The following is a 131,334-nucleotide window of genomic DNA, read 5'->3' as shown; positions in this document are numbered from 1 at the left end:
CAACATAAGCCCTGATTGATAAACTGACAGTAGACTAATTAGCTACTTTATTTCAATAGTCAACCCTTTTACTGCTTCGATCCTATGTGTAATTTGACTGCAGCAATTTGAATATTTCGGGTTTGATATAGCTAGTGTGTTTTTTTTTTTTTTTTTTTGTTTTGTTTTGTTTTATCATTGTATGTGTGAAGTTTCAAGTTTTTTAACAAATAAATTGCATTGAACCCAATTACTTAGTTTTGCTCATAGACTATATATTACATGGACTGCCAACACTAAGGAAACTAAGCATAAGTTCCTTTCACCGAGGCGTCCTTGGTTGCGTGGTAAATTGACTTCCGGTAGAATTTGTTACTATATAAAGAAACTATTCCCGAAGATTTTTACCATCAATTTTACAGCAAATTATAAATGGAAACTTAATTGTCATATACGATGTTACAGAGGTAAGTGTGCACAAATCAATTTGTGACTTAGATCTATGACTATAAAGCTTTGTAACTGATTTTCTTAGCCAATATAGATAATTAGCCAAGCCTGTATTTCGTGTATTCTTGTTTACGACATTAATTGTCTGCTAATTGGTGCTGCCAGTTTGGATTATTTGTTTTTCTTTTTTTTTTCATCACAATTGATAATTATTATCATTATTTTTACAATGTATATTTTAAATGTGATAAGCGATTTACTGAAAGAGTCAATACATTTCTGAGAGTGTCATTTATTAATTTTGTATATAATGGGTGATACAGGCCTAAGTTAAGTCTGTGAATGAGTCAGTCTAAATAAATTAACAATATAGTGAGTCAATAATTTTAAGCCTACAATCTTACATCTTTACCAACTTTTGTTCAGATCTACAAATATTTTTTTTATTCAATTTGATTTTAATTTCAAGATAATGTGCATTTTTATCTATAGTAATGGAAAATCAACCATTAAAAAAAATCAACGATGTATGTATGACTAACTGAAAAATCTGCATAAAAATTTCGGCCTTCAAGTTTTTAGTGGTTTTTTTTAACTAACTAGAATCCCAAATAACATCCAATTCTTCTAAAAGCTATAAAAAGATCTGATATTGTTTCGAATATATTCGCCCAATAAAATTTTAGAATCATTTAGGCTCTACTTCACTAGAAAGTGATTGTACACATAAACATGTAGACTTTCACCCAGATGTAGTGACCTATGGCTATAAACTTTATCTACAAATACGAACTTACACACAACACACTACTACACTACTATATATATATATATATATATATATATATATATACATATATATATATAATAGAACACTAAACACTATTTATGTAAATGCCCATTTTTAAGTTTGTAAAATAATAATTTGTTTTTATAAAAAATCTGGCTATGCCTATAGTACTTTTAACAAAATTATGACTAAAAATATTATGAACGTCGAGTCTCTAGATTCATCATCTTTGTGTGTCTGATAAACCCAGAGAATGAAGATATAGAATCTATATAGGCCCCCTATTATATAGAATCTAGCTTTAGTTGACTCTAGACTAGATCTAGGATAATTTCAAGTCTAGATGTTCAGCTTCATCTTACCTTGATCATGATGATTAATTTTAATCTGACTTCCTGACTTGTTAACTTAAACTTCGTCTTCCTTAGGCGCCTTAGCCTTAGCTTCTTCATATGTGAATCATGAATGGAAGTGCTTGGCTCACAGTGTCACAGATCGTTCTTTAAACTATTTGAAGATCTACTTTATCTTTACTAACGACTCTAATCTATATCTAGTTTATGTCTATATTTTATATGATAATAATAGACATAGACTCTTATACTTATAATAAAGACAAAGTTATAAGATCTAGATCTAGAATCTGTATCTAGATCTATTCCCATTTGTGATTTATACACTACAGATTTAATGTTTCTGATGAGCAATACTACTATCTACAGCCATGCCCATTAACATAGGCCCTACTCATGTACTAGATCTAGCTCTTTTGATCACAACTCATATCTTGCCTAGATATAAACAACTGTACTAGATTGGACTAGACATTCTAATCGGTTCTATTTTCGTTTTTCATTATTCTCACATATTCTAGTAGGCAATAGGTACCAAATTGTGCTATTTATTCACTGTAGATCTAGATCTTAACTTTTCTCTTAACTACCAAAGAAGTACACAAAGGATGTTGAAAGGTACCCAAAGGGCTCTTATTGCTACCATTCAATGTGTGGAATCAAGTATTTACCCAGATACTGCCACAATATGCTCTTATTGATTTATTGTTTGATTTTTCACACAGTGCCAGAAGCTGTATAAATACATTTAACAGTAAGTTTTTAAGTAATTAATCATTTATTTTTAAACGTTATGTAAGTCTATTTTAATTGTAAGAATCCATGTGCTATTTTATTTAAAGCTAACTTATAGGTGAATATTTACACAATATTGTTGTTATGTTGTAAATAAAACATATTATATTCCCTCCAGCCTGTGCAGGGTATTTCTAAAGTGATAATTTTCTCATGCAGGCCAATACCACTCTTTTGTTATCTAAGGTGTTTTCCTTCAAATTATACTTTCTTGCATAAGAATTAAATATATTATGCAACAATTCTCAATTAGAAATACAGATTAACCAGTTATCTTGGTGGAAAAGGATGTCAGATGAGTTGAGAAAATGCTTAAAGAAAGTCTTTACATAATTCTTTGAACTAAGTCACTATAAATATTTTGGAGATTTTTAAAATTTAATTAGAATTTTATTATTGCTCACATTAAAAGCAATTGTTCTTTTCTTTTCCGCAGATGTATATTTCAAGAAGAAATGATGCTTTCTTATTTCTAAGAGTTTATCAATAGGATGAATGCCACAAAACTCACTTGTTATGCCAGAAACTCTTCCTACGAAACTTCCAGTAAGTAAAAAAAAAAAGTAAAGTTTCCCTTTCAGACCTTGTGATCGATAGGGCAGATGATGTAAAGATCATCTGTTTCTGACCATTCTGTTGCCTACGGTTAATGAGGGTGTCATGTGGCCAGCACAGTGACCAACCGCCATTACTTTCCCCAACTAATGTCAGGTACCCATTAGAGCTAAGTGGACTCAGACTCAAATTAAAAATTCCAGTCTACACCAGGATTTGAACCCCGGTCCCCGGTTCGGAAGCCAAGCGCTTTACCGCTAAGCCACCAGGCCTCCTTTCAGTAAGTAGGGCAGCTTAAAATTTAATACTTTTATCTTAGTGCAAAAAGAATAAAAGCTGTCTTCAAATTCTCCCTTTAAATTTGCAAAGATATGTTTATAATTTAATGTATGCAGTAAAAAATTATGTTTCTAACACTCAATACAATATTCAATGACTCTCTTTATTTGGGTTACCTCAGCATGCTTGTGCAGAAAATTTCCTGAATTTTTTTAAAAATCTGTTCCCTTCACTTTCAAGTGCATTTAATCATTCATTAAATTTTCATAATATTACTGAATATAATGTCAAAGATTAAATATTGTTATTATTATACTATTCCTTTTTTTTTGTAATATTTTAGTTTCATAATATGTTCCCATAGCATTTTTTGTGTAAAACCTCTAATATACTTTACTATACTCCTAATATACTTTTTAAGGAACTGTTTTGTTAGGTGTTTTCAGAATTGATTTTATCCGTAAAGGACTTGAACATATGGAAGTTTGGTACTATATGAAACTAAGATTGAATTGGTGACTTGTTATGAATTTAATGTATGTTGTTTCTATTCCATCAACAGTACTAGAATTTGTCCAGTGCCTGTGATCCTCTGAGTTGAAGGAGAATGTGCTCCATAATACCTACTAGGAGCTTGCTGATAGCTGGAAGTTCATGAATACTATGTTGTCCTTGATTTGATGATTCTGAAAACTACCATTTCTGAAGACTTGAGCATTATTTCTATAATTTAAAAAAATCTTTTCAGGAAATATTGTGTTTATAATATTAAGAAGGGGAAGATAATATTGTTCTTACTAATATTATTGACTTATTAAAATAGAAAGCACATCATTACCAATATTCACTTGTCAATAAATGTTAGCATTATTCAATTTTTAGTTACATGTTCAAACTATTAAATTTTATTATTTAAATTATAGCAACTTTCTCTTTCAGTCCAGCTTAAGATACATTCCTGTAAAAAGTCTATAATAATAAGTTAATGTCGATGTAGTATTGTTCAGACACTTACAAGTTTAATCATCTATACTTCACAAAAAAAAAGTGTTTGAATGGTTTTCATTTGTTTGTACATCAAATATGTATTAATATAATTATCATTTTTAGATGAAACATTAAATACTGAAGATGACCATCTCAATTTCTGATGTAGGCCTATTCTCATTTCATGAAATAAACAAAATATTATCTGAAATTTCATCCCTTCATGGTAACTGTAACTGGCTTCATAAAAAAATGGAGTGATGACTGGGTTGACTATACATTTTTGTATAAATAATGCATCAATGAATGTAGCTTATACTGTTCTTTTCCTCATCTTGAAATGTGTGGACTGATAATTAGCTGTTGCATGATACTCTAAATGACAAATATCTTCTACTCATTACAATAGCATATTTACATGCTGTTTGGCTAAGTGGAAGCAGATAAAATTTGTTCCTCTATTAGCTGTAAAATCTCGAAATTCATGAGCAGCTGAGAAAAAAAGAAAAGAAATTCAAACTAGTTTAGACATGTTATAAATATATATATTTGCTAATTAAAAAATGTAAGACTACTTTATGTTACAACAATGGACAGCATCTTTAAAGTTGATTTCAATGCAATCACAAGAAATAATTTTTTCTCTACAATTAGGCCTGCTTTAATGATTTTTTTTTATGTAAATAAATTTTATGCATAGGATTAAATATAACATGTACTTAAGGAGATTTTTTACCTATTATTTCACAATTACAAGTAATTTAAAGTGATACATGTATTGATAACAGAATGTTATTGGAGAAAGTAAAAAAAAATCTCACTTGTAGTAGATCCCTTTCAATTTGAAAGTTAGTGACAATCAAATCAGGTTTGTGGAAGTAGTATGCTCCTTAAGTAAAAAAAAAACAAAAACAACGAAAAATGCATTATAAAAAGTTTTCGCTTTAAATAAAATTTCTCTTTGGTGACTTGAGTAGAAAGTAATAGAAATATGAACTTCATTTAGCAATATGCTCACACTAAGCAGAAGTGGTTTTTACTAGTGAAAATTGTCTGTCCAAATAAGCTATTGAAACTACTGTTAGCTTCACATGATATGAACTGTAAAGTTTGACAGCTCTTCATCTAAGACTTTTAGGTACCGGTATTATCTATCAAGAGCAGGGTAAAACAAGGATGGGTTTTGGCCATCAACACTATTCGGAATTGTTTCGTCTGTACTCTCATAGCGCCTTGGAAGATGGAGTAGGCCCTATATATCCACAGTAGATCGGATGGAAGGCTTCTTAAACTGGCTTGGCCAAAACGAGGAAACTACATAACCTGATTAGGGAACTGATGTTTGACGACGATGCTGCTCTCTCTACCTTTCGCAGTAATTATTACAAAGGCTAGTCAATACTTCGACAGCTGCAGATCAATAGTTCAGTCTTACAATAACTCTCACCAAGACAGAAAAAGGGCATAAAAAGTCAACATCATCAAACTCCATTTGAGTGAGGGCTTGAGAGGCTCAAATCTTCTCTTGCAAAAGCCCTGGACAGAAACCCTGCTGTATTGCGTAGTGCATACATGTCACCATACAGATTGAGAATTTTTTGTTCTGACCTGTTGAGACGGAGATCAGCAAGTCTGGGGCAGTCAAACAGAAAATGAGGCACGGGGGCACCAGGATTCGAAATTTGGCCATAGCCGTGAGAAACATGAGGCAACAGGACAGTGGCCTGTCCTGCACCGTGTTATAATAACTTGCCATAAAACATCACAGGATGTACTTTTTCTATTTTATCAACGACAGCATCTAAATGCCAAACATACTTTTCTTACATTTTTCAACTCGGAGAAAACTTTACATCTAGACTTATTACTTTTACTTTAGGCCTACACATAATTTATAGGACTTTTTTACAACTTATAAACGAAAGGTCATTTTAGCCTATTATAGTAAGAGCATATAGATCTAAATTTACCGGGTTATCCTTCTGAATAAGTCTTACTATTTGGTTTATATATATATATATATATATATATATATATATATATATATATATATATATATATATATATATATATATATATATATATATAGGCTATGCTCTCACAAGAACCTCAATTCAATCAATGTCGTAAACAAGAAAATACACGAAATACAGGCTTGGCTAATTAGTCTATATTGGCTAAGAAAATCAGCTATAAAGCTTTACAGTTATAGATCTAAGTCAGAAATTGATTTGTGCACACTTACCTCTGTAACATCTTCTTTAACAATTCAGTTTCCATTCATGATTTGCTGTAAAAGTGGTGGTAAAAATCTTCGAGAATGGTTTCTTTATACGTAAAAAAAAAATCTACCGGAAGTCAATTTACCACGCAACCAAGGACGCCTCCGTGAACGGGACTTGTTTATTGAAAAATATAGGCTTAGTGCGTAGAGTTGGCAGTCCATGTAATATATAGTCTATGGTTTTGCTATAGCTTAATTTCATAAAATCCAACTAAACTTGAAACCGAACTTTAGATCCGACCGAACCGAACATTAAATCGAATATCAACATGTCAAAAAAATTGGGGCATCTCGATTCTTTATTCGTGGTTTTCATTCTGTGGTAATTATACGTTTCCAAAAGATTTAAAAGGGACTAATCAGCTTATTAAGTTTCGGAAATTTTCTCTCCCGCCTTGTGTCCTTGACATCAAATGTGACACAGTCAACTTCTATCTGCATTGTGGGCAGTCTTCTTAGCCACTCGGGTGGAACCATGCTCTTAATTTAAGCATGTGTGGGTTGACCCGACGTTTTTGATTCGCAGAGAAATTGTGTCTATTTTAAGGAACTATACAAAAACATTAAACGATAATATGAAACACAACAAAGTGCGTTTATATAAGTGCTTGCTAGCAGTAGTGGAGGAAATGTTGCTTGAAAGAAGAATGCAGTTAAAACAATTACAAGGCGAGTGTAAAAAAAAATAATTAAAAGTGGGGTTGGTGAATCTCGTAAAGCAACTCCGCTAAATTCTTGGTATTTGTTCGCGGTCTTTGTCAGGATTCTTTATTAATAAATCGGCTCGCAATCCCTCCCACAAAATATTTAGAGGTTTTAAATAATTAATTAGCACCAAACTATACTTTGTTACTAACAGGAGAATCTTTGTTTTTATAGTTTCAACTTAAACAGATATATTATAGATAGGCCTAAACATTTGACAGATGGTTCGAAAGCGTTGGCCTATAGATCCTATAGTTTGCCGTATTGATATCTAGATTTATTGATCTACACAGACAGTTATATGCTCAGAGCATTCGGGTAATCAGCCCTAGGGAAAAAATGTAACACTTTCATCCACATCCCTCCCTCTCTGCTCTAAACTGAACACTAAAAGTTGGACAGTAGACCATTCGTGTGTTGGATTGGTCAGATAGGCCTAGCGTGTATAGTCGATGTCTCGATACGTTGACTAGTTGCTATAAATGATGAAAAGACTGCCTTGTATTGAGTAGCGAACAAATAACATTTGTCAAGGAAAAATCTAGATCTGGATGTAATAAAACGGTTGCCTGAGCTAGCCAGGAAAACCAGTGACTTGGCAGAATTTAGGTCACTGGTTAATATGCATGACTTAATGCATGATGTGTATGACGTAATCATCTTTTTTTTTTGAAGTAACGTCTGTATTATATAAAATAAGATAAGACGGGACCTCAAAACAGTGAAAATTGATACTGGGAAGACATAGCCCTAGAACGCACTACGTGGAGAGAGATGGTGACCAAGAAATGTATGGACAGTGAAAAATCATGGACCTCAGCTCTGGAAAATTAAGCGTGCTACACGAAAATGTCCGGCTCATCTAGATAGACCAACAAAGCGAAATATGCCACCTTAACCTGCGTAAAATGTGGACTGGAGTGTCTCCACAGTTATATACATGAAAAAGTGTTCTGCGAGAATAACCTTAGTCGTTGTACGACTGAAGGAGGCCAACACTTTTACACAGGTCAAATGTGTCTTACCCCGCCCTATTTTTGACAAAATGGATCTAGCGTGCAGCAGTTACGTGTGTGTAGGATTTTTGTAAATTTAAGATCTACTAGTGACTATTCTAATATAAGCTATCAGTAATACCGCGCTAAGATAATTATTTATTCTTAAACTGTATAATTATTACTGATTTTAAAAATAAAATTCGAAATTTGAAAAAAAAAAATGACCACGCATTTCCCCTTTGTTAGCACCTCCTACCAGCACAGCTCTCTCTCTCTCTCTCTCTCTCTCTCAATACATATATATTGCCATAAAGCGCAATGTGTTGCAAAGACACTCCTTTGAAACAGATAATAATGTCATAACAAATGGATAAAATAATTCACTCAAACACAATAAGTCACTCTATTATTCTGTTTACACCCCCTTTCTCCTTACACAATTCCACTTTCCAACATTCTACACAGCCCCAAAACATTGCTCTAGTTTTATTGACAACAATGATGCTAGTGGGAGGAGCCAATTATTGATCGACCAAGTAGCTAAGGTCAAGCCGTTAATGAGGTCACAAACACTAAGCATGCTGGTACGTTGATGCTTTTTGTATGTGTGTGCGACAGACACTGAGCGTGCTCGAAGATACGTTTTTTTTTTTTTTTGGTCATCCAGGTGGCTTGGAGAAGGCGGAATTTATCTAGATTTAGATGTATATGTAACACAGTTCACAAGCTATCATAGCTTTTTAGCCCCCCCTCCGGAAAAATATTCAGTACTGACTTTGGGGCCTTATTCTTTTGTCAGACACTGACTGTGTTTAATATATATAGACTATATAGATTATAGATACTTAGAGTAAGATAGAGCAGCCCATGTTTTGTTTTTAGGTCAACCAGGTAAACTGATGTGTCCTCGAATGCCTAGGCCTAGGGGATGGCGGGATTATCTAGATCTAAATACTTAATATAGACTATAATCTATACGTAGATCTAGATTAGATATATAGTCTATTTATAGTAGTCTAGATACTATAATACTAGATTTAGATATGTTCTTAGAATCTAGATCCAGAGCCAAATGCTACATTTAATTATTTTTAATCTAGATCTAGATGTATTGTATGTCTAAATCTAGAGCTAAATCATCCCCTTTGGGTGTCGAATGACTATTTGCGAGGGGTCGCCTAAGATAATTTTTTTTTGGGTGGGGGGCTATTTTCATCGGAAGTTGTTTTTTTTTTAAAATATATTTCTGTGTCTCTAACGCAGCGGTTCTCAACCTTTTAAGTTCGGCGACCCCTTTTTACAATCCCCCACTCTGCCGCGACCCCCCCCCCCACACACACACATACAGCAATAGAAGAGTAGACAATAACAATCCATATTTTCGATGGTCTTAGGCGACCCCTGGCAAATGGTCAATCGACCCCCAAGGGGGTGGCGACCCACAGGTTGAGAACCCCTGCTCTAACGTGTTGTAACAAGCATATGTGTTCTATAGTCGAAATACATTTATACTTTTAGATGACGTAGGACGTAGGTTTGGAAAATCATTGAGATTATATTATTACTGGACAAATTATGAAACGATCGTCAAGTATCAATAAAATAAAAAGTGGGAGTAATAGAGATAGATCTAAGAACACTGAAAAATAGCCAGGAGATACGAATGACACTTAAGTGAATGTATCATCAATGAAAGTAGACGTGATTTTTATTGGTAGTTACTTCTTTCTTTTCACTTTTATAATTGTTATTTGAAAATATTTGTTGCGGACCACATCTTCGTTGTTGCAGTATACTTTTTCAACAACCGAAATTACTGTCGATTAATTGCATCGTAACGCCATTGCGGAATGAAATATTTCTATGGAGATGATCTAATCAGGTAAATCACATTTACCTCAGCCAATGAACGAAAAAGATTGTATGGTTGGGGTCGCCGTCTAGTTTAAAATTGGATTAGGGGGTCGAGGAGCTAAAAAGGTTGAGAACCGCTGGTCTAGTCTATATAGAATTATAGATCTAGATTCTAGATCTAGCTCTTTATCTCCCAAGCGACGATAATAGCGTCGGTCATTTTTTGTAAAAGCCGATTAAGCGTCAACATTGTCGTCGGTGCAGTTAAACATCTTTGTTTCGTTCCTATTCTTGGTTAATAATTTTAAATGCTTATATTCTAAATCTACGTGATTTCCGCTTGCAGAAGAGTTCACAGTTTACTTCCTTCAACGTGGGTTTAATATTACAGAAAGTCGTCTTTTTTTTTGTTGTTGTTTATGTTTGGAAATGGGTCGATCCTCTAAAACTTGTAGATCTAAATTATATTCAGATCAACATGTAAAAGACCTTATTGATTCAGATAACAGTGATTTGTTTTAACTGTTCATTGTGATAGTTTTACTAGTTTTAGTTTTAGTGTCAGTCACTCAGTGTTACTAATGACTCTTAATGAGTAATAGTTAATACTTAAATTAATAGTCTAATAACTGGTGACTAGTCTAATACTTATACTTATACTACTAACTTAGTCTTAGTAACTAGTAGTACTGTTAGATCTAGATTATTCTAGATCTAGATTTTAGATCTGAATCTGATAGTTCATAAGCTGATGAACCTGCCACGACCCTCCTAAAAACTACTAAACTAGACGTATTAGCCTTAGCGCAAAGACCGCAAAGAATACATCTAGATTTCTAGATTCTGGCCTGTTTCAACAAATTTGAAAAATGCAGAGATACGTACTAAAACAGAAAGCAATTTTACATACAGTAACATATATTTCTTCCAATAAGTTGAATAAGATTATAAGTCTAGATTAGTCTAGATCTACTAATCTACTTCAGCCAATGTGGTATATAGAGGTGTCAACATGAGCTTACTCGATTCTGAGTCAACTGAGCTTTACTCTACTAGATCTGATAATCTTGTTGATGCAATAAAGAGTTATGCAGTCTACATAATAAAAATAAACACTCCAGTACGCAGGGCATCCATTTTTACAAAATGGAAACCAGTTTCTAACTATGAAATTGATACATTTCTGGCCACGACTACAATGATGGGATTAGACTTGTCGTTACGTCCCACACATCCATATGGATTAATTTTATTGCCACAGTTAAAACATGGAAGTTGTTTTTTGTTCAGGCAAATATTATATAAATAGCAATGAATTACTTTTTGAAAGATATGTCAGTCATGTGCAGTGTAATAATTTTCTTACTGAAACTTAATGTTGCAAGTTGTTTGTTTTTTTCTCATAAATTTTCTATGGTGGTGACCTTGGATAATGTGCTCCAGTTTTGTACTCCATGAGTTTTTTGTTGTTTTAGTGGTTCAATTTCATGAAAATATGAATAAGGATTATAAAACAATAGCATTTAATTCAGTTTGAAATAGAAATGATCTTCTTATGTGACTTGGATTAAATTTTTTGTCGTCCAATGGTGAGTTTTCAGATTTTTATTTTTACTTTTCATAAAGCAAAAAAAAACAACAATAACACTTTAATTTATGCACTTGATTTTGTAATATCTAAAAAGAACATTCATTTTCCTTTTATTCAATATCAAAAACATTTCATTATTCTATGAGTGTAAATAAAAACGTTATGCCATTATAATTAGAACATGTTAGTGCACTACAATCGGATTAAATTAATAATTCCGTCAGAACGTTGGAAAATAATTACGGAGATAAAGAGCTAGATCTACCATCTACTCTAGATCTAGATTCTAGATTGACTAGATCTATAGTCTATAGTCTAGATCTAACAGTAAACTAACCTGTTTCTAAGAAAGGAAAAGGATTTTTTTAAATACGTTAAAATCATACTGAATCATAGCATGATAGTAAAGGCTACTAGATCTATAGAATGAGATCTAAGATCTAGAATAATCTAGATCTAGATTTAGACCTTAGTCTTAGTAATTATTAGTAATTACATCTACATCAAATTCTTTAAATTCTAGAATATTCTACACCTAAAATAATTTTCCTGTTATAAGTTATAGATCTATATTCTAGATCTAATCTAACCATAGAATAGATTACTAAAAAAAAAAAAGACCACACTAAATACAGCTCAACGAATTCAAATATTGTTTTCTCAATCTTTCATCAGCACTCTATCCATAAACTTTTTTTATTGCATAATAATATATAGCATTTTTTAAACAAGAGTGTTACAAGAGCAACTCATTTACCTCTATTCTGCTATTTAAAAATTTGCATTATAATTAGTTAACAATCTCTACATTTTTATTCTGTTTGGGCTTCGTTGTTTTTACATTCTATATCTTGAATACACATACATCAGCATGTATCATCAAATAGTTAAATAAATACTTAGACTTTTTCAAGAACATTTTGCAAACTAGAACCTTGTTGATCATAGATCTAGATCCATTACTCTACTCTGGGCTACTCTTTTTTAATGTAGCCATGTCTGTGTCTGTATCACCAAACTAGAATTTAATATATTCTGACTAGATTTAAAATTTGATTATACTTGTGATAATGACATAACAGTGCATGCTATATCAAACATGATTATAGACTTTCTATATGGATTTTGCTCAGCAGATAGACTTACAATATCAGGCTTTAAGCACCTAGCTGGATAAAAGAAGTAACAGAAATGGGCCTGTCTTTCTAAAATGAGTTTAGAGAGAAAAGTATTTTATCAGCAACTATATACCAGCTAGACCAAACTTTTTTTGTCATTAGACCAAAGATGGCCCACATTTAATTATTTATAAGAAGTAAGAATGATTGTCACATTTTCTTAAACGCAACAAAAAAAAAAAAATTTTAAAATAAAATACCACTACAATTTTAAAACTATACACATCCATCAAAGACTTAACAGTTTATCAATATTCAATAATTTCCAAATTTATCAATATTCAAAAATTTCAAATTTTAGATTGTTTGTTTGTTTGTAAAATGTTTTACATGTTTCGGATTTTCCTTCAGAGTTGAAGATAGTTTACTTCCTAGTCCAAACCTCCCGCAGGACGACGGGGGATGGGAGCGGGCAGGGTTTGAACCCTCGACCGTCGATAAATCCGAACGACAGTCCAGCGCGCAAACCGCATGACCAGGCAGCTGATTGCTGATATTTATGTGTTGTTTTTTTTTCAGTATAAAACACAATTAATTGAATTTTTAAAAACTTCTTTTACAGATGCCCAAGATGAAAGATGTCTTAATTAAGGACAATTTATTTTTCAAACCTGAAACCTAAAAACCAAAATATAAATACTCGGAATCAGGTAATTGTAATGTATAATCAAAATAAAGTATGTTTTGAAGTTATGTCCTATTCAATTTATTTGGTGCATATGTCAATGTGTATTAGCAGATTGCAAACTAGAACTAAATTATGGACCGGTTTCCTTTTTCACCAGTAGTGACTTTCCTTTTATACACCATATTCAACCTTCAAAAGTAGCATCTTAGTCTTCGTACAAGTATTACTTCAGTCAGTACACACACATTGTCCTTAACACAGATCAACATATTTTAATGTAAAATACAAATATTCCAAATTGCTTTCTCATCAGTAAGTTAGAAAAATATTCTACTAACATTTTGTAAAGGGATTAGATTAGGATAAGGTACTGTTATAGTCAATAGTTTTTGGAACATCAACATTTTATATAGATTGTAGAAATGATGCAGGGCTTAGAAAGGCTAAAACTGATCAAGTTTATATTCCTGTGTAAGATGCGTGTCATAGAGAGGGATGTAATCTAATAGAATTGAAGTTGTTATAACAAATTAGAATAAATCCATTCTAATCTGATTTCAGAATCCTATGCAACTTGAGCAAAGATTTAACATAGTAAAAGTAGATCTGAATAAGACTGATTTGGTTGTGTTTGTCAGGGTGAGAAAGTTTTTAGTTTATAATTATCAGCTTGCAAATTCTTCATAGGGTAAAAAAACAAATACTTGGGTGGACACAGATCTTGAAAACTGCTTTAACAATTTTCTTACAAATTTGACCATTTAAGTATAACTTGGGGAAAAGAATAACCAGCTAATTGGCGCACTTGAAAACTCTGGTTTGACCTTTATATTTTTCAAAATATAAATATCTTACAATTAAATTTGGTCTGGAGGTCTAGATAATCTATATCCTGAATACACATACATCAGCAAAGTATTCCTGCATATATTCATGTTTGTTTGTAAAATGTTTTACATGTTTCGGATGTTCCTTCAGAGTTGAAGATAATTACTTCCTAGTCCAAACCTCCCGCAGGACGACAGCAGATGGGAGTGGGGAGGGTTTGAACCTGAGACCATCGATAAGTCTGAACGACAGTCCAGCGTGCAAACCACGTGACCAGGCAGCCATCCATCAAAGAGTTCAATTAATAGAATATTTTGCAAACTAGAACCTTGTAGATCATAGATCTAGATCTATTAAATGCTAGTCTAGGTTACTCTTTTTTAATTTTGCCATGTCTGTCTGTATCACCAAACTTGAATTTTATATATTCTGACTAGATTTCCTGTGGCATTTTACGTCTAGAGAGACAATCTTTTCCCTTTGCAACTTCCTGTGTGACTAAAGAGGCCAATCCTTGATACACACCTGCGATCGCAGGTTGGGCATATGTAATCACCATGCGCTGTTGCATTTTCACCCTTCTTTCTGCTTCTGTTGTGTATGACGTCTGCAATCTGTGACCCTTCCTTTATGCTCTCTCCGTGTGGATCTATCCAGTGCCACCTCTTCCCAGCTGCTAGTGTCAATTTTGAAGAGCTTCATGTCGCGTTTGCATACATCCGTATAATGTAAAACTGGGTGACCAGCGGCTTTCCTGCCTTCTATTAGATCGCCATACAGAATGTCCTGTGGAAGTCGACCTACTGGCATTCTACGAACATAGCCAAGCCAGCCAAGGCGTCTGCTGCTGATAACAGAGCGGATGTCCTGGCACCCTGCTCTTCGTAGCACTTTTTCATTGGTTATCTTATCTTGCCACCTTATTTTAAAGATGTGCCTTAGACCATGAGTAGGTTGACCATGTTTCACTTCCATACAGCAAGGTGCTCAACACACAGGTCCGGTAGATTAGGGCTTTTTAGTACTGTTAGTCAGCAATATGTTGTCCCAGACTCTTTTCTGCAACCGTGACATGGTGGCCATTGCCTTGGCTATCCTGTTATTAATGTCTTTATCCAGTAGAGTGTTGCTGGATATGATGAAGCCAAGGTAACAAAAGTGATCAACAATTTCTAGTGGTTGGCCATTAATGCTTACTTGAGGTGCAGTGTTTGTGTTTTGGACAAGTATCTTAGTTTTGCTTTGACTGATGTTTAAGCCAAACTTCTGGCAAGCAGCAGATAGTTTGTCAACCAGAGACTGTAGCTGAATATCAGAATCAGTCACAATAGCTGCATCATCAGCATACAAGAGTTCCCTGATGAGTAACTTCTTAACCTTGACTAGATTTATGCATGTGCTTAACAAGGATTTGTCAGGTATATGAGGGGGGGGGGTGCGCCTTGGGGCGGGTAAAAATTGTTCCTTTTTAAAAGATTTATTATCAGTAATTAAGAGCAAAGTAATTGCTCTTACAAGAAGTCATCAGCCCCATAAGAAAGAAAGTCTTTTTAAAAAAAAAATTGTTGTTTATTATTAAATCTCCTGTATGTGCCATGGAAGGTAATTTTTTAATTTTAACTATTTTTAAAGGTATTTACTATCCACCTCTTGTGAAAACATTGGCTACTGTCAAGGTTTACATTGAATCTCTACCACTTTTAGATGAGCCAGAAATGTTTGGGCTCCATGAGAATGCAAACATAGCCTTTCAGTTGAATGAAACCAATGCTTTACTTGGTAAGTCTATGTTTGTTTTGCTAATGCTAGTATAGAAACATAAACAGGCGCAATTTACTGCTATATTATAATATACACACACTTACACTGGTTTTGTTCTGAAATACTTTAGTTTAGAAAATAATTCATTGTCATATAATCTTTTTTACACTGCTTTATTATGGCTTACAACATTGTAGCCATTGTTACATTTATATGTGTATTTATGTTTATGTATGTTGTGTGTGTGTTTGTTTGTTTTCTTGTAGTCTACCTTGTTCTATTGTTCAGTATGTTCACGGTTTACTCTTAAGTGTGTCAGTTGTGTGTATTCACTGTGTATTATCTCTGCTGGTTGTTCTCTCCTTGTTTCACGTTAATAAAAATGGAGTGTAAATTTTAAACATCAGTATTGTTAGTGTATTGTGATAATTTAACATGGAGGCAGCTTTCTAAAAGTTCTAAAATGGAAACTGTAAGTAAAACTAACTTTAAACCAAGAATTAACCCTCCACCTCCTTTAAGTGTGAAGAAAGGGTGTGAGGAATGGAAGCTTTTCAAGCAAATGTGGCTGAACTATTGCACTATAGAGAGAATAAACGATATAGATGAAGAGTATGCCAAAGCACTGTTCTTGCACACTATCGGCCCAGAGGCATTGGCAGTATACAACAGTATCACCTTTAAACCAAAGCACAATGTTCAAGACATAATATGTGCATTTGAGCAATTTGCAATTTTTGCAACCATATGGAAGAGTCATTAATAAGAGACTGAATGGTAGTTGTTGGCATCAGAGACACAAGGACAAAGAAAGAACTCTTACAAGAACATAAACTAACACCCAAGACTTGTATAGAAATCTGCAAGGCAAATGAAGCTGCTGACTTGCAACTAAAGGTACTAGAAACAGGTACATCTGATGCCTCACCACCTCAGGATGAGGCGTTTGCTGTTTTGTCTCGCAAAAATATTCTACAACAGAATGCTGCTCATAAACAGCGCAAATGTAAATTTTGTGGACAAAATCACCCATTTAAAAAGGAACTGTGTCCTGCATGGGGTAAAATATGTAATATCTGTAAACAAAAAAATTGTTTTGGCATTCAATGCAACCAAAAGAAACTGCAATGTGTACAGGAGGACAGTGATGATTGTTATTCATTATCTTCTAGTGATGAGGCTGTGCTTGCTGTACAAGGTGGACCAAACAATAAGATCATAAAAGCTGAAATGATCATAGCTGGTGAGAAGATTGTGTGTCAGATTGACTCGAGTGGAAAGGTACAACTCGTAGTACAAAATCCAAAGACCAACAAGAGATATCGTGTTGATTTCGTGGTTGTGAAAGATGACTTAACTCCCCTGTTAGGGAAGAAAACGTCAGAAAAAATGGGACTAATTACAATAAACTATCATACTTTTGAAAGTGTTGATAAGCCTCTACCAAGGTTATCGACAAAAATAGTTGAACAGTTCTCTGATGTATTAGATGATCAGCAGGGTGAATTACCTGGTGTTGTACACTTAGAAGTGAATCCTGTCATAACACCAGTTACATGTCCATCTGGTCGTGTACCTTTAGCTATGCAGGCTAAAGTAAAGTCTGAGTTAGAACTGCTAACAGAAAAAGGAATCATTGTGCCTGTTGATAAACTTACTGACTGGGTCAGTTGAATGTGATTGCAACTAAAAAATCTGGGAAACTCTGTATCTGTTTAGATCCTTGTCCTCTCAGCAAGGCACTTAAAAGAGAATGTTTTTCCCTTCCAGTAATGGAAGACTTGCTTCCTAGAATATCTGAAATCCTTTTCATATGTTATACTTTTATGCAAACAAGGTTTACTATATAGTAACTAAAGAATTATATATTTACTGATTTTTAAATTCATATTAGTTAAAAGATTATTGGATATTTGTACATCAAATCCATCATCTTTTTATGAACAATTATCAATACAAAAACAGAATAGTTTCACCAACTTACACTAGAATCCAACTAAAATTCTAATCAATTTACACTAGCATCCAACTCATATTCTTATCAATTTACACTAACATCAAACATATTTTGCTTTTGATCTTACTAGAAAAGTTTTTATGAATATTTACATCTTACAAATATCCATATGTTAAGCTTTACATGTTCATTAAAGACTTACTTTGCTAAGTTATTGGTTTTCCTTGTTGATTAGGCAACTCGTTCTTTGCTGTAATGGCACTAGGGAAGAAGAGCACTTTTTAAAAATTCATATGGGGAAATGTGACTTTCTGTGTATTTTATTAGATTGTGTTTTTTTTTTGATCTGACAAAGCTCATAAATATAATTGCTCTATAATTTAAAAAAACAACAACAAAGACTCACATATTTTAACTAAGTGCATTGATAAAGAAATGGTTTTAAGCCATTAACCTTAGTCACTGTCTCATATCAAGAAACTTGTCATAAGTTTTTTTCAAAGAATCTTGTAAGAATTTACTTAAGTGTCATATTACTCTTTAAATTACAGGTCTTATGGTGTTGTCTTATGGGAACTGTTGACAGAAGAAGTACCCTACAAAGATGTGGATTCTTCTGCTATCATCTGGGGAGTGGGAAGCAATATCCTTCACCTTCCTGTTCCAGGCACTTGCCCAGAGGGCTTTAAATTGCTGATGAGGCAGTGCTGGTAAAGTATTTTTATCTGCTTATGATTTAAAGAACAGTTTCTTTTAAGATAACAAGCTAGAGATTAGAATGTTATGCAGTCTTAGGGGAGATCCTTTTTCCAGAAGCATGCTTTTTTTTTGGGGTGGGGGGCTATATATGCTTGCAATCTAGCAATTCACAATAGCAAATACATTTTTAACAGCCATCCTATCAACAATTTATCCTGCCATTATAATTTTATAATTGAGACTTTAACATGTCTAGTTTTCCCTTTTTTTTGTTTCATTTTGTCAGATTAAATAAAAACAAACAAACATTGTCTTTCACATTAGAAAAATTTCAATACATAAAGATTAGAGGCTTAGGAAGCTCTAGAAATCACATTTTAGGATCAAGTTCTAGGATCATATTTCAGATCAAGCAGGTGCTTTGTAAACAAAATTCAGATTGAGTCAATTCTCAGATTTAAAATTCTAATCAAGCCCCTTTAGTTAGCTATCCAAGGGGTTTATGCCATAGAGCCACACATCCCACAATTTAGTATTAAGACATGTACATTAAAGGATGCAGCTTAGGATGAAACTCATTCATTAGTCACAAACATTATCCAAATATAAATCCCTAGTGCACCATGTCCTTCTTTCTTTTTGAAATTAATATAGATCATTGAGAAGGGATATAATGAGTAGATAGCATTGTATAAAAAAATGTACAAGATTTAAATTCATTTATTGATTAAAATGAAAGGATATGTGAAGTGTAATCACTTTTTTTTCAATAAAATAATTTGCACACCAAACCAATGAGTAATACCAGAGAATGTAATTGTATTATCTTCCATAAAAAACATTAGCTTACAAAGATGGCAGGCTGATTCCTAATATTGTTTCATAAACTTTGCTATGAAAGTTATCAAAAAGATTTCCAAGGTTTACCTGTTTATTAATATCCTTGATTAAGAGAGAGTTAAAACAAATAATTAATAAGGGGAATATGTTATAATATGTATGAGACTAATCAGATATTAAAGAAACATCACAGATTTGAAAATTTGCCTTTTTTTTTTAAATATTGTAAACTTTGTTTCAATAACCTGAATGATGACTGCAACCCAACTTGTATTATTTTCAGGTATTTTATGCCTCATGGTATTACAGCGGACCATCAAGGAAATATTTAGTTAACAGATGTAGCAATGCATCAGGTAAAACATTTCTTTGTTGTTCTTCTCAACATGTGTTAAACAAATTGAATTGATCTTATTGACAACATAAAAGCTTTAAAAAAAACACAAGAATTCTAACACTGAATATTATAGCACTTGATATCAGATGAAAAAAATGTAACAAAATAATTAATTTGTTTTAGTTATGTAAGATTGATTTCCTTCACTACTGTACTTTCTTTTGGTCTACAAATTAATATAATTTTGTTTCTCTTTAGGTTTTTAAAATACCACCAGGTCAGACTGTACCAAAAATGACACTAGGACAGAAGTTCCAACATGGTGAAGATACAAATCTTTTTTGTAAACCTACTGATGTAGCTGTTCTTATGTCTGGAGAGTTTTTTGTATCTGATGGGTAATACTAGGCTTTGCAATTAATTGTAATTATATATTGTGTCAGCAAATATTGCTTTAAATAAATGAGTCCATTGATACTGATTAGGCATTAAAAAATATATTTTAAATTTGAATTTTGAATTATGTAAAAATAATCAAATCTTGATTGTTTTATTACAAGCCTACTTTTTGTAAAACAGGTACTGTAATAGCAGAGTTCTGAAATTTTCCAAAGATGGAACTTTTTTGATGTCGTTTGGGAAAAGGAATGTTCAGTTTGGTGCAGGTAACTTCCTAAATATATATCTGATTATTAGTTTGATGTGCATGATTTTCAAGTCATGTTTCATGATAACAATTTAAAACTATAAAACCAGATACCATATGAATTGTATTCAATATCCACATTTTGTGGTATGCCCTTCGAACTCATCAGGATTGTTTTGAGTTTGAACACTGCCATCCCCTGTCATCCTGCAGGAGGTTTGGGTTAGAACATAGTTATGTTTAGTTCTGAAGGAACATCCAGAACTTAAAAAAAATATTAAGCAAAATAAAGATTTTAAGCTAAATAAATTAGGTTACATAAATGTGCTTAGCTTGGTTGGTTTTTCCCCTTATCAGCATTTTATAAAGTTCAAACTATGTTTCTACTGGTACATAGCTAATAGAAGATGAGACTTCATTATTTTGTAAACAAAGAAAAATGTGACAATATCACCATTAATATTTTATTGTAGATTTTGGTCAGTAGTTTGCTGCATTATCAAACAGCTCATTTTTTGTTCTATAGGAGGTTTACTGTATGCTGTGAATGGTCCTGCTTTTGATGGCCCCATTGATACAACTGTCCAGGGTTTCACATCAGACATAAATACTGGATATTTGTTGGAAATGTGGAATGTACCAGATGTAAAGTTCTATTTCATGTGACAACAAAACTCAGCTTAGTTTAACTACAAATAGCTAATCTCTCTCATTGTAACATAATTTATCAAAGTTATGTTTTATTTATTTATTCTTATTCAACTTTTACAAAGTAAAAATGTTTTGAATGTATTGACCTCGTGGGAAACTACATTAAAATCTCCACAATCTTTCAGAACATGCGAAACCCACATTATGTAGCAGCAGATCCAGTAACACATAGCATCTATGTAGGGGAATTGGACCCTGAAAGTGTTTGGAAGTTTAGCAGACCTGTTACAGTACAGTCAAGTTCACAGCATAACAAAGGTAAATAAGGAAGATTGCTTTCACATTCACCTGGTAATGAATGTTGATGTGAATGTTCATTTGTAAAGTCTGTTATTAGTTTATAATTGGCTGTTAAAAAGTTTGCATCAGTATTAATCTAAATATGTACTTGTGATCTGTACTACTCTCTGAATGAAACGTCCTGGACTCTTTTATTGTCTATAATTTTATCACTTTCCTTAGAGACATGTAAAAGCAAATTGAATCCGATTAGAAGTGCAAGCGATGATTGTAATACAGAAAGAAAATCTTTTCAATAATTGAATTTATTGTGTTGAGTGGTCATTGTGAACTACTAGCTTACTCTTTATTAGAGCAAAGAAAATGGTAGAAGTAAAATAACTTAGACTTTGCTTCGGCTCAACTGAAGTTTACAAATAGCTGTGTAGATTTTTCAAGAAATTTCCTAGTTTCATAAGGTGAAAAGTAATTTGTGTAGACATCTTAGGAAAAGCTACAATGCCTTAACTTTATTCAATTTTATGCCACAGTTGAGGAAAGTACTCAGAGCCAGTTACTGTCAGCAATCCATTGGACCAGAGTGAAACCAATACCACAGAGTTGTCTGAGGCTATCAAAGATAGCAGTGATGTCTCTCCCTCTGTCATCAATTGGCATCTTACTTGTGGTACCAGTCATCTTGTTGCTACTTCTAGTCAGGGCACATCAGTCTGGTGTTATAAATTTTTTTTTAGTTTTAGTTTTTAGCTAGATTGAATGAAATTTAAAACATTTTTTATATTATTAAATTACAGAATTTTTAATCCTTTCCTCTAGTTTAATGATCAATACTATAAAATGAAATAAAAATTATTGGGCGGTTTATAATATATTCAGGTCATTTAAAAACCTTTACAACATAACAGGCATTTAATTTTTTAAATTCTTTTTGTTAAAATTTGGATGTTTTCTACAATTTAATATTTGTTCTTTTTTTTTTTTTTTCATTAGGAAAATTTAAATGTTATGGACATGGAAAGAAGGGAAAGGTTTTTAACCTTAAAGGCTTTACTTGGAATTCTCATAAAGGCTTTGATAGACTTAGTACTGAGGAAAGTGATCATGAGGTTGACCAAGATGATTTAGATGATAAAGACTATTCGACACCTCCCAAGACGAATAAAGCATAGCCTCAAGTTCAAGGCTGACTAAATTGTGTAAATTAATCTTTTTTTTTCTTTGTTATTAGTTGGTCATATCATAATATTCTGCCATTACAGTCAGTGTTTAAACTTGTTTACATGTTGAATCTGATACCAACTAAATCTCATAAACACATAATTAACCATAGACCCACCTCATGTAAAAAAAAATGTTTTGTAAAATGTTTTACATATTTCGGATGTTCTTTCAGAGTTGAAGATAGTTTACTTCCTAGTCCAAATCTCCCGCAGGACGACGGGGGATGGGAGCGGGCAGGGTTTGAACCCGGGACCATCGATAAATCCAAACGACAGTCCAGCGTGCAAACCGCACGACCAGGCAGCCATATTACATGTTATTAGTTGTAAGTTGTATTACAATAACTAAGTGATTTTGAGCTCATAAAATTTCAAAATAAAATTATAAAATGCTTTTGTCATTCTAAAAAAGAAAAAAAGATTACTATGTTGGATTTTTTTTGGATAGCAAAGGCTATTTGACCTTTTTATTTCAATATGTGATATCAAAATTTTTAATTCATTAATTTGTTCAATATTTGTCGAAAGTTTGCTTTTGAATAAAATATTTATCAGCATTATTATCATTTACTAAGTATATTTTGTTTTTTAATTTTATGAATGATTTGATGTTATAATGCCAGGTCATTTACAAAGCACAAGCCTGCCAACTTTCTTTTTGCAATGATTCTCAAAACTTAATTAGCTACCAAATGATTGTTTGCTCACTTGGTTGTGATGATTCAACATTCCTGTTATGTTCCACCATTTCCTTCTTCAATTCTAAAGCTGGCTTTATTTCATCTATTGAACGTACCATTAGTGTTAGTGACCCTGGCAAACTAGCCATTTTATGCACAATTTTAAAATGTTCATATGGATAATATGGTTAGTTTTTTTATAGCATTTTTGACTACATGGAGTTCCAGACAACTTTCCATGTTGCTGGTCCCTTTCTCATGTCATTATTAAATCTTATTTAAAAAACAAAAAAAAACTTGTTAGATGGTAACATTGTCCAAATTGTTACTAGTTTTATGTAATGTGTTTGAAAACTATGACTTCCTTAGATTGACTACTAGACTCTCATTCATGTATTGCATTTCTTTATTTTAAAATCTTGTTAAGGCTTGTTTAAAATCTCTCGACACTCAACTTTTTATGCCATATTACAATGTTTATTTGTTAATTCAATTGTTTAGTCAAATGTTTGTTTTCCAAAGTGTTACTATTTGGTGCAATCAAAATATTTAGTGGCATTTTACATACAAACACTGGTAGTTGAAATCAGTAGCACATTTTAGCTAATTTCTGATGAATCAAAATAAAAATGTCATGATATAAAAATAATTTTAAATTTAAAAACCTATATGAAAAAAAATTGTATTTTTTGTAAATATAGTTACAGTTATATTGAATAGAATTATTTATGTTAGCAACTTTTGAATGCATCACATAATTTTAATTTGACACAGAAACTGAAAATCATTTCAATTAAAGATTGTTGACTGTTGTTTCACCTCAGATGAATTGATTACATTTTAAGAGGTTATCAGATATTTATATTTATGACATACAATCTTTTTGTTATGTTATGAGTTGTTTTTGTTTTTATTTTCTACATGTTCAGGGTATAAAGTTCTAGTGCATACATACGTAGATTTCAACCCACATTTTTTTAGTTCTTACTTATGTATTTACATACATGTACTAAGAACTAATATGAAATTACAACTTAATCATTTTTTGTGTGATTTTTATGTATTCGAACCAATTTTTATTTTAAATTAGCACAAGTTAAATCTGTTGATCAGAATTTTTTTCCTTGGTAATAGTTATATTTATACTCAAACCCATTTGATGTTACTTCTGCAAAGATTTATAGACACTCAGAGGAAATGATATTAGCATGGTAGACACAATTAAACTTTTAAGGCAGAGTTTTGGAATTAAAGCTAAAATTTTAAAATAAATCAAAAACATTGATAAACAAGCTGTTTACTGCTAGTTTAGTGCATCAATCCATTGTCTGCTTTTGATTTAGTCTTTGGTTCTTGATTTCTATGCTGCACTGTGTCAATAACTTTACTTTTTTAGAGCAGTTCTATTAATCTCTTTCAAATACTATTTGCTTATACTAATCAGAATGTAAGATTTAATGGGTTTGATATTTGTTTCAACTGGTGATGGTCCCCCTAAAGTATTGTATTAGTACTTCAAAACTTACTTATGTACAGTTTCATTAATTAATTATATTTTTTAGGCTGTTGAAGGTTTATCAATTGATTTTTTTTTATCTGGTGGAGACATTTAACCATTTTGTTTTTGCCACACAAAAAAATTGAACTTGTCTGTTTTGAAAAATGAAATCAAAAGTGAATGATCACCTAGTCTTTGAAAGTTCAAAATATTTGTACTACTTTATTGATGTCATGTACTCACATAATATTTGTGTGTTAGTGTTTGTCTTAACATGTTGATGTTGTTTTGTGATATCTATATCAACATTGTCTCTTGTTGGGGGGTATGCAAGACTTTGGTTCTATGCTGTTGGTAAAAATTTCTCATCCTTCATTGACTTCCAATGTACTCCACCTTGCACTTAGAGTGTTTTATGGAGTGCTAGAAATCTAAAAAGTATCCCAGTCATAATAGATTTTTAAAACTTACCACATTTAGAGCATTTCATTTTTACTTTGCTCTTTTTTTTTATTGTGTATGTTCTTAATTGTAATCAACATCTGACAGTGCTACATAATGTTTTATTTAATGACTGAGCATAATGCTTAATTTGATTTTAATGTGGCTAAGATTCAAGAAACATGTTTATAAGTTCATTGCTAAAAACACCTGGTGCAGAGTCCATGTGTATTTAATCTCTGAATGAAATGGGACTAACAATGACTTTCAAAATAGGGATGTCATTTGTTTCTCAAATGTTAGTAGCATAGAAAACATGGACTGTGTGGTCTATTTATCTTAATGTGTGTTTGATGTATTGTAAGTGATCATATGTAACAGTTATGGGTATAGAGAATAAAATACAAAATATTTAACTCATTATGTTGTTTCATTTTTCTTAAATAGATGACAAGACTTGAATTAATCCACCATTATGAAACTGCCAATCATACCTGCTTAAGCACAATTTAAGTTCCCTCAGACTGACTTTATTAAAGCTAATCTTGAGATAAAAAAAAAACTTGATCATTTAGCTTTAAAAAAAATAATAACATGCTTCTCTTCAGGTTAAGAAATTAATATCTGATTAATAGTTAATGAATGTCAGGGTAGGTTATGTTGACAGTGCAGTGTGAATAATCAAGATCAAATAGCTCTTAGACCTGAGTGGAGTTATGTTTTGAAATTTCATACCTACATCATAATGAGAAAGTAATGTTCTCATTTCACTAATTAAATATTTGAACCACAAAGCAAGGAATCTTTAAATGCAGACAAATATCAAGTAATTTTTGTGATTATTTTACAAAAAGGAATGATAAATCTTCATTTTCATTTCTTAGTTGTAAAACATGTAAAGAGATTTAAGTCAATTTGAAACATGAGAGTTTTGATACCTGCTGCTGAAAAACCTCTTTACCTATCCCTTAGTCTGTTGGACCATTGGGGCACCATGCAAGATTTGTTCACCATCTTTCTCCTTTCCACTAGTCTTTTACCTTAGTTAGAACCTCTTTCAATGGCAGGCCCATCTATTCTTTTATGTACTTTATCTTTCCATCACTTTCTTTCTGCCTCTTCTTCTTTTTCCTGGTACTGTTCCCTGAAGGAAGGTCTTAGCGAGCCTCGAAGACTTTGTAATATAGCCATAGATTTTTAGCTCAAGTTTTTTTATGATAGCAGGTCATCATGGGGTCTAATCGCTGCAGTAGCCCTGCCTCTAATATCTTTGTGATGCGGTTTTAAATGTGATACCTAGGATCCTTCTGTAGCAGCTCAATTCCATTGCTAGGATCCTCCTCTCTAGCTCTGCAGTCAGTGTCCAAGACTCACAAGCATATTGTTATAAACCTGGTGGTGGAACAGATGGGGGTAGTGGTGTGTGTGTAGTCAGCCGACGCAAATCGCCCCAGTCCAGCGCAGGACGAGCGGTCAACTGTGACCAGTGACAGTACATGCTAGTTCGGCAACGACCTGTGTGTAAATATTACGCACGCAAGTCACGGCGATTGTGATCATTCTGAGTGGTCAAGAACGTTCCATCCGATTCTAGAAGGCCAGTAGAGACAGTATATAAGAGCGAGTGTGTCAGAAAGACTGGACTTCACGTTACCTCGCAATGTGACCAGTACGAGGCGAAGTTAGAAACAGTACGGTGTGTGAATTCAGGCGGAGCAAGGCTAGGTTTTTGGACAGTTTGTGTAATATTGTTGCCAACTGTAGAGTGTTGTATTGTATTTGAAATTAAATTGCTACTGTTACTTTGGAGCCCTGAGTTGTGAGGTTCTTTAAGTTCGTTGTGTCGTGTGGTGCAGTTTGAAGAAAGCCTGGATAGCGAGATTCGTAACAATATAAAACACTTGCAGGTAAACATTGAAAAGTAGGCATGCTGATGCCTTGGTAGTAAGGGCACCTTAATTCCCTAAGTAATGCTGCCTATAATATAGCTTTAAAAAGAAAAGGACAATGGGCATTGGTGAAATCGAAATTTTCAAAACAGGATCCTTTCTTTACATTCAGCAGCTCAAAGGTAGATCCAAAACATTTTTTATGGGTCGAAAGTCGAGAGGCAAAGCAAAGTCCAAAGCAAAGCTGGCTGCACAAGGAAAAAAGGCCACTCTTTGGACATCCTGCTAATAATAATAAGGCTAGTCTTAGAGTCCGAAGATCAGTGAGGAATGCAGTATTTCCCATATTTTGCCACATCCAGGCAAAGCATAACCATTGTCCGCAGATGGTCGATTTAGATTTTCTTTTCGCCGTCTGCGTTTGTCCTCGACAGCAGATTTTCTTTTGGTTTTAAAATGTGTATCCCGCTGCCTTCGTAAGTGACCTCCAGCTGTCTCGTTCTGAGGCCGCATGCAACCAGGTGCTCTCTTCTGTCAGCCAAGGAAAGTTGACGCCTAACCTGGTCTTTGAAGCGTTTCCGCGGAAAAAAAAATGGGGGTGGGGAGGATTTAGATCTAGTTGCGCCATACATCTAGAATCTATGTAAGAAGAATAGATCTACAGAAAACTGACAAAGAAAATGAAATTCGTGATATTAAAATACGTTTAATCTTTAAATTAAATAAAACCTATTGATGTATTGAAAAATATCCTTGGTAACTGTTTAATTTCGTGGCTTTTAAAAAGAAAAAACTTTTTAAGCTTACATACAGTCAACTCATTTGTTTTGAAATTACGAATAGACCTAGTCTCCTACTCCTAGGTAGATTCCTTTCATGATTCATTGTAAACAAAAACAGTGACATTAATATTTAAATCTAAAAATAAAAGAAATGGCAACACTCAATGTTTGTCATAGAAATTCAGGGAAAATTGATAGATTTCAAATTCCCATATCAAGTGTAGATGATTCTGTTGATTCTCTTGCAATTGAGATTAGTAAACAGATTCTAACAGACGCCACTGACGGCAATTAACTGACGAATTACTGACGATTTCGGTAATAAATTTTAAATGAATCTGGTAGATGTAGTTAGATCATCTGATCTATTACTAGACTCTATAGTCATCTGGTCTAAATAAACTAAATACTAAGTCTAAGTATTAAGTATAGTCAGGCTAGATCTAGATAATTGGAATAATTATCTAGAATCTTACTTACAGTTACAATTTACCAGAGTCTAGATGTAGCCTGACTAGGTCTAGTCCCTGGGCAGAAGCAGCATAGATCAAAAGAAGATCGTATCTATTAGTATTATTTTATAATCTATTATCAGATATAATATTCTACTAGTAAAGTCTAGATCTAATTAAATCTAGATTCTAGATCTAATAATAAAAAAAACTTATTTAAAAAAGGCAAGACTCTAGTCTACATCTAGATTTAGATTTTAGATCTAGTAATCTAGATCTAGTAGATGATTCTAGCTAGGGCTAGTAGGGGCAGGGCTCACTTCTATGATCTAGCATTACTAGATTAGTGTATATAGATCTAACTAATCTAACTTCAAGATCTGAAACTAAATCTAGAGTATATAATTTGGATTTAGGTCTAGTCTATACCTAAATCTAGAGAAAATCTAATATCTAGTAGTAGCTCTAGTGACACTCTATTCCTAGACAAGTTAAAGTCTAGACTTAGACTCAGAGAATATTGTATGTCTAGATCTGTAATACTTAATTAACTTAATACTTACTAGTTTCTTTATTAGACCTAGATATAGATAGATGTAAATTGATGGATCTACTTTGTTACTATTATCATAGAATTAAAATAACATCTTGACTAGATCTAGATATCTAGTTAATCTAGTATAAAAATCAGTCTAAGACTAAGTACTCTAAGCTACTATTAGTTAGAAGATCCAGTTAACTAGTTCTATATTTGGTAAGATCTACTGACTACTCTGTCAGCCAATAAATATTTAGATCTATTAGATCTTTTATTTGAAATAGAGTTAACTTTTAACATAGGTGCTACAAAGTTTGATTTATACTAATATAGTAGTAGTAGGTAGGCCTATCTATGTGCATATTATATATAAAAAAAAATTAAATGTTTAAACATACATGTAGATTATAGTAATTTAAGTAAAAGCATAGAATTTATAGTTTGTATTTAAAGACATATATATTTATATATATATATAGCGGTAAATGTTTTATTTATGTCGAGAAGTATAAGAGGCATCATGCTTGCAGGTTTTTTGGGATTGCCGACCCCCCCTTGCAGGCAAAACAGGGTTCTGTTGCTTGCATCCATGCATATGCCTATAAACGTAACAGCCTCCTTTATAACAATAATAATGTTATATTATTACAAGCATGGGAGGACTGGCTATATGGACATTTGGGCAATGCCCGGTGGGTCGGTACTCAAATGGGCCTAAAGGATCTTATGAATGCCACTATGGCACGCATAAAATTGTTAAATGTTTTATATTCTCTTATATAAGGGGCTACATCTTTAACGGACTACAGTGTAATACTAATTTAATCTAAAACGTTTTCAAAAATAATGTATTAGTAATAGCCTACATCCGTAGACAGTGCTATTAGTAGGCTTCATCCAAAAGGGCCAACAAACATAGCGATTCAAAAGCCACTTATTAACATGCATGACTAGATTGACACATGAAGCGCATTTGACGTAATTAGCCTATCTTCCTGAAGACGTGTCTGTAATTTAAAAGATAAGATTATAATAAAACCACCACACACCATTCCCTGGCCACTGCCAACAAAAGGTAGATAAGGAGGCCTAGCTGGCAATGGCGACCTGCGGATTTTACCCATAGACTATAATTTCTCTCACTGGTGACACTTCCACTGAAACTTCCAAGTTCAACTTACTCAGACTAGAGTTGAGAGTACTCAGACTCCTCTCATTCTGTGCACACTACACTTAGATCTAGAATCTAGAACTCTAAACTTATTAAATAATCTAGATCTACTCATCTAGTTATACTATTACTATACTATAAAATACTATAATCATAGTATAATCTAGATCTAGAACTAGAAGTTCAAGTTCTACACTACTACTCAGTACTAGTCTAGTAGTAGTGATAAGTAGTACTACTTGACTTACTACTAGACTAGTCTAGTTACTAGCTAGAGTCTAGAAGTTATTATTTACACTGTACAGCGACTCACGTAACAGTTATCAATAAGTAATCAGTATCTCACTCAGTAACTGCCATTCAAACTTAAGTAAAGTTAGTCAAAACACTAAAATTTAAACAATCTCAGCTTCATAACTGACTTGAACTGTTGGAGTTGAAGTAAAATTGAGTTCTAAGTAATGCAATATAACTGTAACTAGATCTAGACTATCTATATAATATATATTATATGTAGATACTCCTAAGGATTGAAACCTAGCATACATATGTGATATTTCATTTAAAATAGTCTTCTCAAAGGTGTGTCTCCACTCCTTAATTTACTTTTAAATTGCTATAAAATAAAAATCATTGTAAAAAAATCAAATTTGTTGTCAATGCTGAACCACCATCACTCATCCTTTAGTCTGTTGGGGCACTACACATGATCTGCTTTTTTTTCTCCATTCCTTTTTTCTTTTTGTAACCATGACTAGAATCTCTTTTAACAACAGGCCTGTCCTTTCTTTGATGTCTGCCCTTCACTTTTTCTGTCTGCCTATTGTTCTTTTCCCTTTCTTTTTTGTTATAACTAGGATAGATGTTATATACTATAACTAGGATAGATGATATATATTTAAAAAAACCAATCTGGGCATATATTGCACCAAGTCTTTTATTTCAGGAAACATTTCCATGGCTACCATCTACACTTGCTGATGTACTGGAAATAGTGGGTAAGACTCCTCTATTTTTTTAAAGCACACTAACACTAAGTAAATGGAATCTAAAAATTAAGGCTTCTGTACATATATTTAACACTAATTGATTTGTTTTCATTTCAGATGTTGAAACTGCTTGCTCTGATGAATTGACAAGAGAGAAATTTATTACACTAGTTGGGGCATTACCAGTAAGCTATTTGTTTTTATCAGAAGAAATCCATAAAGAACATTGTTTGACAGAATCAGTCATCGGATAAATGGGTGCATTTAGTTTCTATTTTTTTTAAAGTGTGTTTAAATCCTTATTCATTTTGGTCTTTGTTTCATTTCATTTTATTTCAGGCATGATAATAATCTGTGCTAGTTTTATTTTATTATAATAAATGTTTTTTTTTTTTTTTTTCTAAACAGCAGTATATGAGGAAAACAATATTTTAATTAATAGTAGTGTTGTATTTTCAAAAAAGTATTTTTATGTACTATTTCAGAACACTATTATAGCTGATTGCCTTTTAAAAGAAAGATTAGACCAAGACTCCTTAGAGTTGGTTGGTTTAGTCAGTTCTCAAGTTGGATATAATCAGAAATATGTGAAGACCGAAACTCGACTTTAGTAAGTTGTTGATTGGAATTAGGAATACAGTGGAACCTGCTTAAAGGCATACCTGGTATGCAACCCTGACCCCTCCAAATCCCTAACCTTCAAATGTTTAAACCAGAACACAACTTTAGTCAGTTGTAAATAGGAATTATTAAAATATTAAGATGAGGTGATTAGCAATTATTAAAATATTAAGATGAGGTGATTAGCAAAGGTGCTGTGCTAGTTAGCAATAGAGCTGTTTAAAAATAATGGTTTCCAAATGTTATGCAATTAATTTGGTTCCAATTTTATTCTTCTTTCTATTATTTTTGTTTACAGGTTGTGAATCATAGCCTACAAATAGTTTTGAAATTCTATGCAAGCATGAGCTACTGTGTTATAATTATTATTATTTTTTTTTTCAGTTACAAGCAGCAGAAGTTTAATTTGTTAAGAGAAGAAAGTGAAGGCTACTCAAAATTAATCACTAAATTAAATCCAGATTTCAATCTCAAGATTTCCTGGGAACAAGTGCTGCAGAATATTCAATCATTGATTGGTAACTCATTGGTCCATTATGATGTAATAAAAACCAGTCAAATTAATTTTCAACTTTAAAATTCAAAAGGGCGTAAATTAGTAACTTAATTATCAACTTTTGTTTTCTTTATATTTTTTTAGGTTGTTTTGATCTTCATCCTAACCGCATGTTAGACGTTATCCTTGAAGCTTTTGAATGCCATCCTGAAGAATGCCTCTTCTATGTTCCACTCCTGCGCACATACATTATAGACAAGTTGACTTTGTGCCATATTCTAGGATTTAAATTTCACTTCAGAGAGGTAATACTCTTTGTTCTGCTGTCTGAGCCATTGTTAGGATAAAAGTTTATGTGAAGAATTAAAGCTATCATCATGAAACATGTCAACATATTTGTGTTTTGTTTATCCTGACATTGTTTCATTTAAATTGTTCTATTTCTCAGTCTGATGACTGGAGCACTCCCAAATCATTGTTCACATGTGCAGCACTTTTATTAAAGAATGAGCTGGTAGATCTAAATGACTTGTATTCTTATGTAAGTTGATTTTGGTAAATACTCTGAACTTGTACATCTACTGTATTTTCTTGCATATAGTTATTGTGGGTTATACAATTTTTACAAATGAATGGCAGCTGTGCCAGTGTAAAAAGGTACTGGGTTAACAAGAATTATTTTATTCATAAACAAAGAATAACGGAACCTATCAACATACTGGTGTGTCTTTATACAGTTTGCTGTGTTTTTGTTTACGTGTACATTGGAAAGCTTTATGAGCATCTCATTATAAACCTCAAGAAAACAAATAGTACCAATGATGGTACTTTATTTACCGGTAATTTAGTCACACTTTGCACATGTGGGGTATATAATGGTGTTGTTCATACTATTTTGTTTCTACTTAATTTGTAATTTGTGCAGGTGACAATTATATGCAGGGTATAAAATGCATGAAAATATGCCACACAGCTTTCAAAAACATTCAACTTGTATTTTTATTTTTTTTTTACTTAAAGAAATCTTTTTCCAAATGCTTGTAGTTGTCATTCTTAACATTTTATAATTTGTTTTTACGCTGTTGTTTATGGGCTAAATTTGGCTCTTCTGTATTGGATGTACTGGTAATATTATGGTTGTGAATTTGACAGTTATTACCAGCAGACTCTGAAATAATTCCATTTCACAACAAAGAAGTCTCAGATGCCAAAGCCTATGCTAAAAAGCTGAGTACTGTGATATTGGCTGATAAAAAAGAGGATGAAAAGAAAGAAGAAGAATAACAGATTATTGATTTGGTAAGGTCTAGCAGTAGTTAAAGCTATTAGTTCATTAGTATAAACATTTCAAAATTGTATGCCATTATTTCTACTTTCTATGTCTTTTAATTTTTGTGTTTTGTTTGTGTCACCATGTTATTTTAGATGGTGGTTGGGTGGGTTCATATTATAATGAGTTATATACTGTAGACATTATCAGGATGAATATTTGCACATTTATACAGCTCTCATAAATGAGGAAATAACACTTAATGTAGCAGACACAAATATGTTTAATGTATATGTATATAACAACACTACATAGGAAATTTGATACACAATCCAAGAATAATCAGTAATAATCCTTTATAGAAATACTTGACAAAAATAGTAATAACTTAAAAACGTACAAATGTCAACTGCTTTATAATAACTCTATAGTGACTGCTTGCAATAACTTTCTCAAGTGACTACCTTCAATGCCTGCCCCTTACTGACTGCTATCAAATAACTACTTAGCTTAAGGTTAAAAGTGTTCACCTTCAGAAACCATGAATTGTGAATTAAACTGGTAATATCAAAATAGTGTATCTCTGTATGGCACCAACTTTGAGGTGGTGACAGTTTGTATTTGAGCTTAGTAGTATAACAATGGTGTCACTGCTATTATGTGACATTTGATTGTATATAGTAGTGTAATTAAAGATGAATTTTGTACTACTTGATGTCACACAAGTCCACTCCAATTAATACAGAACAACACTTATTAAAATTCATCAAATAAGACCTTGGTTAGCTGACAAGATTTATTTACTATAAAATAAAAAAACAGTTCACTGGCAATTCCAGCCATAAAGAATTACATATGATGCTTCATAAATCCAATGAAATATTCTAAGTAAACAACTGGTATTAAACTATTGAATCAACTACATTAGACATCCTTACAGTTTAAGAACATGGCAATCACTGCCTCTACCCATGTGGTTAAAATTCTAGAACGAGATTTGTGAACATGAATATACCATGTACTTCGTGCTTCCCAACAAAATACATGCCACTAACTATCAAACAATGATGTGACAAAATGGTTAAATACACTTAGTAGATGTGGTGGCTGAGTGATAAAGCTCTTGGCTTCCTGGGTTTGAATCCTGATGAAGAGTGAGATTTTTTATCTCAGGATCTTTAGAGCACCTCTGAGTCCATCCAGCTCTGCCTGACATTAGTTGGGGAAAAGTAAAGGTGGTTGGTTGTTGTGCTGGCCACATGACACCCTTGTTAACAGTGGACCTGGCAACAAATGACCTTTACATCATCCACCCCATAGATTGTAAAGTCTGAAAGGTTAACTTCATCTTTACTAAAAACACATGCAGAATTAATGACAATGTTAAGTTTGTGCTTTAGAATAACAAAACATGTTTCTTTGTTTTGAAAGATTAAAGAATATATATTAATAAGAAGTGGTTAACAATATGACTTAAGTAAGTTTGGCTATCTTTTTGTTTTCAGAGAGAAAACATTCAAAAACTTGGTCTGTGTGAAGCTTTGCTAGAAATAGGAGCCTGGGAGAATGCTAGGGCCATCATTGACAGGCTGCCTGAAAACTTTGTTTTGGTTCATCCATCCATCTCCTATGCCCTTTGCTCATTAGTAAATAGAGTGATAGAACCTCTGTATGAAAAGTAAGTTTACATTTCTAAATAGAACTAATATCAGTATGATGTTTTACTGACTTTTTTTTTTCATAAGAATTTTAAAAAACAACTAGTTTTATTATCCTAATTTCTTGTCTTTCAGGAACATAGGGTTAGCATCTGTGTTAGCCAAGTGGAGAGTTAAGAAAGTAGAATCCTGTGATTGTCCTCTAGCCTACACCTATCACCAGCTCTATCACTTAGCCATGCCAATGTTGTATTACCTGGTCCATATGCTTCTCGGGATCCTATTTTGATGGTGAAAATAATGAGATTGGCAAAAGCCTTCATGTCAAAGGTAAGCACTTTCAGGTTCCAAATATAATTTTAATGTTTTTGTAAATATGATTATCTTATTTTGCAATTAAAAAAAAATATTGTTCAACTAATTATTTTTTCATAAATATTTAAATGAATTACAATTAGAAGCGAGATCATATTCAATTAATATCCCTTAAGTAATCACCAGCACATAATTCTATTATATCTAAGACAAAGTATTAGAATTCCCATATACAAAATGGTATTACAAAATAAATTATGTTTAGAACTGAAATGAATAGTACAACATTCTGTTACAATGGGTTATTAAAAACTTTTAAATATAAAGATCATGAATAGATTAAATGAAAAATTACTTTTCAACACTTTTTAAACCAAGCTAACACTGAATACAGTTATAGCCTGAGTGTGTATTTTAGAACAGAGTGAACATAATTTTAAATGACAATTTCAGCATCACTCCGGTGGCATTGGTCCAGAGGATGAAATTGCTTACTATGGGTTTTTAAATGCTCTTGAAGAAGTCCTGCTACCATCTCTTTCCCTTCTTCTTCAATGGCTGAAGAATTGTGGACTCTACTAAAACTCTATCCATATGAGATACGGTGAGAGAGCTAATGTTGCTACATCTGTAATTATCTTATGATCATGGACACTTGTTTTTATCGAAGTGGGCGTCATCTTTTAGATTTTTGTGTGTGCCTCCCTTTAGCAATAACATTTTTCTTGTTGCCCTACCTAGAAAATGTGTTGCCCACTTAGAGGCTTAATGAAAGCAAAAAAAAACAACAACTTTCTTTTACCATTCAGATATCATCTCTATGGGACATGGAAAAATTAGAGTTTTTTCTTGTATCCAATATTTATGAGTACAAGAGCAGATTGTCTGGATAGAGCCAAATACATCATGAAGTAAGTCTAAAACTTGTGTCCTGAGATGTTTAGACAATTATTGCCCTTGCTTTCTCTTGTATTTAATCCTAACACTGCCATGAACTGCCTATAGTTTGTGTTTATAAATAGGATTCTCAATTAAATTGAGATACTTGATTCGAAAATTCATAAATCATAAAGTTAGGGTAGACATGTTTTTAAACAATCTCCTTTTTTTTCTGTAGGCGTCTTTCTAAAGAGACGGTGAAACCCTCTGGTCGACAGTTAGGCAAGTTGAGTCATAGTAATCCTAGCATTGTATTTGAATATGTAGTATATGCATGTATATTTTTTTCTTACAATTTATTTGTCGCTGTGTAAGGATCATCATATCCATTGTAAAATATCTTTTAGATTTTTTGATTGAGTAAATGTTCTACAAATTTGTGATCACTATCTTTAGATTTTGAACCAGATCCAGCGGTATGATAACTTGATTGGTCCAGTAGTTGACTCCCTCAAGTACCTGACAACTATTTCTTATGACATGTTAACATGTATCCTTTAAAGTGGTCTGGATGTTCTTTAACTCTTCAAGTGTAATTTAATGTTGTAGTCATTTACTACATTAGTTTGAAAAGATTAATCTTGGCTAACAAAAATATCTTAAAACTGTATAAACCTTTTTGTCTCTTGAACAGGGCTTTCAATTGTTGCATTTAAATTTTTCCCCTAGATGTATTGAATTTCCTGATTTTTTTTTTTTAAATTTATTTTACAGAGAAAAAAGTGTTGTTACAATAATGTTCTTTAAAATATTTTTCCCTATGATTATGACATGGGATAATCTCTAGTTTTCCATTTTATGAGTTTATTTATTCTGTTTGGTGAAAATAATGCATACATTCTATTTTAAAAATGTCAAACAATTAAACATGAATAATAGATAATACTTAATGATCCTTACATTAGAAACAGTTTGTATCATTGAAGCCATTGCTAATCCAGAGAAAGACAGGATGAAAACATATAACATGAATATCTCACTCTGGCTCCAAAGTAATACATTTAGCTATTTTTAAATTGTCTTAATAGTTTTGTTCATTATAAATTAACATTCAATAACTTGTGTTCTCATAATATTAACCTCAAGAATAAACCTTAATGTTTAATGTTTTCATTCCAATGTCAGGTCTTGCCAACTTTGCTGGAGCTTTTTGTCATAAATACCAAGTAGAGTTGACAGGTATCTTGCAGTATGTGGCCAATCAACTTAAAGCAGGCAAAAGGTAAAAACTAGTTTTAATGAAATATTTTTTGGAGCATCATCCCTAGCATCACTTGAATGTAAATTTGTAAAAGAATTATTGACACAGCTATACATTGTATGCTATACATTGTATTTCTAGCATTGATCTACTGCTCTTGAGAGAGGTGGTGCAAAAAATGGCTGGGGTGGAAATCTCTGAAAAAGTCACAGATGATCAGTTGGAAGCAATGGCTGGTGGAGAGCTGGTCAGACAAGAGGTACAGTTCATCTCAAGTAATAGTGTCATTGAACACGCAGAATGTACAATCTTATTATACTCATGCATTTTGTGTACTTTACAGGGCAGCAACTTTTCTCAAATTCGGAACACAAAAAAATCTTCTACTCGCTTAAAAGACACATTGTTAGAGCATGACCTTGCCTATCTTTGTGCTTGTTGATGTCTCAGCAGAGAGACAGCACTGTATTTGCTGAAGATGTCAACAAACATTTAAAACTAGTTGGAAAACTCTATGATCAGGTAGGCAATGGCACACATTTTCATTAACTTCATCAAATGTGTTCATTTGTCTGTATATAATTCTTTTCCTATGTAAAATTATAGCTTTTATATAGTGCTACTTTCATGCTATGTAGCAGGCTCAGAGTGCTATGGTCCAATTTCATTTGTGGACCAGTGGGAGGGGATGGGGGTATCTGGGAGAAGGTTTTTCTATGCTGCCTTTAGTCTGGTTTTGAACCTCGAGCCCCCTTCATAGGTAGCCAGGCCAAGTTCAAGCGTACTTAGCCTCTTGACCATGCTTCCTTATTAATATTTTCCTGCACTTTTAATTATTTTGACATTGTAGCCAAGTAAAAAAAAATTTAAAAAAAAAGAGGGTGTCTGGGAGAAAGTTTTTGTGCTTCTTTTTTATTTGGGCGCTCAGCAAACACAACTCGATCACATGTCAATATAAAAATTTCCTGATGTACATTGAGATTCAAACTTATGCCCCTTGTTACATGTCCAAGCAGTTCATGCCACTCAACCTCACAGCCCATCTTAGTTGTTAGTGACAGTGGAAAATATGACAAGAAAGTTTCCTCTTCATGCAACTCAGTACAGAAGAGTTTGTGAAGAGATTACCTCCCATTGATGTCTTGTTATCAACCTACCATATCCCTCATTCAGCTGCCTTCTTTCTCTCCAAACTTCTCTATGCACATGCTATCAATGTAAGCTTCAAATTGAATTGTCTGCCCAGATTTAGTATAACAATATGTTTCTTAATTTTTTTTCTTTGAAAAGCAAATAATTCTTTTCATCTTTAAATTGTTCTTATAATTATTCTTAAGTACTCCATTTTTAAGTTTGGCAGGGTAGTTGATTGATAAAGTGTTGAGCCTTTTGAATCAAAAGTCACAGATTGGGTCTTGGTGAAGCATTATGGTTTTTTACTCTAGATGGGTATGCATCTACAGCTGGTGAAGTCAAGGTCATTGTGCTAAGCCACACTGCATCATCATTTACCCTGGAGTCTTTAACTTTCACTTTTTGTTTTAAAAAAAAAGTATAATATACTAATGACTGTTGTGCAATACTTAAGAGAGTGAACCCAAGTCTCTACATCTCATTAAAGGTCAAATATGATGAACTGAAAAAGTTGAAGGACAAAAAGAATCATAAGGTAGCTTTTAGTATATTGTTCAATCTTTTGTCTTTTTCTACTCATTTTCTTTTTACATAAAACATTTTTTTGTGTCTCTCATTGATTCTAGACCATTGGCTACATTAATGCTTACAAAGAGGTTATGGGACCAGTGGTTGAAGCCATCAAGCCAGTGTTTTCATCTAAAATTTGGGATGACCTGATGTAAGTCTTACATAGCAGCCCAGCTTGATTCAAGAATGAATGATTGATTCCCTTGTGTAACCCAATGAATGTTTCCTTGTTCCAGGCCACAGTTCTACATCACTTTCTGGTCACTGTCCATGTATGACTTGTATGTTCCTAAAGGTGCTTATGAGAAACAGATCTTCTGCAGGAAAATCAAATCAGTACAGTGGAAGCTAACAAAGACATGGTATGTAGACTAGATGTGATATAATGTTATTAATTCTGTATACTTCAAGAACATTAAACACATTTCACATTATCATTCCTTTATCATTCTAACCATTTGTGTTGGCAGCCAATAAAAGTTAGCCAGACATTTAAATTAATTGCCACCTCGTTTAAAAAATAAGTAAGTTCCCTTTTCAGACTGCAATCTGAAGGGCAGATGATGTAATTATCATCTGTTTCTATGGCCCACAGCCAGCACAACAACCAACCAAGTCCCAAAATAAAAAATCCCAGTATTCACATAGATTTGAAACAGGAACTCCTTGTTTGAAAGTCAAGCACTTTATCTCTCAGTCACCTTGTTTAGTCTGTCCTTGTTTGAATGTCAAGCACTTTATCTCTCAGTCACCTTGTTTAGTCTGTCCTTGTTTGAATGTCAAGCACTTTATCTCTCAGTCACCTTGTTTAGTCTGTCCTTGTTTGAAAGTCAAGCACTTTATCTCTCAGTCACCTTGTTTAGTCTGTCCTTGTTTGAAAGTCAAGCACTTTATCTCTCAGTCACCTTGTTTAGTCTGTCCTTGTTTGAAAGTCAAGCACTTTATCTCTCAGTCACCTTGTTTAGTCTGTCCTTGTTTGAAAGTCAAGCACTTTATCTCTCAGTCACCTTGTTTAGTCTGTCCTTGTTTGAAAGTCAAGCACTTTATCTCTCAGTCACCTTGTTTAGTCTGTCCTTGTTTGAAAGTCAAGCACTTTATCTCTCAGTCACCTTGTTTAGTCTGTCCTTGTTTGAAAGTCAAGCACTTTATCTCTCAGTCACCTTGTTTAGTCTGTCCTTGTTTGAAAGTCAAGCACTTTATCTCTCAGTCACCTTGTTTAGTCTGTCCTTGTTTGAAAGTCAAGCACTTTATCTCTCAGTCACCTTGTTTAGTCTGTCCTTGTTTGAAAGTCAAGCACTTTATCTCTCAGTCACCTTGTTTAGTCTGTCCTTGATTGCTTGTCTTCTGTATAATTGTATGTTGAAAAGCAAAGCCACAACTATGATTTAAATAATAAAAAAAAGAATTGTGATCTATTTAGACATCTATGGTCTATAGAAAACATGTTGATGTAATTGCCCAATTCCAATGCAAGTATTTTTGGACCGATCTTTTTGTAGTCAATGTATTCTATATGATGGCCTGGGATTTGATTCTGTATAATAGTTTCTTCAGAAATCAATAACAACCTGGTTATGATATTTAATTCTCGCAGCCTGTCAGCAAGAAACGTAAAGAGCAAGAAAGATGCAAGATCTTAACTGACAGATTGAAAGATGAAGCTAGGAGGCAGGTGGAGCATGTCCAGAGAGTGATGGAGAGACTAGAAGAGGAGAAACATTCTTGGTTTCCCACAGGTACTCACAAATGCACACACACATATACATACATTGATACGTTTGTACCCATATCTGATCTTGTTCTAACTCTGGTTTCCCAGGGACTCTCAAGTCTGAGATGACCACCAATCTACTTCAGTATTGCTTGTTTCCACACTGTTGTTTCACTGCCAGTGATGCCATATACTGTGGTCATTTTATACAAGTTCTTCATAATTTGAAAACACCCAATTTTTCCACTCTTATTACTTATGATAGGGTAAGTATTGGGCACGTTCTATCTACAATATTTGTAGTTGGAATTCATTCAAATTACAATATATTTATATATGTTTGCACCAGTATTTTAAATACATAAACTCCACCCCATACTGTTGTTTTAAGATATGTAGATGTCAGGTAATCATGCAAAAAACCTAACCTGTTCAATCCAGATTGATTTTTTTTTCTAATTTTAGATTTCTATAGAGCCTGAAACTTTTTGTAAATTGTTTTTGTCTTTTTTTTTTGACTTTGCACACCCACTAAGTCTCAGCTCAAACTATAAAGTGTGAGATTTTAATGTCTTTGTTGCTGTTTCAACCCAGGATTCTTATATATTTATTTCTGAAGTGCTTTTCTTCAGGTCTTCAATGACATTACTTACACAGTGACTAGCTGTACTGATAATGAGGCTTGATGTTATGGCAGATTTCTGTGCAGTGCTTTAGAGACTGTCATGAGGTGGCACAGCAGTCCAGCTATCTATGAAAAGGTGAACAATCTTTCTCTCTGATAAGACATGCTAAGATGTGCTAACATTTTTCTAGGCCAGTTATTCACTTTATACTTTTTTTTTTTACTTTCAGGAGTGCTTCAACTTTCCAGGTTTTCTAACAGTCTTCCGTAAAGGAACTGATATGAATAACAAAATGAACAGACTTGATTATGTTAATTACAGACATGTTTGTCATAAATGGCATTTTAGGCTAACTAAGGTGAAGACTTTAAATCAAATGTCTTTGCGTTTAGGTTTAGGGTTAGAGTGTGGACTTTTGGGGACTGATACCCTTCCCTTCTTTTGTTAAACAGTCAGATCTGGTGGGGTAGCTATAAGAGCATTACTAATGTGAGGAGTATGATTAACTCTTTACCCCCCCCCCCCCTATACTAACCTTGATAGGAGTATGTGGCTGCCAATGGGTCTTCTCACACCTGTTTTTTCTTATTTTTCTTTATATAGTAAGGATCCTCCATAGAAAAAAAAACAGATTTCAAAAAGCTTATAGAAATTGCTCAATATATAAGCAGACATTATTCATCATGTTTAATAATACAGAATTGCCCCCCCCCCCCTTTTTTTAAAAATATATATCTATAAATTTTAAAAAATATTTTGTGCATCAACAGTATAAAACCAGAGCAGACAAAGCCTGTGTCAGACAGAGTTCAGTGCCTCCATCTCTTATACCTTTAGTACAACCCCTGTGCTAGATCCAGAATCTAGGGTGCCCAAAACATGGATTTTGCATTGGCTTTTCTAGTTAGACTGGTTAAATAGGCTAACTATTACCTTTTTCTTTCTTTAGTCTGTGATCACATGTTTGGAGTCCAAGAACTACAGTCAGATGAGAAATTCTTTGATTGTTTTGACCAAAGTAAGTTCTTGATAAGTTCTTGCTTTCAGATAATGAAGATTTTGAGATTATTTTTGTATCAAATGATTATTATAGGTAATTGTTGATGGTGATGATAGGATGTCATCAAAAATTGAGAAGCTAACTATTAGAATTGAACCCAATTTAATAGTTTTGTAGATGTGTCTAGAATGAAAGATTCATTCAATAGTCTTAAAGACTAGTCTTCAACAAGGTCAGGCTAGTTTTATTTTCAGACAAGAAAATACCTGCTTGCATAAGTCTGTAAAAGAAAATAAAGACACAATTTCAGCAGCTAATAGTTTTTGAAGGTAAATGCTGCTTCAGGTGAAACAAAAAAATTGTTGGACTTGAACTTCTCTTTCAGGTCATTATTTGCTTGTATGTCAAAGCAACTGTTACTGTATGGGCTGAATCAAGTTTTGTTTGATACAGAAAAGATGTCCCTTTGTGGCCCAGTATCAAATTGTCTTCTCCTGTCAGATCTTGTACTGAGTATCTAATTGGTTTCTCCTGTCAGATCTTGTACTGAGTATCTAATTGGTTTCTCCTGTCAGATCTTGTACTGGAGACAGTTTGATCTGGTGAACTGTTTTCATTTAGTTCTCACTAATTATCTGCTGGTATTTTTAAAAAAATGATGACCATGTTCACATCATTGTGAGCATACTGAGTTACCAATATTCACTACACAGTATTATCCCTAACTTTGTATCTGTTTTAACAATCCCAACATTGGTCATTTCTTTATTCACTTGCCTTACATTGTCTTGTAAATAACCTATCAGCTGTTCTACTTTACATATAGTTGTGTGACATAACATTTTGTTTTCTCTCAGATTTTGCCTAACTTTCCAAGAATGACTCAGATTGGAATGGCCATAGAAAGACGAGTGGATAAACTTAGTAAAGAGGAGAAGGATAAAAGACCAGATATTTATGCATTAGTTATATTGTAAGAAAGAACAATCTATTATAGCTAAAACTAGACATGAGTTGCCTGATAGTTTAGTCTAATTTTATAAATGCCTTTGTATATGTATATTTGCCTACCTTCACAAATGTTTATGTAATGCTATGCTAGGTATGCTGGACAGTTAATGAGCAAGAAACCAACTTGGGTACAAGAAACGGAATTCCATATAAAAGAAGTGAGTCTGTTGTCAAACTGTATGCACATTCACAACATTAATTTTATTAAAAAAAATATAACAATGCTTTCTACAGTTTTACTATATACATAGACCAATGAATGGACTATTTAAAATACATTTTTTATCTACCCGGTGTGAAAGTAATGAAACATATTTCTTCCCTAAGCCAAAGAAAACCAACAATACAGCAGCACAGAATCAGACACAACAGCAGTGGCAGTCAGACAGCTCATCAGGAATCAGTACTAAGAGAGATGTTGATGGTAAGGCAGGCTTAAATTTGTGTAAAACCTTTCGAACGTTTTTAGGATCAGTGATTGAGAGAGATGTAGATTTTAAGGCAGGCTTAAACTTGTCAAATATTTTTAGGATCAATGATTCTTCTGATCTTTTTTATTCATTTGTGATATTTGTCTTATGTTGAACAGGACGCTCCAAAGATGTCAAACCTGAACTCAGTTCAAGAGAAGAGAAGAGAGCTACAGAAAGTGAAAGAGAGAAGAGAGCAGCAGAGAAAAAAGAGAATCTACACTGGTAAACTGACATCAAGTGACTTTTATTTCACAGACTACTGCTTCTACCTGCTCTAGGTACTGCATCATTCTTCCATTCTATCTATGTTTGTTGGTATTATATACTTGTTTTTAACATTTTTTAAATTAATTTTGTCACATTCAAAATATTTCATACAGTTTTGATCTGAGTTTTTTTTCTTAGTATTTGCTTTTAATTGGAGTTATAGGGTTATAGGTCTGTCACTTCTTGAACCTGTCACTTCTTGAACCTGTCAGTTCTAGTTGGCGCTAAAGGAAAGCAAACTTCCTCACATTTTCTATTTACATAATTCTTCTTTTTCTTTCATGTGGTTTGATCAGGTTGAAGAATGGAGCTCTAGTTTCTCCTTTGTGTTATATCTAAATTGTGGTTCTCTTGTGCTAGTTTTCTTTGTTTATGACTTTATTTTAAACTTTACCACAATTGTCAAATGACAATTTAAATTGTACAAACATCCCAACCCAATTGATCTGTACAATAAATGCATCGTTCTTTTTTTCTTTGTTAGTAAAATACATTTTTTCATGTTTTTTTACTAAACCCAGATTTAACTTGTAATATTTATTTCAATTGTGTTAGAGTAAAGAAAGAAGCTCGAGATAGTCCTGACCAATACCACAGGCAGGCAGGCACAGATCAGACTGAGGACTCAGTTAGGCCCAAAACGCCCAAGGAGGAGAAATTGAAGAAAAGTGACCGCTAAGACAGGGAAGCAACCAAGCTGGCCAAAGAGAAAGCCAAAGAAGAGAAGCGTGAGAGGAAAGACGTGAAGCCTTCGCCAAGGAGGAAGAGAGACATTCATCCAGGGTGAAAGACTACGAAGGGAGCAGTGCAAGCCACAACTTGAGCGCATCCTCCCACAGACATAGTGCTGAGCCATCACCCAAACATTTGGAGGAAAGAGGTACAAAGTCAACTGTAATATCAATAGTTCAGGATCAGTTAGGAAAGTTTATAATTCATCTACCTTTTTTTTTTAACTTTCTCTTCCTGTGAACTTCTTACTGACCAATTTATTTTTGGGCTAGCCCTCCATCATTTCTTTAGTGGGATGGAATCTTGTGACCAACTTGGACATTAAGTAGTCAGTTAGTTCTCATGGTTAGATCTCCTGGACATTAAGTAGCCAGTTAGTTAAGTTTTCAAGGCTAGATCTCCTGTTCTAATGATACCTGTATTTCTAAATAGCTGGTTTCTAATCTATGCAAAATGTGACAATTTTTCTGTTTTCCAATAAATGTACCTGTTAAAGTTAAGTTAAATGTACCTTTAAGAATTAAGTTAAATATAGACTGACCTAAAATACAGAATTTAAACTTTCATTTTTCTCTGGAATTGTAAACGTCTATTTCAAAGCTTGACATTTTACCACACTGCCTCCTGTTGTACAGTTTTGTGTATACTAGTTCTACTGAAGAGAGAAAAAATATTCTTTTAAGTCACATGATTTCTTTCCATATTATTTATTTTCTATGGGGCTTTATAAATAGTGATATAAAACATCCAGTTAATAGAAGCAGTGCTCTTCTTTTACAAGTGTGGAATACATTTTTGATTGATTCAATCAGTTAGCAACAAAAGCAATGCCAATATTCTCTGATTATTTGTCCACATTTGCCAGACAATCCTTTTTCTCAATCACTGTAAGCATTATTCTTTATTTGTCATTTGTTCTATACCATTACAGTTGTTCTGAAGACCAAATCTGGTTTCAGTGGAAACTTCTTAATTATTTTTTTTCAGATCCTAAACGAAGGCGTCTGGAAATGAGTGGGTCATCTCAGGTTAGTATACAAGTGTAGTGGAAGGTTTTTGTCCTGAGACAAGTTCTCCCAGACAAGCTAACCACAATATGGTTTAAGGAGTATCCTCTCCGTCAAGTGTTAAAGCGTCAAAGATAACCCAAAGTCTAATGTGAATAAAACAAGATCAAATGGAAAGTGTTCAAAGCAGAGATCAAATCAATAAGGAAATCAATGTGGAAACGGAAGTAGAAGGTGAAACAAGGAGAGAATTAACAGAAGAGAGCTTGAATAAACAAGAGAAATGGAGGCAGTAAGATCCAAAAATGCTGGGGCCAGATGACAAGAGACGAAGGCACAAAATGGATGATACTGATACATTGCGGCTTGAGAAAAAGGTGAATCCCAGACATAGAGAGCACAGTGACAAGGGAAATGAAAATGTCTATGTTAAAAACAAAGAGCTTGATCACTTTGAAACCCTTCCTTCAAAACAATAACATTGATAAGCAGCTTGCATAGAGAGAGACAAATCTTGGATGGATAACTTATTTTTTGATGTATATTGCAAGTGGTCAGGTTTGAAACCAACTAACGTCACTCTGCCTACGACTGCCTATTGCATCATGTAATATTGTTGCCAAAGAAACCAATGGAACAGAGGAAGAAATTTACCTTTCAAGGTGTCAAAAGCCTGATCTGTTTGATAAGCATCCTTTTCTTGAGGAGATAGAGGTGTAGTGAACAAAAATCTTTCTGTGAAGAGAGGAAATTGGTCTTATGAAACATGCTGCTCATCAGCCTTTGGTTTACCAATATGTGCAGTTAAAGTCAAAGAAGCATTTATTGAAAGATACTGACATATGATGACTGAAATATAGACGCCTTGAAAGTTGATAGTAGGGAAGATAATAAATGATCTCTTCTTGCTGCTGTTAATACCACCTGCAAACCATTCGACTAGCAGAGTCCTGATATCAAAAGAAAGTCATTATTTGAGCAAAGTTATAAAATGCTGCTGTCTGAACGAAGCAGTGCTGTCTTCCCACCTGGTCAGAAGTCTCAAGTGAAGTTGGTGTCTTCAGCATGTTGAGTGACTGCCAGCTACGTTGATGTACTGCTGTGATACAAGAGTTAATCCATCCTCTGCAGCTGTCTGAAACAACCTAAGAACAAGGTCATACTGAAGGAGCCATACAGAAACGAATCACTCTCCATCCTCTATCCACTGAAATGAAAACAACTAGCAGGGCCTATAACATCCAACCCTTTCTGAATTTTGTTTTAAAGTATTTAAAAAGGCAAGAATTCAGTGCAGATATCAATAAGAAATATTAACACTGATGAAAGCTGTGATTTGACATGTATTCTGAGGCAGTGACCATTTGGAATTCTCCATGGGTATCCATTTTTAAATTCCGATACTTATGCTATTGGCAATAGTTATTAGGTTTAAAACAAGCTTCTTTGTGATGTTTGAGTTATAACCTGTTTTCTGTAGACATCAACTCAATTTGCCCATGTTGAGAGTAAATTTTGCACTATGCTATATATTAGATAACATCACTAAAGCTTCCAGTATAAAAGGGCTACTAGACTCTCAACCTGTCTGCATTGCATTCTTGGTCCCCTGTTTACCTGTCAGCTTGTTTTGTGATGATGTTTTGACGTGTAGCTGCTTATTGTCACTCCAGTGCGATTGTTCCTTTGTCTTACTTCTGTTAACAATACTTGTCTTTTGTAGTATGTAAATAACAGGAAATGTAATTAATATGTTTGTCTTTATGCTGCACTGTTAGCATGTTCCAAAAAAAAAGGGGGTGGTGGAATGGAGCCGTGATCAGTATCAATAATGTGGTCTCAGCGAAGTAGCAATGGAAAGATGACTAGAAACTTTTTAAGACCAGAAAGTGTTGACCATAGAGAGGGACTGAGTACATTTCTTGGCTAGTAAGAATACAAATGAAATGTTAACAGGAAGGTGGGAGAACAAACTTGATAGAAACAGTTGTGAGTACTGTACACATTGTTTTGTGAGTGTACTGTACACTTTGTTTTGTGAGTGTACTGTACATTTTGGTCCATGAATAAACAAACCAGCAGTAGATTGTATGCAACATTGATTTTGTCTGTCTCTATTTTTCATTATTGCACATCATTTTGAATGTTGGTTCTAAAAGTAACTTATGTCCATTATCTAAGTGATAATGATGGATGCCAATGTATTTTTCAAAACTTTCTTTCTGTTTATTGATGTAAACCTGTTTCATTTTTTTTGACCAAAAATGTTTTACTTCCATTAGAACAAGACCCATATGAAAGTAAAAGCTGACCCAAGTCTAAACATGTGTGGGCCTATTTGTAAAATGTATTGTTCAGAAAGAAATGAATGTATCCAAATTAAAAAAAAAAGATCTTGAAATAATATTCATTCAGTAACATAAAAAAGATACCAACATAACCTAGAAATAAAACTTCTATATTAAATATCATGAGAGATAGTGCTGTCCACCTTCATTCAACCCAAACTTGAAGGTGAATCACATAGGGTAATAGGTTTTCTTTGAAACCATATCTTATTCTCAAGACTTCTTATAGAGATTTTCTACTTAGGTCTTACAACTGCAAAAGCTAAACTCATAAGTCAAATAAAAGTTTCACTAATTAGTGTCTTGCTTTTATCAGAAACATTTGTTTAATTGTTTTAAAATATTTTTCTTGCTGCAATGAAAGCTGTTTCAATTGTCTTCAATTCATCATGCCCTGATCATATGTTGTTTGATATAGCAATGTTTTCATTGGTTTTTTTTTTTTTGGGGGGTGGGGGAGATAAGGGCATGATGAATTGCACTCTGGCCTGGCATGGTTGTGGCACTAAAACAAAACATGAGATGCTTTGCCAGCACATCATCTTCTTCTTTACCACCACAACAGCCACTGCATGTCATGTTGACATGTTGTGCAACTTACTTCTTGATTGTAGGAGTCACCAGTGGATGGACAAAGCAAGCACAGAAAGGTAATGACCTTGTGACCTCTAGACACACTAAGTCAGCCCCATCTCTTTTAGCCTGCTTCCTTCTAAAAGTATTTTTGATATGGCATCTTCTGTCCAAGCTAAACATAATTTTTAAAAATGATGGGGTGGCTTAGCTTATGTGATATACAATATATACCTGGATATTCGTTGTTTAAAGTGTGACTTCATAATGGCTTAGACTATCAAATTACATAAAACTAATTTAAATTGCTTTAGCTGTCATTTTGGGATCATCAATCTCTGATGGTCTGCAGTTAACTTTAAACATTTTATTCCTAGATAAAATCTCAGCTTTTGTTTCATTGATTTACTCTTTAAAAAAAATTCTCTTGTTGTTTATACCTTAAATGAGAAAAGAAAATTGCCTGCACTTGGTCAACTAATTTGTGAAATGTAAAAGATGTTTATGTTAAAGCTCATTGTGGTATTTAAACCAATCAGTGGACACTTTAATAGTAAATACCACTTGATAGAGCACTGTTTGGTAACAGCAACAGATATAGAGCTCTAATTCCCAGTTTACTTATTATTTGACAGAGTCCCACAAGTCAAGAAGCTGATGAGTCTTTTGAAATGGAAAAAGATCGTAAAGATAAAAAGAGGGTATGTTTATTTTTTTTGTGTCCTAGTGTAAATCTTTTTTTAACTCTTTCTCTCCATAATTATTTTCCATGTTCCAACTGAATTATCCATTTTTCTCATATGTATTTCACTACCCTGTTATGATTAAACTTCAACAACTTGTTTGTTTGTTTTCGGAAAATGTTAAGTTTGGTATAGAATTAAATGGGACTGTATGCCTTTTTTAGATAAATACTAATATTTATAAAACCTAAATGATATTTTATTTTGGATAATGGAATGTAAAAATAAAAACTTACTGACTTACCAAGTCTATTAAGATCTAGACCATATTTTATGATCCAAACTGAACTAAAACTGTTCTTAATGATAGTTATTCATATTTTAACATAACTTAATATATAATGTATATAAAACATAAATTAATTGTCTTGAGCTCACTATCCCATGTCATTTTCATATGAAAAATTAATATTAAATATAGATCCTTTTTTTTTAGCCCCCACTCTTGAAAAACATCCTTTTTTTGGGAAAAACACGATTGAAAATAAGAAATCTGTGTATTCCAAGGGGAACTATTCAAAATTAAATTTTAAGCAATTAAAAACATTTTGGTGTATATTTTAAGAAAAGATTATGAATTGTATTATTCTTAAATGCTATAAAAATGTAGACTAGGACACATTGGGATAATTGTTAAGTGGTATCAAATTAGTTTAGGAGAGATTATAAATGTATTATATCAACTCCAGTGATTCTCTTCAGGAACACTGTTGAAACCTATGACCCAGAACTTTCCAAAAGAAGAAAAAGTGAGGATCATTATCTAGCTTCACGTACGTATTGATAGAATCATTCTAGAACTCCTTGTTTTACACACTTCTGTACAAATATTTTTGAGATGAAGGCACTGCCTCAAGGCTCCAAACTTTTTTTTCTCCACTAAATGTAGGCAAACAAAATGGGGAAGCCAATGGATCCTCCAAAATGTATGCAGAGAGAGATTATAAAGAGAAATCTAAACAACAGAGTCACTCCTCTAAGAGCAAGGTAAACTTTTCACCTTCACCTGTCCCTTAGTCTGTTGAACTATTGGGGCACCACACAATATAGGTCAACCATCTTTCTCCATTCCTCTTAATAGAATCTCTTTCATTGGCAGGCCTGTCCATTCTTTAATGTTGTGTTCCCATTGCTTCCTCTGTCTCCTTTTTTTTCCTGGTGCTGTTCCCTGGAGGAGAGTTTTGCAAGCACTGAGGACCTTTTGATATTGCCATAAAGGTTTAATTTGTGTTATTTTACAGAGGTAAACATTTATGGACAGAAAACTGATTTTTTGGTTTTGTTATATTCACTAAGAACCATTCTTCACATGTGAAATAATTGACATAAATAAGCATGGTCTAAAAGCTTTTGTTTTCAAATTATTTTATACACATACATCTAAACTATTTTTTAAATACTAAAATGTAACTAAATTAATTGTATATTCAATGCTATTAGTAGTACCACAACAATGTACATAGATTACTTACAGTCCACTAATAACATACACTTTTGATTTAGAAATCAAGTAATAGAAAAACAAAGTTTTTTTTTTCTTCTTCAAATTAAGTAAGCATCAATCTATTGTAAAGCCATGTTAAACATATGTGTTTTTAATTTACAATAGTTGTATAGTATCTTTCTTATCTGAAGCTGGTAATACAATTCAGGTGTTAGTTTTTGTGTAACAGTAATAAGGCATGACCATGTCTGACTTGCAGTGTTCTATTGCTTTATATGGGTGCACATTTCTTTAATTATTTTTTTATTTTTTTCATTTGCTTTGAATTAGAGAATTTATTTAATAATTCTCTATACCTCTCTATGTCTTAAGTTTTGACTTGTTTGATTTTTTCCTTTTCTCCAGGAACAGTTTAATGAAACAGATGGATCTCCAAAACTGAAGATGAAAGAAAAGAGAGACAAATCATATCCTTGATCTAGGGACTGAGACTTGATTATGTAGTCAGCTGGGGCTTAATTATTTAGTCTTTATGGTAAATACTTTCTGGTCTTAAAGTTTCTAGTCATCTTTCCATTGCTAGATACATGAGTGAGGTGTGTATATTAAACATTTCAATTGGGAATTAAACATTTCAATTGGGAAAGGTAGAAAAAAAATCCAGTCACTTTAAAAAAAACATAAAAATCAGTTGGTCCTTCTCATGTTTGAATTCAATAGTTTGTAATAATGGCAGTTTAACTTTAAAATAGTCATTATGTTCATCCATCCCGGTGGGACTACAGCCCTTGGAGGGCCCTGACCTACTATAGCACATCTTTTCATTCTGATCTATCCTGCTGTTCTAGATCTGCCTCTACATTGTCAAGCCACTGTACTGTGGCCTACCTTTGAGGTGCCTGCTTTTTGTTTGTTTTGTGAACAATCTTTGCTGCTCCTCTGTTCTCTGACATTCTTTCAAGGTGACCTGCCCAGCGTAATCTGTTCCTTTTTATTTCCGTCATTATGGAGGGGGGTCTTGGTATATTAGTGATCATATTACTAATTAGAGCCTAGAAATAGATAATGTTGCCTCTTAGTACTTAAGTTAGTAATCTGATTGAAAGTGTATAATTTCCTTAACTTCTTCTCACATGTTCCAAAAAACAGAAAAAATAAAACCAGTTTGATCTGGATGTTTCCAGACTGCAGTCTCTTGTTGACTATTGTTAGTTGGATGGCAATGTGCAGCTTTTTAAACCTTTTGTTTTCCCTTTTGATACATTGATTTATATATTTCTCAAACATTTTTAGATAGTAACATATGTTGATCTGTAGATCTAGTGTGGGTGAATGTGTGATATCATGTACATTAGACTCTGGCCATTCAGTTGGTTCTGTAAAATTACAAAGTGACACTTTTTTTTTCTTGATATTGTTGACTTATGAATTAGAACTCAGGCTTTTGTTGAAACAGATCTGCCTTCTGGTCAAATTATATTGAGTCATTTCTCCAGGTTCAAAACAGTTCAACTTATGGACCAAGGTGTTGAGTTGATCGTTTCACTTGTTCAATTGAAATCCTATCCAGTCCTAGTTCAAAGTCTTAGTGTTAGTGGCAAGCATTGCTTCCAGTCCTGTGGGATCTACTGGAAGTGAACTCTAAAATATGACCATTGTTGCTGTACACACAGATTTCATTTATTTATGTTTGCTTCAAATTAAGGGTCTAAGTGACCTTGGTTGACTATGTTGATCATTGAATAAATGGACTGACATGTCCGCAGATTATAGTTTTGCTTGTTAATATATTTTCTTGTGTTGAATAGATTAAGTTTTAAGTTAAGAAATACTGAGATTGTTCCATAACTTCTCAGCCAGCACATTACAATGTACTGCACTGATCTAAATACTTTATAACTACATCTCAGTTTGAATGAAAATCAATAATTATAAACTAGTACTGAAGTTACACATTTGAAACCAAAAGAAAATTTAAGACAAATCGTAGCGGGCGAATAAGAACCTAAAGTGATAACAGCTGAACCATTGTTCTGTCTGCTGAATGTAACATTATATGTAGGTCACAGCTGGGAAAGTGTAGCTGTTATGTGAAATACTGAAACTTCATACTCAAAAAGCCTTATTAACTCACTAATATAAGTAACTGGCACCAAAAGGGCGCATTAGCAGAACTACAGGCAACTTAATATAAAAGACTATATAGCTGCAATCTCACTGCTCAAACAAGGCATGATAGAGGCTGTTCTTTTTAGCTACATCATCTACAAGTTTCATTAGCCCCCTTTTTTTTTGTACCACCAAAGAGCATCTAGTCTCCTAGAAATGTTTTTTATTACTATTTCAGCTTCATCGGACATCTGATAATACTTGTACTCTGCCAAGTTGCTTCCCTTTAATATTATCCTATTTACTGTTGTAGTCCATGTTTTTTTTTTAGAAGTATTTGCCTTTTGATTCAGCCCCACATCTCTGTTTTCAACAGACATCAAACAGGTTCTTGTCTAAACCACTGTTAGCAACTACTGGCAATACAGAAAATGAAAAATACAGAAACTTAGCCTATAATACATATGGGATCTGATATAATTCACTAGCGATATGGTCACGAATCTAATGGAGACCACTGGCCTATATTAGAATACACAAACGATCCATATTTCATACAGAAATGAATAACGAACAAAGTTTAGAAGAAAATATGCGAAAACGCAAAATTACTTTAACTTGGGAAATGCTCGTTTTCTGTACATTGATGTATGAACATAGATATGAAACTAAGTAAGGGCAGTCACTACTGCGTACTAAATATTTGGTTTACGGCAATACTGTACATTCCATAATATCGAGGTGGTCCACGTTTGATCCTGGTCCATATTGCAAGCCTCTCCCATTCTAAGTGATGAACTAACAACATAACTACTATATTTCGTAGAGGATTCGCTGTAGAAAGAACAGCAATTCAAAATAAGGTTGCACTTGTAGGCTATAGGTCTACATTGAGATTCTCTGGTCTACCAGCCAATTACTAGCCTTTGGGTGACCCATGCGTCACAATCCCTCTCTCGACCTTGCTGGTGAAATTCAATGGAACGCTTCGTGTTACATTTGGCACCAACTCAGTTGTTATAGTTGACACTCCCAACTTATGGGGCTTCACTCCTGATTTTTCCTCGACGTTGCTTCCTGAAGCCTTCTTTACCGCAAGCCAACCCGGGGGAGGGGTGTATTTTATCTTATAAAATACAGACTCTACTTCAAATAGATGATTACGCCCTACGCGTGTCCCTAGGCCAATGAAGTCATGTTTGAAGTCGAGTATGGCTACCACTCTCCTAGATACAAAGGATCTAAACCTAGGTCTATAATCAAATCATGCACATGGTATCGTGCCTTATCTTATATAATACAGACGTTACTTCAAAAAACAAGATGATTACGTCCTACGCGTCATGCATGTAGTCAATGACCTAAATTCTGCCAAGTCACTGGTTTTCCTGGATAGCTCAGGCAACCCATTCCATGCTCTAATAGCACTAGGGTACGCGTACTATTTGGTGGTAATTATCTGCCTCAAGCAAAGACAAGTTGTAGTCGTACGATCTTCTATACCCAAGAATCGATGACTCAATTTTTTCATCTATCTGAGCACTCTACAATCGAAAGTACAATTCAACCTTTGTGTGTGTGTGTGTGTGTGTGTGTGTCATTGCATCCTAAGTAAGCATTAACATAGAAGAGAATGAATGAGATTTTGCATTCAACATTAAATGTAGAAATTGGACTTTTTGTTTTGGTCACTTGTGCCAAATTTTAAACATACGACGTTGGGTTTCCATAAAGTTTGATGGCTTTGAAAAGAACTAGTTCTGTTGAGGCTTTATGAGCTCTTCTTGAAAGATTCGTTGCAGAGTGTGGTGAAATAGTTGATACTTGTTTATGTTTGTATAGCGTCGTGAGAATGTGTTCACAACATTGGTTTTGAAGTGAAGTTTGAAGATTTACCTTTACCTATCCCTTAGTCTGTTGGACCGTTGGGGCACCAGGCAAGATTTGTCGACCGTCTTTCTCCATTCCTCTCTTTTTTTTCCCTTGTTTAGAACCTCTCTCAATGGCAGGCCTGTCCATTCTTTAATGTTGTCCTCCCATCGCTTTTTCTGTCTGCCTCTTCTTCTTTTCCCTGGCACTGTTCCCTGAAGGAAGGTCTTTGCGAGCCCCGTAGATCTTTTAATGTGGCCAAAGGTTTTAAGCTTTCGTCTTTTCACAATAGTTAGCAGGTCATCATGGGCTCCGATCGCTACAGTAACCCTGTCTCTGATTTCTTGGTTTGTGATGCGGTCTTTGAATGTGATGCCTAGGATCCTTCTGTAGCATCTCAATTCCATTGCTTGGATCCTCCTCTCAAGCTCTGCATTCAACGTCCACGACTTGCAAGCATATAAAAATGTGGCCATGACCAGAGAGCGCATCAGTCTGATTTTGGTGCCGAGGGCTAAGCCCTTATCTTTCCATATTATTTTAAGTTTTGAAAGGGCTGCTATGGACTGTGCTATTCGGGCCAATAATTCGGGTTTTGTTCCCTCATCTGAGACAATAGCTCCGAGGTATTTGAAGCTGTTAACACTAGTTAGCTTTTCACCTCCAATACTGATGTCTCTTTTAAAGCCCTGATGGCTATTGGTCATAATTTGAGTTTTTTTGGCATTTATTTGCATGCCATATGCTGCGGCAGTCTTGTCAATGCGCATCACCAGGTCAGCTAGTTCTTCTTCTGTCCCTGCTAGGCCGTCAATGTCATCTGCGAAGCGCAAGTTAGTAATTCTTCTTCCTCCAATGCTAACAGTACCTTCATAGCCCTCGAGGGCATCTTCCATTATCCTTTCAAGGAAGATATTGAAGAGTGTTGGTGACAGTAGGCAGCCTTGTCTTACTCCAACTGTGGTTTTGAACCAGTCCCCAATATTATTGTTGAAGTACACGGCACTGGTGGCATCCTTGTTGAGGTTCTGGATAACTTTGATTATGTTTTTATTAATGTTGTACTTTTCCATTGTCGCCCAGAGTGCTCCGTGCTATAGGCCTACTCAATCGGAAGCTTTCTTGAAATCAATAAAGACATGGAAAAGATTCTCTTGGTGTTGGAGATATTTCTCACAGAGTATTCTGAGGTTTAGGATTTGCTCTGTTGTGCTGCGACCTTGTCTAAAACCTGCTTGTTCTTCTGATATGATGTTGTCTGCTATCGGTTTTAGTCGGTTTAATAAGGGGATACGGATATGGCTTGTTGTGTGGTATATGCGTCCAGTACAGATGATCGATGGTCTCCCTACCCTCCACTATCCCCGCTTGTCCTGGGAGGAAGTTTGGGCTAGGGTGCAATAAACTTGAAATATGAAAAAAATATTCAAAACATAAAAAAAAAAAATTTACACATTGGACAAGCGAATGTTTCAATATTAAAATTTAAAAAAAGTCTAAACGGAGCAGCTTTAACGAACATCTACTACGTACATTAGGATTCCAAAATATATTGTACATTTAGGCCTACTTCTAAAAGAAAAACGCGAAAATTATGTCTGTATGTTACTTTTCTTTGTCCTTATAACCGAGTTAAACCGTTCCGGATCCCAATTGGGATGCTTTCAGCGCTTCCCTAGACCAAATCTTGCTAAAAAAGGGAAGGGGGTGCAAATGAAATTGTTTTCACAACTAGTAAACGTTTGAGAAACACGGATCTACAGTTTATTATGGAATATTAAGGTACATTATAGTTTGTATAATTGAGTACGCATTTTAGCATGTAGGCTAAATGATGTATTTCAATAAATCTCAAAAGTGATTCTCTTGGCAAAAACATTATCTATATATAGCCTACCTTACCTAAAGACATGCGATATTTTGTTCTCTTAGTTAAAACAGAAGTCATAGCTAATCAATTTTTCGCCAAACAAAACTGTTATAAGTGAATCTGAAACACAATAGATGTCAGAACACAAACGGCTTTAAAAAAATGACTGTTATAGCCTTATAGGCTACAGCAAGTCCTTTTTTTATCACGAGAAACTTTAGCATTTTGTAGAAGCGAAGTTTTAGATTGTGACTATATAATAGGCCTATATATTGTAGATATTTTGAGCTAGGTAATACACTCTATAGTTATTCTTATTATTTGAGCGCAATGTATTTATATTACAATTTTTGTTCCTAGAATAAAAAAGGGGGGAGGGGGAGCCAAAAAATGGTGTGTTACAGATACACTGCCCGTTTTTAAACAGTTACTTCAAGATATCTAGTCAGGATAGAGTCTGGCTTTAACATCTTCATTATAGTGATGTTTTTATTTTAAAAACTCGATTCTTTGACAGTAAAGTATATCTACTTCAGTTTACTGGATATCGACGAGCGGTACCTGTTGAAAAAGGTTTGAAAAGCACTGATCTAGATCTAGATCTACTGGGTAATAGTTGAAAGCAATCGTATATTTACTAAATTCTTTATCACTTAGCCGAAATTCGTATCTATAGTTTTGTATATAAATAACAAAATGGCGAGTGTTTTGCTTTCACACTCACAGCATTCGCAGGTTGAAACTTTAAAGAGGCGTAAGAAACAAAATAAAATTCTAAAAAAATAAATAAACTAAAAATTCTTTTGTCTGTTCGCGAACATTTATCTTTATCGGATGAAGCAACACGGGTAAATGTCTTAATAGTCTAAACTGTTCTAGATCTAGTAAAATCTAGTACCATAATTAGTATTTTGTCTAAGTCAAAGAGTATAGTAGTACAGTAGTACTAGTAGTTAGTAGTAGTACTACTAAGTACTAGTAGTAGGTAGTAGTAGTAGTAGTAAAATCTACTCTAGTAAATCTAGTAACTATTGTTTCTATTCTAGTTAACGATGATTTTACCGTAAGTAGATTTTAGTAGATCTAGACTCTAGACGTCTAGATAGATTATCAATATCATATCTAGTTAATCTAGATCTAGTAGATAGTCTATGTCTATATGGATCTCTAGACTCTATTACTCATAAGTTAAATTATTATTATATATAGAGAGATCTAGGTCTAGAATATTGACCTTGAGGCACTAGTAGACTAGAGGACAAGTTTAGATTAGATTTTATTATCTTATCTAATGTAGATTTAGATCTAGAATATATTCTATCTCACAGTATCTGTATTACTATTATTATGTCTAAATCTATCATCTGGATGATCTAGCCATGGGCATGGGCGCCCTCAGGATTTTTCACAGAGTGCAAGCTGCTAACCATGGCTCAAAGTCTTAGCCTCAACAGTAAACATTAAATACTCTATTTATTCATGAAATAAAAAAAAAACAACTAAAAACGTGAACAAAATCTTCAATGTACACATTCATTGTTAACTTTATCAGTGAGGACCGTGCTTCCCTACATTCGATCAAACGAAAACTGCAAATGTTTGGCTGCTGAAACTGTCAATAACTTTACTAAATATACTAATGCATTGATTTTCGTTGCGATGGACAAGCTGCTGATGATCGCTTATCGAGTAGTTCTGATATTCTTCTTTGTATTGCAGCTTTTAGGATGAAGACAAAACAAGTTGAACTGACCATTATTATTGCTCGAAAAGCGAGACATATGAAGCAAGTTAAGAATCAAGATATGTAATGTAAAGCCATGTTCTCTAATAACTCCCAAAATCCAAACATGTTTTTTTTTTTCTCTGTGTGTCTGTCGACTGCGAAATTCTCAGCAGCAGCAACTCAATATTTGGTATCAGGCTTTTCTGCCAGCAGTCTCTTCTTCCTCAAGATGACATTTCTGACGTGTTCCTTAGGATGGTCATGTTGGTTTTTGATTATGTCATTAAGGATGTGCTGTTGAGCGAAAAGACTACTACACAGTGGAAACTGGTTCAAGAACAGATGACTAATTAACAACAATGAAAAGACAAATCAGAAACAAGAGGAGAGGCATTTACTACACATGTGCAGTTTGTTTGGTTTTATTTACAGTCATTATTTTAAGATCCGCCAAACAGTCAAAGATCTCAAAGTTGAGACTTAAATCTCGAATGGATTCTTATTTTTCAGTTGATTGTGTCTAACACAAATAAGGTAAATTTAAATTTAGCAACAACGCTATCGTTAGGGACAGTTACAGAAAAAGAATACTAGCCATCAGTAGGACAGCCTTGGGCAGCAATGACATTAGACACATGCAGTGCGTTTCTCTGAACCACAATTTCTTCACTAAAATACCCAGCAAATGTAGTTAATTCATGATGTATTTCAGGTGATATACTTTCCATATTTCACAGGCATAAAGCAATAGTAATCTAATGTGGTGTATAAAATACAAACATGCTCAATGTGTGAAGCACCATTAAAGAGTGGCAACACAGTTTTTCTGATATACTGGGAGATGTGCATTTGTACAAACTTTTTAAAGGGATTTGAGTTTTTCTTTGATCATCAGATAAATATTTGATTTATAAGCAAATAGTCCTTTTTTCTGAGAATTAATTGCATTTTTTTGTGTAGAGATAGGGACACCTCAAACACCCAACAGCTCTGTGGTGGTTGAGGGGGGGGTGCTAAGTGGTTTAGTGCGGTTGCTTTAGAGCTAAGGGTTTTCAGGTTCAAATCTTGTTGAAGATTGTTTTTGAATTTCAGGATTTTAGAATGCCTTGGGTCAGTGCAATTCTAATGGGTATCTGACATTAGTTGGGGAAAGTAAAGAAGGTTGGTCGTTGTGCTGGCCATATGATACCTTTATAACAGTAGGCCACAGAAACAGATGACATTTACATCATCTGCCATATAGATTGCAAATTCTAAAAGGCATTCTTTTTACATTTTAATCCCTAACTATTCTAAAAATTCTAACCATTTTTTCATTCAAAGACATTTTTTTCTTTTCTGAGCAACTAAATTGATGATCATGTTAAATCAACATTTGATTTTTAAAAAATAATTTCTGATTTACTTTGATGCAAGAAAAAGCTAATATTATAAGCATTACTCACCATAGTCAAATTATGCACTTTTATAAAGTATGCTAAGTAGGCTTAGCAAAGCATAAAAAAAAAAGAATATTTGCTATTGACCTTTTCGAAAATTAAAACAAAAAAAAAATTTTGTGCCAAGATCATTATACTATAGCTTTTTATTGTATTGCATGCCACCTAAAAAAAGTTTGACATTCTGCATGATATCAACTGAGGTCAATGAAATATGGAAAAGGAGCTACAAACTAAGTACATTAATGAAACCAAAAAAAAAAAAGAATTAGAAGATAACTACCATGTCAGACAAAAACTGTCTAATTTTAAGAAAGGCCTAACTTCTAGCTATGACCAATTGTGACAAAGAATACATTTTATTACTTAATTATCAGAAAGAATGTCAAATTAGGTAGGAGGTGTGGTGGCCGAGTGGTAAAGTTGTTAGCTTCTGAACCAGGGGTTTCAGGTTTGAATTCTGGTGAAGACTGGGATTTTTACTTTCTGTAATGTCTTAGTGTCAATGATTAGATTGACCATGGTAATGACTTATGTCAATGAAAACATTGAAAAAGGTAATGAGTTAGTGTCAATGATTACATTGAGAATGGTAATGACTTAGTGTTATTGATTGGATTGAGAATGGTAATGACTTAATTTTAATAAAAACAACAAAAATGGTAATGTGTTAGTGTCAATGATTAGATTGAGAATGGTAATGTCTTAGTGTCAATGATGACTTTGAGAATAGTAATGTGTTAGTGTTAATGATTACATTGAGAATGCTATGTCAATGATTACTTTGAGAATGGTATTGTCTTAGTGTCAATGATTAGATTGAGAATGATAATGTCTTAGTGTCAATGATTAGATTAAGAATGGTAATGACTTAGTGTCAATGATTAGATTGAGAATGGTAATGTCTTAGTGTCAATGATTACATTGAAAATAGTAATGTCTTAGTGCCAATGATGACAGTGAGAATGGTAATGTCTTAGTGTCAATGATTAGATTGAGAATGGTACTGTCTTTGTGTCAATGATGACTTTGAGAGTAGTAATGTGTTAGTGTCAATGATTACATTGAGAATGCTATGTCAATGATTAATTTGAGAATGGTAATGTCTTAGTGTCAATGATTAGATTGAGAATGGTAATGTCTTAGTGTCAATGATTAGATTAAGAATGGTAATGACCTAGTGTCAATGATTACATTGAGAATGGTAATGACTTAGTGTCAATGATTACATTAAAAATATTAAGTCAATGATTAGATTAAGAATGAAATTGACTTAGTGTCAATGATTACATTGAGAATGGTAATGTTTTAGTGTCAATAATTAGATTGAGAATGGTAATGACTTAGTGTCAATGATTACATTGACAATGGTAATGTCTAAGTGACAATGATTACATTAAAAATGTTATGTCAATGATTAGATTAAGAATGGTAATGACTTAGTGTCAATGATTACATTGAGAATGGTAATGTCATTTTGTCAGTGATTACATTGAGAATGGTAATGTCTTAGTGTCAATGATTAGATTAAGAATGGTAATGTTTTAGTGTCAATGATTACATTGAGAATGGTAATGTCTAAGTGTCAATGATTACATTGAGAATGTTATGTCAATGATTAGATTAAGAATGGTAATGACTTAGTGTCAATGATTAGATTGAGAATGGTAATGTTTTAGTGTCAATGATTACATTGAGAATGTTAATGTCTTATTGTCAATGATTACATTGAGAATGCTATGTCAATGATTACTTTAAGAATGGTAATGTGTTAGTGTCAATGATTAGATTGAGAATGGTAATGTCTTAGTGTCAATGATTAGATTGAGAATGGTAATGTCTTAGTGTCAATGATTAGATTAAGAATGAAATGACCTAGTGTCAATGATTAGATTGAGAATGGTAATGTCTTAGTGTCAATGATTACATTAAGAATGTTAAGTCAATGATTAGATTAAGAATGGTAATGACTTAGTGTCAATGATTAGATTAAGAATGGTAAAATTTTAGTGTCAATGATGACTTTGAAAATGGTAATGTGTTAGTGTCAATGATTACATTGAGAAAGGTAATGTCTTAGTGTCAATGATTAGATTGAGAATTATAATGTGTTAGTGTCAATAAAAAGATTATGAATGGTAATGTGTTAGTGTCAATGATTACATTGAGAATGGTAATGTCTTAGTGTCAATGATAAGATTCAGAATGGTAATGTCTTAGTGTCAATTTTTAGATAGAGAATTATAATGTGTTAGTGTCAATGATTAGATTAAAAATGGTAAAGTTTTAGTGTCAATGATGACTTTGAAAATGGTAATGTGTTAGTGTCAATGATTACATTGAGAATGGTAATGTCTTAGTGTCAATGATTAGATTGAGAATGAAAATGTCTTAGTGTCAATGATTAGATTGAGAATGGTAATGTGTTTGTGTCAATCATTAGATTAAGAATAGTATTGTCTTAGTGTCAATGATTAGATTGAGAATGGTAATTTCTTATTGTCAATTATTTCATTGACACTGGTAATGTCTTAGTATCAATGATTACATTAAGAATGGTAATGTCTAAGTGTAAATGGTTATGTTGAGAATGTTATGTCAATGATTAGATTAAGAATGATAATGTTTTATTGTCAATAATTACATTGAGAATAGTAATGTCTTAGTGCCAATGATGACAGTGAGAATGGTAATGTCTTAGTGTCAATGATTAGATTAAGAATGGTAATGACCTAGTGTCAATGATTAGATTGAGAATGGTAATGTCTTAGTGTCAATAATTACATTTAAAATAGTAATGTCATAGTGCTAATGATGACAGTGAGAATGGTAATGTCTTAGTGTCAATGATTAGATTGAGAATGGTAATGTCTTAGTGTCAATGATGACTTTGAGAATAGTAATGTGTTAGTGTCAATTATTACATTGAGAATGCTATGTCAATGATTACTTTGAGAATGGTAATGTCTTAGTGTCAATGATTAGATTGAGAATGGTAATGTCTTAGTGTCAATGATTAGATTAAGAATGGTAATGACCTATTGTCAATGATTAGATTGAGAATGGTAATGTCTTAGTGTCAATGATAACATTAAGAATGTTAAGTCAATGATTAGATTAAGAATGGTAATGAATTAGTGTCAATGATTACATTGAGAATGGTAATGTTTTAGTGTCAATGATGAGATTGAGAATGGTAATGTTTTAGTGTCAATAATTAGATTGAGAATGGTAATGACTTAGTGTCAATTATTACATTGACAATGTTAATGTCTAAGTGACAATGATTACATTAAGAATGTTATGTCAATGATTAGATTAAGAATGGTAATGACTTAGTGTCAATGATTACATTGAGAATGGTAATGTCATTTTGTCAGTGATTACATTGAGAAGGGTAATGTCTAAGTGTCAATGATTAGATTAAGAATGGTAATGTTTTAGTGTCAATGATTACATTGAGAATGGTAATGTTTTGGTGTCAATGATAACATTGAGAATGTTATGTCAATGATTAGATTAAGAATGGTAATGACTTAGTGTCAATGATTAGATTAAGAATGGTAATGACTTAGTGTCAATGAGAACATTGAAAATGGAAATGTGTTAGTGTCAATGATTAGATTGAGAATGGTAATGTTTTAGTGTCAATGATTACATTGAAAATGTTAATGTCTTATTGTCAATGATAACATTGAGAATGCTATGTCAATGATTACTTTGAGAATGGTAATGTGTTAGTGTCAATGATTAGATTGAGAATGGTAATGTCTTAGTGTCAATGATTAGATTGAGAATTATAATGTGTTAGTGTCAAAGAAAAGATTATGAATGGTAAAGTTTTAGTGTCAATGATGACTTTGAAAATGGTAATGTGTTAGTGTCAATGATTACATTGAGAATGGTAATGTCTTAGTGTCAATGATTAGATTGAGAATGGTAATGTCTTAGTGTCAATGATTAGATAGAGAATGGTAATGTGTTAGTGTCAATGATTAGATTAAGGATGGTAAAGTTTTAGTGTCAATGATGACTTTGAAAATGGTAATGTGTTAGTGTCAATGATTACATTGAGAATGGTAATGTCTTAGTGTCAATGATTAGATTGAGAATTATAATGTGTTAGTGTCAATGAAAAGATTATGAATGGTAAAGTTTTAGTGTCAATGATGACTTTGAAAATGGTAATGTGTTAGTGTCAATGATTACATTGAGAATGGTAATGTCTTAGTGTCAATGATTAGATTGAGAATGAAAATGTCTTAGTGTCAATGATTAGATTGAGAATGGTAATGTGTTTGTGTCAATCATTAGATTGAGAATAGTATTGTCTTAGTGTCAATGATTAGATGGAGAATTGTAATTTCTTATTGTCAATTATTTTATTGACACTGGTAATGTCTTAGTATCAATGATTATATTAAAAATGGTAATGTCTTAGTGTCAATGATAACAGTGAGAATGGTAATGTCTTATAGTCAATGTTTACATTGGGAATGGTAATGTCATAGTGCCAATAATGACAGTAAGAATGGTAATGTCTTAGTGTCAATGATTAGATTAAGAATGGTAATGTTTTAGTGTCAATGATTACATTGAGAATAGTAATAATTTAGTGTCAATGATTATATTGAGAATGGTAATGTGTTAAATTCAATGATAAGATTGAAAATGGTAATGACTTAGTGTCTATGATTAGATTTAGAATGGTAATGTTTTAGTGTCAATGATGAGATTGAGAATGGTAATGTTTTAGTGTCAATAATTAGATTGAGAATGGTAATGACTTAGTGTCAATTATTACATTGACAATGGTAATGTCTAAGTGACAATGATTACATTAAGAATAGTATGTCAATGATTAGATTAAGAATGGTAATGACTAAGTGTCAATGATTACATTGAGAATGGTAATGTTTTAGTGTCAATGATTACATTGAGAATGGTAATGTCTTATTGTCAATGAATACATTAAGAATGCTATGTCAATGATTACTTTGAGAATGGTAAAGTGTTAGTGTCAATGATTACATTGAGAATGGTAATGTCTTAGTGTCAATGATTAGATTGAGAATTTTAATGTGTTAGTGTCAATGAAAAGATTATGAATGGTAATGTGTTTGTGTCAATAATAAGATTGAGAATGGTATTGTGTTAGTGTAAATGATTAGACTGAGAATGGTAATGTGTTAGTGTCAATGATTAGATTGAGAATGGTAATGTCTTAGTGTCAATGATTAGATTGAGAATTATAATGTGTTAGTGTCAATGAAAAGATTATAAATGGTAAAGTTTCAGTGTCAATGATTACATTGAGAATGGTAATGTCTTAGTGTCAATGATTAGATTGAGAATGGTAATGTCTTAGTGTCAATGATTAGATAGAGAATGGTAATGTGTTAGAGTCAATGATTATATTAAGAATGGTAAAGTTTTAGTGTCAATGATGACTTTGAAAATGGTAATGTGTTAGTGTCAATGATTACATTGAGAATGGTAATGTCTTAGTGTCAATGATTAGATTGAGAATTATAATGTGTTAGTGTCAATGAAAAGATTATGAATGGTAAAGTTTTAGTGTCAATGATGACTTTTAAAATGGTAATGTGTTAGTGTCAATGATTACATTGAGAATGGTAATGTCTTAGTGTCAATGATTAGATTGAGAATGGTAATGTCTTAGTGTCAATGATTAGATAGAGAATGGTAATGTGTTAGTGTCAATGATTAGATTAAGAATGGTAAAGTTTTAGTGTCAATGATGACTTTGAAAATGGTAATGTGTTAGTGTCAATGATTACATTGAGAATGGTAATGTCTTAGTGTCAATGATTAGATTGAGAATTATAATGTGTTAGTGTCAATGAAAAGATTATGAATTGAAAAGTTTTAGTGTCAATGATGACTTTGAAAATGGTAATGTGTTAGTGTCAATGATTACATTGAGAATGGTAATGTCTTAGTGTCAATGATTAGATTGAGAATGGTAATGTCTTAGTGTCAATGATTAGATAGAGAATGGTAATGTGTTAGTGTCAATGATTAGATTAAGAATGGTAAAGTTTTAGTGTCAATGATTACTTTAAAAATGGTAATGTGTTAGTGTCAATGATTACATTGAGAATGGTAATGTCTTAGTGTCAATGATTAGATTGAGAATGGTAATGTCTTAGTGTCAATGATTAGATAGAGAATGGTAATGTGTTAGTGTCAATGATTAGATTAAGGATGGTAAAGTTTTAGTGTCAATGATGACTTTGAAAATGGTAATGTGTTAGTGTCAATGATTACATTGAGAATGGTAATGTCTTAGTGTCAATGATTAGATTGAGAATTATAATGTGTTAGTGTCAATGAAAAGATTATGAATGGTAAAGTTTTAGTGTCAATGATGACTTTGAAAATGGTAATGTGTTAGTGTCAATGATTACATTGAGAATGGTAATGTCTTAGTGTCAATGATTAGATTGAGAATGAAAATGTCTTAGTGTCAATGATTAGATTGAGAATGGTAATGTGTTTGTGTCAATCATTAGATTGAGAATAGTATTGTCTTAGTGTCAATGATTAGATGGAGAATTGTAATTTCTTATTGTCAATTATTTTATTGACACTGGTAATGTCTTAGTATCAATGATTATATTAAAAATGGTAATGTCTTAGTGTCAATGATAACAGTGAGAATGGTAATGTCTTATAGTCAATGTTTACATTGGGAATGGTAATGTCATAGTGCCAATAATGACAGTAAGAATGGTAATGTCTTAGTGTCAATGATTAGATTAAGAATGGTAATGTTTTAGTGTCAATGATTACATTGAGAATAGTAATAATTTAGTGTCAATGATTATATTGAGAATGGTAATGTGTTAAATTCAATGATAAGATTGAAAATGGTAATGACTTAGTGTCTATGATTAGATTTAGAATGGTAATGTTTTAGTGTCAATGATGAGATTGAGAATGGTAATGTTTTAGTGTCAATAATTAGATTGAGAATGGTAATGACTTAGTGTCAATTATTACATTGACAATGGTAATGTCTAAGTGACAATGATTACATTAAGAATAGTATGTCAATGATTAGATTAAGAATGGTAATGACTAAGTGTCAATGATTACATTGAGAATGGTAATGTTTTAGTGTCAATGATTACATTGAGAATGGTAATGTCTTATTGTCAATGAATACATTAAGAATGCTATGTCAATGATTACTTTGAGAATGGTAAAGTGTTAGTGTCAATGATTACATTGAGAATGGTAATGTCTTAGTGTCAATGATTAGATTGAGAATTTTAATGTGTTAGTGTCAATGAAAAGATTATGAATGGTAATGTGTTTGTGTCAATAATAAGATTGAGAATGGTATTGTGTTAGTGTAAATGATTAGACTGAGAATGGTAATGTGTTAGTGTCAATGATTAGATTGAGAATGGTAATGTCTTAGTGTCAATGATTAGATTGAGAATTATAATGTGTTAGTGTCAATGAAAAGATTATAAATGGTAAAGTTTCAGTGTCAATGATTACATTGAGAATGGTAATGTCTTAGTGTCAATGATTAGATTGAGAATGGTAATGTCTTAGTGTCAATGATTAGATAGAGAATGGTAATGTGTTAGTGTCAATGATTATATTAAGAATGGTAAAGTTTTAGTGTCAATGATGACTTTGAAAATGGTAATGTGTTAGTGTCAATGATTACATTGAGAATGGTAATGTCTTAGTGTCAATGATTAGATTGAGAATTATAATGTGTTAGTGTCAATGAAAAGATTATGAATGGTAAAGTTTTAGTGTCAATGATGACTTTTAAAATGGTAATGTGTTAGTGTCAATGATTACATTGAGAATGGTAATGTCTTAGTGTCAATGATTAGATTGAGAATGGTAATGTCTTAGTGTCAATGATTAGATAGAGAATGGTAATGTGTTAGTGTCAATGATTAGATTAAGAATGGTAAAGTTTTAGTGTCAATGATGACTTTGAAAATGGTAATGTGTTAGTGTCAATGATTACATTGAGAATGGTAATGTCTTAGTGTCAATGATTAGATTGAGAATTATAATGTGTTAGTGTCAATGAAAAGATTATGAATTGAAAAGTTTTAGTGTCAATGATGACTTTGAAAATGGTAATGTGTTAGTGTCAATGATTAGATTGAGAATGGTAATGTCTTAGTGTCAATGATTAGATTGAGAATGGTAATGTCTTAGTGTCAATGATTAGATAGAGAATGGTAATGTGTTAGTGTCAATGATTAGATTAAGAATGGTAAAGTTTTAGTGTCAATGATTACTTTAAAAATGGTAATGTGTTAGTGTCAATGATTACATTGAGAATGGTAATGTCTTAGTGTCAATGATTAGATTGAGAATTATAATGTGTTAGTGTCAATGAAAAGATTATGAATGGTAAAGTTTTAGTGTCAATGATGACTTTGAAAATGGTAATGTGTTAGTGTCAATGATTACATTGAGAATGGTAATGTCTTAGTGTCAATGATTAGATTGAGAATGAAAATGTCTTAGTGTCAATGATTAGATTGAGAATGGTAATGTGTTTGTGTCAATCATTAGATTGAGAATAGTATTGTCTTAGTGTCAATGATTAGATTGAGAATTGTAATTTCTTATTATTAATTATTTCATTGACACTGGTAATGTCTTAGTATCAATGATTATATTAAGAATGGTAATGTTTTAGTGTCAATGATGACTTTGAAAATGGTAATGTGTTAGTGTCAATGATTACATTGAGAATGGTAATGTCTTAGTGTCAATGATTAGATTGAGAATGAAAATGTCTTAGTGTCAATGATTAGATTGAGAATGGTAATGTGTTTGTGTCAATCATTAGATTGAGAATAGTATTGTCTTAGTGTCAATGATTAGATGGAGAATTGTAATTTCTTATTGTCAATTATTTCATTGACACTGGTAATGTCTTAGTATCAATGATTATATTAAAAATGGTAATGTCTTAGTGTCAATGATAACAGTGAGAATGGTAATGTCTTATAGTCAATGTTTACATTGGGAATGGTAATGTCATAGTGCCAATAATGACAGTAAGAATGGTAATGTCTTAGTGTCAATGATTAGATTGAGAATGGTAATGTTTTAGTGTCAATGATTACATTGAGAATAGTAATAATTTAGTGTCAATGATTATATTGAGAATGGTATTGTGTTAAATTCAATGATAAGATTGAAAATGGTAATGACTTAGTGTCTATGATTAGATTTAGAATGGTAATGTTTTAGTGTCAATGATGAGATTGAGAATGGTAATGTTTTAGTGTCAATAATTAGATTGAGAATGGTAATGACTTAGTGTCAATTATTACATTGACAATGGTAATGTCTAAGTGACAATGATTACATTAAGAATAGAATGTCAATGATTAGATTAAGAATGGTAATGACTAAGTGTCAATGATTACATTGAGAATGGTAATGTTTTAGTGTCAATGATTACATTGAGAATGGTAATGTCTTATTGTTAATGAATACATTAAGAATGCTATGTCAATGATTACTTTGAGAATGGTAAAGTGTTAGTGTCAATGATTACATTGAGAATGGTAATGTCTTAGTGTCAATGATTAGATTGAGAATTTTAATGTGTAAGTGTCAATGAAAAGATTATGAATGGTAATGTGTTTGTGTCAATAATAAGATTGAGAATGGTATTGTGTTAGTGTAAATGATTAGACTGAGAATGGTAATGTGTTAGTGTCAATGATTAGATTGAGAATGGTAATGTCTTAGTGTCAATGATTAGATTGAGAATTATAATGTGTTAGTGTCAATGAAAAGATTATGAATGGTAAAGTTTCATTGTCAATGATTACATTGAGAATGGTAATGTCTTAGTGTCAATGATTAGATTGAGAATGGTAATGTCTTAGTGTCAATGATTAGATAGAGAATGGTAATGTGTTAGTGTCAATGATTAGATTAAGAATGGTAAAGTTTTAGTGTCAATGATGACTTTGAAAATGGTAATGTGTTAGTGTCAATGATTACATTGAGAATGGTAATGTCTTAGTGTCAATGATTACATTGAGAATTATAATGTGTTAGTGTCAATGAAAAGATTATGAATGGTAAAGTTTTAGTGTCAATGATGACTTTGAAAATGGTAATGTGTTAGTGTCAAAGATTACATTGAGAATGGTAATGTCTTAGTGTCAATGATTAGATTGAGAATGGTAATGTCTTAGTGTCAATGATTAGATAGAGAATGGTAATGTGTTAGTGTCAATGATTAGATTAAGAATGGTAAAGTTTTAGTGTCAATGATGACTTTGAAAATGGTAATGTGTTAGTGTCAATGATTACATTGAGAATTGTAATGTCTTAGTGTCAATGATTAGATTGAGAATTATAATGTGTTAGTGTCAATGAAAAGATTATGAATTTTAAAGTTTTAGTGTCAATGATGACTTTGAAAATGGTAATGTGTTAGTGTCAATGATTACATTGAGAATGGTAATGTCTTAGTGTCAATGATTAGATTGAGAATGAAAATGTCTTAGTGTCAATGATTAGATTGAGAATGGTAATGTGTTTGTGTCAATCATTAGATTGAGAATAGTATTGTCTTAGTGTCAATCATTAGATTGAGAATTGTAATTTCTTATTGTCAATTATTTCATTGACACTGGTAATGTCTTAGTATCAATGATTATATTAAGAATGGTAATGTCTTAGTGTCAATGATAACAGTGAGAATGGTAATGTCTTATAGTCAATGTTTACATTGGGAATGGTAATGTCATAGTGCCAATAATGACAGTAAGAATGGTAATGTATTAGTGTCAATGATTAGATTGAGAATGGTAATGTTTTAGTGTCAATGATTACATTGAGAATGGTAATGTCTTATTGTCAATGATTACATTAAGAATGCTATGTCAATGATTACTTTGAGAATGGTAATGTGTTAGTATCAATGATTACATTGAGAATGGTAATGTATTATTGTAAATGATAAGATTGAAAATAATAATATCTTAGTGTCAATGATTAGATTGAGAATGGTAATGTTTTAGTGTCAATGATGAGATTGAGAATGGTAATATTTAAGTGTCAATGATGACTTTAGAATGGTAATGTCTTAGTGTCAACAATTACATTAATAATGTTATATCAATGATTAGATTAAGAATGGTAATTTATTATTGTCAATGATTAGATTGAGAATGGTAATGCCTTAGCGTCAATGATTAGATTGAGAATGGTAATGTCTTAGTGTCATGATTTGATTAAAAATGGTAATGACTTAGTGTCAATGATTAGATTAAGAATGTTAATGTCTAAGTGTCAATGATTACATTGAGAATGTTATGTCAATGATTAGATTAAGAATGGTAAGGACTTAGTGTCAATAATTACATTGAGAATGGTAAGATCTTATTGTCTATGATTACATTTAGAATGGTAATGTCTTAGTGTCAAAGATTAGATTAAGGATTGTAATGTTTTAGTGTTAATGATTACATTGAGAATAATAATGTCTTAGTGTCAATGATTACATTTAGAATGGTAATGTTTTAGTGTCAATGGTTACATTGAGAATGGTAATGTGTTAGTGTCAATGACTAGATGGAGAATAGTAATGTGTTAGTGTCAATGATTAAAATGAGAATGGTAATGACTTAGTGTCAATGAAAACATTGAAAATGATAATGTGTTAGTGTCAATGATTAGATTGAGAATGGTAATGTTTTAGTGTCAATGATTACATTGAGAATAGTAATGTCTTATTGTCAATGATTACATTAAGAATGCTATGTCAATGATTACTTTGAGAATGGTAATGTGTTAGTATTAATGATTACATTGAGAATGGTAATGTGTTAGTGTCAATGATTACATTGAGAATAGTAATAATTTAGTGTCAATGATTATATTGAGAATGGTAATGTGTTAAATTCAATGATAAGATTGAAAATGGTAATGACTTAGTGTCTATGATTAGATTTAGAACGGTAATGTTTTAGTGTCAATGATGAGATTGAGAATGGTAATGTTTTAGTGTCAATAATTAGATTGAGAATGGTAATGTGTTTGTGTCAATCATTAGATTGAGAATAGTATTGTCTTAGTGTCAATGATTAGATTGAGAATGGTAATGTGTTAGTGTCAATCATTAGATTGAGAATAGTATTGTCTTAGTGTCAATCATTAGATTGAGAATTGTAATTTCTTATTGTCAATTATTTCATTGACACTGGTAATGTCTTAGTATCAATGATTATATTAAGAATGGTAATGTCTTAGTGTCAATGATAACAGTGAGAATGGCAATGTCTTATAGTCAATGTTTACATTGGGAATGGTAATGTCATAGTGCCAATAATGACAGTAAGAATGGTAATGTATTAGTGTCAATGATTAGATTGAGAATGGTAATGTTTTAGTGTCAATGATTACATTGAGAATGGTAATGTCTTATTGTCAATGATTACATTAAGAATGCTATGTCAATGATTACTTTGAGAATGGTAATGTGTTAGTATCAATGATTACATTGAGAATGGTAATGTATTATTGTAAATGATAAGATTGAAAATAATAATATCTTAGTGTCAATGATTAGATTGAGAATGGTAATGTTTTAGTGTCAATGGTTACATTGAGAATGGTAATGTGTTAGTGTCAATGATTAGATGGAGAATAGTAATGTGTTAGTGTCAATGATTAGAATGAGAATGGTAATGACTTAGTGTCAATGAAAACATTGAAAATGATAATGTGTTAGTGTCAATGATTAGATTGAGAATGGTAATGTTTTAGTGTCAATGATTACATTGAGAATGGTAATGTCTTATTGTCAATGATTACATTAAGAATGCTATGTCAATGATTACTTTGAGAATGGTAATGTGTTAGTATCAATGATTACATTGAGAATGGTAATGTGTTAGTGTCAATGATTACATTGAGAATAGTAATAATTTAGTGTCAATGATTATATTGAGAATGGTAATGTGTTAAATTCAATGATAAGATTGAAAATGGTAATGACTTAGTGTCTATGATTAGATTTAGAACGGTAATGTTTTAGTGTCAATGATGAGGTTGTCAATGGTAATGTTTTAGTGTCAAGAATTAGATTGAGAATGGTAATGTTTTGGTGTCAATGATTACATTGAGAATGGTAATGTCTAAGTGTCAATGATTACATTGAGAATGTTATGTCAATGATTAGATTAAGAATGGTAATGACTTAATGTCAATGATTAGATTAAGAATGGTAATGACTTAGTGTTAATGTTTAGATAGAGAATGGTAATGTCTTAGTGTCAATGTTTAGATAGAGAATTATAATGTGTTAGTGTCAATGATTAGATTAATAATGGTAAAGTTTTAGTGTCAATGATGACTTTGAAAATGGTAATGTGTTAGTGTCAATGATTACATTGAGAATGGTCATGTCTTAGTGTCAATGATTAGATTGAGAATGGTAATGTCTTAGTGTTAATGTTTAGATAGAGAATGGTAATGTCTTAGTGTCAATGTTTAGATAGAGAATTATAATGTGTTAGTGTCAATGATTAGATTAAGAATGGTAAAGTTTTAGTGTCAATGATGACTTTGAAAATGGTAATGTGTTAGTGTCAATGATTACATTGAGAATGGTAATGTCTTAGTGTCAATGTTTAGATTGAGAATGAAAATGTCTTAGTGTCAATGATTAGATTGAGAATGGTAATGTGTTTGTGTCAATCATTAGATTGAGAATAGTATTGTCTTAGTGTCAATGATTAGATTGTGAATTGTAATTTCTTATTGTCAATTATTTCACTGACACTGGTAATGTCTTAGTATCAATGATTATATTAAGAATGGTAATGTCTTAGTGTCAATGATAACAGTTGGAATGGTAATGTCTTATAGTCAATGTTTTTATTGGGAATGGTAATGTCATAGTGCCAATAATGACAGTAAGAATTTTAATGTCTTAGTGTCAATGATTAGATTGAGAATTGTAATGTCTTTGTGTCAATGATTAGACGGAGAATGGTAATGAGTTAGTGTCAATGATTAGAATGAGAATGGTAATGACTTAGTGTCAATGAAAACATTGAGAATGGTAATGTCTTATTGTCAATGATTACATTAAGAATACAATGTCAATGATTACTTTGAGAATGGTAATGTGTTAGTGTCAATGATTACATTGAGAATGGTAATGTGTTAGTGTCAATGATTACATTGAGAATGGTAATGTCTTAGTGTCAATGATTAGATTGAGAATGGAAATGTCTTAGTGTCAATGATTAGATTTAGAATGGTAATCACTTAGTGTCAATGATTACATTGAGAATGGTATTGTATTATTGTAAATGATTAGATTGAAAATAATAATGACTTAGTGTCAATGATTAGATTGAGAATGGTAATGTTTTAGTGTCAATGATGACATTGAGAATGGTAATATTTAAGTGTCAATGATGACTTTAGAATGGTAATAGCTTAGTGTCAACAATTACATTAATAATGTTATGTCAATGATTAGATTAAGAATGGTAATTTATTTTTGTCAATGATTAGATTGAGAATGGTAATGCCTTAGCGTCAATGATTAGATTGAGAATGGTAATGTCTTAGTGTCATGATTTGATTAAGAATGGTAATGACTTAGTGTCAATAATTAGATTAAGAATGTTAATGACTTAGTGTCAATGATTACATTGAGAATGATAATGTCTTAGTGTCAATGATTAGATTAAGAATGGTAATGTTTTAGTGTCAATGATTACATTAAGAATGTTAATGTCTAAGTGTCAATGATTACATTGAGAATGTTATGTCAAAGATTAGATTAAGAATGGTAATAACTTAGTGTCAATAATTACATTGAGAATGGTAATGTCTTATTGTCTATGATTACATTGAGAATGGTAATGTCTTAGTGTCAAAGATTAGATTAAGGAATGTAATGTTTTAGTGTTAATGATTACATTGAGAATAATAATGTCTTAGTGTCAATGATTACATTAAGAATGGTAATGTTTTAGTGTCAATGATTACATTGAGAATGGTAATGTGTTAGTGTCAAAGATTAGATTAAGGAATGTAATGTTTTAGTGTTAATGATTACATTGAGAATAATAATGTCTTAGTGTCAATGATTACATTAAGAATGGTAATGTTTTAGTGTCAATGATTACATTGAGAATGGTAATGTGTTAGTGTCAATGATTAGATGGAGAATGGTAATGTGTTAGTGTCAATGATTAGATTAAGAATGGTAATGACTTAGTGTCAATGAAAACATTGAAAATGGTAATGTGTTAGTGTCAATGATTAGATTGAGAATGGTAATGTTTTAGTGTCAATAATTACATTAAGAATGGTAATGTCTTAGTGTCAATGATTACATTGAGAATGTTATGTTACTGATTAGATTAAGAATGGTAATGACTTAGTGTCAATGATTAGATTGAGAATGGTAATGTGTTAGTGTCAATGATTACATTGAGAATGGTAATGTGTTAGTGTCAATGATTAGATGGAGAATGGTAATGTGTTAGTGTCAATGATTAGATTGAGAATGGCAACGACTTAGTGTCAATGAAAACATTGAAAATGGTAATGTGTTATTGTTAATGTTTAGATTGAAAATGGTAATGTTTTAGTGTCAATGATTAGATTGAGAATGGTAATGTCTTAGTGTCAATAATTAGATTTAGAATGGTAATGTCTAAGTGTCAACGATTAGATTGAGAATTATAATGAGTTAGTTTTAATGATAAGATTATGAATGGTAATGTGCTTGTGTCAATGATAAGTTTGAGCATAGTAATGTGTTAGTGTCAATGATTACATTAGGAATGGTAATGTCTTATTGTCAATGATTAGATTGAGAATGGCAATCTCTTAGTGTCAATGATTAAATTGAGAATAGTAATGTCTTAGTGCCAATGATAACAGTGAGAATGGTAATGTCTTAGTGTCAATGATAACATTGAAAATGGTAATGTGTTAGTGTCAATGATTAGATTGAGAATGGTAATGTTTTAGTGTCAATGATGACTTTGAGAATGGTAATGTGTTAGTGTCAATGATTACATTGAGACTGGTAATGTCTTATTGTCAATGATTAGATTGAAAATAATAATGACTTAGTGTCAATGATGAGATTGAGAATGGTAATGTTTAAGTGTCAATGATGACTTTAGAATGGTAATGTCTTAGTGTCAACAATTACATTAATAATGTTATGTCAATGATTAGATTAAGAATGGTAATTAATTAGTGTCAATGATTAGATTGAGAATGGTAATGCCTTAGCGTCAATGATTAGATTGAGAATGGTAATGTCTTAGTTTCAATGATTACATTGAGAATAGTAATGTCTTAGTGCCAATGATAACAGTGAGAATGGTAATGTCTTAGTGTCAATGATAACATTGAAAATGGTTATGTTTTAGTGTCAATGATTACATTGAGAATGGTAATGTGTTAGTGTCAAAGATTAGATTAAGGAATGTAATGTTTTAGTGTTAATGATTACATTGAGAATAATAATGTCTTAGTGTCAATGATTACATTAAGAATGGTAATGTTTTAGTGTCAATGATTACATTGAGAATGGTAATGTGTTAGTGTCAATGATTAGACGGAGAATGGTAATGTGTTAGTGTCAATGATTAGATTAAGAATGGTAATGACTTAGTGTCAATGATTACATTAAGAATGGTAATGTCTTAGTGTCAATGATTACATTGAGAATGTTATGTTACTGATTAGATTAAGAATGGTAATGACTTAGTGTCAATGATTAGATTGAGAATGGTAATGTGTTAGTGTCAATGATTACATTGAGAATGGTAATGTGTTAGTGTCAATGATTAGATGGAGAATGGTAATGTGTTAGTGTCAATGATTAGATTGAGAATGGCAACGACTTAGTGTCAATGAAAACATTGAAAATGGTAATGTGTTATTGTTAATGTTTAGATTGAAAATGGTAATGTTTTAGTGTCAATGATTAGATTGAGAATGGTAATGTCTTAGTGTCAATAATTAGATTTAGAATGGTAATGTCTAAGTGTCAACGATTAGATTGAGAATTATAATGAGTTAGTTTTAATGATAAGATTATGAATGGTAATGTGCTTGTGTCAATGATAAGTTTGAGCATAGTAATGTGTTAGTGTCAATGATTACATTAGGAATGGTAATGTCTTATTGTCAATGATTAGATTGAGAATGGCAATCTCTTAGTGTCAATGATTAAATTGAGAATAGTAATGTCTTAGTGCCAATGATAACAGTGAGAATGGTAATGTCTTAGTGTCAATGATAACATTGAAAATGGTAATGTGTTAGTGTCAATGATTAGATTGAGAATGGTAATGTTTTAGTGTCAATGATGACTTTGAGAATGGTAATGTGTTAGTGTCAATGATTACATTGAGACTGGTAATGTCTTATTGTCAATGATTAGATTGAAAATAATAATGACTTAGTGTCAATGATGAGATTGAGAATGGTAATGTTTAAGTGTCAATGATGACTTTAGAATGGTAATGTCTTAGTGTCAACAATTACATTAATAATGTTATGTCAATGATTAGATTAAGAATGGTAATTAATTAGTGTCAATGATTAGATTGAGAATGGTAATGCCTTAGCGTCAATGATTAGATTGAGAATGGTAATGTCTTAGTTTCAATGATTACATTGAGAATAGTAATGTCTTAGTGCCAATGATAACAGTGAGAATGGTAATGTCTTAGTGTCAATGATAACATTGAAAATGGTTATGTGTTAGTGTCAATGATTAGATTGAGAATGGTAATGTTTTAGTGTCAAGATGAGATTGAGAATGGTAATGTTTAAGTGTCAATGATGACTTTAGAATGGTAATGTCTTAGTGTCAACAATTACATTAATAATGTTATGTCAATGATTAGATTAAGAATGGTAATTTATTAGTGTCAATGATTAGATAGAGAATGGTAATGCCTTAGCGTCAATGATTAGATTGAGAATGGTAATTACTTAGTGTTAATGATTTGATTAAGAATGGTAATGACTTAGTGTCAATAATTAGATTAAGAATGTTAATGACTTAGTGTCAATGATTACATTGAGAATGATAATGTCTTAGTGTCAATGATTAGATTAGGAATGGTAATGTTTTAGTGTCAATGATTACATTGAGAATGATAATGTGTTAGTGTCAATGATTACATTGAGAATGTTATGTCAATGATTAGATTTAGAGTATAATGTCTTAGGGACAATGATAAGATTAAGAATGGTAATGACTTAGTGTCAATTATTACATTGAGAATGGTAATGTGTTAGTGTCAATGATAAGATTGAAAATGGTATTGTGTTAGTGTCAATGATTAGACTGAGAATGGTTATGTGTTAGTGTCAATGATTAGATGTAGAATGGTAATGTTTTAGTCTCAATGATGACTAAGTTTTGGAGGATGTCAGGAGGAGCATACCAGTTTACAATAACTTCTATTAGTGACCATAAAAAGAGCAATTAAAAAAGGATTATAAGTTAACCAATTACAATCTTAGAAGCCCAACTACTAAGTACTCTAAGTAGTAAACTCACTTTAATTTTTATAATAACACTTTGAAAAAGTTTTCTCTATTAAATCAATTATTTTATATGAGTCAAACAAACATGGTTAAAGGAGACGAATCACAATATAATCATATGTAGTGTAAACAAAATGTTACTTCGTGACCAAAGATTTGATAATTTGACTAAAAAAAAGCACAATGGCATTGTATTTACAAGAATTCATTCAATCTCGTTTTCACTATGCATGAATATAAACATATTTCCCTTTTCTAAAGACTCAATATTCAAACTTTTGCACAATGTAATCTTATATGTACACGAAGATGGCTGCAAAGTCTTGAAAACAAACAAAAAATGAACTATATCTGGATCATTAAATTAGGTTTGGTCTAAGTCTACCTTGTTTCTCAATATCTCTATTATACACTGGTAATCTACGTATAAATCATTACGCTGCTTGGCTTTGTAGCACTGGCAAAGATATTTATATATATATATATATATATATATATATATATATATATATATATATTATATATATATATATATATATATATATATATTGTAACGTTTCTCACTACCCAGGCACTCTGCAAACTGCACCACACGACACAACCAATTAAAAGAATGTGACAACTCAGGGCTAAAAAACAGTTTAATATCAAATACATCACAGCCAGACAGGGGACCAGACAAAAGTAGATTAACCGGTACCAGCATTTTAGTACATTTTAGTTTTGAAAATGATTTTAAGGTGGTAGAGGAGACAATTGCAAGCCCGCTAAAGCTTAAAATCCGTAAATGTTCACATTACCTAGCTAATCTTTGAATTGGGTTGGACATAAGTTGGTGCATAAGCAAACATTAGAGAATAATCCATTTGGTTTATTGGCTTGACCACATAACATACGTTGAAATCCTTGAGTTGTCACAGATAAACAGTATCCATGCCACAGCAGCAATAACGTGGGAGGGTCAACAAAAAATTACAAAGATACCCTTAAGAGTTCTCTCAAGGTGTGTGAGGGAAACGATCCTTTCTCATTGCCTGAGGCCGTGAGTGTCGTGTTTCATGATATAAGGCAAGGAGCTCGGTAATCAACAAAAAACGTAGATCTAAGAATAAAAAAAAACGGAAAGTGAGAAAAGAAGCAAGCATATCTGCAGCAAACCCAAGTTACCAATGCCGTCTAGGAGGTCGGCTTTTTTAAAGTAAAAAATTGGACTCCATAGCCATCTTCAAATTCATAGAAAATGGGAAATAATCTCATCTTAAGTTACGAAGGAGGAGCTATATATTTAAGCTAGCTGATCTGCTCATTAACTGATTAGCTATCGGTTACGTTAATGTGCGAAATCGACATTTTGCCTCTAAATATAGGCATAATGTTCATATTAACGGTTTAAGTACTCTTAGGGTTAGGATAGGGTTGCAAGCTCCTGCAAATAACTATAAAATAATAATTCAATTTATTAAGCGCTGTTAACAAAGCACTATAAACTCTTGCAGAGCTGACTTTTTGTGTCAAAACGCAAGAGTTAAGTCGAAGATAACTACAACATTAAGTAGTACCTGGACAAGTGGATCCTGGTAGTTGGTGATAAATACAAAATGTGTACTCTTCTAATTCTGTTCTAATGTTGCTGCTCGGCGGTCTGGAAGTTCAACAAGAAAACAGCGCCCACTTTCTCTTTCTACTGCGCCAAATACCTATATTGTTCATACCTCACAACCAGCAAAGACATACCTGACTTACTAGGCGTCCCATTTTTACCACTGGAGCAATACACCACAGGTGCGTTATGTAAGTCAAACTCATACGATACGTCACACACGCACACCAATCACCGTTCACAAGAGTGGAGGGGAGTAATAGGGGGAGAAAATGAAAGAATGTCAAGAGGAGGGGAGGGAAGAGAAATTGGGGAAAGAAAACTAAGTCTTAATAGTAAAAAGGGAAGGGGGGGGACAGAAGTTATCTAAGACGCCCAGGATGACATCACATCCAGACGATGGCTGCTAGCGGCTCCTGGATGTCCCTCTTTGCTTTAGCAGAGACAAGGGGAGGGAAGCGACCTCTGTGACCCGAGTTGAGTCTGTCTTGGTCCAATGAATGAAAAAGGGTTTGTGTTTAAAGGAGATGGACTGGGTGACAAAATCAGCTCTTCTATTAGCATATGTGATGTAATACTAAAATATGATTTTATTCTTTTTGACTCACAATCGACTGGTGTCTGGAAATTTAAGCTCCCAGTAATTTAGTCACCCGGAAATTTAGGAACCGGGAAATCGGGCACTTTTTGACAAGGCGGAAAATTAGGCACTCTTCAATAGAGACTTAATTTAGAAGAAAATTGATTTTTTAGCGCATTTTATTCCGAAAAGACCAACTGTAATATTGGTATTATAATCAGGACAATGTCTGTCTTTGACAAAACAGAGACTAAGCATACTGAAGTAAGCAACAGAACTATCAGGTTACATCAATGGTAATTAGATTACTGATGGTAATTAAATAAAAAAAATATCGATTAATAAAAAAAGCTTTTGCTATGATGAAAGAGCTATATTATAGTGAGCTTTTAGCCTAAGTCTTTCGCCCCAATCACTTTGTGCATAAGCATTTCCCTGTTAGCAAGCACTGATAGTCACGTCAAAGCATATCTTCATTGGCCTACAGCGACAAGAGTACCTGTTTGATTCCGCAACGCATCTGGCCCCTGTTACAGTAAGATTCACACCTGGAAGTCATCATTCTCTGGTCAATCTGTTGTTCACGCATCCAGCTCTACGCCCCCACCCCTCACCCTGCCCGCTCCCGCAGTTTCACCCCACCCCCTGACTCCCTCCCAGCCCGCTTCCGCAGTTTCATCCATTTCTTGAACCTGTCAGTCAGCTTCAGTGACCTTGGCTACCTAGTCACATTCCTTGTACCTCGTATATTTCTATTAAATAATAAATATTTATAAATAAAATTCTTTTCTATAAAAACCTAAGTTATTTATTGCGTGTATCCTCCGGCACATACTAGATACTATGCAACAAGTCTCATAACACACAACATTACACTAGACTAGTCCACTAGATTTAGGCTTAGATCTATTTAAATTCAACATTCAATTCAGCTTTATTGAAAAATGTTTCAAGTTGTCAGCACCTTAAATCTTCATCAAAACATTTAAAATATAATTTCATAGATCTATACAATAATTCCATCATATGTAGTCCTAAATCTATTTAAATTCAATTTTGATAACATAAAAAAATGTATACCTAGATTTACGCTTTATCATGTTATTGTTGTCATTTTAATTTGAGAATAATATTACTCTCCCCCCCCCCCCCAATTCCCTATGTATTCCTATTATTTCTATTTGTTTTGTTTCTTCCTCTCTGGGTTCCAGTCTAGTCTTGCAATGTTGTCTGCTGTTCTTCCCATTGTGTGCCCAATGCATCCCCATGTGCATCATTTGATTAATTAGTTTAGTTGTGCTGTCTGGTTGTTTAGGCAACTCTAGCTCCTTGGTCACAGACTGAGATGTACAGATCAAACCCACCCAGTAGTGCTACCATCTGCCTACAGACTGTGATATAAATTCTAGTTAGCAGAAAGGCCCAGACCTGACTTGGAGCCGGAGTCAGGGCCTCCTGACCTGCTAACACTTTACTTTTTATTTCTAAAAATAGATGGTTTTAAAAGATCTTTATTTAGACTACTAAACATTATTCATTATCATAGTTTATAATATTTTTTCAGATATATATATATATATGGAGAGAGAGCATAAAGGAAGGGTCACGGATTGCAGATGTCATACACAACAGAAGCAGAAAGAAGGGTAAAAATGCAACGGCGCCTGGTGATTATATATACCCAACCTGCGATCGCAGCAGTGTATCAAGGATTGGCCTCTTTAGTCACACAAGAAGTTGCAAAGGTAAAAGATCGTCTCTCCAGATGTAAAATGCCGCAGAATATATATATATATGTTTACAGGATTTGATTTTGTGATCCCTCTTCAGAAACATCAGGTATGTTATTTAAATTTATGCATTAACAACCAAATAATAATGACTAGATATTTCTTATGAAATAATAGTTATTATGTGTACTCCTCAAAAGTTGTATTGGAATAATTTGTTTTTAAAACAAAGCTGGACATTAAATTCAATTGTGATTGATTTCAACCCACTGATAAAGGGGCATGCTTGCAAGTATAGCAGCCAAAAAAAAACTAAATAAACAATAACCATACTTTTAGACTTAGATCCTCCCCCTCTGTTTGGTGCATTGAGTGGCAAGCTGTCTCCAAAAAGATCTGTCTGAAGTCTGTTCACCCATATTTATAGAAATATAAAAAGATTCTGACTTCTAGAAAAGATAAAAAATGGAAAGCCTAACTAAACTTTGACAATGTAATGGAAAAAAATCAATGTTGAACCATCCTAATAGTTTGTGATGAGAAATGTCATCAGCCACCTTGGCAGCAGTACCAAAAAAACTGCCAAGCCAAATGTTAGGCACTGTCATTTTTGTCTAGTAAATGATGTTTCACAGCAATACAGTGCAGCCCTTCATCAGAACAATGTTGCCTGAGTACTGAAACTTAAATAAGTTTAGAAACCTTTGAAAGCATCTTGTCAAATTACAACCAATACCTTCTGAAGAACTTTATAAAATGGTACTCAAAACAGCTTAGTTTTCTCTTTTAGTGAGTGCTGACTAAACATTAATGAGGAAGTGGACTCAAGATAAGGATACCATCATTTATATTACATTATTTTATGCATTACACTTTTTATATTTTAAATTTTGCATTTTAAAATGTAATTTTTGCTTGCAATATTTTATCAACTTTTTTTTTTTTTAGATCAAAGGAATGTACATGCTGCTGATATAGAAAAAGTTTCTGACTGCTTACAGATCAGTGTTCTTAGTTCTGCTATTGATTTACTATTGCATAATAAATAAACATGTAATGATCAATCACATTTTTATACCAAGTTCATCTAATGATTTACACAGCATATTATCAGCATTCACAGTTCATCTAATGATCTACATATGAAGCAGCACCATGCAGAGCTAACATCACCTACTGAAGAGAGTTTCCATCATGCTTTAGCAACAATCCAAAAACAAAATGAAAAAGTGGTTTCTTTGTTTGGGACAAGTCCTGAAAGGCCTTCAGAATCTGGGAGCACACTATTGTTAACAAGCAGTGTGTCATATGACCAGCACAATGACCAACAGCCTTTACTTTTCGAACCAAAGTCAGGTAACTATGAAACTATCTAAAGCACATAGGAGTCTAATGACACATTTTTACTAAACTTTAAATTAAATGGATCTTAAATGTCTAGTGAAACATTGTAATCAAACTATGATTTTTGAATATAGTCTAGTAAAACATTATGATTAAACTTTGTTTAGTGCATAAATGTCTAGTGAAAAATTCTGATAAAACTTTGTTTAATTCATATGAGTGTAGTGAAAAATTGTGACCCAACTTTGTAATATGCATAAAAGTCTAGTGAAACATTTTGATCAAACTTTGTAAAGTTCATAGATGTCTGGTGAAACAATCTGATCAAATCTTTTTAGCGCATAAAAATCTAGTAAAACATTCTTATCACCTATGCTTATCTTATAGAAGTCTAAAAAAAAGTTCCCTTTTCAGTCCTTGTAATCTATAGGAAAGTTGATATTAAGGTTATAAATCTGTTTTTGTGGCCTACAGTTAACAAGCAGTTTGTCATGTCTCCTTATTAAAGGTTCTGGATTTGTTAGTGGTTTGCAGCTTGTTCATATTTCCTTTTTGAACTCATTAGTATTTCTGAACTTCTTTTTAATTTCTTAGACAGCTCATTAGGAGTATGGAACCCTTTCCTATGACAACTTTTTAGGAGTGTTATGGTATCATTGATATGTGTGTGTGTGTTTTATGATTAGGGTTAGTTATGCAATGAGAATGATGCAAGATAAGCCGCCTTGTCATTAGTGTTCTTTACTCCAGAATGCCTATTTGAAAGTACATTTTTTTAGTGAGTTAGATTTTCTTTGGAATACAATTTTTTCATTATTACTAAGTTTATTACATTTAGGCTTTCCCCCAGGATAGATTACAGTTATTCATTTCATTTAAACTTGATTTTCTTTATAATGTAATTCAAGTTCTGTTTTGTTTGTTGTAAAATGTTTTACATGTTTCGGATGTTCCTTCAGAGTTGAAGATAATTACTTCCTAGTCCTAACCTCCCGCAGGACGACAGGGGATGGGAGCGGGCAGGGTTTGAACCCTGGACCATCGATAAATCTGAACGACAGTCCAGCACGCAAACCACACGACCAGGCAGCCATCCAGTTCTATTTAGTATTAATCACAAAAAATCAATAAGTAATTTCAAGTTAAGATGTAATAAACCTTTAGTAGTTTAATTGTGTACCAGCAGTTTGGTGCTTCAGGTCAACAACCATACACTACAAGGAGTTGTCAACTGGTTGATACTTACTTTGAGAACTCATTAGGAGTTTGCAACTTGTTAACATTTTCTTAGCTCATCAGGAGTTTGCATCTTGTTCATATTTTCTTAGATCAGTGTTTCCCAAACTGTGTTCTGTAGAACCCTATTTAACTAGTAACCACAACATAAATTTATCTCTGTAAAAAAAAAAAAACAAAATGTTTCGCTAATGACTCAAAATGTGTGAAGTGTTCCATTAAGAAAAATAATGCCTTAGAGAACTAACTAAGAGTTTGCAACTTGTTCATATTTCATAATATATAGCTCATTAGGAGTTTGCAACTTGTTTATATTTTATTAGACAACTTATAAGGAGTTTGAAATTCATTCATAATTCCTTGACAACTAAAGGAGTCTGCAACATGTTCATGTTTACTTAGACAGCTCATTAGGAGTTAAGAACCTATTCATGTTTCCTTAGAGAACTTATTAGGTGTATGGAACTTGTTCATATCTCCTTGACAGTTCATTAAGATTCTGCAATTTGTTCATATTTCATTTGACAGCCCAATAGGAGTTCAGAACTTGTTCATATTTCCTTTCTTGAAGGTCACCAATACATTTCTGTAAATAATCTTGAATAATGTCTATATTCAAATTTTTTTGAAATACTAAATTTGATTTAAATGGCTTTGGTTAGATTAAAATCATGTCTGAAACTTTGTCACAAGTTTAGAGATTGTCTATTCTTACTCTTAATTTTACCTTTTTATTAACTTGCGTATTTTTGTTTTTATTTCTTACTCATAATTTTTACCTTTTTATTAACTTGTGTATTTTTGCTCTTTTTTTAGGACACTGTTCAAAGATATTTTAAGATGTTGGCCTCACATCTTGACACTTGTTAGAGTGTAAATATTTGACTTAACAAATGTTAAAATAAAAAGAGCACATTGTGGAGAGTTGACAGTCATTAAAAAATGTACATGTACTTATTCTGTTTAAAAAAATGTCCCTCTAACAAATAAAAAAAAATAAAGTAAATATATTACTCTTCTTTTTTGTAAGGTTTAGCTGATTTGCTTCACTTTCTTACCTTTTTTTTTTTACACTTATAATAAACTTAGGAAATCAGTATTTGCTCAGGCTATGAGCAAACCACAAACAATACCAACTGAAATATACAGAAACTAGTTGACACAACATAACCTGTGGTAAAAAAATGGGTTAGCTGATTTAACTAGAAAAAAAGCAGAAAAATTAGAGACCACTCTATTTGAAAAGTACAACAATCCAAAGTTATGTACTTAAAATCCAACCAAAGAAATGAAAAAAAAGGCAAACATAATTGGGGGGGGGGGGGGTCACTTTATCACATTGTCAATGTTTGGGACTGTGATAGAAGTTAGAAAAAAATTAATAAAATTTGTACTAATTAAAAATATATATAAAAAAAGTTTTTTTTAAACATTGTGTTTATTTTTTAGATGGCCACCATATCCATAGAGACCCAAAAGACTAGACTAGACATGCCTAAAGCCTATCTTCTTAACTATAAAGTTATATAAAAAAATTGAAATTTCACAGTACATCCCCCTTATGTAAAATAGGCATATTGATCATTTTCTTATAAAATTGATTTAATTTTAGCTCTTTAAGGCATTCTGCTAAAAATTATCTTAATTGATTTATTAAACTTAGAGGATTTGAATTTTGCTGATGATATTTAGCTTCTATTTCATTTTTAAAAATGTCAGTCTAAAATTGGGCTAGCAGGCTACTAAACCAGATTATGATAATAAAATGCCTAGTAGACAATCTATTACTTTGGATGGATGTCTGTTACAGTCTGTCAACAACCTGAGTTGTATTATGAATGAAAAAATGCTGATGTCAAAGCAATGGTTAGTAATGCAAGAGTCTCCTCTATACAGCTCAAGAAAATTCAGACCTCAAAAGGCATATCTTTGAGAATTTAATTTATATTTTTCAAAACTGATAGGTTTTGCACTATGAAAGTATGAATTTGATATCTAGCTAAGAACAACTAGTAACACCTGTAATGTAACCAAGATAAATGGTACACACTGACTTGCTGGTCATCAAAATGTAGAATGGTCTGTGTTATTGTGTCCCGGACCTACACTTAGCATGTAACAAATATAAATAGTACACACTGACTTGAGTCCAATTTTAATAATAATAATATACTGTAACTTCAAGCATTCAGTTACAAATCACTGGTTGAATGAGAAAATGCTGGATATCCTTCATAGCTGTTACACAAACATAATCCACATATAGAAATACAGTTACAAATGCATCAAAGTGATATCAAATAATAATTCCTTTAGAATAAGTATATCTCTGGTCAGTTGAGCATTATCCAAAAGTTCCATTAAATGTTTGTTCTAAACAATGTTTTCAATTTATAATTAAGATTTAATGTTGGTATATGTTTAAAAAAAAAGAAAGTCTTTTGTTTGGTATTTAATTCATGTCTGAATTCATATCAATATAATGAATTTTAATGGTAAAAAGATCATCTCATTTCTTTCTCCAGGATTGTCAGACTTCTGCTAGATGTTGATCTTTTCATCACAACACCAATAACTTCTTCTTGGAGTCAAGTAACAGTGTATATCACCTGAAAAAGCTATTTAAATTCCCTTAAAGATCACAAATTAATGCTGATGACATAAAGCACATTTATCCACGAAATCTTATGAACACATAATATTATGTTGTACAACTAAATAGTGGTGTCTGGAAATTTAGGCAGTGTGTATGTAGTGTATATGCTTATTTATTATTTATCTGTTTCTTAAACATAGGCTTATGTTCCCCGCGCTACCCAAACTATAATTCGGAGTGTGAAACATAACAGATTAACAGGTGCTATATTATGTTTCGTTTAACAAAGATTTTCTTACACTCTACATATTCCTCCCCCCCCCCCCGAGAGGTGGGCCAGGGGTAGTGGTAAGTATTATAATCACGGACTGAGAAGACCTAACGGCGAGCGAGAAAGGGGTTACGTCGTCACTAGATCTGTGTCAGCTCAATACAATTTTTTCTCTTCGTGGTGTAGTCTTAATCATAAACAGATAAAAATTAAAGTTTTAAGATACTGTTAATCTTCTATAATAAAATGCTTATTTCTTATAGTAATACGTTTCCCGTACTAGATCTTTATAATTTATTGTCATTGCTCTATATAGTATAGATCACTTACTCACAATGCATACTTTTGTTGAAAAGAAAAATAATTAAACATATCGTGTAGATATAGATGCGTGTTTCATTATGTTCGTGTATATTTTTGTTTTATTTTATCAATATTTCGCTTTGCTTGGTGACTTAATAGATAAAATATAAATCTAATTGTTAATATATATTTTGTTGTTGATAATTTCTTAAATAGAAAAAAAGAAGAAATAACAAGTTGTTCATCAAATGATTATTAACATTTTATTTAGACCTTCATTTGAGTAAATAAAAAAAACATAGTTGAACGCATAAGAACAAAACACTCTCTTTAAAACATGTTATTTGAAGTTCAATATAGATAAAGGAGATCAATATGCTTAAAAACAACATGGTGGGCGGAATAGATCTAGTTATCTGGGCGTCTGAACTTCTAAATCTTGTATATCTAGTTCTAGATCTAGAGCAGGGCTGAGCAAATAACGACCCCCCTGGCCACAAGTGGCCCGCTGGAGTGTTTTATGTTCTAATATTACTGTAAGAACTGGTCGATGCTGACTGACAGTAATTTAACAGCAGTCGCAAGGATTACAACTAGTAATATATCTAAAACATTTTTAATCTTTTAATTTTCACAATGAAATCATTTTCTTTTTACTCCAGCGCAAGAACACCATCCAATCCAATCACTCGTTCAGCCTTTTTTTTTTTTTATACATTTGCGTCATTCGCGATTTCACTAGTTGGTCACGTGACAGGGCCCAGCTCTTGTCCCTATCGGTTATACAAATGGGTCAAATGAAATTTTCTTTAATTGTGATTAATTTAATTTAGCCATAGAAAGAAATAATGATGTAGCGCTGTCTTTAATCTAGAATAAATAATCAATGTAATGTAGGTCGATTGTATTTAATATTTAATAGATCTATATCTCATGTTTATTGTGTATTTCAAGTAAATGTTGTTGTTTTTTTAACTTTTTTTTGTGACTTCACGAAAGGTATTGTGTATGTGTTTTTTTTGCTTTTTTTGTTTGTCTTTGACTGTTTACAAAACGTATGGTATTCTATTTTGGCCATATTTCATAATGTGTAGCAATTCATCACTTTTAATTTAAATTTATTCTAGTTTACTAGTTAAATTTATATGAAGAGATGCTCGTCCCTCCTCTTTTCGCATTCCGGACTTGGGACCAGACAGTGGTGAAGTTGCCGACATTGCAACTAACTAATCCTAACTATAGGCAACATTTTTTTTTTTACTTTCATCATGTAGGCTTCTTTTACACTCATATCCGTCATGTAGTCTTGTTCAACCCACCCACATTTGCTTATCTTCTTAAGAGTGGTCCAGATGTTTAATTATGCCTTATGGTTAACACTCTTTAGGGCCTTCCTCTGCCTATAAATCCCCCTTTTTTATGTACTTGTTAAAGCTGGATACTCTAGTTAACACCTAGTTGAATGCTAGACAGAATGGCAGCTATAGAAGTAATAAAAATTTATATAAGGAGAGATGGTTCATTGAAAAGTCATTGTCTTTTACACTCATCTACGCGTTTGCAAAACATTGGTAAAAAGATTTTTAAATGAGAATAGCTTTGAGAATTTTAAAATAGTTTTTTAAATGTATTTATATGCCTATTGTATATTTTTCACTATAAAGTAAACAATGAACTAAGAATTTTAAAAAAATCTAAACATCTATAAACATAATTAAAAAGGAACAAAAAAATAACAACAACACAAAACTTCTTTATTTCTTTCTTTAGATATACATAAATAAAATTAGTTTTAACATAAATGATCAGTGCAGAACACCATACTTTTTTTCGGCTAAACAAGTGGAGAAAGAGAGATAGGTGTGCGCTGTTGGGTCATGCCATTTCGTCAGCGTACTGATAGACAATTGAAAACTTATTGACCTAAATTACAAGGCTCCCAACCTGTATTTATTTAATTATACTTTTGATTTAAGCCATTATTTTTATTGGGACATGATTATAACACAAATTAATCAGATCCTGTACCTTAGAATTAGATCTAGACATCGCCAGGAAAAAGGGAGGGGGAGGGGTCATGAATGTCATGAACATTTTTTTTCGCAATTAAAATAAAAATATAAAAATAAAAGTCATATGGATATATATAGTTATTTAAACACTCATTGCATTTTGTTTTGCAATATTTTTGAAAGCTGCGAAGAAGGTTTGAATCTTTAAGCCACATATACTTCAGTCAAATGTGTTTACGAAACCTGGCGCGGTCCAATAAACGACAACTTGTCGTTGACGTGGCCGTCTTATTAGTGTAGATTTGATATCCTAGTATCTAGTTCTAGAGTATTCTAGACCTAGATTGGCTAGATATACATTTCTAGATCTCTTACGTAGATCTAAATCCATATTGTAAAATTCTAGATCTAGATCTATAATATGTCTACTTCGGGATTGTAGCATTCACCAACCTATGCTTAGATAAGTTAGATCGCGATTTTCTAAATCAAGTAGATCATACTCTTACATATCTATCTTAATATCTAGAATATAGACTTGTGACTCTTTCGGCTTCTGTTGCCAGAGTAATTTCCTTGTTTAAACCAATTTTAATTTCTAGATCTACGAAGTCTACACGATGACGATTCTTTAAAAACATTATTTGATTTAAGAAATTGTTGGATAAAATTAAACTTTAAAAAGAATTAAGCAAAGTTATAGATCTCTAGATTCTTATCTACGTAGGACTAATAAGTTCACTTCAGCTGTGAGCCTGTGTTAAAGCGTCCATTGACAACCAATCATATAAGAGAAAAAAAATCACGCGAACCAATCGGATTATTCTTGTCTGTAAACAGAAGATATATATATATATATATATATATATATATATATATATATATATATATATATATATATATATATATATATATATATATATATATATATATATATATATATATATATATATATATATATATATATATATATATATATATATATATGTCTTAGCAGTTCTTTTTATAGTCAAGAAACGCAATTATATAGGAGGGAAGAAACTTCAAACTTAAATCATTAATTTTCATTGGATGTCTTTTTATAGTATGACCTTAAAAAAAAACAACAAACGATGAGACCAAACATGGCGGGCTCCCTTTAACCATTGTGTATGAATATCAAGTAAAAACAATGAATCTTTTGGTCATTTTCAGCTCTTATATGACAAGGTGACCATTATTAAATGCATTTTTACATAAAAAAATAATATTTTTCAATGTAATCATTAAGTAAAATGCGTGCAGCACGGGGCTTTAGTGAATGAATGCTTACATATAGTGGCGTCCCATACACGACAGCAGGATCTCATGAGGATGCTGGGGGATTATGTGCTGCTCCATGCAGCCAGTCTGCCAATGTGTGTGTGTATGTATGTGTGTGACACTGTGTGAGGGATTATAAATAAGCGAGAAAAAAAAAGTAAGATTACTAAGATGCATCACTTTTTAATTGAAGATTGGGTGGTAGTGCAAAAAAATAAATAAATCCACCAATGCACCCACCCATCATTGACAGAAAAAAAAAAAGATTCCAAATATTATCTATTAAAGGCATTAAAGGGAAACTCCGATAGTTTTTCAAATTTTAGTTATTGACTTATTTAAATTCTGCGTAAAAAGTTGTAATAGTAAACATTATATCATTTGTTATTTAAATGCTCAGAAAATTTTATATTTAATAAATTAGACAGAAAATTCTCCACGCCCCCCAAAAAAACGGGGTTCTGTGAGATTTTGTTTTAAGTTATTTCATGCGTCACTTCCCTAAACAATACTGAAAGAGAAACTTGAAACTTTAACCAATCGTATCGCTTCATTCTTACAGTAGCTATTAGGCTGTTAGGCTTAGTGACGGCCTAGTCCAGAGCTATGATACAGTTATTTATATAAACATGTATAGATAGATCCAAAAGCATTAGGATAACTAACTCCAGAAAAAAAGTAACATTTTCATCTAAGCCTCTCCCTATCCCAAGAAGTAAATAGATCGTGTGTCTGAATGATTCGAACAAACTGGTCAGTGTAAGACTAGTCTAGACTACGTGTAGTCGGTCATGACAAGACAACCGAGCGATAGTGTTTGTTGTGTGTTGAGTGGTCTGGCGAGAAAATACACACTGCCGTGATTAGTCAAGCATGTAAATCTACTTTTAATACGCATTTTTTCTTTGCTTACAAGATCCTAGATCTAACTGCATAGACAAAGATATATTTCTTTTACGAGAATGTAAACTTTGCTGTATGGTCTCCTGTTATACTTTCAATAGTCAATAGATTAAAACACCTTTGTGACGTCACATAGAAACCCGGTGAAAGTCTGACTGTTTTGGATGCGCAGAAAAATTACGTCAGAAAAACATCAATTACTAAGTTATTATTGCAAATAAAAAAAAAAAGAATCATATATTCATTATCTGTAAATCAAAACACATATTATATCAAAAATTGTCAAAGTCATCGGAGTTTCCCTTTAACTCCATATGACCATAATAAAGGCTAAAAGAAAAAAAAGATCGATATCAATTTCCACCTTATCTTAAAAATATTACATGTTGACAGCATCATTAATCAAAATATAACTTCGCAGATCTATTTTCTAATGTTACTATTCGACTAGATATAAGCCTTGATCTATTTTAATTCAATATTTATTTGAACTTTATCTTCATAATAATACATGTCAATAGCACCTTAAATTTTAATCAAATTATAACTTCACAGAACTATTTATGTCTCTAAGTAGACCTTGCTACCACTGGCCAGATTTTTTGCGTTGTCTAGGCGCTGGATCAAGACTAAAAGTAGTTTCCAAGGGGGGAATAACCTAGTGGATTTTTAATATCGCCAGCTTAAAACTGATATGGAAAAAAACAACAACAACAGAAATAATAGATTTATATCGCCAGATTATAACTGATAGGAAGAGAATAAGAATAAAACATATAGAAATGCATTGATGCATTTTAAGGTAATAGTTTTTGTTACCTTTTTCAATCTTATAAATTTAATCAGAGTGTACTAAGTCAGGTACAATGCACAGTTAGATACCAAAGTATTGTGCACCTTAATGTGGTTGTCATGGCCGGGGGTGTCAGTGGGGATAAGCTTCCATTGTATATAAAATACTCCTAAAGGCAAGCGTCTCAGATAGCCTCTGACAACCAAGTCCAGCACCTGGCCTTCTCGTGTGGCTTAGATACTAAGCCCGGCAAAACTGCTCTTACTAACAGGTGAAGGCGGATACTTGGCGCCACAAAACCGGGAGCTTCGGGTAGATGGAGCTCGTCAGCCTAGTTAGGCAATTCATCTAGGGGTACTGTGATTTCAAACCCACGCTGCATTGCGGTAACAACCTCAAGGAATAATCAGGAGTGAAGCCCCTTAGGCGTTGGGAGTATAAACCGTGAAATTTCCTCCAGCAGCTTCTGCAACTATGTTGGTGCCAAATGTAACTCGAAGCGTTCTTTTGGATCTCATCAGCAAGGTTGAGAGAGGGACCATGACGCATGAACAGAATAGTACACTATTTTGGGTTATAGTGATTTTCAGAATTTTAAGTTTTATCTTAAAATTGATTTTTGCAAAAGATCAAGACAAATATTGTTATAGCTATAAGCAAGAGTAATACATCTTTTTAGAATATAATGTAAAAGCTCTTTTGTCATGCTACTGTACATATTTAAATATCATTCTCACATAGAAATTCTAAATGCATTTCTTCTTGGATAGTAAAAATTACTTTATTATGAAATAAGTACAGAATTATAAAGACATTTATTTCAAAGCTCTTTATTATCATTGAATAAATTATATTATCTACTCGTAGGAATGAAAAAAAAGTGTGCAGTATAGTTGCTACACAGAAAGACCTACAATTATGTCTAATATTACAGAAAATCATTCTTTACATAACAATGATTTTTAATAATAAAAAACTGCATTTAAATATTACATAGCATACTAACTATCAGTACCTAAAACGCAATTAAACTATTATTTAATACAAAACTATATGATTGAGCTTTTTATAAGCAAAATTGTAGTCAAACTGAATATCCATTTGATTGGATCAATAAAAATTAACTTATCTTAGAATGGACCTCATTCACCAACATTTAGTCACGTGATCTTATTGATAAAACAATGAAAAAAACTGTCTCGTGACAACCATCATAAATTAAACATGAGATCGTAAATTATATAGAAGAGATAAAGCACCACGTGGCTAAATGTTGTTTGTTTACAATTGGTGAATGAGGTCCATTGAAAACTATCTAAGATTCATAATGCCCCCCATAATGAAGAATTACAGAAATAGTTAAGACTAACATAAGCCTAACAATAAAATGTATAGTTCTTATTTAATTAACTTTCTTGACATTATTATAATTAAGCCACATAAGAAAACATATGTAAATTGTCCCTAGCTTTAACAAAGCTTCGTTGATGTCTTTGTTGATTTGTGGAGAGGTATCAATCTTGGCTAGTATGCTGGAAAAAATTTGAAAAGAATATTTATTAAACTGCTTTATAAATAAACTAAATCCATAACATATATAAAAATAAAAAGTATGTAATACATATATCAAGATCTAAAAAAAAAAAAAAATTGAAAACTAAGGGCTTAATTAAATGACATTATAATATTTTGTTACTCGCCAGCATTGATTATTTCAACCAAACAATTGAAATAGCCTTATTTTTAACTTTTCACAATTTCTTTTTAATTAAGGGCCACCAAATTCACCTTGCCTATGGCATCCAATCCCCAAAGGCCAGCACTGCCAGCACAATGGCCATATGCAAATACTTTTCCCCAACTAATGTCAGGTACCCATTAGAGTTGTGTGGGTTACTCCGAGGCGCCCTTTTAATTCCTGAATTAAAAAAAAAATTCTAACCTTTGCTAGAGACCATAGTCTTGAGTAAACTGAGAAACAAGATGAGATTGTCTAGATGACTAACAAGATCTAGTGACAATCTAGTCTAGAGTCTATTGAAAAATATAGAAATAGAATATATTATTTAGCTTTAGATCTAGAATCTAAAATGATTATAAACTCTAATCAAGATTGACTAGATCATGATAGATGAGTAGAGATCTAAATTTATGTTCTCTATGTTAGATAATAGTTTTTGCATCCATTTTTTGGTATACACTTCTTTCACCTACTAACTAGATGATTAGGTGGCTGAAGGTTACAACATCATAAAGACTGGGGTTTTGAATTCCAGGATATTTATGATAATTCCAAGTCAACCCAACTCTAATGGGTACCTAAGATCAGTTGAGGAAAAGATAGGTGTAAGATAATACCTTAATAACATTCAGTAATAGTAAATAATTACCTGATGCATGGCTAGTCCAGCTTTCTCTGGAAATGTTCCAGCCCAGTGCACACATCTTCACAATGAATCTAATTACTGCAAAATAAAAGGTAAACTTGCATCATGTGAAATAAAAAATAATTAAATTTTTATTCAACCAGTGTCAATATGAAAAGTCATCACAAAAAAGCAAATTTGGATTATAATAGCTAAAGCAAAAAAATAAAAATAAAATCTAAATAACCTAAAAAAGATAAAATATAAGTTTGATTCTGAAAGGCCATAACAAAATAATACAAGATAATTCCAGACAGCCACTACAAATAACACAAAAGTCGATTCCAAGCAGTCATAAAGAAAAGTTATCAAGTAGATTCCAAATATTAACTGCCAAAAAATAATCAAGTTAATTCTAAATAACAACAAACAAACAAACAAAAAAATGCAAAAGTCTGATTCTAAACAGCCATCACAAAAAAAAAGCAATTAATTTAAACAACCACTACGAAAAACACCATATCAGACATTGATCATAAAAACACACAAATCCGATGAAGAGCTTAAGTAATATACACATGTCTGATTCCAAACAGCCATCTCCAAAGAAGAAAATGTCAATTCATTCAGCTACTAAAAAAAGCACATGATTCTTTAAAAAAAAAAATAAAAAAAAATCCGCTACTGAACAATGATCACAAAAAACACACAAGTCTAATTTCAAACAGAGCTCATAAAAAGCCATCACAAAAAAAAAGCCCACAAGTCTAATGCAGAACATTGATCACAAAAATGCACAAGTCCAATTTAAAACATTGATAAAAGAAAAACTAACAAATCTGATAAAGAACATCAATTAAAAAAACACATGTCCAAACTGCCATCAATAAAGACCCAAATGTCAATTCAATCAGCCACTACTAAAAAAAGCAGTTGATTTAAAAAAAAACAAAACAAGTCTTATGCCGAACATTGATCACAAAAAAAACCACCAAGTCCAGTTTCGAACTCCACACCGATCTTAAAAAAGAGGCATAAGTCAGACTTCTAACAGCCATCACATAAAATAAACAAATAAAAATGCCATTCTAAAAAAACACAAAGTAAATGCACAACTCGGAATGTGAATATCCATCACAGAAAAACACAAGTCTTTTTCAAACAGCCCACAGAAAAAATAAGTATGATTAAAAACACCCATCACAAAAATTTTAATAACCACCAAAAAAAAAATGCGCAAGTCGGATTTATATTACTGATCATAAAAAGACACAAGTCCAATTCTGAACATCAATAACATAATCACACAAGTCCGATTCCAATCAGCCATTACAAAAAAAGGACTATTTCATTCCAAACTGCCATCACGAAAAAAGCAAATTTCTTTTCAAACAGCCACTATACAAAACACGTTGATTCTAAACAAAAAAAAACAAAAAAAAAAAAACACACAAGTCCGATGTCGAACATCAGTTACAAAAATTTTTTTTAAAATGTCCATTCTAAATAACCATAAAATGAATGCACTAGTTTGATTCCAAACAGCAATCACAAAAAAGCATATGTCGATTCAAACAGCAACTACGAAAAACTTGAATGCCAATTCTAAATAACCACATAAATTTTTTTTTTAAATGTACAAGTTCTATTCCGAGCATTAATCACAAAAATGACAAGTAAGAATCAAACAGCTACAGCCATTGCAAGTCGATTCCAAATAGCCAACATAAAAAAAAAAACAAAATTAAAAAAAAGGAAGTCGTTGCTAAATAATACACACAAAATGGACAACTCCGATTCAAAATAACTGGTTAACAAAACTAATCCCAAGTCGATTCTAAACAGCCTCAATATTAACATGCCAGATTAAAAATAGCCACCAAAAAAAATGCACAGATTAAAAAAAGCGGCACAACAAAAACAAAGCTCCAAATCAAAATAGCAACACAATACAAAATGCAATTTCGAAAATAGTTTAATTCCACAATTTAAATTACTTTAGTATTTATGAAATGATCACCATGACTACAAAATATTTTACAAAATACATTATTTTCTTACCTTTACCTAATCTGTTGAACCATTGGGGCACCACACAAGTTCTGTCAACCATCCTTCTTTATTCCTCTCTTTACTTGGCATTGGATAAAACTTCATTTAATGTCAGACCTGCCAATTCTTTGAAGCCTTCCCATTGCTCTGTCTTTCTTTCATTCTTCCTTCTGGAACTCTATGGTAAAAGGACCATAATCCTGGTTTTATTTTCTTGAAAAGGGAATATAGAGATTAAGCCGCTTCTTAAAAAAATTAAATTTCATTTCTACTTTAAAAAAAACAACAAAAGTTAGCTACAAGTTTATTACCCTTGTTATAATGTAATTATAACCATAGCTAGAAAATGTTTTACAAATACTTTAAATTCTTACCATTACCTATCAATCAGTCTGTTGAACCATGGGGGCACCACACAAGATCTGTCAACAGCCCTTCTATATTCCTCTCTGTACTTAGCCCTGGATAAACCATTTCATGGCAGACCTGCCCATTCTTTGATGTCTTCACATTGCTCTCTTGTATTTCATTCTTCATCCTGGAACTCAATGGTGAAAGGAACATAACCCTGGTATTATTTTCTGGAAATAAAAAAAGACTGATTAAGTCCCTTTATGTAATTAACACCATTTTTTTACAAAATACATTAAATTCTTACCATTACCTATCAATCAGTTTGTTGAACCTTGGGGGCACCACACAAGATCTGTCAACAGCCTTTCTATATTCCTCTCTGTACTTAGCCCTGGATAAACCATTTCATGGCAGACCTGTCCATTCTTTGATGTCTTCCCATCTCTCTGTCTTCCTTCTTTGTACACAAATGGGGAAAAAATGGACCATAATTCTTAAAAAAGAAATTTAAAATCATTAAATAAAATTTAATTTAATTTCTAATTATCAATAAAATATCTTACCAGAATGCTAGCCACACTTTCTAAAACTATGACCAGTGCCTTATTTAAATCTTGAATTATATTTCTAGTCTAGGAGTTCCAATCAATTTTGTTGTATACAAAGGCCATGATACTGATTATAGGAATATGCCAGATGTCTGTTTCAGCATCTGAGTAAATAAATTAATGAAACTCCTATGACTCTAAGTTAGTGTAATGTCATCTTTCATATCTGTATTTAAAAAAAAAAAAAAAAAAAAACTGGACATACATTCCTCATAATCAGTTCTCATCCTGTTTGTCATTTAAATATTTTGGACATTCCTTTTACATTCCAGCCAAGATCTCGCAGCGGACAGTAGAATATGGCAGTTTAAACTTCAGATCATTGTGTCAACCGTCTCGTGCAAACCACAAAACCAGGCAGTTTAATCAAGATCCACCTAAGAATGAAAAATACTATAAGATACAATTTCACATTACATCTAGAAAAGGATAGCTATATTTAACTTGATCTAGTAGAAGATGTACAACTATCATACCCATATATAATGTAGATTAACAAACTGATTCAAGATAAATACTATTAAGCCAATCCTACACCCATACTACTTGTATACATAAAATTGGGTGGATCTAGAATTTTAGATCTAGATAGACTAGATTCTTATTAAAATTCTAGATCTTTTCTATTAAGTAATAAAAATCTATAAAATGTATTTTAATATGGATGGAGCTGAACAGAAATGATTGGAAAATAGTCGATGCCAACGCAGAGGCTCTTGTTCTCGTATGAGCCATAGTTGTCTATTGACTGAAGGTGGTGGAGATAATTCAACAAGATGATTTACAATGTAATTCAAGAGATCTGTCTAGGTTAGTTCATTATTTTTCTTGAAGATTTCTATGATCAAGTCTAGATTTTCTAGATCTAGCATCATATACAATAATTTCTAGAGATCTAGTGCTAAGTCCTATACATATGGGATCTAGATCTAATCAAGATCTATCTAAAATCAGAATAAAAAATATGGAATGTCACACTAGATTTAGAATAGAATAGCAAAGTTTTACCAATATCTAGATTTTTAGTCCAGTAAATCAACTTATATAGATCAAGATATAAATTAAATTCACCTTTATCTATCCCTTAGTCTGTTGGACTGTTAAGACACCACACAAGGTTTGTCGACCATTCTTTTCCTCACCGTCTTTTGAATGACTAATTCCTGAGAATAGTAAACCGTTATTGTTAAAGAATATACAGGTAATCAGTGCTTTTTTGTAAAGAAATAGGTGCCGGAGCTCAGTGATGGATTGCCTTTTAACAACTAATAAATAAATAATAAACTTTAAAATACAAAAGTAACTTTTTCGCTGCATTGAAAAAAGTGCCGGTACACTGTACCAGTGCTTACTGTAATGCTGCTGACCTGAAAAATTGTAGTTAAACTAAATAATACAGTAATATTAAGCCCATACTAATTAGTCTTAGATATATAGATCTAGAAATTATATTGAAATTGTGTAGATCTAGTCCAGTGATGCCCAACCTAATTTTACCCGCGGGCCATTATAATTTCCAACACTCATCTCGCGGGCCACATGAACGAAAAGTTATAAAAATAAAATAAAATTGTTCTGAAACTATTTTGGTAGAAACCTATGGATTTGACACTTAATTATTAGGTTATTTGACAATTATATTTTTTTACGCGTCAGACAATAGGTTACATTCTCTACTTAAATGTGAGCAACACTGGCTCATGTTGTGGTCTCTTTTTGATAAATATCCTCCAATATCTAAGCATAGTATTTAACAATTTTTTATTCGCGACTCAAACCAAGAATGCCACCATATTTATTTTATAATGCCGTTTTTAAGTTGTTTTATTAAACAGCCACACTTTCTTTACAAAATAAATATGTTGCCTTATTATCATGTTCAACAAAAAAAAAAAAAAGTAAAGATCTGCTAACTTGTCCTGGTAGATTCTACATTCAGAGTCCCATTTCATAAACACACAAATGTTAAAGTTCATGGTACCAATCCATGAGAGAAAAAAGTGAGGGCCCAAACGTAGGTAAAGATACATTTTTTCAACCTTTTTTTTTTTTTTTTTGTTTGGAAGGTAGATTTCTACACATAGTGCCGACGTTTCGGCGGGCCGGATGGAACCACGTTGCGGGCCGGATCTGGCCCGCGGGCCGTAGTTTGGGCATCACTGATCTAGTCAATCTAGATTTCAAAGCAAAGAAAACAGAAGAACGGTGGACCATAAGGCAAAGACGATAGGATCGACATGGACCAAGCTGAAGAAATCCAGAATATTTATATTATTTATATATTTTATTTTTTTTTTTAATTTTTTTTTTTTTCGAAAATTGACTTTCCCGGTACTGACTTCACTGTAGACCAGTGGTTCCCAAACTTTTATAAAAAAAAATTTATAATTTTTTTTAAAATTTTTTTTATTATTTTTTTTTTTCGAGAATTGACTATCTTATGACTGACTTCACTGTAGACCAGTGGTTCCCAAAATTTTAGTTTTTTTTTTCTCGTAGACCCCTTGCCATGTTTTCTGCTTTTCGGTAGAACCCCTGCTTAACTTATATTTTTTTTTTTTTTTAATTTTTTTTTTTCGAAAATTGACTTTCCCGGTACTGACTTCACTGTAGACCAGTGGTTCCCAAACTTTTATAAAAAAAATTTTATAATTTTTTTTAAAATTTTTTTTATTATTTTTTTTTTTTCGAGAATTGACTATCTTATGACTGACTTCACTGTAGACCAGTGGTTTCCAAAATTTTAGTTTTTTTTTTTTTTTGATGTTTTTTTATAAAAAAAAATAATATTTTTTTAAATTTATTTTTTTTCAATTTTTTTTTTTTTTTTTTTTTTTTTTTTTTTTTTCAATTTCTTTAGATTAAATTTGAATTCTCAAAAAAAAAAAAAAAAAAAATTAAAAAAAAAATTTATCTAAAAAAATTTAAAAAACAAAAAAAAATTATCTAAAAAAAAAAAAATTTATCTAAAAAAAAAAAAAAAAAAAAATTATCTAAAAAAAAAATTAAAAAAAAAAAAATCAAAAAGAAATAAAAATTAAAAAAAAAAAAAAATTAAAAAAAAAAAAATTTATAAAAAAAAAAAAAAAAAAAAAAATTACTAAATGTTTGGGAACATCTGGTCTACAGTGAAGTCAGTCCTGGGAAAGTGAATTCTCGAAAAAAAAAAAAAATTAAAAAAAAAAAAAAAAATTATCTAAAAAAAATAAAAAAATAAATAAAAATAAAAATTTAAAAAAATTTATCTAAAAAAAAAAAATACAAAAAAAAAAAATATAAGTTAAGCAGGGGTTTTACCGAAAAGCAGAAAACATGGCAAGGGGTCTACTAGACAAAAAAATTTGGGAACCACTGCTCTAGATCTACATATTTAATATTAGAATCATCATTAGAGTTTGTCTAGTAGAGTCTAGAAAAGAATGTATAGATTACTATAGTCCTAGAATTCTAGATTATTAGTCTAGATCTAACTTAAAATTTTCAATAAATATTCTGGATTTCTTCAGCTTGGTCCATGTCAATCCTATCGTCTTTGCCTTATGGTCTACCGTTCTTCTGTTTTCTTTGCTTTGAAATCTAGATTGACTAGATCTACACAATGTCAATATAATTTCTAGATCTATATATCTAAGACTAATTAGTATGGGCTTAATATTACTGTATTATTTAGTTTAACTACAATTTTTCAGGTCAGCAGCATTACAGTAAGCACTGGTACAGCGTACCGGCACTTTTTTCAATGCAGCGAAAAAGTTACTTTTGTATTTTAAAGTTTATTATTTATTTATTAGTTGTTAAAAGGCAATCCATCACTGAGCTCCGGCACCTATTTCTTTACAAAAAAGCACTGATTACCTGTATATTCTTTAACAATAACGGTTTACTATTCTCAGGAATTAGTCATTCAAAAGACGGTGAGGAAAAGAATGGTCGACAAACCTTGTGTGGTGCCTTAACAGTCCATCAGACTAAGGGATAGATAAAGGTGAATTTAATTTATATTTTGATCTATATAAGTTGATTTACTGGACTAAAAATCTAGATATTGGTAAAACTTTGCTATTCTATTCTAAATCTAGTGTGACATTCCATATTTTTTATTCTGATTTTAGATAGATCTTGATTAGATCTAGATCCCATATGTATAGGACTTAGCACTAGATCTCTAGAAATTATTGTATATGATGCTAGATCTAGAAAATCTAGACTTGATCATAGAAATCTTCAAGAAAAATAATGAACTAACCTAGACAGATCTCTTGAATTACATTGTAAATCATCTTGTTGAATTATCTCCACCACCTTCAGTCAATAGACAACTATGGCTCATATGAGAACAAGAGCCTCTGCGTTGGCATCGACTATTTTCCAATCCTTTCTGTTCAGTTTCATCCATATTAAAATACATTTTAGAGGTTTTTATTACTTAATAGAAAAGATCTAGAATTTTAATAAAAATCTAGTCTATCTAGATCTAAAATTCTAGATCCACCCAATTTTATGTATACAAGTAGTATGGGTGTAGGATTGGCTTAATATAATAGTGAACAAATAGATGCTATCTTACTAGATTTTTCTAAGGCTTTTGACAAAGTTCACCACCATAGTTTGCTTAAAAAATTAAAATATTTCGGCATTAATGGTCCACTGCATCAGTGGATTAAGGACTTTCTGATAGGGAGAGAACAAACTGTAATAATAAATGGCTCTAAATCAACACCGATAATAGTAAACTCAGGTGTACCTCAAGGAACAGTCTTGGGTCCACTACTATTTTTAATTTACATAAATGATTTACCAAATTGCATTAGTTCAGGAACAAAAGTCAGATTATTTGCAGACGATTGCATAATATATAGAACAATAAAAACAACACAAGACACAGATATTTTACAAAGAGAATTAGATGAATTACAGAAATGGGAATCAAATTGGAGCATGTCTTTCCACCCAGAAAAATGTCAGTTGTTAAGAGTAACAAAAAAACTAAAACAAATTAATTCCACTTATCTTATTCATGGCAAACCAGTAACACAGACTAAAAACGCAAAATACCTAGGTGTTATAATAAATGAAAAACTGTCATGGAATCCACATATTGATGAAACTACAAAAAAAATCAAACAAAGCATTAGGATTTATTAAAAGAAATTTCTATAAATCAAATAAGAACATAAAACTAAAATGTTATTTAAAACTTTGGTTAGGCCAATAATAGAATATGCATCCTCCGTTTGGGACCCCACAACTCAAGAAAACATTAAGAAACTAGAACAGACACAAAATAGAGCAGTGCGATTCATAACAAACGAATATTCACATTTGACTAGAGTAACACCTTTAGTAAAATCACTAAATTTAGAAAGTCTTCAGGACAGAAGGCTCAAAAGTAAAGTAGCAATCATACATAAAACACTGAACCATAATCTTCAAATACAAAAACAAAATTTAATAAAATACTCTGAAAGACACAAAGATAAAGGCACATTCCTCGTCCCATATGCTAGGACAAATTTGTACAAATACTCCTTCTTCCCTAGTGCTATTAGAGCATGGAATGGGTTGCCTGAGCTAGCCAGGAAAACCAGTGACTTGGCAGAATTTAAGTCATTGGTTAATATGCATGACTAAATGTTTGACGCGTAGGACGTAATCATCTTCTTTTTTAAAGTAACGTGTGTATTATATAAGATAAGAAGATAATAGTATTTATCTTGAATCAGTTTGTTAATCTACATTATATGGGTATGATAGTTGTACATCTTCTACTAGATCAAGTTAAATATAGCTATCCTTTTTTATATGTAATGTGAAATTGTATCTGATAATATTTTTCATTCTTAGGTAGATCTTGATTACACTGCCTGGTTTTGTGGTTTGCACGAGATGGTTGACACAATGATCTGAAGTTCAAACTGCCATTTTCTACTGTCCGCTGCAAGATCTTGGCTGGAATGTAAAAGGAATGTCCAAAATATTTAAATGACAAACAGGATGGGAACTGATAATGAGGAATGTATGTCCAGTTTTTTTTTGTTTTTTTTTTTGTGTTTTTTTAATACAGATATGAAAGATGACATTACCCTAACTTAGAGTCCTAGGAGTTTCATTAATTTATTTACTCAGATGCTGAAACAGACATCTGGCATATTCCTATAATCAGTATCATGGCCTTTGTATACAACAAAATTGATTGGAACTCCTAGACTAGAAATATAATTCAAGATTTAAATAAGGCACTGGTCATAGTTTTAGAAAGTGTGGCTAGCATTCTGGTAAGATATTTTATTAATAATTAGAAATTAAATTAAACTTTATTTAATGATATTAAATTTCTTTTTTAAGAATTATGGTCCATTTTTTCCCCATTTGTGTACAAAGAAGGAAGACAGAGAGATGGAAAGACATCAAAGAATGGGCAGGTCTGCCAAGAAATGGTTTATCCAGGGCTAAGTACAGAGAGGAATATAGAAGGGCTGTTGACAGATCTTGTGTGGTGCCCCCATGGTTCAACAGACTAATTGATTGGTAATGGTAAGAATTTAATGTATTTTTTTTTAAAAATTGTGTTAATTACATTAAGGGACTAAATCAGTCTTTTTTTATTTCCAGAAAATAATACCAGGGTTATGCTCCTTTGACCATTGAGTTCCAGGATGAAGAATGAAAGACAGAGAGCAATGTGAAGACATGAAAGAATGGGCAGGTCTGCCATGAAATGGTTTATCCAGGGCTAAGTACAGAGAGGAATATAGAAGGGCTGTTGACAGATCTTGTGTGGTGCCCCCATGGTTCAACAGACTGATTGATAGGTAATGGTAAGAATTTAATGTATTTTGTAAAAAAAAAAGGTGTTAATTACATTAAGGGACTTAATCACTCTTTTTTTAATTTTACATTCATTTAATGTAATTATTTTATACAGTAATATATGATTTTTATCTTGGTAAATCATTTAAATATATATCCTGCTAATCAAACCAAAGAATCTTCTCAATACTTATTTAAAAATTTTAATTTTGTCTGCATGTAACAAATGTTTAACGAAAAGAAATGTACACTGTCCATCATTGATTATTTAAAACTGGGATTCATTCCTTCCTTGTCAAACAAGCCGTTGCCTAAGTGACTTTTTTAAAATAATGATACGAAACCAATTGCTAGAGGATCATCTGAGACAATGTCACTCAACAAAATAGATAAAGATTTAAAAATTTTCTAGCACTCAAAGATAAAGTTAAGAATAGACCCACACAATCTCACTTCAACATCATATATATAGAGAGAAGATGTTAGTTTGTGAGCATCTTACAATATCTCTTTACTTATAGCAAAATATGGAAACATAGGTAAAACATTGATTTTACCAGCCGTTGTAGTTGTGAAAATTGTTTTACACACACCTACATCTGATATTATTAAAAGAATTTCTTTAAACAAAAATACAGTTCAAGGGCACATCGGTGGCATGAGTTATCAAATTAAAAGCTTCTTATGTGATTCTTTGCAAAGGAAATATATACAGTTTGGGATCAGTTTGGAACCAGTGGCGTCACAGGCTCTGATGGGGTGTAGCGCTGTGTGCTGTAAACTGCCTAGGGGTTGCCAGCTCCTTATTTTTCCTCAGGGTTGACCCACGACAGCTTTCCCATGTTTGGGAATAGTTGCAAGGCAGCAGATTTTTAAATTCAGTTTTCCTTCTGCTATGTGGCTAATGAGCTCTTCCTCCTTGAAGCCTACCAGCTAAGGCGCCAGTTACTCGCCTTCGTCCCTTCCCCTTTAGTGAAAACAGTTCGGCGGACACGTGAAAGATACACGAGAAACTCTTTGCGAAAATTTTTACAATGATACTTAAAACAAATTAATTAATTAATATTTATTGTTTGAATGTCTTCTTTATAGAATGTATGAAACATGACATCCATAGGAACAGATGATAAGCCTGGGTAAAAAAACATTTCCAGTGTGTTTGATGATTCCAGCAATACATATTAAATTGGTTAAATTTGAATTTTATCAATAAAAATGAGTTATTATTTAATACTTATATGTATTTTTAAATTGCATTTTACTCTTCAACTCACTAAAATTAGAAATTAGTTTTCAAATAAATTGAAAAAAAAAAGCAATATAAGTTAAGCAGGGGGTCTACCAAAAAGCAGAAAACATGGCAAGGGGTCTACGAAACAAAAAAGTTTGGGAACCACTGGTCTACAGTGAAGTCAGTCCCGCAATAGTGAATTCTCAAAAAAAAAAAAAAAAAAAATTTAAAACAAAATTTATCTAAAAAAATTTAAAAAAAAAAAAAAGAAAAAAAAAAAAAACATTTACTAAAAAAAAAAAAAAAAAAATTAAAAAAAAAAATTTTATAAAAAAAAAAAAAAAAATTAAAAAAAAAAAAAATTAAAAAAAAAAAATTTTATAAAAAAAAAAAAAAAAAAAAAAAAAAAAATTTACTGAATGTTTGGGAACCACTGGTCTACAGTTAAATCAGTCCTGGGATAGTGAATTCTCAAAAAAAAAAAAAAAAATTAAAACAAAATTTATCTAAAGAAATTACAAAAAAAAATTTATCTAAAAAAAAAAATTGAAAAAAAAAAATTAAAAAAAAATTTTTTTTTTAATAAAAAAAACAAAAAAAAAAAAAAAAAATTTTAGTAAAATTTTGGGAACCACTGGTCTACAGTGAAGTTAGTCCCAAGATAGTCAATTCTCAGAAAAAAAAAAATTAAAAAAAATTTTTAAAAAAATTATAAAAATTTTTTTATAAAATTTTGGGAACCACTGGTCTACAGTGAAGTCAGTACCGGGAAAGTCAATTCTCGAAAAAAAAAAAAAAATTAAAAAAAAAAAAAAAATTATCTAAAAAAAATAAAAAAATAAATAAAAATAAAAATTAAAAAAAATTTATCTAAAAAAAAAAAATACAAAAAAAAAAAATATAAGTTAAGCAGGGGTTTTACCGAAAAGCAGAAAACATGGCAAGGGGTCTACGAGACAAAAAAATTTGGGAACCACTGCTCTAGATCTACATATTTAATATTAGAATCATCATTAGAGTTTGTCTAGTAGAGTCTAGAAAAGAATGTATAGATTACTATAGTCCTAGTATTCTAGATTATTAGTCTAGATCTAACTTAAAATTTTCAATAAATATTCTGGATTTCTTCAGCTTGGTCCATGTCAATCCTATCGTCTTTGCCTTATGGTCTACCGTTCTTCTGTTTTCTTTGCTTTGAAATCTAGATTGACTAGATCTACACAATGTCAATATAATTTCTAGATCTATATATCTAAGACTAATTAGTATGGGCTTAATATTACTGTATTATTTAGTTTAACTACAATTTTTCAGGTCAGCAGCATTACAGTAAGCACTGGTACAGCGTACCGGCACTTTTTTCAATGCAGCGAAAAAGTTACTTTTGTATTTTAAAGTTTATTATTTATTTATTAGTTGTTAAAAGGCAATCCATCACTGAGCTCCGGCACCTATTTCTTTACAAAAAAGCACTGATTACCTGTATATTCTTTAACAATAACGGTTTACTATTCTCAGGAATTAGTCATTCAAAAGACGGTGAGGAAAAGAATGGTCGACAAACCTTGTGTGGTGCCTTAACAGTCCATCAGACTAAGGGATAGATAAAGGTGAATTTAATTTATATTTTGATCTATATAAGTTGATTTACTGGACTAAAAATCTAGATATTGGTAAAACTTTGCTATTCTATTCTAAATCTAGTGTGACATTCCATATTTTTTATTCTGATTTTAGATAGATCTTGATTAGATCTAGATCCCATATGTATAGGACTTAGCACTAGATCTCTAGAAATTATTGTATATGATGCTAGATCTAGAAAATCTAGACTTGATCATAGAAATCTTCAAGAAAAATAATGAACTAACCTAGACAGATCTCTTGAATTACATTGTAAATCATCTTGTTGAATTATCTCCACCACCTTCAGTCAATAGACAACTATGGCTCATACGAGAACAAGAGCCTCTGCGTTGGCATCGACTATTTTCCAATCCTTTCTGTTCAGCTTCATCCATATTAAAATACATTTTAAAGGTTTTTATTACTTAATAGAAAAGATCTAGAATTTTAATAAAAATCTAGTCTATCTAGATCTAAAATTCTAGATCCACCCAATTTTATGTATACAAGTAGTATGGGTGTAGGATTGGCTTAATATAATAGTGAACAAATAGATGCTATCTTACTAGATTTTTCTAAGGCTTTTGACAAAGTTCACCACCATAGTTTGCTTAAAAAATTAAAATATTTCGGCATTAATGGTCCACTGCATCAGTGGATTAAGGACTTTCTGATAGGGAGAGAACAAACTGTAATAATAAATGGCTCTAAATCAACACCGATAATAGTAAACTCAGGTGTACCTCAAGGAACAGTCTTGGGTCCACTACTATTTTTAATTTACATAAATGATTTACCAAATTGCATTACTTCAGGAACAAAAGTCAGATTATTTGCAGACGATTGCATAATATATAGAACAATAAAAACAACACAAGACACAGATATTTTACAAAGAGAATTAGATGAATTACAGAAATGGGAATCAAATTGGAGCATGTCTTTCCACCCAGAAAAATGTCAGTTGTTAAGAGTAACAAAAAAACTAAAACAAATTAATTCCACTTATCTTATTCATGGCAAACCAGTAACACAGACTAAAAACGCAAAATACCTAGGTGTTATAATAAATGAAAAACTGTCATGGAATCCACATATTGATGAAACTACAAAAAAAAATCAAACAAAGCATTAGGATTTATTAAAAGAAATTTCTATAAATCAAATAAGAACATAAAACTAAAATGTTATTTAAAACTTTGGTTAGGCCAATAATAGAATATGCATCCTCCGTTTGGGACCCCACAACTCAAGAAAACATTAAGAAACTAAAACAGACACAAAATAGAGCAGTGCGATTCATAACAAACGAATATTCACATTTGACTAGAGTAACACCTTTAGTAAAATCACTAAATTTAGAAAGTCTTCAGGACAGAAGGCTCAAAAGTAAAGTAGCAATCATACATAAAACACTGAACCATAATCTTCAAATACAAAAACAAAATTTAATAAAATACTCTGAAAGACACAAAGATAAAGGCACATTCCTCGTCCCATATGCTAGGACAAATTTGTACAAATACTCCTTCTTCCCTAGTGCTATTAGAGCATGGAATGGGTTGCCTGAGCTAGCCAGGAAAACCAGTGACTTGGCAGAATTTAAGTCATTGGTTAATATGCATGACTAAATGTTTGACGCGTAGGACGTAATCATCTTCTTTTTTGAAGTAACGTCTGTATTATATAAGATAAGAAGATAATAGTATTTATCTTGAATCAGTTTGTTAATCTACATTATATGGGTATGATAGTTGTACATCTTCTACTAGATCAAGTTAAATATAGCTATCCTTTTTTAGATGTAATGTGAAATTGTATCTGATAATATTTTTCATTCTTAGGTAGATCTTGATTACACTGCCTGGTTTTGTGGTTTGCACGAGACGGTTGACACAATGATCTGAAGTTCAAACTGCCATTTTCTACTGTCCGCTGCAAGATCTTGGCTGGAATGTAAAAGGAATGTCCAAAATATTTAAATGACAAACAGGATGGGAACTGATAATGAGGAATGTATGTCCAGTTTTTTTTTGTTTTTTTTTTTGTGTTTTTTTAATACAGATATGAAAGATGACATTACCCTAACTTAGAGTCCTAGGAGTTTCATTAATTTATTTACTCAGATGCTGAAACAGACATCTGGCATATTCCTATAATCAGTATCATGGCCTTTGTATACAACAAAATTGATTGGAACTCCTAGACTAGAAATATAATTGAAGATTTAAATAAGGCACTGGTCATAGTTTTAGAAAGTGTGGCTAGCATTCTGGTAAGATATTTTATTAATAATTAGAAATTAAATTAAACTTTATTTAATGATATTAAATTTCTTTTTTAAGAATTATGGTCCATTTTTTCCCCATTTGTGTACAAAGAAGGAAGACAGAGAGATGGAAAGACATCAAAGAATGGGCAGGTCTGCCAAGAAATGGTTTATCCAGGGCTAAGTACAGAGAGGAATATAGAAGGGCTGTTGACAGATCTTGTGTGGTGCCCCCATGGTTCAACAGACTAATTGATTGGTAATGGTAAGAATTTAATGTATTTTAAAAAAAAAATTGTGTTAATTACATTAAGGGACTAAATCAGTCTTTTTTTATTTCCAGAAAATAATACCAGGGTTATGCTCCTTTGACCATTGAGTTCCAGGATGAAGAATGAAAGACAGAGAGCAATGTGAAGACATGAAAGAATGGGCAGGTCTGCCATGAAATGGTTTATCCAGGGCTAAGTACAGAGAGGAATATAGAAGGGCTGTTGACAGATCTTGTGTGGTGCCCCCATGGTTCAACAGACTGATTGATAGGTAATGGTAAGAATTTAATGTATTTTGTAAAAAAAATGGTGTTAATTACATTAAGGGACTTAATCACTCTTTTTTTAATTTTACATTCATTTAATGTAATTATTTTATACAGTAATATATGATTTTTATCTTGGTAAATCATTTAAATATATATCCTGCTAATCAAACCAAAGAATCTTCTCAATACTTATTTAAAAATTTTAATTTTGTCTGCATGTAACAAATGTTTAACGAAAAGAAATGTACACTGTTCATCATTGATTAATTAAAACTGGGATTCATTCCTTCCTTGTCAAACAAGCCTTTGCCTAAGTGACTTTTTTAAAATAATGATACGAAACCAATTGCTAGAGGATCATCTGAGACAATGTCACCCTAACAAAATAGATAAAGATTTAAAAATTTTCTAGCACTCAAAGATAAAGTTAAGAATAGACCCACACAATCTCACTTCAACATCATATATATAGAGAGAAGATGTTGGTTTGTGAGCATCTTACAATATCTCTTTACTTATAGCAAAATATGGAAACATAGGTAAAACATTGATTTTACCAGCCGTTGTAGTTGTGAAAATTGTTTTACACACACCTACATCTGATATTATTAAAAGAATTTCTTTAAACAAAAATACAGTTCAAGGGCACATCGGTGGCATGAGTTATCAAATTAAAAGCTTCTTATGTGATTCTTTGCAAAGGAAATATATACAGTTTGGGATCAGTTTGGAACCAGTGGCGTCACAGGCTCTGATGGGGTGTAGCGCTGTGTGCTGTAAACTGCCTAGGGGTTGCCAGCTCCTTATTTTTCCTCAGGGTTGACCCACGACAGCTTTCCCATGTTTGGGAATAGTTGCAAGGCAGCAGATTTTTAAATTCAGTTTTCCTTCTGCTATGTGGCTAATGAGCTCTTCCTGCTTGAAGCCTACCGGCTAAGGCGCCAGTTACTCGCCTTCGTCCCTTCCCCTTTAGTGAAAACAGTTCGGCGGACACGTGAAAGATACACGAGAAACTCTTTGCGAAAATTTTTACAATGATACTTAAAACAAATTAATTAATTAATATTTATTGTTTGAATGTCTTCTTTATAGAATGTATGAAACATGACATCCATAGGAACAGATGATAAGCCTGGGTAAAAAAACATTTCCAGTGTGTTTGATGATTCCAGCAATACATATTAAATTGGTTAAATTTGAATTTTATCAATAAAAATGAGTTATTATTAAATACTTATATGTATTTTTAAATTGCATTTTACTCTTCAACTCACTAAAATTAGAAATTAGTTTTCAAATAAATTGAAAAAAAAAAGCAATATAAGTTAAGCAGGGGGTCTATCAAAAAGCAGAAAACATGGCAAGGGGTCTACGAAACAAAAAAGTTTGGGAACCACTGGTCTACAGTGAAGTCAGTCCCGCAATAGTGAATTTTCAAAAAAAAAAAAAAAAAAATTTAAAACAAAATTTATCTAAAAAAATTTAAAAAAAAAAAAAAAAGAAAAAAAAAAAAAATTTACTAAAAAAAAAAAAAAAATTAAAAAAAAAAATTTTATAAAAAAAAAAAAAAAAAATTAAAAAAAAAAAATTAAAAAAAAAAAATTTATAAAAAAAAAAAAAAAAAAAAAAAAAAATTTACTGAATGTTTGGGAACCACTGGTCTACAGTTAAATCAGTCCTGGGATAGTGAATTCTCAAAAAAAAAAAAAAAATTTAAAACAAAATTTATCTAAAGAAATTACAAAAAAAAATTTATTTAAAAAAAAAAATTGAAAAAAAAAAATTAAAAAAAAATTTTTTTTTAATAAAAAAAACAAAAAAAAAAAAAAAAAAAATTTTAGTAAAATTTTGGGAACCACTGGTCTACAGTGAAGTTAGTCCCAAGATAGTCAATTCTCGGAAAAAAAAAAATTAAAAAAAATTTTAAAAAAAATTATAAAAATTTTTTTATAAAATTTTGGGAACCACTGGTCTACAGTAAAGTCAGTACCGGGAAAGTCAATTCTCGAAAAAAAAAAAAAATTAAAAAAAAAAAAAAAAATTATCTAAAAAAAATAAAAAAATAAATAAAAATAAAAATTTAAAAAAATTTATCTAAAAAAAAAAAATACAAAAAAAAAATATATAAGTTAAGCAGGGGTTTTACCGAAAAGCAGAAAACATGGCAAGGGGTCTACGAGACAAAAAAATTTGGGAACCACTGCTCTAGATCTACATATTTAATATTAGAATCATCATTAGAGTTTGTCTAGTAGAGTCTAGAAAAGAATGTATAGATTACTATAGTCCTAGTATTCTAGATTATTAGTCTAGATCTAACTTAAAATTTTCAATAAATATTCTGGATTTCTTCAGCTTGGTCCATGTCAATCCTATCGTCTTTGCCTTATGGTCTACCATTCTTCTTTTTTTTTTTGCTTTGAAATCTAGATTGACTAGATCTACACAATGTCAATATAATTTCTAGATCTATATATCTAAGACTAATTAGTATGGGCTTAATATTACTGTATTATTTAGTTTAACTACAATTTTTCAGGTCAGCAGCATTACAGTAAGCACTGGTACAGTGTACCGGCACTTTTTTCAATGCAGCGAAAAAGTTACTTTTGTATTTTAAAGTTTATTATTTATTTATTAGTTGTTAAAAGGCAATCCATCACTGAGCTCCGGCACCTATTTCTTTACAAAAAAGCACTGATTACCTGTATATTCTTTAACAATAACGGTTTACTATTCTCAGGAATTAGTCATTCAAAAGACGGTGAGGAAAAGAATGGTCGACAAACCTTGTGTGGTGCCTTAACAGTCCATCAGACTAAGGGATAGATAAAGGTGAATTTAATTTATATTTTGATCTATATAAGTTGATTTACTGGACTAAAAATCTAGATATTGGTAAAACTTTGCTATTCTATTCTAAATCTAGTGTGACATTCCATATTTTTTATTCTGATTTTAGATAGATCTTGATTAGATCTAGATCCCATATGTATAGGACTTAGCACTAGATCTCTAGAAATTATTGTATATGATGCTAGATCTAGAAAATCTAGACTTGATCATAGAAATCTTCAAGAAAAATAATGAACTAACCTAGACAGATCTCTTGAATTACATTGTAAATCATCTTGTTGAATTATCTCCACCACCTTCAGTCAATAGACAACTATGGCTCATACGAGAACAAGAGCCTCTGCGTTGGCATCGACTATTTTCCAATCCTTTCTGTTCAGCTTCATCCATATTAAAATACATTTTAAAGGTTTTTATTACTTAATAGAAAAGATCTAGAATTTTAATAAAAATCTAGTCTATCTAGATCTAAAATTCTAGATCCACCCAATTTTATGTATACAAGTAGTATGGGTGTAGGATTGGCTTAATATAATAGTGAACAAATAGATGCTATCTTACTAGATTTTTCTAAGGCTTTTGACAAAGTTCACCACCATAGTTTGCTTAAAAAATTAAAATATTTCGGCATTAATGGTCCACTGCATCAGTGGATTAAGGACTTTCTGATAGGGAGAGAACAAACTGTAATAATAAATGGCTCTAAATCAACACCGATAATAGTAAACTCAGGTGTACCTCAAGGAACAGTCTTGGGTCCACTACTATTTTTAATTTACATAAATGATTTACCAAATTGCATTACTTCAGGAACAAAAGTCAGATTATTTGCAGACGATTGCATAATATATAGAACAATAAAAACAACACAAGACACAGATATTTTACAAAGAGAATTAGATGAATTACAGAAATGGGAATCAAATTGGAGCATGTCTTTCCACCCAGAAAAATGTCAGTTGTTAAGAGTAACAAAAAAACTAAAACAAATTAATTCCACTTATCTTATTCATGGCAAACCAGTAACACAGACTAAAAACGCAAAATACCTAGGTGTTATAATAAATGAAAAACTGTCATGGAATCCACATATTGATGAAACTACAAAAAAATCAAACAAAGCATTAGGATTTATTAAAAGAAATTTCTATAAATCAAATAAGAACATAAAACTAAAATGTTATTTAAAACTTTGGTTAGGCCAATAATAGAATATGCATCCTCCGTTTGGGACCCCACAACTCAAGAAAACATTAAGAAACTAGAACAGACACAAAATAGAGCAGTGCGATTCATAACAAACGAATATTCACATTTGACTAGAGTAACACCTTTAGTAAAATCACTAAATTTAGAAAGTCTTCAGGACAGAAGGCTCAAAAGTAAAGTAGCAATCATACATAAAACACTGAACCATAATCTTCAAATACAAAAACAAAATTTAATAAAATACTCTGAAAGACACAAAGATAAAGGCACATTCCTCGTCCCATATGCTAGGACAAATTTGTACAAATACTCCTTCTTCCCTAGTGCTATTAGAGCATGGAATGGGTTGCCTGAGCTAGCCAGGAAAACCAGTGACTTGGCAGAATTTAAGTCATTGGTTAATATGCATGACTAAATGTTTGACGCGTAGGACGTAATCATCTTCTTTTTTAAAGTAACGTGTGTATTATATAAGATAAGAAGATAATAGTATTTATCTTGAATCAGTTTGTTAATCTACATTATATGGGTATGATAGTTGTACATCTTCTACTAGATCAAGTTAAATATAGCTATCCTTTTTTAGATGTAATGTGAAATTGTATCTGATAATATTTTTCATTCTTAGGTAGATCTTGATTACACTGCCTGGTTTTGTGGTTTGCACGAGACGGTTGACACAATGATCTGAAGTTCAAACTGCCATTTTCTACTGTCCGCTGCAAGATCTTGGCTGGAATGTAAAAGGAATGTCCAAAATATTTAAATGACAAACAGGATGGGAACTGATAATGAGGAATGTATGTCCAATTTTTTTTTGTTTTTTTTTTGTGTTTTTTTAATACAGATATGAAAGATGACATTACCCTAACTTAGAGTCATAGGAGTTTCATTAATTTATTTACTCAGATGCTGAAACAGACATCTGGCATATTCCTATAATCAGTATCATGGCCTTTGTATACAACAAAATTGATTGGAACTCCTAGACTAGAAATATAATTGAAGATTTAAATAAGGCACTGGTCATAGTTTTAGAAAGTGTGGCTAGCATTCTGGTAAGATATTTTATTAATAATTAGAAATTAAATTAAACTTTATTTAATGATATTAAATTTCTTTTTTAAGAATTATGGTCCATTTTTTCCCCATTTGTGTACAAAGAAGGAAGACAGAGAGATGGAAAGACATCAAAGAATGGGCAGGTCTGCCAAGAAATGGTTTATCCAGGGCTAAGTACAGAGAGGAATATAGAAGGGCTGTTGACAGATCTTGTGTGGTGCCCCCATGGTTCAACAGACTAATTGATTGGTAATGGTAAGAATTTAATGTATTTTTAAAAAAAAATTGTGTTAATTACATTAAGGGACTAAATCAGTCTTTTTTTATTTCCAGAAAATAATACCAGGGTTATGCTCCTTTGACCATTGAGTTCCAGGATGAAGAATGAAAGACAGAGAGCAATGTGAAGACATGAAAGAATGGGCAGGTCTGCCATGAAATGGTTTATCCAGGGCTAAGTACAGAGAGGAATATAGAAGGGCTGTTGACAGATCTTGTGTGGTGCCCCCATGGTTCAACAGACTGATTGATAGGTAATGGTAAGAATTTAATGTATTTTGTAAAAAAAATGGTGTTAATTACATTAAGGGACTTAATCACTCTTTTTTTAATTTTACATTCATTTAATGTAATTATTTTATACAGTAATATATGATTTTTATCTTGGTAAATCATTTAAATATATATCCTGCTAATCAAACCAAAGAATCTTCTCAATACTTATTTAAAAATTTTAATTTTGTCTGCATGTAACAAATGTTTAACGAAAAGAAATGTACACTGTTCATCATTGATTAATTAAAACTGGGATTCATTCCTTCCTTGTCAAACAAGCCGTTGCCTAAGTGACTTTTTTAAAATAATGATACGAAACCAATTGCTAGAGGATCATCTGAGACAATGTCACCCTAACAAAATAGATAAAGATTTAAAAATTTTCTAGCACTCAAAGATAAAGTTAAGAATAGACCCACACAATCTCACTTCAACATCATATATATAGAGAGAAGATGTTGGTTTGTGAGCATCTTACAATATCTCTTTACTTATAGCAAAATATGGAAACATAGGTAAAACATTGATTTTACCAGCCGTTGTAGTTGTGAAAATTGTTTTACACACACCTACATCTGATATTATTAAAAGAATTTCTTTAAACAAAAATACAGTTCAAGGGCACATCGGTGGCATGAGTTATCAAATTAAAAGCTTCTTATGTGATTCTTTGCAAAGGAAATATATACAGTTTGGGATCAGTTTGGAACCAGTGGCGTCACAGGCTCTGATGGGGTGTAGCGCTGTGTGCTGTAAACTGCCTAGGGGTTGCCAGCTCCTTATTTTTCCTCAGGGTTGACCAACGACAGCTTTCCCATGTTTGGGAATAGTTGCAAGGCAGCAGATTTTTAAATTCAGTTTTCCTTCTGCTATGTGGCTAATGAGCTCTTCCTGCTTGAAGCCTACCGGCTAAGGTGCCAGTTACTCGCCTTCATCCCTTCCCCTTTAGTGAAAACAGTTCGGCGGACACGTGAAAGATACACGAGAAACTCTTTGCGAAAATTTTTACAATGATACTTAAAACAAATTAATTAATTAATATTTATTGTTTGAATGTCTTCTTTATAGAATGTATGAAACATGACATCCATAGGAACAGATGATAAGCCTGGGTAAAAAAACATTTCCAGTGTGTCTGATGATTCCAGCAATACATATTAAATTGGTTAAATTTGAATTTTATCAATAAAAATGAGTTATTATTTAATACTTATATGTATTTTTAAATTGCATTTTACTCTTCAACTCACTAAAATTAGAAATTAGTTTTCAAATAAATTGAAAAAAAAAAGCAATATAAGTTAAGCAGGGGGTCTACCAAAAAGCAGAAAACATGGCAAGGGGTCTACGAAACAAAAAAGTTTGGGAACCACTGGTCTACAGTGAAGTCAGTCCCGCAATAGTGAATTTTCAAAAAAAAAAAAAAAAAAAAAATTTAAAACAAAATTTATCTAAAAAAATTTAAAAAAAAAAAAAAAAAAAAAAAAAAAAAAAATTTCCTAAAAAAAAAAAAAAATTAAAAAAAAAAATTTTATCAAAAAAAAAAAAAAAAAAATTTACTAAAAAAAAAAAAAAAAAAAATTAAAAAAAAAAAATTTTATAAAAAAAAAAAAAAAAAAAAAAAAAAAAAATTTACTGAATGTTTGGGAACCACTGGTCTACAGTTAAATCAGTCCTGGGATAGTGAATTCTCAAAAAAAAAAAAAAAATTTAAAACAAAATTTATCTAAAGAAATTACAAAAAAAAATTTATCTAAAAAAAAAAATTGAAAAAAAAAAATTAAAAAAAATTTTTTTTTTAATAAAAAAAACAAAAAAAAAAAAAAAAAAAAAAAAATTTTAGTAAAATTTTGGGAACCACTGGTCTACAGTGAAGTTAGTCCCAAGATAGTCAATTCTCGGAAAAAAAAAAATTAAAAAAAATTTTTAAAAAAATTATAAAAATTTTTTTATAAAATTTTGGGAACCACTGGTCTACAGTGAAGTCAGTACCGGGAAAGTCAATTCTCGAAAAAAAAAAAAATTAAAAAAAAAAAAAAAAAATTATCAAAAAAAAAAAAAAAAAAAAATAAAAATAAAAATTTAAAAAAATTTATCTAAAAAAAAAAAATACAAAAAAAAAAAATATAAGTTAAGCAGGGGTTTTACCGAAAAGCAGAAAACATGGCAAGGGGTCTACGAGACAAAAAAATTTGGGAACCACTGCTCTAGATCTACATATTTAATATTAGAATCATCATTAGAGTTTGTCTAGTAGAGTCTAGAAAAGAATGTATAGATTACTATAGTCCTAGTATTCTAGATTATTAGTCTAGATCTAACTTAAAATTTTCAATAAATATTCTGGATTTCTTCAGCTTGGTCCATGTCAATCCTATCGTCTTTGCCTTATGGTCTACCGTTCTTCTGTTTTCTTTGCTTTGAAATCTAGATTGACTAGATCTACACAATGTCAATATAATTTCTAGATCTATATATCTAAGACTAATTAGTATGGGCTTAATATTACTGTATTATTTAGTTTAACTACAATTTTTCAGGTCAGCAGCATTACAGTAAGCACTGGTACAGCGTACCGGCACTTTTTTCAATGCAGCGAAAAAGTTACTTTTGTATTTTAAAGTTTATTATTTATTTATTAGTTGTTAAAAGGCAATCCATCACTGAGCTCCGGCACCTATTTCTTTACAAAAAAGCACTGATTACCTGTATATTCTTTAACAATAACGGTTTACTATTCTCAGGAATTAGTCATTCAAAAGACGGTGAGGAAAAGAATGGTCGACAAACCTTGTGTGGTGCCTTAACAGTCCATCAGACTAAGGGATAGATAAAGGTGAATTTAATTTATATTTTGATCTATATAAGTTGATTTACTGGACTAAAAATCTAGATATTGGTAAAACTTTGCTATTCTATTCTAAATCTAGTGTGACATTCCATATTTTTTATTCTGATTTTAGATAGATCTTGATTAGATCTAGATCCCATATGTATAGGACTTAGCACTAGATCTCTAGAAATTATTGTATATGATGCTAGATCTAGAAAATCTAGAAAATAGAAATCTTCAAGAAAAATAATGAACTAACCTAGACAGATCTCTTGAATTACATTGTAAATCATCTTGTTGAATTATCTCCACCACCTTCAGTCAATAGACAACTATGGCTCATACGAGAACAAGAGCCTCTGCGTTGGCATCGACTATTTTCCAATCCTTTCTGTTCAGCTTCATCCATATTAAAATACATTTTAAAGGTTTTTATTACTTAATAGAAAAGATCTAGAATTTTAATAAAAATCTAGTCTATCTAGATCTAAAATTCTAGATCCACCCAATTTTATGTATACAAGTAGTATGGGTGTAGGATTGGCTTAATATAATAGTGAACAAATAGATGCTATCTTACTAGATTTTTCTAAGGCTTTTGACAAAGTTCACCACCATAGTTTGCTTAAAAAATTAAAATATTTCGGCATTAATGGTCCACTGCATCAGTGGATTAAGGACTTTCTGATAGGGAGAGAACAAACTGTAATAATAAATGGCTCTAAATCAACACCGATAATAGTAAACTCAGGTGTACCTCAAGGAACAGTCTTGGGTCCACTACTATTTTTAATTTACATAAATGATTTACCAAATTGCATTACTTCAGGAACAAAAGTCAGATTATTTGCAGACGATTGCATAATATATAGAACAATAAAAACAACACAAGACACAGATATTTTACAAAGAGAATTAGATGAATTACAGAAATGGGAATCAAATTGGAGCATGTCTTTCCACCCAGAAAAATGTCAGTTGTTAAGAGTAACAAAAAAACTAAAACAAATTAATTCCACTTATCTTATTCATGGCAAACCAGTAACACAGACTAAAAATGCAAAATACCTAGGTGTTATAATAAATGAAAAACTGTCATGGAATCCACATATTGATGAAACTACAAAAAAAATCAAACAAAGCATTAGGATTTATTAAAAGAAATTTCTATAAATCAAATAAGAACATAAAACTAAAATGTTATTTAAAACTTTGGTTAGGCCAATAATAGAATATGCATCCTCCGGTTGGGACCCCACAACTCAAGAAAACATTAAGAAACTAGAACAGACACAAAATAGAGCAGTGCGATTCATAACAAACGAATATTCACATTTCACTAGAGTAACACTTTTAGTAAAATCACTAAATTTAGAAAGTCTTCAGGACAGAAGGCTCAAAAGTAAAGTAGCAATCATACATAAAACACTGAACCATAATCTTCAAATACAAAAACAAAATTTAATAAAATACTCTGAAAGACACAAAGATAAAGGCACATTCCTCGTCCCATATGCTAGGACAAATTTGTACAAATACTCCTTCTTCCCTAGTGCTATTAGAGCATGGAATGGGTTGCCTGAGCTAGCCAGGAAAACCAGTGACTTGGCAGAATTTAAGTCATTGGTTAATATGCATGACTAAATGTTTGACGCGTAGGACGTAATCATCTTCTTTTTTAAAGTAACGTGTGTATTATATAAGATAAGAAGATAATAGTATTTATCTTGAATCAGTTTGTTAATCTACATTATATGGGTATGATAGTTGTACATCTTCTACTAGATCAAGTTAAATATAGCTATCCTTTTTTAGATGTAATGTGAAATTGTATCTGATAATATTTTTCATTCTTAGGTAGATCTTGATTACACTGCCTGGTTTTGTGGTTTGCACGAGACGGTTGACACAATGATCTGAAGTTCAAACTGCCATTTTCTACTGTCCGCTGCAAGATCTTGGCTGGAATGTAAAAGGAATGTCCAAAATATTTAAATGACAAACAGGATGGGAACTGATAATGAGGAATGTATGTCCAATTTTTTTTTGTTTTTTTTTTTGTGTTTTTTTAATACAGATATGAAAGATGACATTACCCTAACTTAGAGTCATAGGAGTTTCATTAATTTATTTACTCAGATGCTGAAACAGACATCTGGCATATTCCTATAATCAGTATCATGGCCTTTGTATACAACAAAATTGATTGGAACTCCTAGACTAGAAATATAATTGAAGATTTAAATAAGGCACTGGTCATAGTTTTAGAAAGTGTGGCTAGCATTCTGGTAAGATATTTTATTAATAATTAGAAATTAAATTAAACTTTATTTAATGATATTAAATTTCTTTTTTAAGAATTATGGTCCATTTTTTCCCCATTTGTGTACAAAGAAGGAAGACAGAGAGATGGAAAGACATCAAAGAATGGGCAGGTCTGCCAAGAAATGGTTTATCCAGGGCTAAGTACAGAGAGGAATATAGAAGGGCTGTTGACAGATCTTGTGTGGTGCCCCCATGGTTCAACAGACTAATTGATTGGTAATGGTAAGAATTTAATGTATTTTTAAAAAAAAATTGTGTTAATTACATTAAGGGACTAAATCAGTCTTTTTTTATTTCCAGAAAATAATACCAGGGTTATGCTCCTTTGACCATTGAGTTCCAGGATGAAGAATGAAAGACAGAGAGCAATGTGAAGACATGAAAGAATGGGCAGGTCTGCCATGAAATGGTTTATCCAGGGCTAAGTACAGAGAGGAATATAGAAGGGCTGTTGACAGATCTTGTGTGGTGCCCCCATGGTTCAACAGACTGATTGATAGGTAATGGTAAGAATTTAATGTATTTTGTAAAAAAAATGGTGTTAATTACATTAAGGGACTTAATCACTCTTTTTTTAATTTTACATTCATTTAATGTAATTATTTTATACAGTAATATATGATTTTTATCTTGGTAAATCATTTAAATATATATCCTGCTAATCAAACCAAAGAATCTTCTCAATACTTATTTAAAAATTTTAATTTTGTCTGCATGTAACAAATGTTTAACGAAAAGAAATGTACACTGTCCATCATTGATTATTTAAAACTGGGATTCATTCCTTCCTTGTCAAACAAGCCGTTGCCTATATGACTTTTTTAAAATAATGATACGAAACCAATTGCTAGAGGATCATCTGAGACAATGTCACCCTAATAAAATAGATAAAGATTTAAAAATTTTCTAGCACTCAAAGATAAAGTTAAGAATAGACCCACACAATCTCACTTCAACATCATATATATATAGAGAAGATGTTGGTTTGTGAGCATCTTACAATATCTCTTTACTTATAGCAAAATATGGAAACATAGGTAAAACATTGATTTTACCAGCCGTTGTAGTTGTGAAAACTGTTTTACACACACCTACATCTGATATTATTAAAAGAATTTCTTTAAACAAAAATACAGTTGAAGGGCACATCGGTGGCATGAGTTATCAAATTAAAAGCTTCTTATGTGATTCTTTGCAAAGGAAATATATACAGTTTGGGATCAGTTTGGAACCAGTGGCGTCACAGGCTCTGATGGGGTGTAGCGCTGTGTGCTGTAAACTGCCTAGGGGTTGCCAGCTCCTTATTTTTCCTCAGGGTTGACCCACGACAGCTTTCCCATGTTTGGGAATAGTTGCAAGGCAGCAGATTTTTAAATTCAGTTTTCCTTCTGCTATGTGGCTAATGAGCTCTTCCTGCTTGAAGCCTACCGGCTAAGGCGCCAGTTACTCGCCTTCGTCCCTTCTCCTTTAGTGAAAACAGTTCGGCGGACACGTGAAAGATACACGAGAAACTCTTTGCGAAAATTTTTACAATGATACTTAAAACAAATTAATTAATTAATATTTATTGTTTAAATGTCTTCTTTATAGAATGTATGAAACATGACATCCATAGGAACAGATGATAAGCCTGGGTAAAAAAACATTTCCAGTGTGTTTGATGATTCCAGCAATACATATTAAATTGGTTAAATTTGAATTTTATCAATAAAAATGAGTTATTATTTAATACTTATATGTATTTTTAAATTGCATTTTACTCTTCAACTCATTAAAATTAGAAATTAGTTTTCAAATAAATTGAAAAAAAAAAGCAATATAAGTTAAGCAGGGGGTCTACCAAAAAGCAGAAAACATGGCAAGGGGTCTACGAAACAAAAAAGTTTGGGAACCACTGGTCTACAGTGAAGTCAGTCCCGCAATAGTGAATTCTCAAAAAAAAAAAAAAAAAAAAAAATTAAAAAAAAATTTATCTAAAAAAATTTAAAAAAAAAAAAAAAAAAGAAAAAAAAAAAAAAAAATTTACTAAAAAAAAAAAAAAAAATAAAAAAAAAAAATTTATGAAAAAAAAAAAAAAAAAATTTACTAAAAAAAAAAAAAAAAAAAAAAAATAAAAAAAAAAAAAAAAATTAAAAAAAAAAAAATTTTATAAAAAAAAAAAAAAAAAAAAAAAAAAATTTACTGAATGTTTGGGAACCACTAGTCTACAGTGAAATCAGTCCTGGGATAGTGAATTCTCAAAAAAAAAAAAAAATTTAAAACAAAATTTATCTAAAGAAATTTACAAAAAAAAATTTATCTAAAAAAAAAAATTGAAAAAAAAAAATTAAAAAAAAATTTTTTTAATAAAAAAAACAACAAAAAAAAAAAAAAATTTTACTAAAATTTTGGGAACCACTGGTCTACAGTGAAGTTAGTCCCAAGATAGTCAATTCTCGGAAAAAAAAAAATAAAAAAAATTTTTTTAAAAATTATAAAAATTTTTTTATAGAAGTTTGGGAACCACTGGTCTACAGTGAAGTCAGTACCGGGAAAATCAATTCTCGAAAAAAAAAAAAAATTAAAAAAAAAAAAAAAAAATTATCTAAAAAAAATAAAAAAATAAATAAAAATAAAAATTTAAAAAAATTTATCTAAAAAAAAAAATACAAAAAAAAAAATATAAGTTAAGCAGGGGTTTTACCGAAAAGCAGAAAACATGGCAAGGGGTCTACGAGAAAAAAAAATTTGGGAACCACTGCTCTAGATCTACATATTTAATATTAGAATCATCATTAGAGTTTGTCTAGTAGAGTCTAGAAAAGAATGTATAGATTACTATAGTCCTAGTATTCTAGATTATTAGTCTAGATCTAACTTAAAATTTTCAATAAATATTCTGGATTTCTTCAGCTTGGTCCATGTCAATCCTATCGTCTTTGCCTTATGGTCTACCGTTCTTCTGTTTTCTTTGCTTTGAAATCTAGATTGACTAGATCTACACAATGTCAATATAATTTCTAGATCTATATATCTAAGACTAATTAGTATGGGCTTAATATTACTGTATTATTTAGTTTAACTACAATTTTTCAGGTCAGCAGCATTACAGTAAGCACTGGTACAGCGTACCGGCACTTTTTTCAATGCAGCGAAAAAGTTACTTTTGTATTTTAAAGTTTATTATTTATTTATTAGTTGTTAAAAGGCAATCCATCACTGAGCTCCGGCACCTATTTCTTTACAAAAAAGCACTGATTACCTGTATATTCTTTAACAATAACGGTTTACTATTCTCAGGAATCAGTCATTCAAAAGACGGTGAGGAAAAGAATGGTCGACAAACCTTGTGTGGTGCCTTAACAGTCCATCAGACTAAGGGATAGATAAAGGTGAATTTAATTTATATTTTGATCTATATAAGTTGATTTACTGGACTAAAAATCTAGATATTGGTAAAACTTTGCTATTCTATTCTAAATCTAGTGTGACATTCCATATTTTTTATTCTGATTTTAGATAGATCTTGATTAGATCTAGATCCCATATGTATAGGACTTAGCACTAGATCTCTAGAAATTATTGTATATGATGCTAGATCTAGAAAATCTAGACTTGATCATAGAAATCTTCAAGAAAAATAATGAACTAACCTAGACAGATCTCTTGAATTACATTGTAAATCATCTTGTTGAATTATCTCCACCACCTTCAGTCAATAGACAACTATGGCTCATACGAGAACAAGAGCCTCTGCGTTGGCATCGACTATTTTTCAATCCTTTCTGTTCAGCTTCATCCATATTAAAATACATTTTAAAGGTTTTTATTACTTAATAGAAAAGATCTAGAATTTTAATAAAAATCTAGTCTATCTAGATCTAAAATTCTAGATCCACCCAATTTTATGTATACAAGTAGTATGGGTGTAGGATTGGCTTAATATAATAGTGAACAAATAGATGCTATCTTACTAGATTTTTCTAAGGCTTTTGACAAAGTTCACCACCATAGTTTGCTTAAAAAATTAAAATATTTCGGCATTAATGGTCCACTGCATCAGTGGATTAAGGACTTTCTGATAGGGAGAGAACAAACTGTAATAATAAATGGCTCTAAATCAACACCGATAATAGTAAACTCAGGTGTACCTCAAGGAACAGTCTTGGGTCCACTACTATTTTTAATTTACATAAATGATTTACCAAATTGCATTACTTCAGGAACAAAAGTCAGATTATTTGCAGACGATTGCATAATATATAGAACAATAAAAACAACACAAGACACAGATATTTTACAAAGAGAATTAGATGAATTACAGAAATGGGAATCAAATTGGAGCATGTCTTTCCACCCAGAAAAATGTCAGTTGTTAAGAGTAACAAAAAAACTAAAACAAATTAATTTCACTTATCTTATTCATGGCAAACCAGTAACACAGACTAAAAACGCAAAATACCTAGGTGTTATAATAAATGAAAAACTGTCATGGAATCCACATATTGATGAAACTACAAAAAAATCAAACAAAGCATTAGGATTTATTAAAAGAAATTTCTATAAATCAAATAAGAACATAAAACTAAAATGTTATTTAAAACTTTGGTTAGGCCAATAATAGAATATGCATCCTCCGTTTGGGACCCCACAACTCAAGAAAACATTAAGAAACTAGAACAGACACAAAATAGAGCAGTGCGATTCATAACAAACAAATATTCACATTTCACTAGAGTAACACCTTTAGTAAAATCACTAAATTTAGAAAGTCTTCAGGACAGAAGGCTCAAAAGTAAAGTAGCAATCATACATAAAACACTGAACCATAATCTTCAAATACAAAAACAAAATTTAATAAAATACTCTGAAAGACACAAAGATAAAGGCACATTCCTCGTCCCATATGCTAGGACAAATTTGTACAAATACTCCTTCTTCCCTAGTGCTATTAGAGCATGGAATGGGTTGCCTGAGCTAGCCAGGAAAACCAGTGACTTGGCAGAATTTAAGTCATTGGTTAATATGCATGACTAAATGTTTGACGCGTAGGACATAATCATCTTCTTTTTTGAAGTAACGTCTGTATTATATAAGATAAGAAGATAATAGTATTTATCTTGAATCAGTTTGTTAATCTACATTATATGGGTATGATAGTTGTACATCTTCTACTAGATCAAGTTAAATATAGCTATCCTTTTTTAGATGTAATGTGAAATTGTATCTGATAGTATTTTTCATTCTTAGGTAGATCTTGATTACACTGCCTGGTTTTGTGGTTTGCACGAGACGGTTGACACAATGATCTGAAGTTCAAACTGCCATTTTCTACTGTCCGCTGCAAGATCTTGGCTGGAATGTAAAAGGAATGTCCAAAATATTTAAATGACAAACAGGATGGGAACTGATAATGAGGAATGTATGTCCAGTTTTTTTTTGTTTTTTTTTGTGTTTTTTTAATACAGATATGAAAGATGACATTACCCTAACTTAGAGTTATAGGAGTTTCATTAATTTTTTTACTCAGATGCTGAAACAGACATCTGGCATATTCCTATAATCAGTATCATGGCCTTTGTATACAACAAAATTGATTGGAACTCCTAGACTAGAAATATAATTCAAGATTTAAATAAGGCACTAGTCATAGTTTTAGAAAGTGTGGCTAGCATTCTGGTAAGATATTTTATTAATAATTAGAAATTAAATTAAATTTTATTTAATGATATTAAATTTCTTTTTTAAGAATTATGGTCCATTTTTTCCCCATTTGTGTACAAAGAAGGAAGACAGAGAGATGGAAAGACATCAAAGAATGGGCAGGTCTGCCAAGAAATGGTTTATCCAGGGCTAAGTACAGAGAAGAATATAGAAGGGCTGTTGACAGATCTTGTGTGGTGCCCCCATGGTTCAACAGACTAATTGATTGGTAATGGTAAGAATTTAATGTATTTTTAAAAAAAAATTGTGTTAATTACATTAAGGGACTAAATCAGTCTTTTTTTATTTCCAGAAAATAATACCAGGGTTATGCTCCTTTGACCATTGAGTTCCAGGATGAAGAATGAAAGACAGAGAGCAATGTGAAGACATGAAAGAATGGGCAGGTCTGCCATGAAATGGTTTATCCAGGGCTAAGTACAGAGAGGAATATAGAAGGGCTGTTGACAGATCTTGTGTGGTGCCCCCATGGTTCAACAGACTGATTGATAGGTAATGGTAAGAATTTAATGTATTTTGTAAAAAAAATGGTGTTAATTACATTAAGGGACTTAATCACTCTTTTTTTAATTTTTACATTCATTTAATGTAATTATTTTATACAGTAATATATGATTTTTATCTTGGTAAATCATTTAAATATATATCCTGCTAATCAAACCAAAGAATCTTCTCAATACTTATTTAAAAATTTTAATTTTGTCTGCATGTAACAAATGTTTAACAAAAAGAAATGTACACTGTCCATCATTGATTATTTAAAACTGGGATTCATTCCTTCCTTGTCAAACAAGCTGTTGCCTAAGTGACTTTTTTAAAATAATGATACGAAACCAATTGCTAGAGGATCATCTGAGACAATGTCACCCTAACAAAATAGATAAAGATTTAAAAATTTTCTAGCACTCAAAGATAAAGTTAAGAATAGACCCACACAATCTCACTTCAACATCATATATATATAGAGAAGATGTTGGTTTGTGAGCATCTTACAATATCTCTTTACTTATAGCAAAATATGGAAACATAGGTAAAACATTGATTTTACCAGCCGTTGTAGTTGTGAAAACTGTTTTACACACACCTACATCTGATATTATTAAAAGAATTTCTTTAAACAAAAATACAGTTCAAAGGCACATTGGTGGCATGAGTTATCAAATTAAAAGCTTCTTATGCGATTCTTTGCAAAGGAAATATATACAGTTTGGGATCAGTTTGGAACCAGTGGCGTCACAGGCTCTGATGGGGTGTAGCGCTGTGTGCTGTAAACTGCCTAGGGGTTGCCAGCTCCTTATTTTTCCTCAGGGTTGACCCACGACAGCTTTCCCATGTTTGGGAATAGTTGCAAGGCAGCAGATTTTTAAATTCAGTTTTCCTTCTGCTATGTGGCTAATGAGCTCTTCCTGCTTGAAGCCTACCGGCTAAGGCGCCAGTTACTCGCCTTCGTCCCTTCCCCTTTAGTGAAAACAGTTCGGCGGACACGTGAAAGATACACGAGAAACTCTTTGCGAAAATTTTTACAATGATACTTAAAACAAATTAATTAATTAATATTTATTGTTTGAATGTCTTCTTTATAGAATGTATGAAACATGACATCCATAGGAACAGATGATAAGCCTGGGTAAAAAAACATTTCCAGTGTGTTTGATGATTCCAGCAATACATATTAAATTGGTTAAATTTGAATTTTATCAATAAAAATGAGTTATTATTTAATACTTATATGTATTTTTAAATTGCATTTTACTCTTCAACTCACTAAAATTAGAAATTAGTTTTCAAATAAATTGAAAAAAAAGCAATATAAGTTAAGCAGGGGGTCTACCAAAAAGGAGAAAACATGGCAAGGGGTCTATGAAACAAAAAAGTTTGGGAACCACTGGTCTACAGTGAAGTCAGTCCCGCAATAGTGAATTCTCAAAAAAAAAAAAAAAAAAAAAATTTAAAACAAAATTTATCTAAAAAAATTGAAAAAAAAAAAAAAAAAATTTACTAAAAAAAAAAAAAAAATAAAAAAAAAAATTTTATAAATAAAAAAAAAAAAAATTAACTAAAAAAAAAAAAAAAAATTAAAAAAAAAAAATTAAAAAAAAAAAAAAAAAAAAAAATTTAATGAATGTTTCGGAACCACTGGTCTACAGTGAAATCAGTCCTGGGATAGTGAATTCTCAAAAAAAAAAAAAAAAATTAAAACAAAATTTATCTAAAGAAATTACAAAAAAAAATTTATCTAAAAAAAAAATTTAAAAAAAAAAATTAAAAAAAAATTTTTTTTATAAAAAAAACAACAAAAAAAAAAAAAAAAAAATTTTAGTAAAATTTTGGGAACCACTGGTCTACAGTGAAGTTAGTCCCAAGATAGTCAATTCTCGGAAAAAAAAAAATAAAAAAAAAATTTTAAAAAATTATAAAAATTTTTTTATAAAAGTTTGGGAACCACTGGTCTACAGTGAAGTCAGTACCGGGAAAGTCAATTCTCGAAAAAAAAAAAAATTAAAAAAAAAAAAAAAAATTATCTAAAAAAAATAAAAAAATAAATAAAAATAAAAATTAAAAAAAATTTATCTAAAAAAAAAAATACAAAAAAAAAAAAAATAAGTTAAGCAGGGGTTTTACCGAAAAGCAGAAAACATGGCAAGGGGTCTACGAGACAAAAAAATTTGGGAACCACTGCTTTAGATCTACATATTTAATATTAGAATCATCATTAGAGTTTGTCTAGTAGAGTCTAGAAAAGAATGTATAGATTACTATAGTCCTAGTATTCTAGATTATTAGTCTAGATCTAACTTAAAATTTTCAATAAATATTCTGGATTTCTTCAGCTTGGTCCATGTCAATCCTATCGTCTTTGCCTTATGGTCTACCGTTCTTCTGTTTTCTTTGCTTTGAAATCTAGATTGACTAGATCTACACAATGTCAATATAATTTCTAGATCTATATATCTAAGACTAATTAGTATGGGCTTAATATTACTGTATTATTTAGTTTAACTACAATTTTTCAGGTCAGCAGCATTACAGTAAGCACTGGTACAGCGTACCGGCACTTTTTTCAATGCAGCAAAAAAGTTACTTTTGTATTTTAAAGTTTATTATTTATTTATTAGTTGTTAAAAGGCAATCCATCACTGAGCTCCGGCACCTATTTCTTTACAAAAAAGCACTGATTACCTGTATATTCTTTAACAATAACGGTTTACTATTCTCAGGAATTAGTCATTCAAAAGACGGTGAGGAAAAGAATGGTCGACAAACCTTGTGTGGTGCCTTAACAGTCCATCAGACTAAGGGATAGATAAAGGTGAATTTAATTTATATTTTGATCTATATAAGTTGATTTTCTGGACTAAAAATCTAGATATTGGTAAAACTTTGCTATTCTATTCTAAATCTAGTGTGACATTCCA

General features: G+C 31.7%; 1 protein-coding gene, 5 long non-coding RNA genes and 1 pseudogene across 16 annotated transcripts; 4 read left to right on the top strand and 3 right to left on the bottom strand.

Annotated features, from left to right (window-relative positions):
• Positions 1 to 1,877: 1,877 nt before the first annotated feature.
• On the top strand, positions 1,878 to 4,499 carry LOC129928619 (uncharacterized). Its single transcript, XR_008780069.1, has 3 exons — positions 1,878 to 2,326; positions 2,804 to 2,913; positions 3,764 to 4,499. It is a non-coding gene; the product is annotated as an uncharacterized LOC129928619 (long non-coding RNA).
• LOC129928622 (uncharacterized) lies at positions 4,199 to 6,646 on the bottom strand. The gene is made up of 3 exons (XR_008780074.1): positions 6,434 to 6,646; positions 5,010 to 5,077; positions 4,199 to 4,680 (listed from the first exon to the last, which is right to left on the bottom strand). It is a non-coding gene; the product is annotated as an uncharacterized LOC129928622 (long non-coding RNA).
• A 3,746-nt stretch (positions 6,647 to 10,392) lies between these two features.
• LOC129928610 (peptidyl-glycine alpha-amidating monooxygenase B-like) lies at positions 10,393 to 25,700 on the top strand. Of its 9 annotated transcripts, none has more exons than XM_056043427.1 (12): positions 10,394 to 10,509; positions 11,505 to 11,618; positions 13,361 to 13,448; positions 15,887 to 16,033; positions 18,524 to 18,682; positions 19,795 to 19,867; positions 20,107 to 20,246; positions 20,428 to 20,513; positions 21,021 to 21,139; positions 21,331 to 21,463; positions 21,976 to 22,112; positions 22,436 to 25,700. In XM_056043427.1, exons 6-12 carry the CDS (start codon positions 19,859 to 19,861, stop codon positions 22,568 to 22,570), a joined length of 759 nt encoding a protein of 252 aa, XP_055899402.1. In that variant the 5' UTR covers positions 10,394 to 10,509; positions 11,505 to 11,618; positions 13,361 to 13,448; positions 15,887 to 16,033; positions 18,524 to 18,682; positions 19,795 to 19,858; the 3' UTR covers positions 22,571 to 25,700. The 9 variants fall into 9 exon arrangements, 8 of the variants coding, with proteins under 8 accessions (XP_055899407.1, XP_055899406.1, XP_055899402.1 ...); XR_008780057.1 differs by having other exon boundaries at positions 10,402 to 11,618; positions 22,436 to 22,641; positions 22,839 to 25,700; XM_056043425.1 differs by adding an exon at positions 13,988 to 14,065 and having other exon boundaries at positions 10,402 to 11,618.
• A 1,413-nt stretch (positions 25,701 to 27,113) lies between these two features.
• Positions 27,114 to 51,699, top strand: LOC129928606 (THO complex subunit 2-like; annotated as a pseudogene).
• Positions 51,700 to 57,497: 5,798 nt separating this feature from the next.
• Positions 57,498 to 90,106, top strand: LOC129928756 (uncharacterized). Of its 3 annotated transcripts, none has more exons than XR_008780229.1 (4): positions 57,498 to 57,940; positions 82,593 to 82,867; positions 83,707 to 84,114; positions 87,864 to 90,105. It is a non-coding gene; the product is annotated as an uncharacterized LOC129928756 (long non-coding RNA). The 3 variants fall into 3 exon arrangements; XR_008780230.1 differs by lacking the exon at positions 57,498 to 57,940 and adding an exon at positions 79,718 to 80,630; XR_008780228.1 differs by lacking the exons at positions 57,498 to 57,940; positions 82,593 to 82,867 and adding an exon at positions 86,155 to 86,211 and having other exon boundaries at positions 82,875 to 84,114; positions 87,864 to 90,106.
• On the bottom strand, positions 85,633 to 91,897 carry LOC129928757 (uncharacterized). The gene is made up of 2 exons (XR_008780231.1): positions 91,833 to 91,897; positions 85,633 to 85,924 (listed from the first exon to the last, which is right to left on the bottom strand). It is a non-coding gene; the product is annotated as an uncharacterized LOC129928757 (long non-coding RNA).
• A 6,732-nt stretch (positions 91,898 to 98,629) lies between these two features.
• Positions 98,630 to 100,021, bottom strand: LOC129928803 (uncharacterized). The gene is made up of 4 exons (XR_008780275.1): positions 99,970 to 100,021; positions 99,104 to 99,275; positions 98,854 to 99,002; positions 98,630 to 98,747 (listed from the first exon to the last, which is right to left on the bottom strand). It is a non-coding gene; the product is annotated as an uncharacterized LOC129928803 (long non-coding RNA).
• Between the last annotated feature and the right edge of the window lie 31,313 nt (positions 100,022 to 131,334).

The sequence above is a fragment of the Biomphalaria glabrata genome, chromosome 10, assembly GCF_947242115.1.
Source record: "Biomphalaria glabrata chromosome 10, xgBioGlab47.1, whole genome shotgun sequence".
NCBI lineage: Eukaryota > Metazoa > Mollusca > Gastropoda > Planorbidae > Biomphalaria > Biomphalaria glabrata.
This window is presented reverse-complemented; position numbering and strand designations above follow the sequence as displayed.

Coding starts and splice junctions, on each gene's coding strand:
- LOC129928610 (XM_056043427.1), top strand. Junction 20,247..20,427: donor GAGTTTTTTGTATCTGATGG/GTAATACTAGGC, acceptor TTTGTAAAACAG/GTACTGTAATAGCAGAGTTC. Junction 21,140..21,330: donor AAATGTGGAATGTACCAGAT/GTAAAGTTCTAT, acceptor ACAATCTTTCAG/AACATGCGAAACCCACATTA.